Source organism: Platichthys flesus, chromosome 5 (genome assembly GCF_949316205.1).
Source record: "Platichthys flesus chromosome 5, fPlaFle2.1, whole genome shotgun sequence".
Taxonomy (NCBI): Eukaryota; Metazoa; Chordata; class Actinopteri; order Pleuronectiformes; family Pleuronectidae; genus Platichthys; species Platichthys flesus.
In genome coordinates, this window is record NC_084949.1 from 21,260,186 (window position 1) to 21,404,364 (window position 144,179).

General features: G+C 42.8%; 2 protein-coding genes across 4 annotated transcripts; one reads left to right on the forward strand and one right to left on the reverse strand.

Annotated features, from left to right (window-relative positions):
* Positions 1–849: 849 nt before the first annotated feature.
* arhgap10 (Rho GTPase activating protein 10) lies at positions 850–40,624 on the forward strand. The gene is made up of 23 exons (XM_062387793.1): positions 850–1,438; positions 10,590–10,685; positions 10,926–10,987; positions 12,220–12,291; positions 12,493–12,594; positions 13,486–13,596; positions 13,789–13,893; positions 14,425–14,554; positions 14,975–15,081; positions 15,228–15,322; positions 15,980–16,061; positions 16,260–16,302; positions 16,415–16,483; positions 17,005–17,079; positions 19,648–19,732; positions 21,493–21,551; positions 23,189–23,294; positions 24,963–25,122; positions 27,424–27,565; positions 29,556–29,724; positions 35,005–35,091; positions 36,411–36,502; positions 39,132–40,624. Exons 1-23 carry the CDS (start codon positions 1,285–1,287, stop codon positions 39,218–39,220), a joined length of 2,292 nt encoding a protein of 763 aa, XP_062243777.1. The 5' UTR covers positions 850–1,284; the 3' UTR covers positions 39,221–40,624.
* A 4,730-nt stretch (positions 40,625–45,354) lies between these two features.
* Positions 45,355–114,799, reverse strand: nr3c2 (nuclear receptor subfamily 3, group C, member 2). 3 transcript variants are annotated; one of them, XM_062387549.1, is made up of 9 exons: positions 114,487–114,799; positions 110,701–112,509; positions 76,661–76,788; positions 68,416–68,532; positions 64,936–65,280; positions 63,175–63,319; positions 57,478–57,608; positions 48,532–48,689; positions 45,355–47,702 (listed from the first exon to the last, which is right to left on the reverse strand). In XM_062387549.1, exons 2-9 carry the CDS (start codon positions 112,488–112,490, stop codon positions 47,547–47,549), a joined length of 2,970 nt encoding a protein of 989 aa, XP_062243533.1. In that variant the 5' UTR covers positions 112,491–112,509; positions 114,487–114,799; the 3' UTR covers positions 45,355–47,546. The 3 variants fall into 3 exon arrangements, with proteins under 3 accessions (XP_062243533.1, XP_062243531.1, XP_062243532.1); XM_062387547.1 differs by having other exon boundaries at positions 114,232–114,799; XM_062387548.1 differs by lacking the exon at positions 114,487–114,799 and adding an exon at positions 113,069–114,176.
* Positions 114,800–144,179: the final 29,380 nt, after the last annotated feature.

The window sequence follows — 144,179 nt, forward strand, 5'->3', positions numbered from 1 at the left end:
AGGGAAATTATGAAAATATTCAGAAATACTGAATGATAATAATACACATAATCATAACAATAAATAAAAACATTGCACAAATTATGACGTAGTTTCCAATATGGACAAGTGCAAGCCATGTGTTTTTAACCAGCAATGTTTCCCATTTTATGCGCTGCTGTGGAATGTTATAATTTTACTTTTGGGTTAAAAGACTTAAAAGAAACATAATCACAAGGACACAACGGGCTGATCTTGTTTTTTGAAATTATGGAAAAAAACTCTATTTATTTTTAATCCAGTTGGTAAGTTGTGATAACTAACTAACTAACTAGCTAACTTATTAAGTGTTTGACAAACAAATAAACAAACAAAATACAAACAACAAGCAAACTAACTCTTTGTTTAATTTAAGAAAGAAAGAAGAAACCAACTAACTTACCAACTTACTAGCTATTTGTTTTCTTAAGAAAGAAACCAACTCAATAAACAAACAAAAAAACAAACAACAAACTAACTAACTCTTTGTTTAATTTAAGAAATAACTAACTTACTAGCTATTTGATTTCTCAAGAAACAAACAAACAAACTTACTAACTTTTTGTCTAATTTAACAAACAAACTTACAAAGGACAATACAATAACAAATTACTATGTGTTAAATTTATGAAACAACTCACAAACTATCTATCAAACTCCCTCACGTGATTATACATTGGCTGCTCTAACCAATAAGAGGTATTGATATAAGTTCCGACGTGGAGCTGCCTGGAGGCGCAGCTGAGCGAAGCAGGAAGTGGAGTGGAGGGAACGCTCTCTGATCTGACTTTGCAACTCTTGGTCAGAAGTTGTGCTACACGCACGCAGATGTCAGCGGAGTTTCTCCATCTGTCAGTCCAGGAGCTGGAGGGAGTTTGATGGGGGACAGTGCCACTGGACACGGGAGCCATGATATTCTGACGACCCCCCCGTCAACCGACCTCCGGTGAACACTTCCCCCGACGCCGGGAAGCCGCCACCTTGGCCCCGTTATACCTGTTAGCCGCTTTTCCACTGACAACCACCGGGAACAACACCCACTCCGCCCCGGGAGAACCCACCATGCTAACCTCGGCTAGCCGCTGCTACCACACCTCGCTATGTGGTCAGTGTTAGACTTTAAACCAGCAGCGTCGAGCGCGGGAATCTCCTCGTAACTAACACTTTGATTTATCAGTTCTTAAAACCAGTTTGTTTAAAAGTTAGCGGCGGTTTAGTTTCCCTCCCCGCGGCGCCTGAGAGCGAGTGAGTCGTTGCTTTTGAAAAATGGGACTACACCCGCTGGAGTTCAGCGAGTGCTACCTGGACAGCCCCGGCTTCAGGGACAAAATCAAGGTCCATGAGGCGGAGCTGGACAAAACCAACAGGTTCATCAAGGAGCTGTACAAGGATGGAAAGAGCCTCATCAATGCCACGAAGCGTAAGTGATCCTGCGAGGGGGGGTTCTACTGGGATTCAGGCTCTGGAGTCAGTGCACTTGTCCTGGGACACACAGTCTGGAGGTTTTGTCCCGACGTTGCAACATCTCGTTCCCGCAGATTTCCTCTGGTTGGTTCTCTGTTAAGATGAGTGAGAATTAGATCCTGAGGAAACTGTCATGCTTTTATTGTGTTGTTGTAATCAGGAAGGTCCCATAGAGATCCAGATTGACAGCAAAGAAGTAACATTAAAAGTAAAATAAAAAGCTACGAATATCAATCCAAGCAGGGACATAAATATCAACACACACACACACACACACACACTACAACACAGAAAACACATTGAAATCACATGACATGTTGCAAATGTGATTACTGGGTTTCAAAGTCTCTTCATTGAGACATTATCAGAAAGACAAAAACAGTTGTTTCACATGATCCCTCAAACACAAAACAAATACAAGGATTAGAACTACAATAATACAGAGAAAGTATCTGATTAGAAGTTACATATATAAGTATTACCAGGGATGCATGGAGGACATATTTTAGCTGATAAATCCTTACTCAACGGCATTATATGAATTACAATACATTCAAAAAGCACTTGTGGAAGTCAATGCTCTATGAAAGATCATTACAAAGGCTTTTACGTGGACAGTTATTTTATTTTGAAACTCCCACAGTGAGTATGAATGTGTCTCTGCATTATTTCAATAATCCTGCTCGCAATTTGCTCAAAGTCACACACCTCGGCCGGGTTAAAGCGATTAGATTGTTATCACTTTGAACTCTAGTCCTGTGGGCTGGGCTTGTTTGTAAGGTGGCACACACAAACACACACTCACACATGCCAAAACACACACACACACACAGACACACACTCACAGACACACGATGCTTTCACTATGCCCCTCGTTGGAAAATCCCCCCGAGGAAACCCCTAGAACTCAGGGTAATAATATTCAGGCAACATGAAAACTGCACATCATCTCAGTCGTGTGTGACTAGTGAAAATTGTGTAATTACTTATACAGTTGTATAGTGTGTGTGTTGTATTGTTGCCATGCAGGCCTCAGGCGTGCTTGCTGCTCAGGATTGTCACTCAGCATGTTTTTTCTACTCTAAAACCTTAAGTCAGGATTATTTTATCACATGTCTGTTTCCATGCTGCTAGTCAGTCACATATGTGCTGGTGTGTGTCTGTCATTTGTTGCCTTCAGCACAACCTGAGGTCTTCAAGGCAGGGATTCAGCAAGGTGCAGTCAGAAATGTACTCAGCTTGTTTGTGTTGAATGGCTGTTATCTGACATATTGAAATCTGTGAAATTATATTATCATTCATTATTGTGCCGCAATGATGAATCAAGGGAGAAGCGATATAAACATTCTTCGGTTTCGGTTTCTAAAATGATCTTATCACCTACCCTTTCTGTTTTTGTTTTTTTTACAGTCGAGTAAAGTCCAGTAATCTGGAGAAGGACTGACGATGATAACAATCGCTCGTTGCAGCACTGATGTTTGGCTGTAATGATTTTGAATAAATTGCACTATTTAAGTTATTACATTTTTTTTGTTTACTCAATAGTCTGATGTGATTCACAGCAGCGAAACTCATGTCATCTGAAAATATCTAAAGTAGTGAAGATTATTTGATGATTTAAAAAAGGATTGATTCCCAGGTCTGTGTGTTTTATATTACATTGCCATGTTAAGCTTTGTTTTCAGTCTCTTTAAACAAGCAGCAGATGTTTCATGATTTGGCTCAAAGTATTCACCTGACCCAGGGTCAGAAGGTCATGAAGAGATTTGAACCCAGGATTCAACCTGTTCCCTGCACAAGAGACAAGCTCGCTGCCTCAATTCAGTTATGTTTTCAACAGAGGATGAACTTCTCTCAGCCCTTCTGAGCATTCAGTGTTGTTCTCAGCTGAACTGAGTGCGACCATGCAAACCTGCTGTTCTGGTTCACACTGTCCCCTTGTTACACTACATTGTTGCACTGTGCTGTTATTTGCATACTTTTGGTCGTTAGTTTGAGCAGGCCTCGCCATTTTCCTGTGACGTCTGAACGTGGTCATTCTTCAGCCAAGACTGCAGCTGATTGTCCATGTTTCTTTATCGCACATCTTGATAAAGCCGAGATCTACTAATGTGGGGGGAAATACCCGAGGAGGGGGCACTTGTTTTTATTAAAAGTGATTTCATGTGTTAAAAATCCTTTTTTGAACTCATAGTTAAACACACAGTACTCGAATGTACTTTGAATGTTCATTACTTTGTTTTATGTAGAACTGAAATGATAAAGAGAAACCTTTAAACAAGCAATTTTAATAATCACATATCAGTAACTGTATTTTTCATGTACAAATAGTGAAGCAATGCTGGAATCGTCTGTGATTCCAGGCTTTAAAATGAAAGGAATCTTCTGTCATTCATCATTGTACATTATTGGGCTTGTGGAGGCTATATATTTTTTTTATATATTTTATATTTAATTATGAAAACAATCACATATCACAGGCCTGACTTAGGGAGTAACACATATCGGAAATCTAGCCTGATAATCCCCATGCGATTTGTGCAATAGCCCCTCTCATGAGAATATGACAAGGAATAGGGAACCCCTGGTCAAACACTTCCGCTGAGAGTATTGCAAACTCTGTTGAAATGTCCGGCAATGACTGACACGTTTTCCCTACTGACGTTAATGAAACGCCTGTTTTGGTCAGTCTTTGCTGCAGCCCTCCACAGACACACGCCACCCTTGACGTGTCTGTTCCCTTTCCCTTACCGTCCTCAAACGACATGTTTTTCACGTGGGCACAGTAATAAGAAGCTGCTCACTCGTCCTCAGCAATATATCGAAATTATATTTACAGTGGCATGACTGTTAAAAATACTACATTGCTGTTTACAAAGGGTGTTACCTATTCATATTTAATTTAGAGCAGAGCTAATTTAGCTGAGGCGATCTGAGCAGCTGTCAACTCTAAATCTGTAAATGATAAAACATAGATAGAGCTTTCCTATTGTTATTTCAACCCTAACCCCTAACTGAAAATGCTCTATTTTTAGTTGCAGAACTTTCAGCCCGGTAATGTAATATAAAATTGAATGGCCTTATAGGGATTGGAGTCTATTTGCAAATAATTGCATTTCTTACAGAAAGATCATGACGCACAAAATAACCCTTCAAACGTACACAGGATATTCACCATCTTATAAAGATTGTCAGAATCCCTCCTGTTTACAAGTGAAAAATAACGAATTCAAGAGTTCACGCTGAAGAGGGTTTACTCGAAGTTTGACCTCATGATGATCTCATGTGGTGTGAGGACAGCTGTTGATCCCCAACTCCCGGTCCGTCCTCTCAGCAACTCCCTCCACTCCTACGACTGGGAGGATGTCCCTCTACGGAAAGTCCTTGGTTTCGGAGAGGAAACTTTCAAAAGCGGGGCCCTGGGCCAGAGAGCCATGACATGGAAGCGCTCACCAGCAGAGCAACATGCAGATGTGCTTCTGTTTCAGAGGGCTTCCTCCACAGGAACCGTGTCCTGTCTGTACCCTCTCTACCACCCCTGTTGTCCTGAGCAAACATAGCCATGTCTTCGTATGTGATCTGGTTATTACCTGTCAGTCAGATTTTGGTTTATCCGTGTTGATACCATGCGTCTGTTATTACTTCAGTCCCCGGAAAATGTGAGATTGGACAGAGATTCACTGGGGTCACTCGCAGTCACACACACACACAGGTGGACAGTTTTGTGTAGATCTTGTCTTCACTTTCAGTTGCACTTTGAGAACTCCGGCCACTTGAAGGTCTTTGTCTCATTGGCAGACAGGTTTAAGAGTAGTCTGGCATGGTGTGCTTTGGCTCACCGCTGCACTCTGTAATCACATTACGGATTCTGCCAAAGAGCCACATCCACAATCTTTCATTAAAATCGCATTAGCGAAAGACGTGAAGTCATGTGGGAAGAACGCCTTTTCATGTCTCTCTCCAGAAAGAACAAGGCCCACTGTAAAAGTGAAACTGGCTTATTGCCTGATGGTAGTGCTATTGGGGCCTTGCGGTGCAGGCAGAGGTAGAGAACCATTCAAAACATTGTATTCTAACTGTACGTAAGTAATATACAGATTTCTTTCACTGTTGCTTCACCCTCCAGATTTGTTATGAGAAACCAGGAAGTCATGAATGAAGTAATGCTTTGTGGGCAGGGAGCAGAGCGGGGTGAGAAGTTGTGGGAGGGGATGGGTAGGCAGGCGGTGGCGAGGGCAAAGGTGGGAGCAGAGCGTGGAGCAGGGATCCAGACTGGAAAAGATGGGAGAGTGGAACAGGAAGGACTGTGGAAAGGCACGGCATGTAAACCCTGGCCGCCCTGTGAGGGGCCTGGACCAGGCAACTTCTGACCTAAGTGGCACATTTGATGAGACTGTAGAAATCATAACAAACAACACTGCGAGAGCTGCCAATGAATACACTGTGGACATCTTCAGCAGCTGAACCTTGACACTTACATACCTTTTCTGGCTCGTTTAGGGGAAAACCTTTTTGCAGCAGCTAGGACATGCAATGTGACGTTTCCTGCCTTTAGGGCCACAGCATGTGAAAACAAGTTCAGGATTTTGACGTTTAAAATATGATATGTAACAACTCTTTAATTAAATGGCTAAAAACAACACCTATAGTTCTTCTGTTATTGTTTTGTTTAAAAGACCCCCTAGTGGCTAAAACTGTATTGTAAGTTTAATCATGGTAGGTACACATTTTTAAGTATGCAAAGAGCAGCTTCACTCCCAGATGTGTTTTGCCAGAAGCACTAGTGAGATGCCTGTAGGTACAGGCTCATTGTTTGGCCATCATCGGTCCTGTGTGTGTCTCAAAACATACCGAAGTCACAGCGGTACGAAGGGTGGGCGATAAAAATGTGTGGGCTCTGCACCAAGTTTACAAGCCTGGCTCTCGGTACCATGGTTCGTGCCTTGAGGTTTGTAAACCGTGTCCAAATGTGATGGTTTGCTGTTGTTATTAAATCAAACACCTGTTGGTTGCTTGGAGAATTGCTCTCCAACAAAAGCCTTTTGAAACCTCGCAACTTTTCTTCTACGCTTTCACATTTCATACTTTCAACAAATAGAATAAAATAGTCATTCTTCAGATGTGTCTGTAAATAGTATAATCCTTATTCACTGTCCTAATTATGACCTATACTGCAGTTAACAAAACTTTGTTTCTGCCGTGATCTGTGGTGCTGCCCAGTTGCTAGTGCCCTGCTATTCTGTAACCTCCCATCTCTCATCTTTGTTTTTCTTCGATCTTTGTTTTCCTTCCCACCTCTTCTGAACAGGGGCACTCGTGTTTGTGCCACACAGCTCTGCGTTTTCCTTTGCTGGCCTGTTAGATCAGATACTGTGGACGTGAGGTGAGGATTGTATGACTCATGCTCAGAATCCAGTGGACTGGGATCTCTGGCTTTCTGCTGAGAAACTAGCCAAGTTTGACAGTTCCCAGGTTTGCTCTGAAATGCCTTTCTTTAAAAGGCAAAAAGCAGGAGAAGCCTTGAACCCGTGTGTGCCGTGCTGGTGGGTGTGTGGTTTTCCTAGTTTGTGACAGTTCCTTCCTCTTGGACATCAGCTATCATTTCAATCTGCTGTGCAGACCTCTCATCCGACACTTTTGTTTATTGCTCGACTGATTGCATCCATTTGATCTATGCTGCTTAAACTTCAATTGACACAGCACAGGAACACAAATGCTGCCGCTGTGTTTTTTCCTTCCTCTGAATGTTGTCTGACATTGATTAACGCTGGAGCTTCGTGTAACTGGATCACATTCATTCTTCATGATTTATGTAATGAAGTCCACACAGCTTGGACCCATATATTCTCATATTAGCTGTCCACCCTGCAGTGAGTTGAACATGCACACAGGCCTTGTAATCAGATTGGGGATGGGTGTGATTTGTGCACCAGGCTCACATGTGGCTCTAATAAAGAGACTGCAAATCTATCAGTTGACATCACTGTTCATGGAGTACACATTAGTGTTCACAGTGACCAGGGCCGTAGCAAAATAAAGTATATGTTTAACATACTGCTAGTTAAATACTCCACACCCATACCCCCCCCCCCCCCCCCCTGAAATAACATCTCAAATGAATGTAAAGAAAAATACTCATATGGAATATCAGACAGATTTGTGTCACAAACATATCAGCTTGTCCGTATCCTTTACAATACATGACATTAGATGCTGACTCAAGCTTATGTTACACACACTACACTATGGTGTGTTGAGGCTCTGTCAAGGTGTGTCAAGGTTCAGTGTTATGTTGTCAAAACATGTTTTTTTACTATCTGTGGGAGAGCTGAACTTTCCACTCTACATCCATGTTTATTTAGTTTTAATGTGAGTTCTGCAGTTGACCAAGCCGGACTCCATGAGGGTTTATTGATTACCCAACAGACATAGAGGAGTCTGGATTAGGCTCTAACCTGTCTTTTCTGTGTTTGACTAAATATTATAAATTACAAAATTACTGTAACACTACTATTACTATTAACAAATATAGATAATGACACAACCTCACAATGGAGCTTCAATATTATGTGCAGGTGGGGAAAAAGGTCAAATTAAATAAATGTGCTGCTAACGAAGCCAAACCAAAGCAGAGAGTAGCAGACATGAAGAATAGAGGGAATACTGTGAATGGAAAAAAAAAGTACAACCTGTAAAACTGCTTCTCTATAAAAGGGTTCAAAATGGGATTTGAAAATAACGCCAGGCATCTTAACCACATTCCTCTGGCATATTGTTCAAAGCGTAGAGGCTCTTCAGATAATGGCTCAATAGTTCACTGATTATGAAACTGTATTTACGTTTGAAAGGCCTAACACTGGTTTTAAGGAGGTTTGCGATACTGGACTGGACTGGATTCTATTCTAACTGTATGTGCTGCTTAGTTTTCCTGTAGATTTACAGTCACTGCACAGAAACTGGCTATCTTAAGTACACAAGTGTTTGCGACCAAAATAATGGCCCGACAAGCTTATATTTGCCATACCTTTATTTTGGAAATGTAGCCCGCACTCACACAGTTCATCAGGTTGTGTTGACATCAGTCAGAAGTCACCTCTGTGTCGGAAAGAAACAATGCTATTGTTTGTTCTAGCTTCTTAATGTTGCTTGTGCAGTGGTGTATTCAGTGTCCAAAGAAAAGACAAACATAGAACCTCTCTAGTCTTGATTAATGGGCTGAAGTTTGGCCTCCGCAGTGTATTCAAGAACCAAGAAAATGTGTAATACGCTAGAGACGACTTTTTATGTTCTTACGTACATGTCTTGTGTTGTTTAACAATGACCTCATCCACAAGTAAAATACCATTTCCTCCAGCTGCTATTTAAAGGCCTTCTCAAAGAACAAACATTTATAAATACTGCAATACTTAAGCTGCCCCATTGTGTGGTGTCAATCCCTTCGCTTCCTGTAGTTCAGTAACTCAGACCAATTGGCCAAAGGGGTCGATGGCAGGTGTTTAGTTTGAGCCATATTTTCTTTGTACACCTTGGCATTGTAGCGATGTAAGATTGAGCTGAGGAGCAACCAAGCAGTGGAGTTCAAACTGTTTGAAATAAACACTTGAGGCAGAAGCTTATACTCATGCAGGCTCAGGCAGACGTTGTCCAACCCCCCTCACGTGTTTAGTTTTTTTACCCCTGCTGATTTAATCCATAGTAAGTGAACACATACACACAAGCTGCCCAGAGAACATGGAGGTGGTGCGTACACAGAAGCATAACCACGAGTAGACCATCACAGTAAAAATAACTGATGTTAAAAGGTGAAACTGCTGAATTGTTTTTCTAATATTTTATTATAACCTGTGCAATAAGAGTGTGCTGTATTTAGTTTAGCTAATTGCATTTTGAACATCAGCCTCTTTCATTTCAGGAATATTTGGAGACTTCTGCTGACTCATCAATAGCAAAAACCTATTTTGAAGGTCATGGATACTGTAGCCTTGAGGACTGAGAAGCATATCACGTTACTGCAACATCTTTAAATCCTGTTAGTGATCTTTGCCGCATATCTCCCCTCTTTCTCCCACAGTCTTTCTTCTTAGGCTGCAGCCATTCTCAATGCTATAAACCATGCGTGTATTCCCCACTGTGTAAAAGCTGCTCTCCCTTGAAGCTAGTCGTCTTGTAGCAGCTTCAGATGCTCAGTGCAGGCCTCTACTCAGTAGTGAGCTCAGTTGATATTTTCCTATCGAGTCGCAGCTATCTGCCCAAGCTGATGACACTGCTCCTCAGTACACTGCTTATAGCTGCAGTCTATAAATAACCACGCGGCTGCATTCTGTAATGTTTCCCTAAGGGACGGTCATAGGTCAGAGATCCGACCTTAGGGAATCTCCTCACTGTTTGGAAAGGGATTTGGTTTGCTGTGTTTTCTATCTGATCTGTAGGGGTACTGGCAATCTGAATTTGTGTTGCAAGATAAATTATTTATGTAAAAGCATATTCTAAAATTCTATTGTTTGTATAGCCAATATTCACAAATCACAGTTTGTCTCAGGGGCTTAACAATGTGCTCAGTTCTTAACCCTCAACAAGAGCACAAAAAAAACTTTTAACAGGGCAAAAAACCTCCAGAGAGAGTCACATGTGAAGGATCCATCTCCCAGGACGAACAGAAGTGCAATAGATCATCCTTTAAAAATACAGAAATAATGGTTCACTTGTGTGACCTTACGATCAACCTTTCTTTCTGCTCCTCTTCAGTATTTGAATTATGCCTTGTTTGCATTATACTGTTTATTTTCTCTCTCCTTGTTAAAGCCACGCATTTTTTTTTTTTTTCCTCACCTCTAAATTGGGACCTGCCCTCTTGGCAGACAGGGGTTTGATGTGCAGCAGGATGTATCAGGCTGCAGACAAACAGGATGTTAACAGTGTGGTTAAGTGTGTGCGATGCGGTAGAACTAGTTTTTAAGACCGACATATGTTGTTGATTTTTTTTTTTAACAAATCGTTCCTTTGGACGGTTTAACAAAAGTTGAATTGTATAGAAGTCTCAAAGGTTTTTCTTGTTATTCTTCCTCCTTTTGAATTCATTCATTGTATATTTTAAAATGTTCTTTCAGAGCTTGGGATGGCACAGAGAAAGTTTGCCCAGTGCCTGGGAGAGTTTCAGTTTGAGTACATCGGAGATGCAAAGACAGACGATGAGAAATGTATTGGTAAGTGTGGTTTGTGCCTCCCTGCATGATGGAAACTAACCACTACTTTTGTTACCACTAAACAGGCATGCACCATAGATGTTTGTTTATGGTTCTTTCTCCACCAGCTAATTACAACCAGTTTTTTGGTTTGCACCAATGGTGGGAACAACTGATAATCATAATATCTTTGTGTGTGTCTGTGTGTGAGAGAGGGTTAGAGAGTGACTTAATTTAATTCATTCCTGTTCTTTCTTTCAGATGAGTCTTTGCAAGAGTTCTCCGTATTCCTTAAGAACCTAGAAGACCAAAGAGAGCTGATGGTGAGAACAACCAGTCAGAACCTGCTTGAAAGTCAAGGAAAATACCTGAGTGTGTGTGACTGTGTTTGTGTCTGTGTGTCTGTCTGTGTGTGTGTTTGTCTTTGTGTGGTGTATTGCGCTCAAATTGTTTAACTTTACTATGCTTGTAACCTCCTTACTTCCAGTCCATACCTATTGCTGCCCATATTTGGTACTTGTATCTATAAATGTCTGACTCCGTCATCCACCCGGGATCCAGGCAGACACTCGTAATGTAATTTTCTCCACCGTACATTACATTACAGTACAGCCACAGCTTCCAGTGTATTACTGTTACTGGTTTCTGAATCGTTAGCTCCCCTTGTACCTGTCTAAGGGTCACTGTCGCAGCAACTGCCTGGGAGTGGCCACCGAGAGGACAGGAGTGCATAGCTACGTTATTACACCCAAGCTTTAAATACCTAGACAGATTGCATAAGCTACTGCCTACTACTATCAGCTCATTCAGCCACACACCTAGCTTCTGTAGTTAAAGTTGCTCATCTATAAACCACAAACCCCACATGCAGAATGTGACTATAAAGGAAGTAACAATCTATTTCAAGGACAGTGATTGCGTTTTAAAAACTGCTAACCGAAGTGTTAGAGTGTCACACTATGAAATAAAGTGGGACAGTATTGAGCACAGTCTCGTCCTCGGAAATATATCTGATACATTTCTTTCACTCGCACAGGGATGCACATCTTCATGTGTGTGTGTGTGTGTGACTTTCTTATAAACAGCAGTTGCCATGTAATATCTGTCTGTAGTGTCTGAGGTTAGGGAGTGGACACCAGTGGATGACTGTTTTAGTGCTAGTCTCAGACCATAATATTAAACATGCTGCTCAGCATACTGGGATGACATCACAGTGCAAAGTAAGGAGAAGCAGGGTGGGCATGCAGGTTCAGACATGTCCTGCACTCGGCGTTGCAGCAACACAGCAGGATTGGATTGACTTGACTTTACTATTAATGTGTTGTTGAAACAATAAGATACTGTAAGTTAAATCGTTGTTTAATTTTGTATTTAAACTCTTCATTAGTCCAAAGGCAGCAGCTCCAGAGGTAAAGAAACTGAATGTTGCTGCTGCCCTTCAATGTAAACAATAAATGCTTATGTCAGGAAATGCTGTGTCATGAAATATTAATGGGATTCATCACTGAGTTGAGCCATTATTATATTATATGTTATGGCTTCTGTTTCTGCCTAGATGAGAAACATCACAGAAACGTTAATGAAACCCCTGGAGAAGTTTAGGAAAGACCATCTCGGTGTAGTAAGGGTAATGTATGATGGTTTATTTCCTCTACCCAATAGCATTTAGCTTATCTGGTTTAATTTAATGGTTGTAAAAAATTACACATTTTACAGATAGCTGCTAATAGAAAAATATATTATTCTAAGTTCTGAGGCTAGACTACTTCTTATCAAATATGTTTTTGTTCTTGTGTGCCTCTGCTTCACTCCACTTCACTCTCTCAAGGCGGAAAGAAAGAAGTACGAGAAAGAGACAGAGAAATACTACAGCTCTCTGGAGAAGCTTCTGAACATGTCGGCGAGGAAGAAGGAGCCACAGCTACAAGAGGTATTTATCCTCGTCTGAACTCTTGACAGTTATCTACAGCTGTGACTGCAGAAATGATAGAAACAGATATTTTTTGTTTGATATGAGAATCCCAGTTCTGGGGTTTCTCGTCTGTGCCACGGGGAAGAGCCTCACTGCAAAGCCTCTTGGACCATGCGAGTTTCCACTGACGTGCCTTGCAGCAACTGTTTTCCTGGCCTGTTTGAAGAGGAAATGTGTGCTCAATTGTACTGTACTACCAAGGTCAGCCCTGACTGCGGTCGTTTGTAGAAAAAGCCACGCTGCAGTACGATGAAATGAACATTTTCAAATGTGTTTCAGTCTTCCTGTCTCACATGTTCCATGTGGCCATGTAAGGCTTACACATACGTTGTATACACCAGGCAGAAAGGGCACTTGAAAGTGTTGACATTATGAATGCAGTACTGCTCAGTGTGTTCTCTGTGACTCTTGCAACACAAGGGTCTCTGGTACAAACAGAGATTACTATCGGACTTTAATAAATGTGCTGCAGGGTTTGTTCACAGCAACGGGAGTCATGAACTTCATCAACACTGCATCGCTTGTTGTTTCAACTCAATGAAAAGTAGCATCTATCTATCTATCTATCCATCTATCTATCTCTATTATCCATCCATCCATCTACAGCCACCTGAGACAAACTTGTCATTTGGATCCATTTACTGCAAATTAACTTGGCTTCAGTATCATACTTTCTTTTTTCATTCCCCTACTGCAGTATGTGGTCTGTAAGAGTTTAATGCTGCACCCGGAAAAACCTCTGGCCTCCCAAATTGCACTGTATCATAAAGTTCATGATGGTTATTTATTTGCTTCCATGCATCTGTGTGTCACTATAATCATCACGCTGCGTGCTCTCCCACTCTCCAGGCAGACTTCCAGGTGGATGGCATGAGGCAGCACTTTCAGGAGGAGTCACTGGACTATGTCTCCAAACTACAGGAGATCCAGGAGAGAAAGAAGTTTGAGTGTGTGGAGCCGGTGAGTGACTGGCCTCCAGGGTATGTCAGCAGGGGATTGGGGTGTACATAAGATCTCACATGAGCTTCAGTTTCTTTATTGGTGGAAAGTGACGTAGCCCAGTGTTCTGTAACGAGTTTCTCTTTCGCCTGCTGTCTCCTATAAATAATGATAAGATTTCTTATCTGTTTCTTCTTTTGTGATTTCTTTTAGATGCTGGCCTTCTTCCAGACAGTCTTCACTTTTTATCACCAGGGCTTTGAGCTTGCCAACGACTTTGACCATTATAAAAGGGCCCTGCAGATCAATATTCAGAATGTAAGCAATACTTAAGTTTTATTATTATATTTCAAATTGGGATAATGAAAACTCTGACCCTAACCACAACCACTTGTAGTTGTATGCTTTTGTTCTTCCCTTAGAACAGAATAGGTTTATAATTGTTTCCAGAAGGAAATTCAAAATAATTTGACCACTAAGTGGCCCCTACGTTAACTCATCTTGTGACTGACTTGTTATCCGATCATTTCGTTGTCCAACATTTACTTTTCTTGAATGTTCTGCCCACATATAACAAAAACTTAAGCTCTGCCCTATGTTCTGTTTACTTCATCTACTTGTAATTTCATTATTCTGTTATGCCATTGCAGTATTATCCCTGTTTCAGTCTTAATTTTCGAATTCAACTAAGCATCCGGCTGATTTGATGTAGATACTGCAGTGTTTTCAAGAGGAAGCTCATCAGTTTTGATTGGCAGTGGCCTCTCTTCAGAAGGGTCATCCTACCCAGTGATTGAGGATCAGGAAGTGACTTCCTGGAATGTGTGTTTATTTTTTCTCTTCTCCCAGACAAGGAATCGATTTGAGGGTACACGGTCAGAGGTGAATGAGCTAATGAAGAGGATCAGGGAGGCACCTCAAGAATACAGACAGACCACCCCGATCAGCTGTGAAGGCTACCTCTATGTACAAGAAAAAAGTAAGACCTTTGTCTGGTTTAAATGTGTTGTTCTATAGGTTTTAATATACCTCCATTCATAACACGCAGACAATGCAAGAAATATACATAAAAGCCTCAGTGAATATAAAAAGCCTACTCTATAAGACAGAACAACTTTCATCGTTTTCTTTTAGCTGCTGTAGAAATGTGTGAATTGAACTGTTATTTCCACATATATACATATATGAATGAGTTCAGAATCTCATTAGTGACGTTATGTCATTTTTTGTAATAGCAGGAAAGTTTGGACAGACAAGTTATCTTCAATTCCTTTCCGTATCTCCACATTTTGCTCTTTCACAACATTGTCTGTCAGTATATTTCCTGGATAAGCACGAGTAATTGTTCTAACCCTGATACAGTAGATGCCCGTGTCACATTTGTGTCTTGTTGTTTTAGGGCCACCTCCCTTCGGTTCAAGTTGGGTCAAACGCTACTGCACATTCGTCAAAGAGCAGAAGATCCTGCACATGGTGACCTTCGACCACAGATCTGGTGGGAAGATTGTGAGTAGTCATTGAACACAGTGCATTTTCCACATGCTTTTGTATATTTTTTGATTACATTCAATGTCTTTTTTTTTTTCATTTTGACATGCTACTTTTAAAGATATTAAATTACTACAACATTCTAAATAATTCTTTTTTTTCAGGGGGAGACAGAGTCTGTCACGCTCAAATCCTGCCTCCGCAAAACAACGGACGTGTTGGACAGGAGGTTCTGCTTAGACCTCGACATAACCGATCGGTACATTACCACCTCACACTCAGACATTAAGGGTCTAGTTGCAGGGATCAATTTACAGTGTGCCAAAAATGACACAGTTACTGTATATGAGACTTTTCTTCATGTATCATAATAGCAGTACGACTCTGACATTCCTCATTGAACCGTTTTGCTATAGATCTTCTAGATCCGCTATAGTTGCTCCGTGTTTTAGACCGCAGGCGGCAGGACAGCAGGACTTGTCTTGGAGCACTGCCCTCACACACTGAGCTGGGAGGATTTGTCACACCCTGCCCTTCCCTCCTGTAATAGATACCTCATTTTGTCACACATCTTAACTCAGTCCTGCCCCTTTTGCTGTAGTATTAATAGAAAAGCAATAGCCCAGATTTAGTATGGAAATTCGAGTCCACACATCCTATTCGGACAGTGATAAGTAACTTGATATCCATCTGGTGCCACATGATTGTCGCTCTCATAAACCAACTGGCATGACAAATAGGGCTGATATCTGTAACTGTAAATCTAAAGGTACATGTGTCTTTGTCAGACGGGGGAATTTGATTACAAAGACTGCTAAGCACATCTCATTCTTTATATTGACAGACGTTGCCAATGCATTACTGAACTGACCTTAAGGGCTTTGCCGACTGCTAATGCGTCATGACTCTCTCCCAGCCCAGGGACGGTGCTTACAGTACAAGCCCTGTCAGAGGATGACCACAAGTTCTGGATGCAGGCCATGGGTGGGAAGGAGCCTGTGAGTCATCTTCCTCTACTGTGTCATCACTGCGTTCTGTTAAACTGCCATTCTTAAAAAAAGCTAAAAAACATTTTCATTTCTTATAAATCTTATAAATCCCAAGGAATCTTATAAATCCCAAGGATTCTTATAAATCACAAGGATTGATTAACTTTGATAAACCTGTAAACATGTTTTTGTTTCTTCTTCTAACAGATAGGACACTACCTTGGAAGAACTTATTCTAAAGAAAGAGGAAGTAAGTATATAACGATAACGGACTTTGTTCTATAAAAACCTATAATGAAAGTTAATCATGATGATTCATCATATTTAAAAGAAGATGTGTTTTCTTTCCTTCCACTCTGCAGTTGATGCCCAGCTGGATGAACTGGGTTTGGATTTCGTGAAGAACTCCATCAGCGCCATAGAGACGAGAGGTGAGCTTTAGATATATAAATAATAAAATGTCAGTGGAGAGAATTTAAATGGTGGATAGTTAAAACTAGTTGCTTGGGTGCAGATTCGTTATATAAACACAAGGTGGCAGTCATGCTCCAATAATAAAGCAAGGCTGAGTGGCCGGTAGTGCAGGCAGCATATTCATATTATGTTGATATTAATGGCGGCCATTGCATTGCACTAAAAGTCCAATTAAGTTGCTTCCTTCGTCACTTGGTTATCTGATGAGATATAACTAAAACACATTTATCTATGATAGTTGTTCCCTATTATACTGATGCCGGTTTAAATAACATATAGTTTTTCTACATACAGGGATGTCATTGTATATATGCAGTATAACCTCTCCGTATTCTTTGTGATTATTTCATTATTGATTTGTTTTTTTCATTTATATCATTTTTATGGCCTGTGTTGTTTTCCGTGTAAAGGGTTTTTCAAACTTCGATGACTAAATGGTTCTGCATTTATTTTAATAATTACTTTTATCACTTATCAGGTATTAATGACCAGGGACTGTACAGAGTTGTTGGTGTGAGCTCCAGGGTCCAGAAGCTCCTCTCATTAATGATTGGTAAGTTAAAGTCCATTCCTTTCTGACCATGTATCCTGGTAAAAATCTGGATTCAGTTTTTATTTCTATGCTTCTGCACTCTGTCTGCGATATTAGCCGGTCAGTCGAATATGCTGATGTAATGGATGGGTCTGCTTGGGCGATATTAAAAAGATAGTGACTGGCAATCAGCCCATGACTCAGCTTATCTGTACCTAGACTTGCTGGAGTGCAACAAGTGCCTACATTGTGTATCTTTGTCTCCACTGAGTTTTATATCCACCAGACAACCGGACGGGGTGCCTCCCCTCCACGTCCGTGCACTTTTTGGCCACTAAGACGGCCCCTCAAATGCCCACAGCTGGCTGTTGGCTGTCATTTGCCTTTCTCAATTTCCTTTATGCCTCTCACTTGTCTTGGAACCCTTTCACTCAACTCCTTTTTTCTATAGATCTTGTCCTCTCTCCTTCCCAAAGCTCCCTGTCTGCACTTTGGCTTCCTGTCGTCTCCGGCAGACACCAGCTCGATCTCCAATCTGTGTTCAGAATGACAACAAACTCAGGCAGCCAGCAGCCTTTCTCAGCTTCCCCTCCGAAAGCTTCCAGCCACCTAACCTGCTGACTCATGTTATAGACTCCATACCCACTCTGCTGCAGCTCTCTTAAGAAGCTGAAGTAAATGTTATTTTACCGATTGACAACATAGAACACTCGGGCTATTTTCCTATTCATTAAGCTGATTTCGACCTTGCAATTACTAATACGACGATTGACGTTGTACTTCCACTAAGCATTCACAAATATTTCTTTCATACAACACTTCACTGTGTGTGGGTGAAGCAAGCTTTAGACCCTGAAGAGAGAGTTCGGATCCTCCCACTCCTCCTCCTTTTCATCTCTCACCCACCAACGTGGCTGCCGTCCAATCACAGAGGACAGAGGGATAGAAAATGATTCTCCCATCATATTACAGTAGAAACAAAGGCAGCGTCACCTATTGAGCATCAGGCGAGAATATAATGAATAAGTCTGTAAAAGTGAGCTCAACTTTGCCTCTGACCTATGAAAGGACTTTGTATTTGGTGTAGATGGGGATATGACAATGAGAGTTGCTGTATTGCAAGGGGAAGCAAAATAGAAGCTTCAGTAAAACCTCCCATATTACAAAGACATACTGGTAACGCTAAATTTCCTGGAGCTGTGAGTGTGAATAGTTGTTCATCTCTGTTTGTATCAGCCCTGTGGTGGAGTGTTGTCCTCTCCAGGGTTTATCCCGACTCTTGCCCTATGTTAATTGGGATTGGCTCCAGCCTTCCCACAGTCCTCAAGCAGCATGGGTGCATGAATGAATAGTCCTAATTATTTCTGACATAAATCCGCCCCTGATGAGGTGTTTCACAGTTAAAAAAACAGTGCTCGTCCTTCACATTTACTTATTCCCTTTGTTGACATCAACCCTGTCTCTCTCTTTAATTTTGCTAACATTACAAACCTCTGCAGCACATCAAACATCAACATGCCATCATGGATGTCTTTGCAAATTTCTGAATTTCCTTTTTTATTTATTTGTGACATTTGAAGTATATCTGTTTTGTTTGCTTTCTCTCACTGTCATTGGACAGTTTATAAATCCACACATCCCAAGTTTTGGATCTGTTTTATAGTTTTTTTATTTTAAGAGATATTTCTGTGGTTATCAACACGTTTATTCCTGTATATGTGTCTTTGCCGCTGCAGTTCCAACTTTAACCACCATGCTCAAGTCACCACACAGTACTGTAATGTCCTAATGGGCTTTATCTAGATAACACAGGTAAAAAATAAAGAGTTTCACCTTTGGTTTAAATTATGCCAGGCCTGTTTTGCCAAAGCTGACCGCAGAGCCTGTGCAGACCCCATTGGTCTCCGGCACACAGACGCTCATTTTTTGGCTCTGAACACTCTACAAAAACATTTGCCCTCAGAAGTTGACATTGGACAGGCCAGTTTGTGGACGAGAGCAGACAGAGAAAAACAGTCATCCTGGCTGCAGTGCATAGACAAAATCCCCCAAAATAAATTCCTAGTAACAGACTACCTGCCACCCACGAAGCTGAAGTCTGTGTGGTGACCCTGGCCCTGTACAGTACATGTGTCTGACTCCCCCCCAAAAAAACCTTACTGGCATGTTGCACCTCTACATTCTCTATAATTCATCAGAGGTTACTCGAGGTGTGACTAAAGCCCCCTGCATTTTCAGCACAACACAGCCCTGGAGTCCCTGTGGAGCCAGTGAGGTAGTAAGGGATTAATTAAACTTGTAATGAGTATAGAACCAGCCGCCGTCTACAGAAGCTGTGCCTTCCTTCCAAATCCACTGGGGCCAGGCTCGACCCCACAGCTAGTAACAATGCTTTTATCCTCATATGGCTAATTACAAGTAACATATTTATGTTGCACATTTAAGCTTTCCAGGCTGCGCACAAAATCACACACACAGTCCACAACCTTTCATAACAAGAGAAGAACAGTTAGTCGGTGCCTTTTGTGTTAACTCCTCAGTCAGTGAATTTTATTGTATTGATATGTTGTGTGATTGGGATTCATGCAGATGAGAAGAGCAACGAAGTGGATCTGTCCGCCAGCGAGGACTGGGACGTTAAGACAATAACAAGTGCACTGAAGCTGTATCTGAGGTGAGGATCAGTGTGAGGAAAGACACACAGACACACACAGAGACAAACAAACACATTGTCAACCATTTAAAGCTGCATTAGTTTATTAATCACTTTTCGTATGACAGTTAATTAGTATTTTTCACTTGATTTTAAAGTTAAAATCTCCATATTTTCTGCTTTTCAGATGTGGAGTTTTAAATCTTCACTGTCACAGATGATGTTTAGGACTGTTTGAAACTATAATTGTAATTTTTCAAGATAAAATTCAGTCATTTAATGCTTAAAACCCCAAGAACTGTGATAAAAAAGAAACAATAGATTAATTAGTTATTATGATAATAATAATGGCTAGTTGAAGCCCTAAACCCTTCAATTTCTCCCCAGTGAGCAATGATGATATAAATGTATTAAGTCTATTTTAACCCTCAATTGAAATGTTTATTGTCCCTCATAAAAAAAAAACCCTACTTTAACTGACTTACAATGAGCCCTGAACATATTTTGAGACACAGTCATACATTTAGAGTATAGGTGACTTTGGATGTTATGTAAAATCCACGAATGACCTAAGTCATCTCCAGTGGTTAATGTGAGTTTTTATTTTTACATCTTTTTTGATGATCATGACAGAGCCTCTCTGTTGACTTGGATATGAAACATACCCCCCCTCATCGTCAGTTCCTGTCATTTATAAAAAAGCGACAGGATTCATTATGCACTTTGCATAATTAACTCCTCGCAAGGTCACATTGCTTCCCACTTCCACCAACTCCTTCCAGGGTGACGGATCTAGCGAGGGTAAAGTTCAAAGATTTAAAATTCTGCAATACGCTGATGCAGTTTCATTTAAAGGCCAGGATGATTTCATCAACCGGCCATTAGATGCAGATTAAGTTGGCTTTGGTTATTTAAATGAAAGCAAAGTTTGATTATTCTGAAACACAAGGTTTGAATGTAAACAGTTAAATTCGTGAGTCTGTCTATTTTTTCAGTTTTTCAACTCCACTGTTTTGTTGAATTATTAATAATTTGTTGAATTTGTTGAATTATTAATAATTTGACTGCATCAAAAGATGAATCAAGCAAAAATGACTCTATTATGTCCTTTAGTTTCTCTTTTACTTTCACAATTACTAGATAAAGTGCTTGTTCATCGTCCACTGCTGCGTGGGAACTGCACTTTTCAGTATTCCGATCAAGACGTACACGACAAGTCCTTTTCAGATCAAAATTGTGCGATTACCTCATTTTAAGCTTAGCAGGACACAGTTTGATGTAATGGGTTCAAAGCTGTGGGATTCTTGCTCGTCACAGGATTTTCCATTTCAGCTTCAAAGTGAAAGGTTGCTCTACATTTTTCATTCAGTCAACACTTCTCCCAACATTTACTAGTTTCAAAGTAATATTGAATCAAACATGGCATGTCGATGTTGTTATGCAATATAAAACCACGTTTACTGTTGCACTGACTTGTCTTTTACTTTCTGTCTGGTCTTGGGGAGTAAAGCAGGGTCAATCTCCTCAGTTTTCTCTGATTCTAAGTACCTTTTGGCCACTGGCCAGCTGCAGTGTGAAAGTACCTTCAGATGAACTTGGTTATCTCAATGCGTTCACCATCTAATTCCATCCCCCGGCCCGGCCACATTAATCATTGCTGTGTGTAGACCCTATAAAACAGTGTGCCGGTTATTTCTGTCCCCCCCTTGCTCACTTCAACTCTCCTTCTCCTTCTCCACCCACCCCATCATGTCTCTTTCTTTCCCTATCTCTCTCTGAAGGAGCCTTCCCGAGCCGTTGATGACCTATGGACTTTACAAAGAGTTCATCAGCCTAGCGAGTAAGTTTGATCACCCAACCAAAACATCTGAATACATGAAAAAGGACACTCCACACTGTAACAGCCAGGAATTAACACATCATCAGTGGCATTTTAACAGTTTGTTCTTCTTCCACGAGCCACTGAACACTATACAGTGACTAATAGTTAAAACATTTTACAGTGACATAACATGCTCATAATCAGTTTCATAATTTAATTTGGGTCATTACTTGAAAAGGCTTAAGTGCTGTTCAGAAAGCACATCGCTTTCCTCAAACTGTCCTTAGCTGCAGCTCCTCTTTTCAGTGTCTGCCTGAAACACTTGGTTTTAGCTCCTGTCTCTTTAAGGCCCCCCTCCGGATAATGTCCAGTCTGCTCTGATTGGCCAGTCGGCCCACTCTGTGGTGATTGGTCAACCGGTGTAAGAAATGTCGGCCTACACTCTTGCTTTACCTGGCTTTATGCAAATGTGGGGCATTGATGTGGCACGTTACAGGAGCTTCAGTGTTTTCTGTGGAGGAGAGAAGCTCCCTTTTACCACAGCCTTTGTGATTTTAAATTTAACAGGTTTTTATATACACAAAAAACCTAAACAACACAGTAGTGGAAAGGGAAACGCTGTAGAAAGTATAATAAGTTTCCTTCAAGGTTATGTGGGCTGTAGCTTTATGATTTCTTACTTGGTTTCAGGAACTTGTTACTTTCTGCACTAAATATATGCGTAGTTGATTTCTAGTTTACCAAAGAGCCTCTCAGCTGACTTTGGCTGTTTTTATATAAATCTTTCTGACATTTAAGAATACCAGTCGAGCTTACTCCCATATTTGTTAGGTCTGTTTTTTAAGTGCAACAAAAAACATGTGGGCAAATAAGTTATTAAAAGTTGGTGCTAAGAGATTTAAAATGCCAAATATGTTTTAATTTGCATGTCCTCAAATGGTCCAGTTACCTTAAACAGCAAAATAAGCTACATTTTCTTTTTTCACCCACATAACATAATTTCTGTATGAAATGGTTTCAAAGCAAGCCAAACTTGAATCTTATTACAACAAGTGCTATAATTGGATCAGGTTGACATTTTTATCAGGCGCTCGCAATGCCCTCATAACAAGGGGGAAAAAAGTGGATTAGCAGTGAATATTTTTTGATGGGTGACAGCATCCGTAAGAAGCTTTTTCCGTGTTTAAATCCTTGTCATTCCCATAGTAATGATATTTTGTGTGTCTGTGTGGAAGTGTGTATGTGGTTTTCTCGTGTGGGCGGCCAGATGCCCATGTGTGAGGAAATGTTTAAGAGATGATCTCGGGGGTTTTAACACAACCCCTTTATATGGTAGCAACTGAAACGTAAAGCTATCTGCTTTGCCAGCATAGTGGTCCCTGCTGCCAAATTCTGGGAGGCTTCGGATCACATATCACCATCACACCTCTTCACTTGTTTCAACTGTGATCTGTCATCCTCAAATGTTTAACCCCTTGTGCCGAGTGACAGCTACTAAACGTCCATAAAGAAGATGCTCTTCTTCTAAATTAACAATTTGATGTGTCTGTATCTTCTTCTTCTGCCCAGGTTGTATTGTGTCTTTGCCACTTTAGCAGCACAGAGACATCTTAGTAGTTTAATGTGAGTTTATGGCTGCTTCTGCATTTTAACAGAGGGTGGTAGTCCAGAGACTCGCATCCAAGCTGTCCACTGTCTGGTCCACAATCTACCGGAGAAGAATCGACAAGTCCTCGGGCTGCTTATGAAGCATCTGGCCAAGTGAGTGTTCATAGTTCCTTGGTCATAGTTCAGCCAATCTCCACCCCCTCTCTTCCTCTCATTTCTTTCTACTCTTCCTGTCTGTCTCCTCATTCTCACTCCACATGCTTTTTCTCTCGCTTGCTCGCTCTCCCTCACTCCCACTCTCTTCTCTCCCCCTTCCCTGCTGTCACTCCATCTCCTCTCTGTCTATTCAGTGACTGCTGGGTAAGAAAAATTGATGCCGCCAGCTTCGCAACATTTTTATTTTTTCGCCTTTTCCTCGGTCACTTTGGCATATATTTAAATTAGTTTGAGGAGGACTGTGGAACCTTCCGTACCTGTTCAGCATACGGTTCTGCAGCCCACCAGTGAAGTGAAATGTAAATGGACCGCTCAAATTAAGCTCTCTCTTGAGATTACTCTACACATCCCTTGGATAGACCACTATTGTGCATCTCTCCATTTGTGAGATTAGATAGGAGAAAAGATTTAAATAATGTTAGCTAACATTACAGGGTTTTACCTCAGCAAGCTTTTTATAAACTAAATATGAGCAAATTGAAGATAAGTAAATAATCCCTCTTCCCCGAGGCAGTGAAAGTCTGGTGGATCTTATTTCATAGAAACCCACAGCAGAATCAGGCTCTGGTAAAAAGGCAGTGCTATTGAAATTGAATTTGGATTATCCAGCGTGAAATTCTCCAGACTGGAGAGACTTGAATATTTTTCTGAAGCTGGCGTCTGTGCATGTCCTGCAGGGGAAGGAAGCAACGCCAGAATTTCACACTCCTATCTGAAATGGTTTGAGAGATGTTATAAATGTGAGTTGTCACCAATGTTTTTGTCTTCAAAGGCATCCTTTGAAGCTATTTAAGCTGTCTCTCCACAGATGCACCGGGTATCATCATATTTTGAGAGTGAAATCTCGTCACCTGTCCGTAAAACTTTCTCTTCAAATAAATGGTTTTTCTACACTTGTTTGACCCCTTAATATAAAGTTTAATCTGAGGAAGGTGTCCCAGTTTTAAAATGGAACAAGAAGACATTTAATAAAGCACTGATGCCTCCTCAGTTTTAGGAATATGTGGTGAGTCAGATCAGCACTAACCCATTTGTAGAAAAGCCACTGTCAGGATCATTAATTGTGGTATTTGAAGGAAGGAAAACCTAAAAGCACAAATTATTTAATTTTGCATCAAATATTATTGGGAAACTTCAGTAAATATCAAAGACACTTTGGCATGTGAAGCTGGGAATTGAACCACTAACTCTGTTTAGTAGACAACCAGCTGTACCTCCTGAGCCACAGCTGTCTGTAGTTTAGATCATAAAGTTATTTCACTTTTATGAAGCAAAACATTAACCTCGCGGTACAGTTTTACATTCCAAAGGCCTCACATAAATGAGTATGGACATTGTTTAGGTCACAAGATGAGTTTTGTGTGGATCAAGATGGGTTAACATTACCAACTCTACCAGTTTTTTCAGAGTTAAGGGTGTTTTTCAGGCAGTGGTCAGGTCTGACATTTTCCATTATTTATGTTTCCTTCTTTTTCCTTGCATAACTTGAAGGAAAAATGAAGAAATGTCAATATTATACAGTTATAGTACAGTGTACACATCGGTGGAGTTGCATTAGTAAGCTGGAGTAAAATATTGATGAGGGTGTGTTGTTATTTCCGTCAGAGTGGCGGCCCACAGCAAGCAGAATCTGATGACCGAGGCGAACCTGGGCGTGGTGTTTGGCCCCACATTGATGAGGCCACAGGAGGAGACGGTCGCTGCCATCATGGATCTCAAGTTCCAGAACATCGTGGTGGAAATCCTAATTGAACAGAATGAAAAGGTAACACTCCAAAGTCACAACACTACATCTTTCAGCAGACATAATCAGCACAATGTCTTTTAGACAACAGAGAAAAATATTTTCTATCGTTTTTCATTCAATTTCCCCCCAGGGTTTCTGTTTTTATTGGTCAAATCTTAATTGCAATTATTTTATACTATGAATCATTGTCACTGCAACAGTTTGTGTATCATTCGGCTTACCCTCCACAGCCATTTGCTAAATGTTAGACACACTAAGCAACAGAAGGTACAGTGATCGCGCCAAATGAAATCTGAACCAGGTGACATGACAACAGTGAGCCACACGCAGCGCCTTTGTGTTTACAAACCTGGGTAGCATGTAATAACTTGAAACTGAAGGATAATAAATTTGCAAGTGAGTCATATGATCCCATGTTTGTAAGTCCTGCTTTCTTGGCAAAGACTGTTTCTACCACTATTGTTTTTAACTTTTTGCATTTTTTTAAGATTCAATTACACAGTTTGTTTGGCAGAGGCATGCACACACTGTGCTGTACCTGACACCAGGATTTCATTTAGGCAGAGAAAGACTCTCAATTAGGGATAATGCTCTTCCTCTCTGTGGGTCCTGTTAAGACAGTTGAGCTCACACATCTTTTTATTCACGTTTAAACCCTGCCAAGTCAAGAAGTCAGCTTCTCGAGGAAAATGTGTCATGTGAAGTACGTTTGGACATATTATATTAATTACATGCTTTGCAAAAGAAATGAGCAGAAGTATAGTTCTCAGATAATGAGTTGGTGCAAGCACAGTTTTTTAATCTGGCCAATAGGGGGCACCCTTAGTGCTTATACCAGTTCTCAACACATGGTTCAGCAGGTTGATAATTGGGTAGAATACCACATAGGTTTTATATAATTTTGGGAGGTCCTTTCTCTGCCTCAATATATTCAGTTTGCTTATGAGTTGTTTCATAACCTGTAGTTCATGAGATCGTGTAATCTGCCCAGAATGTCATTAATCGGTATCAGTCCTCAAAGGGGGTTAATTCTCCGTGTCAAAAGCGAAAAAAAGGTTTGAGATTAGTTTCCTAATCTGTTTGGCGCAGCGCTGCACTCTGCGTAGAATCAGATGAAACTGTTTTTTTTTTCCCCTCCTCCAGCTTCATTAATGGAAGATGATGTGTGTTGTGAATAATATCCCCACCCATGCTCGCAAATCTTAAAATGGGGTGTGAGAGAATACAGAGGCAGGAGTGAAAGCCTACAGGGTATACAAATGTGCTAAAACAACAACAGCAGCAGCACCGTGTATGCTTCCAGTGTCGGAGACTACCCAGAGGTATCCAACACCGTCCAGGTGATAAAGGATGTAGTGTTAGAATGCAGCAAGAGCGTTTTGGAAAGTACAGCGTGTTAGAGGGGAAAAGTTGAGCAGACAGACAGACAGACAGGCTTTAACTTTCCTCACAGCTGAGTCCCATTCCAGACTGTTGATACCCCTAGATACCAACAGTAGACTCTGTTTTACATTCACCTCCATCTGCAGAGAGAGGAGAGAGAGCGAGAGCGAGCGAGGGAGCAGAAACTCTCAGCCATATCAGATTTCTCACTTTTTCTATCTCCCTTTCTCCTAAAAAACTTTCTCTCTCATGCCCCCCTCCTCTGTCTGCCTCTCCTGTTCACACTCTGTCTCACTTACTCTACCACTTTATCTTTCTCTCTCTCTCTCTCTCCCTCCCTCCCTCCCTCCCTCCTCCCTTCGCTACCTCCCTTCTCCCTTCCCTACCTCCCTCCTCTTCTTTTCTATGATCCTTTCGGAGTCTCTGCTGAGACTTCCTCTCCTCTGTAGCCCTATTCTCTTTTAACTCCACATCTGAAGTTTATATGTAAACACGGCCCAGTGTAAACAGGCTGCGCCAGTTGGCCAGCCCTCCTCCAGCCCAAACTTTGTTTATTTTACGCTCCACTCTTTTAGAGAGTAGGTCAATTTCTAAGGAGAGGTGTCCCCTTAACTTAGACCCACATTTCTGGATGGGATGTGATTACGTTACATGTGGAGCTGCTCTTGTTTATTTTGGCACAAACTAAATCTTCTCACATGCAGTTTTTAAGGTCCAATCAATGAGCTGCTCAGCTTTTCCGAGGAGCACACGCTGTGGCTGCAAATGGCCCTTTTCCATTCATCTGCCGCTACATAGAGCCTGTGAGTTTCAAAACCCGTTTACTAGAGTGAGGTCAGTTGAGGACATGCTGCTGCTGCTGCTGCTGCTCAACAGTCTTGGAGAATGTGCATTTATTCCTGGTGGAGACTCACCCCCCCCCCACCCTGTATTCAGATCTTTGCAGATGCACCCGAGTCATGCCCTCTTTCACCTGATGCCCCAGTATTCTCCGCTCCCACAAGGCTGTCCAAGAAACAGAGTCGACAGAATCGGCCCCTGGCTGTCTACAATCCACAAGCCCTAGACATTCAGAATGGTAAGAGACATACAAGCGTACATCTGTATATTTTCAATCCCTCTGAGTGTATTGAAGGAAAATACTTTACAATATGTGATCATTCAGACACTAAATGTGTAAAAGTTTAAAAATTAACTTTGGGAGCTTTAGAAATTAGACTTCTTCCCTTTTTAAATGGAAAGTACTTAAGTTTCACAGGAATTATCTCACTTTCATATTTATTCATTCAATGTCAGACCCTGACAGGTATCAGTTCGTTTTTTTTTTTTAAAGCTGTACTAAAGGAACTATGGGAGCCAAATAGGTTACTTGCTTAAAAAAGGTCAAAAGTATATACACTTATGTCCTATACAAATAAGTTGTTTGAGTGTCAATGACTTGATATGTCTACTATTGTGGCTTTTGTCATACAACCATTGTGGGTGCCATTGTCATATTTTGAAATCCCACATTGTGGTTTCAAGTTGACTTACAATAACTCATTACCCTTTTTCAGACACATTTTTCCAGCAATAGCAGACACTGAGGCACTAAAAACTACTTTGATGTAAAATAACACTCTGATGACTTTGTGTGCCTTTATTTACTTCTTTGCAAATACTTAGAAGTCCTGCACATCAGGCAAGGTGATCATGTGACCTTTTGACCCAAGTGAATCTGGCTCCAGCAAGTTCTGATCTGCAGCCAGTCAAATCCCATCCCCTCCACAATACAAAAGGAGTCTAAATCTGCTTACCAGATTGCCTCTCTTCGCCTCGCTTGCACCAGCTTGGAGTATTTTAATATCAGGGATGAAAGGCGTAATCCTTTTTTAACCTTTGTGTCTTTGACATGGCCCTATAATGGATTTAAAGTAAGTTGTCTCAGCGTTCACAGGGTAAATGCAAAATTGAGGATGACGCAGTGGAGGAGTGAGGCGAGTATTTATGTGAACATGTGACTCTTGTGTGACACTACATGTGTCTAATAGCCCTGCAGACTAGACAGTCTATCGTGTGTAGGAAAGTGCAGTAATCAGAGTATTTGTGTTCAGCAACATGTCGAGTGTAGGAGGCAAATTACCTTAATGTACCTCTTACAATCTTCCAAGAGATGATATAATTTGACTTGTATATTTGTTCCCAGTCACACGTATACAGAGTCATGCCAACACAGCAACATTACTATTATTTATTTGGAGTATCGTTTCTAGCCACTGGGCGATGTTCCGACAGTCATCCTCTTTTAGCTCTGTTTTTGGTCCCCCCCAACTCCTCCTCGCTGTTGTTTCCCTCGTGTATCATATGATTGGTGCTTAACACGTCAAGCTCAGTCAGTTTTAGAGTTTTTACTTAAAATGAAAACGATATTTTATATTATTATATTATATTGCTAAAACACAGCAGGGTTGCAGTGATCAGCTGAACAATTACCCTGTGTGGGTGTGCACAGATGTGCTTGATTGACATCTCTACCGCTCTCCTGTTATATTTGTAAGGTTGGAACAAATGACCCCTTGACACCTGAGCTCTAACCAATTATAGCACCCATGTTGATGTTATTAATGAGCGTCATTCCACAGATCAGATTACCAATTTTTAATTCAGCCCTAATTAATGAAGGACTTCTGGTTTAAGTACTTTTAATATATGTTCGACAAGAGAGAAGAATGGGTCCAAACAAACCTTGTTTTACACAGCAGCACTTCCCTGCTTTTCTCCTAAAAGCAGAATCTGTATTTGTCTGTAAAATTGAAATAAAAGACTTTGTGCCTCTCAGGTCCCTGACTGAGTGCAGGAGTGTATTATTATGAACAATAAAAACATGGTGGTGAATCTCACCTGTTTTGACAGCCAGTTGGTTTATAAAGTCCCTTGTTGATGCAGCATCTTCTCATATATTGATACATTATTTGGCTGTTTTACCAAGCAGGCCATCATCAGTGAGTTGCAATAGGCTGAATCCTTAACAGTAGAATGAAATAAAAAACAAACTAACATGTGTTTCTTTTTTGGTTTGTGAATCTAAGTGTCACTTGCAGTCGGAGACAGTTCCAACCTAGCCACAGATGAGACCTCAATGGGCAGCAATGAGTCAGTGTCGTCCCAGTCATCGTCAACGTCGGCCTCAGAGACGCCTACAGAGCGCAGTGACCATCCCCCGCCTAAGACCAGCTTTAGCCCAGGCAGCCACTCCAGGTGAGTTCTTCACTATGCATCAGTCCCAGATGTGTATGACTGCACCAGTCGAAATGAAAGGCATTGGTTGTGTAGTGAGATTTGAAGCAGCACACTGCAAGGAGGCTGTAAACGGTGGCTCACACATTTTGAGTCACGTTTCTTCCTCCACAGAAATGCATCCAAATACGATTAAATTTTGTTTTCCACACCAGAGACAGCCATAGCTGTCCATCTGTCCGTCTGACCCACTCTCTTCAGCGTTTGGCAGAAACGTTCACAGGGACTCAAAAATGAACTGATGCTCACACCTCACACATTGTGAACATGATCTATCCGAAACGCAGAATTAAATGTCATTACATCTGGGACAAGCATTAATTTAGACTTGAGAATTATATTATTAGAATTGGGTTGTCAAAGGTCAAAATCACTGACCTCATAAAATGAGATTTTTGCCTTGTGAATGCAATATCTCTAGAAAGCCTGAGGAGGTTTCTTTCGTATTTAGTGCAAACTTTCACTTGGACTTGAGGTTTCACTTTAGAAGTCAGAGTTCAATGGTCAAGGTCACTGTGACCTCACAACATTTACATTATATGTATCTTTTTGGCCATAACTCAACATTCATATGCTTATTCTTTCACTCACATATTTTATGTGGCTGGATAGAGATGTTTGTAATGGGTGTGTGGCTTATTGGTGGAGGCAGTAATTCTAGTTTGTACCCCTGTATAGCATCACATGGAGCAGTTACACTGTAGCTGCAACTCAGTTCTGTGTTTTCCACTCCAGTATAAAGTTCATGTAGCAAAGAGAACCATCTAGTTAAAGAACCAAAATCAGTTTTTCAACGTTGTGGATACATAGAGAATCAGATTCACAATTCTTATGTATAGTGTTAATTGGGTTTTAGAGATTTTTTGGTGACAGCCTGTGTTAAAATGTCATCTACTGGTTTAACTTCTTTCTCTGTCTTTGAAATAATAAAAGATGGAACCTGATTTGAGAGTTGGATGTTTTGCTGTACTTCTCCCCGGCTTCTCTTTCCTGTCCTCACTTTATCCGCTAAGTCCTTGGTCCTTTTTGTTGTTTCCAACCCATGACTTGTCTTGAATGCTGATGTGAGAGATGAATTATTGTGTAATGCTGCAGATGTTAGACTCTGCTATGTCATGTCTGCACATTCACCTTGAAATATACTTTTATTTTTTCATTCACTGTCCCCTTCTCCTTCTCCATCAGCTGAAAGGAGCTGTAAAATAAAAGCAAATCTACCTCACAACTTGACGAAGGACAATATGATTCTCTCACACTGACCTCTGTGGGTGCGTTGCCTGCCTTTTGTGTGTAGGCTTGTTGGTACCAAGCTTTTTTTTCCTGACTTGCAGGATGAGACAGACACAGCTCTATGTTATGTAACCAACTCTTTTTCTGTTTTACCACATATGTGGCATCATGTTGGAGGACGGAAGGAGTAACCAGGAGGAGGTCGTAAATCTCCGCTCTTATTTGTTTGGGAGACAGGTGGCTGCGCATTGGCCGTGTAAATCGTATTGACGTTGGGGAGATATTCGTCTTGTTTACACTTATAGCTGCAGCCCCTGTCCCTTTATGAAGACTTGTGCCATATGTCACAGGGTGTCGCCCTGGCTTTGTTCACTCATAAATCTTAGCATGTGAGATGGTGGAGACCTGTTAGCACAGCACCTCTCCGGCCTGTGACTCAGGGATGTGGGTCCGATCCTGGCCAAAAGGAGCAGTAGGAGTGGCGTTGGCCAGATTATTTCCAGTTACTCTCAGAAATATGTTTTCTGCACTATGGTGAGCTCAGAAGTGCACCTGGAAAACAGCATATTTCAGTCTTTTTGCAGAATAGCTGCAGCAGAATCTGCCTGGTCGTACACAAATGCATCCTGAGTCACTATGTCATGTAATAACACTATGTGGACTGTGGCATGATTTATCATCTACCTCTTCCTTGATGTCTCGCCTCATTACTCCTCCTCTCTGTATATTCAGTCACAGCTTCTCCCAGTGGCGCTGTTGCCCCATGTCCTGCCCAGTGAGCTTACATTGTTATTTTGGCCTCTTTTCCTTCCTCTCCCCAGTGCTGAACTCCAGCCCGCAATGTCTCTCTCTGGCAGACAGCTGTGAATCATAAAATGGTGGATCAGATCTTATTTCCTGCCCACCCAAACTGGCGGTGGCTAAGCGGGCAGCTTGGCTGTAGGTTTGATCCCACCTCCTACTAGAAACACTGTTAAATCCCACTGCAGCCCTTCTTCCTCTAGTAGAAAGACAGTTGATAGTCCTGCTCATCCCTGTGTGAGCTCCACGCCAGGATCAACAGGGCCAGAATGCTGCAGGGTGAAATTCCTGCAATAATGAGAAACAGCAGTCAGCTTCTGTTGATGAATTTCTCCCTGCTACTAACTTGGCAGTGGGTGATAATATGCGATGAATCTCGTCATTAAAATAATAAACCATAAGACCTCCAATAGCATTCACTTTAAAAAGGGATGTTTGATAGTTTTTTCTATAGTTTTTATACAATAAGATTATATTTTCTCAAGTGTATTACAATGTATATGTATATGAAAAATTGTAACAGCTCCAAACTTAATATTCTTACGAACTTCTTAATTCAGGCCTCACCTACAAAGCATTTTCACTCGAGTCCCCATTTACTGTATTTAATCATATTTACAGAAGAAGCTTAGCCGGGCCGATGAGTGAAAACAACGGAAGAGCAATTCAAAGCTTGATGCTATTTTTGTTGGAAAGAAACGGCAAACGATTTCCCTCGGTTTGGCTTAGCTGTAATTGTGAGAGCAATTCTGGGATGAATCCATTTACCTCTGGTACATTTAACAAGTTTCTAGGGCAGCCGTGTGGCATTCACTGATTTTCTCTCTTTTTTTGATTATTTTAAACTGTTTGTATTGAAAATCTTAAACGATCTGTGTAATCCTCTTCCAACTGAAAGCAGTTGGATGAATGTGTTAACTTTTCTCTCTCGTGTGCTTCTGCGCGTGTGTGTGCGTCTCCACTTGTGTGCATTTGTTTTGTCATCTCATTTAGGGGATTTGTGTGTAAGTTGGTTCACCTGCAGGTGGGTGAAGTGTTGGTGCTCCTCTGCTCCCCTGCCTCCTGGCTGAGACCCAGGCAGACAGTGTTTGTGCCTGGGCCCAGGTTAATGAGTGGATTTGCTGCACTGCAGCGCACTGTCCCCCCATGCTGATGTGGAGCAGCTGAGCACCACAGTGGCCCCACACTGCTGCAGAGCTATAAATCACCCACAGTCAGGCCAGGCCTGAACGAGACAGCCACTGCTGGGGATGGACAAGCGCTGTAAGAGGGAGGCAGGGGAAGAAACCAAGGGAAGAACCAATGCAGAGAAGGAGAATTAAAGCATGAGCGCAGTCAGTGCTGTGTGCTCACCTCCACCTATGTCCACATAAGATCCCACCATGTTATCCCTTAAGGCAATGTCCCTCTCCCTCTCTCTCTCTCTCTCTCTCTCTCTCTCTCTCTCTCTCTCTCTCTCTCTCTCTCTCTCTCTCTCTCTCTCTCTCTCTCTCTCTCTCTCTCTCTTTCACCATTAACCACTATTCACAACATCCTCTCAACCTCCAGCCCCTCCCGTGCTGCTCCCTCTAATTGCCTTTATTAACGTCTCTATGGGAGCGGCAGCTAGGAGCAATTTGCTCATTATGTGCTGTATTAGCACTGGCCTTGGGGCGGGCATGGAACACAGAGGGATGCCTGGCTAAGACTCTTGTTCTCCTCTGCTCCACTCTGCCTTTACCAGGACCCCTACCTCCATGCTGTAGGTCGACCATAGACGTGATGGCCCTGACAACTGCAAGTGTAAAGCACAGCCCTGACTGTTAAGTGTTAACAGATAGAGATTGTGGTCGGAGAGTTCTTGTTTGACTTTACACAAGGAGCAGTTGTATACATTACTGTGGAAGCTCTGAATCTACATGTTTAGTTGACAAATTAAAAGATAAATCCACATGAAGTGAGCCAGTGAAATCTGGCAGAGCAGCCTCAGTGGTCCTTGGCATCGATTCTACTCTTTGGAACACGACCACCTATTTTTTCAGCGATATTCCCTCAGTGTTGAAGTTTTCTCAGCGATGGTGTAGAGCCCTGTTTAAACACAGTGGTACCAAATATCCTGTATGTAATCAATTATGTTGGTATTGAGTCGATATCAGATGATTGGGAGTAGATTTCTTATGGTCTATTTATTTCAATCTTGACACTGGTTTATTGTTACATCATCATGATGATGATGAGGAAACTCAATTCTTTTGTCTCTGTGTATTCAATTTAAACGACCTTCCTCCACAATTGAAAGTATCAATGGGATTCATTTTCACCTAATCACCAAAAACTCTAGAAACTTGTTTTTTATCCGAGTTCAGAGATGTATTTATTCTTTTCTCTAAAATTGTGTGAGGGGGCTGGCAGGAAGATCCATCCAATTGGATAAGTCTTTCTCGTGTGACGTACAAAGAGAAATATTAACAACATCCACGTAACCAGCGTCATTGATTTACAAAAACAGCGCGTTGCAAGATGGCTGCACCTGAAACCGAGCTGCAGCACAAGAGCATAACTCAGAAAAGGGGGCAGATACGTTTTACTTTGCATCAGTTGAAATATCCGACCTTCAGAAAAATAAATCAAAGCTGCTCTTCAAAGTGTACCTCTCGGCCTCATGTGGGCAGTGATTGAGAGTCACTTCTCTTCGAGAGGCTTTTTGGCAGATGGGGTAGAAGGGATGATTTAATTTATGAAAACCTGTTTCTCTTTGAATTCCCATGTGTGCCGGCTGTAGGCTTCTGTACAATAAAAATAACCTTGTAGCGGCTGTGTCGCGGAATGAAACGAGATGGAAAATGTGTGATTTCTGAAGGTGACTCAAATGTGGTGTGCGATGTATTTGTCTTGTTTAATTTTGTTGCTGCTTTTAAATATCAACACTGTTTAGTTTGACTTCTTGCTCTTATTAAACACTGGACTGGGAGACATTTCTCTCACCTCCTCTCCATTACAACAGGTTGCTCTCTTTGGCTTACCTGTTGCTCCATGTAGTTGTTACAGTTATTTTTTAAATTTTCTAAAAGCCCAGTCAGTTGAGGGGAAAATACCTTAACGTTAACACTTAATCTGAGGGAAATCTGCTGATTACTGTGGCATCTCCTACCAGACTGCACTGTGTACATGCTTTAAAGGAGAAGACACCCATAGAATCTATTGTGACTTTGTTTTTTTGTCCATCTGCAGATCCATAGCAGCTTTGTTGTCCACACCTGGAACATCTGGAGAGAATCAGTCTTCTGCCACCTCGGACAAAGAAAAGACAGATGAAAAGTAAGTCAGTGCCCCCGTCTTTGTTTTCTCTTACTTTGACTGTTTCTCTGTTTGTTTCTGAGACTATTCCGCTCTCCCCATTTTCATTCCCTTCCTCCATTAGTTACATGTTATCTTGCTCAACAGAATCCCACACACTTCCCTTTGTCTAATATCTAAAATAGTTTCCCCTCACTTTATTAGTTGTGTGTATTCACCTGCAGCCCAACTTTTGGCTGTGGCAGGAGAAGCAGACCTTAAACACCAGATACACACAAATAAGTGGGTGAACTGGATGTAATTGTGGAGACGATCTGTCCATTACACTGAGCTATTCAGAATAGATGATGAATTCATTTCCATCTCTTTCAGATGTTGCCAAAGTAATTGCAAGCAGCCCGGTCATTCTATTGGGAATCCATTAATGTTATTTTCATATAAATACAAATCCCCATTTCCCCCCAGAATGCAGTTCCACAAGAGTGCATTCTTCCCAAAAAATTCTGAATTCAAGAACTCGGCTGAACATTGTAGTATTGACAACTCCTGTGACCACAAACTTTCCCCCCAGTTTGTATGTCTTCTTTCTCCTCTCATCCTGCATTGTTGCTGCTCGGCAGAAAGAATATGAAATATTTATCAGGGCATCATGTGTTGAAGGCACAATTTCTACATGGTAATGTTGCTGGCGTTCGAGATAACCGTTTGCAGCGGTGGGCAAAACAACCTTTTCTGTGGAAGCAGTTTTTTTTATGTTTTCCGGAATGGAGTGGCATCAATACGGCTTTTTACTAACCTTTGCAGAGCGCTAGACGCGGCTCCTTTGATGCCACTCTTCCACATCAAACTGATTTAAAATGCAGCCTCTTAGCTCACAAATGTGAATTTACAAGCTGAAGCGCAGTGGAGGGAGATTTCTTTTCTACGTCTGTTTGTGTGCAGACCCACTTCACAATCCCCCCCCCCCACCACCACCACATTTTAATTATCTCACCATAGATGGTTGTCTTCTATGCAAACCCGATGTGTCCCTGCCTTTTTGTGCCGCACAGAACCCGCTACAAACAGCGTTGCATCTCATTGTGTTGGTGCACGCAAACAGGTGTATGTGGGTGTGTTTGGACTCGCTCGCCCGTCTGTCTAGACTGGAGATAGAGCGAGACCAGAGTGTGTAGTGGCCCGGCTCCGCTCTCAGTACTGCTGCTTATTTTCCAGCCCTGGCCCATTTCTGCTGTTTCAGGCTAGTGAGTGAATGAACAAGCGGGCCCTGGGTCCAGATTGAACTATGCAGTAATCCTCCTCAAAGCTCAGCCAGCTCACTGATTGCCTTCATTTTTCAGTGTCACCAGAAGGAAAGCCAAGGCTGTGTACCCATGTGAGGCTGAGCACGACTCTGAGCTCTCCTTCCAGGTCGGCGCAATATTCAACGCCGGTAAGTGTTATCGCCTGCACCAGTTGCTCACTCAGAACCAGCCTTGGCATATTGGATTCGGAGGAAAACCGAACACCCAATCTGATCTTCAATCGAACAGAGAGATGAGACGAGGAGAGGGAGGGGGGGAGGGGGGGGGGGGGGGGGGAGGAGACACAGATTTGCTCTTCCATGTGTCTGGGAAGAGGCTTGACTAAGCTTTAATCGCTCTCAGAGGAAATGAGGATTTTGTAGTTCCTATTTTTTTGTCAAAATCCTCTTTTGTGAGAAACAGACACTATAGATATTCTGTAGTCTTTACACGGGGATATGTCGTGACATTTTTGATAATATCCTGCAGTGATGCAGTTTATTGGTTATTATGGTTCAGCAACATATAAGAACTTAAAAAGCTATTTTATACTTTGAAAGTGAGATCACGTCTCTTTCACCTTCCAACTCCATCACAGATATTATCATTTAAAGTTGTGATCTGAAAGCTGTCATCAATACATATATAGATTAGATTGGATACTGATGCTTTAACTTAATCTTATTTTAGTATTTTATTTATTTATTTATTTAACAGGGATACACATTCATGCCCTGGACGTTACAGACATAAGAAAAATAATATACAAAGTTATGAGATAATTTATAAACATGCAGCAAAATAAGGAGAAGAAAGCAGAATTTTAAAATCAATAAAAACATCAGTATATGTTCATTATTTCCTGTTTCAATGCCTGAGTTCATGTCAGGATAAATGCTTTTTCAATTTGAGTGAGTTTAATAGAAGCTTGATTTCCACCTCATAAGACGAACTTGTGTTTGAAAGAATAAACACCAAATGAATTAAGTGTCACATTTTCATAACTGAAATGTAATCATGTTGTAGAGCCCATTTCCTCATTCTGGTATTTCATTTGGAGCTGGAGCGTTTTGCTTATTAAAAGCATTATCATCACACAACGATGTGTTTCTTCTGGATCCCAGCTTGAATCTCCAGTTACATGGGTTCAGTGAAGTTCTAACTAAATACTGTTTGTCCATCAGCACGTGATCACATTCCAAATGAAGTGATTGACATGTTACCACATGTTACGTGATCAGATTCTCAATAACTAAACATTTACAGTATCTCGGAGACTCTTGACACTTTGCACATTTTGCTTCATGATCCATTTATCTCTAAATGTATTTGAGATTTTTTTTGGTCTGAGTTCTGTGCATCGCAAATGTGCAAAATGTCAAGAGGTCTAAATACTTTATGCAAGGCACTGTATGTGTGGTAGGAGAGAAAGAGGAATTCAATATATGTTGATGTCTTCTCAACCTTTAACATTAAGAGAGCAACTCTGGCTCCCTAAGTTATTGTGTGTTCACAGACCTGACTGAAAGAGTTGCTAGATTGATTCAGAAATTTAGTGGGACCGGGAATCGATAATAGAGATTCAAATATTTCTTATAAATATATATTATAATTGAATTGGGGGGGGGGGGGCATAATATTAAAAAATATATTCACATAGTTTCTGTATTGTCGAGTCTGCAAATTAAAAGTTTTTATCACCAAACACAAATGCAGATGTGTCTGTGAAAAGCTTTAACTGACTGATGTTTATCAACCAACTGATTAATTGGTCAGCCTCTAAAATCAACATTAAAAAACAGCTACAAAATAATAATGTCCGTGTTCTTAAAGTGCAATGGATGTTGAGAAACTTCAGTCTTTCATCTAATGATGGGCACTGGTTTTTTACTATGTATTGACTAATAAATAAAATCGGTAAAAGCTACTCAAGCCGATGCGTCCCGTAGCAGAAATGTATAAACCTGTTGGTGTGTTTGTGATATCCTGTACATGATCAGTAAGTTTGTTTATCATCATTTAAAATGTATTTAATAATATTCTAATGAGGCCAAATATTGCTTATACATAAAGACATATTTACTTTAAACCTTTACCATCGCAAGAAAACACTTATAACGCAGATTTATTTGTTTCATTGTCAAGTACCAGGTAACTTTTGCAATGAATTTTCTTTGTGGTTGAACTCTTTTGCTCTCACTTCAAAGCTTGAGCTCATATATCACTCATATATTCAGTGTTCAGTCCGAACGATGCACAGAAGCTCTTATAGCTGCTAAACTATGGATTCAGTCTGTTGATGCCTCGACTGTGTCCTTAGAACTTCTCCCTGACTATTTAACCATAAATCTACTGACTTGCAGATGCACAGAAATCTTTATGGAATGAGGTTTTTAGACAAATCAAGAACCCAGGGAGGATTTTTGAAAAGGCTCCGTCACAGACAGGTTCAGTGCACTGACACATTTCATAGCTAACAATTAGTGAGAGCTCCGTTTTGCTGCTGAGCTTCAGCTCCTGGTGAAATTCTAGAGAAGCTGGATTCAGAAACCGGCTGCAGATTTACAGTCGTGGTAAAAAAAAAAAATTGAGCTTCACTGTGGTTTGGGAGAAACCGCATAGTTACCGCATCCTCCCTTTTAAACCCTCTGCTCTGTTCACCCTGACACATGCACACACACTCACTGGCTGCTCTGTGTCCTCTGTCTGTCCCCCCCCCCCCCCCCCCACCCTCCCTGTGGCGCTGTCCTCCCGGTGACGCTGTGTCCTCTCCTGCAGTGACCCAGTCGAGAGAGCCGGGCTGGCTGGAGGGGGACCTGGAGGGAAGGAGGGGCCTCATCCCGGAGAACTATGTGGAGTTCCTGTAGCCGCCCCACACGGAAATATTTATGGACAAGTTATCACCTTCACTGGGAAACGTGTGCAGACGTGTGCATGCACCTCAACTCTTGACATTCACAGTAGAGCCTTGTTTATCCCCCCCCCCCGAACCCTCTGAATTCTGTCTGCAAGTGATGATCATCACCGGCGGACGACTCCTGATACATTACTCTCGTGTTTCGCTGGCTAGTAGACGTTGTGATGCATGTGCGTGTGTTTCTCTGTTTGAATTCAGTTTTCGATATTCACTTGAATTTCAGCTTGGTAGTTCCAATAATGGGCTCGCACTTACGATGTTCTGCTGTATACAAAGATGCTGTCGCCTCCACACATCCTGGTAACTTTGTAGCAGCAGCGGGAGACCAAACGTCTCTCTCTCTCTCTCTATCTCTCTCTCTCTCTCTCTCTCTCTCTCTCTCTGTGTGTGTGGAAGGCCTCGCTCTCCCCTCTCTGCCCCGTTATACATGGTATCCATGAGTCAAAGAGCGATTCTCAGACACTGTCAGCGCTCAAGTCACTGTAGCTTCCCACCCTTTTACTTTGTTGACAAATGCTGCACACCCATTGGTTGAGAGATAAGCCATACCCTGCGTGCCTTCACCACCACGGCACCTCCTGTAAAGGTAGGGCTGTGTATGAAACTGAATGAGAGTGTTACTGCTTTCACTTATAAACCAATGCTGCATTTTTATGTTATTTTAAGATTATTGTGATATTTTCGAAGATGAGGCACGTTGCTACTGCAGTTTTATTTTTTGTAATTGGCACAGTGATTGCATGTTCTTTGAATTTTTAATACACCCCTGTGCTGTTTTGTTCTTGGTGCACTCCTCTACAGAAACACAGTGAATCTCTTTGATGCACCGATGAAGTCTTTTGTGTTCCGACACGTTCAACAGAGGTCGATTTCAAAAGATTGTGTCGATGAGAACCAAGTATTTCTTCTTGTCAGAACGATCTGTTGTTTGTTTTAAGCTTCTTTTTTTTTTCTTCTTTTTTAACGCTGCTCAGTTTCCTCTGAGCCGAGAAATGAGAAACTCCCACAAAGTTGAAATTTCTGTTTGAATTTTACCATCATTTTATCTTCAACTTCTGTGGAACAAGTTGATTTCAGTAAGTTGTATTATCCAAATGTCCACGTATATATCCTAAAAGAGTCATGACTGCCAAGTACGTTCTCAAAATCTCCGTTAAGATTTCACCGGTTTGAGTTTTTCCCCACGTCACGTTATATTCCATCCCTCAGCTCCTCAAACGAGACACTTTGAGAGCTGTGGTTCAAGTTCATGTTTTCAGTTGCAGTTGCAATCATTTCAAGAGATTTGTAAAGGGCCTTGACTTCTCTTCCTCTCGATCAATGTAAAACAAATAAAGATTGTTTTTGTCCTTTACTACATTGTGCTTTTCTGTCAAGAAATAAATGTGATGCATGATTCTTTAAAGGGAAATGTAAGAATCAACGATGATGCAGTGGTTTGCACTGATGCCACAAGGTTCCTGGTTTGAATCCCAGCATGTGGAGTTTTTAATGTTCTCCCTGTTTCTGGTCTGTTTCTCCAAGTCGTGCAGATTAGGTTAATTGGAAATTCTAAAGTCTCCTCAGGTGTGAATATGAGTGTGTGTCTCACTATTATATTTCAGGATATGTTTTACCTCTGAAATCCATGTCCACATTGTGATGACTCATGCCTCGTGTCACTGAGAAGGCCCACAGTTTCCCACAGTCTAAGAATAAAGTTTCTGGTAAAAGGAGGATTGATACGCCGCTGCCACACTGAGCCGTGTGGTGTAATGTAAGCCTTCCTCTTTATATTGACCCGGACTGGTCCATCTGACTAAAAGCTATGCTTCCAAAATAACGGATTTCTTTCCAAAAAGGGGGATTATTAAAAATAGATGGTCATCTTTCACAGAAGAAAACAGGCGCTGATCCACCTCCACCTCCCTGCTCCATTAACATCTCCGCCTCACGCATGTTAATTCTGAGACCACGTCTGTGTAATGAATGCACCGAGCGGCCTCCAGACCCTCCTGCTTTGGCCTCAGCTACATAATTACCAGCAGTTCGCTGCCACAGCCAGACCGCCGGTGTAAGTGGGCAGATGCACCGTTTAAAAGTAAACACACTCTGTCCACTTTGGAGGGAAATGAATAAATAAATAAAAGGCCGGTGCTGTGGTTTCACTGGAACAGACGTGAGGATTACATAATGAAATGGGGCAGCGTTGATGAGCTGGGCTGAAATCCCCCTCTCCTCCACCTCCTTAACCTCCTTCCTGTTGCTCCTTCTCTCTCTCTCTCTCTCTCTCTCTCCTTCTACCTGTTTGTCTCTCTAGACCAGTTCAAACTCTCCTCCTCCTCCTTACCCTCCTTCCTGTTTCTCCTCCTCTTCCAATCATCACTACCTGCTCCAGTTCTGCTCAGCTGCTCTAATAGTAGTTTGTTCATGAAATCAGTTAAGCTCTTTGCATTTACACCATCCCCCCCCAACCCTCCTAAGCTTGGGAATATGTGACGTAATGAACACCAGTGGTAATCTCTCTGTGGGGTCAGACTCATATTTGAGGATTGTCTGCAGCCTTTATCTCACGAGTGATGCTGCATCATTTGTGGAGTCTGTCTTTCTGTCCATCTGTCTCTCTCTCTCACTCTCTCTCTCTCTCTCTCACTCTCTCTGCGTGCTTCATGCATCGTTGTGTGTCTCTGACTGAGTTGCATTAGTGTCACTGTGTCAGGTTAAACTAGAAGCTGGTGTGTTTTCCAATAAAACCCAGACGGATGTGTTGATGTCATATTTTCCCCAGAATCCTGGCTTGGTTCCAGCTGTCCTCTAACTCCCATGACGCAGTGTCCTTCAGCCCCCGAAACATAGTCGTCCGCCCCCCCACCACCACCCCACCCCACCGTGACTCAGCTTGGTTCAACGCAGCGCCCGCTGATACACCGACACAACTAAGTGCTGCAAATGTGTCTTGAATTTCCCAAAGCAGAGGTTACACTAACCTAATACTGCCCTGACTCCTCATCTGGTTCCTTCAGAGGGTCGAAAGCCTCTGAAAAGCAACCATAATAACACTTGATGTCTCGGTGGGGCTGAGAACTGAGTGGGAATGTGGAGAAAAGTGAATATCAAACAGGGGGGGTGAAGGGGGGAGAGAGAGAGAGAGAGAGAGTGGAGGAAAGAAAGCAAAACCCTCAGCTCAGAAAGTGGGCCACAGAAGCCGCCATGTGCGCGGGCGCAGCCGTGAAATCAGCCTGATCCAATAGATTCTGTTTATCTGGCACGACTACAAGCGAAAGCAATTGGGAATCTGGGGGAGATTTGGAGAGGGCTGTGGATTCGGAGGGAGAGGAGGAAAAAAAAAAGAGCAAAAAGAGTAATACTGTCTGCTCTACGGTCTGGCAAAGCCGGCGTGTTTTCAGATCAGCCTGTCACAAGGTTAATGGTGATTTTTCTCTCCACAGGCAACGTTTTACTGTAAAACGTCTCATCCTCACCTGCTTATCCTCATTGTCGTTTTCACTCTCTTCACCCCCCCCCTCGTAGTTCTCTTCATCTTTCCTCCCTGTGCCTACTCTACCTGCTCTATCTGCTGCTGCTTCACATCATCTCTTGTGTTTCCATGTGTTGTTTGGCTCATTATCGTCCCCAGACACCAAATGCAGCTGTTTCGAATCCATCCAGATCAAACAGCCTTTGTTGGGGCACCATTCCTCGCTTCTGTCTCATAGTGTAACTTTCATCACACACACACACACACACACAGATGTATCACGTGACATTTGTATCAATTTTTATTATAATCTTGCAAACACACCTATGGCAATATCTGCATCAAGATATACAGTAGTTACTGGTTTCCAAGATGTTTTACTGGTTCCTGTTGAGGGGTGTCTACTGCATGTTCGCTGGATCCACATTTATTGTACAAAGCATATCAGTGAAAATTTTTTGGAACTTGAGACAAAAAAGAAAAGCATTTGAATCTGTGTTTATAAGAAATGCTCTGTCACGGCTGTGGAGATATGGCTTCATCTCTCTCTGGCGTTTCACTTTTATAATATCGTTAAACTCAAAATGGGCAATAAAAATAAAAAGTAACTTGATGGAGTAAAACCAGTAGAACAGTTGTATTTGTTTCTTTCTTGTGAAAACCTGCTGCTTCCATTAGCCTCAGATCAACTGGACTAACAGCTACCGACTGCTTATGAAGACGGGCAACATGGGTCCACTTCCTCCAAAGAAATGAAGCTCCACTTCCACAGATACGAATTCCAGAAGAACTCTTCAGTTTGATCCATGTCCCATCATCGATGTGAAGGAGGTGCGGTGTATGACACGCCCTGCAGGCAACCACCAGGGGGCGATCAAGGTGAAGTGGAGCCGGCCATGCTGTCCAGCTTAACTGTCGATGCCTCCAACAGTTCAGTTTGAGATGTATTTGTGTTGTGCTCATTGCCACTAATGCAGAACACGGAGGCTGAGTGAACATCGTCTGTAAATTCATAACCTCACATTTATTATTTCATTTTCATCCAAGAACACTGACTCAAGTGACGTGGAACCAATCGGCTGTTTCCTTGTGCAACCACTCTTTTAGATTTGCTAACAGTCATTAGCAAAAAATTTTAAATGTGTATTTCTAAAAATATTGAACTATTCTTTGAATTATCCATCAGTGAAAACCCATATTTGTGGAGGGCATAGGATCATAACAGTTTCTAATGTGTGTAAATGGAAATTTACTATTTTAGATCTGTAGTTTTTTTTACATTTGAGCATATTGAACATGTTTCACAGTAACTGAAATTGGTCCAACTGGTGAAAAACAGTCAAACATGACACTGCATTCTCCGTTGTTTTGTATTTTCACACTGAAAAGTCAAGAACTTTCCATCACGTCTCCCAGGTTCCATAGTTTGTGACTTCTCCATTTTATTGTGGTGCTCAACAACAATACCGTCATGGGTCAGGAAATAATTTCAACAGCAACAACTCAATGATCCATCACTTACATCTTGTTACAAAATAAGAAATACGTTTTGTTTGATTATTGTTATTTTTTTTATTTATCCATGTATTTATTTAATTTTTTTTACTGTTTTTACTCTCCGTAACATTCAGGTAGTAAGTTCCGTAAGTCTCTCACAATGTACGATACATTCATTTCTCCGCTTGGCCCTCTCCGCCGCCAACCCTCCTTGTCAATTCTTCTCTGTGAGCCAACACACAGAACATGGCGAGTGGGAAACTTTCCAATATTCCAACAAGATGGTTAAAGTAGAAATGTCTTATACTATACTCAACATAAGGACTTGCTGTATTATTTACAATATATATACTGTAAAATTGTAAATTATGTGAGATAAAAAGGCACAAGTTTCCCTTTTTTAAATACAATGTAAACATCTCATCAAAAAGCATGCATTAACATTTTCATTTTACAAAAAAGGATATCATTTTTAGACAAAGTACTTAAATATTGTTTTCCAGCAAAATATAATTCTCTCAAAAATACTTTCCCAGTCATCCTATGAACCTTTAGACAGTTTTTTTTTTTAACCTTTTTAAAAAAGGACAAAAAAAGAGGGGACAAAATAAAAGAAACAGTGAGAGATTAGCTTCAGGGTCCTTCACAACGTGAACACAACGACGCATGACGTGAGACGGGTTGTAGAATGAGGCCCTGCTGATAAAGGGACTGTATGAAAATTATTACGGTGGAATGTGATATTAATGTTGGGGTTAGAAAAAAAACAAAAAAAAACTGCAATACCTTGCCCCGGTAACTGAAAAAGAATACGTATACATGACAGAAAGGAAACCTCATGAAAATACAGCGAGTCTGCTAAAAGATGAAAGTGAAAGTACCCCCCCTCCGAACCCCCCCACCCCCTGCTCAAAAATCTAACATTGCCCCCTTTTTTCTTGCCCTCGCCTCCCTCCTAATAATTGTCACACAGTCCCTAATGATAGTTGTGATCCTGGTTCGGTACATCAGTCGCCCCCCCCCCCCACTCTGCCGAGGCCACGAAACCCCACCTCCTGCCCCCCCGCTCTGCCAGCGATGTCATGTTGTTTAACTCTAGGCTGGTGGCCTGTGCAGAAAGTCCACCCCCCCCCCCCCCCCGATCATCACAGTTGCTTATCAACACAGATCATTCCTGCTGTAGCTGCATTAATGCCTCATTTCACATTGTATCCACTCTGTGCAAAAATCTAAATGTGGAAATAGGATGTGGCTAATCCTATAACATAACTGCGTAATACCCACGCTGAAGGAGCAGATCAACTATGCACATGCTTGCCATGAAAAACAACAAACAAAAACAAACCACACACACACACACACACACACACACACACTCTTTCCATACTCGCATGTAAATACACACTCACAGGGCACAGAAAGAAAAAAACAACAACACACGCACCCACTGTTTTTATACCCCCCCCCCCTCCCAGCGGCTCTATCGCTTTCAGTAGCATCATAGTAGTGTTCCACAACCACCCAGAAACCAGTGGGGTGCGAGACAAGAGTTAATGGTCCAGATGACTGGGCCCCATACCTAAAGAAGCAGTACTCGGCCCAAAGCTAAGAGAAAGGAAACTAACTAAAGTGGAAAGGGGGGGGGGGGGGGGGGTGATTATACCGACAGTTCTTCATCAAGCATTCATCAACATGTACTTGGAAACATCTGTACAACATCTGCTGAAGAGAACGGGTATAAGAAGTTAATACCTGTACACGTTTGCCTGGTTTTGATACATTAGCCGTTTGCTGTAAGCACTGCGTAGAGTAACGCTCCATTTTGGATTATATCAACTTTTACATAGTATGTGTCTTTAAACTGCGGGTCCATCCGTATAGTGGTGGTGGTGGTGGGGGGGGGGGGGACTGCTCTACAAGTTACTGTACATGTTATGATTTGTCTGGCTTTTTGTAGAAATGAAGCACCTTAATGTAAAATGACTGGCTTTGTCAAAAAACTAAACCTTTTGCAACACACTTTTATAAAATGCTTTTTTATTATTTCTGGGAAGAGTAGATAAGTCTTGATTCACAAAGGGCTGGTTTTGCTTCATTGCGAGTAAAAACAGACATTTGGACAGCTGCTCTGGAGATAACACAAATGACAGCAATTACTATGGATGCACCTCAGTCAAATCCATTACCACAGCGGACTCGACCGAAAAATCATTTCCTTTAATGCGGCCATGTTTCCCCCCCGTCCTGCAGCACTCCTGGCCATTTCTGCACTACGGGAAAATTGCTCGTCAACGTCGCATTAATTCCACACAATGCCAAAAATAGTGATTTCATGACATGGGAGCCTCACGTGCACGCTTTTCCTTATACAAAGAGAGAGAGAGAGAGAGACATGTTTTTCATTTCAGAACAGAGTTAGCTTTGGACCTTTGCATATTAGTTTTGATTGTTTTACTACATTTTTGTAATTGAAAAGAAACTCAGTATGCGGATGTTGATGAAGGCTGTGACGACACCGATCGAGCTTCCAACTTGGACGTGTTCTGTTGAGTGTGATTATTCAGCTTGTGATGATGACGCTTGTTTAGCCCTTGGAATACTTTATATTCAAATAGACATTTAGCCGTACAGTGTTTTTTTTTAATTCCTGTGCCTCCTCGTGATGTCCCTGTGGTCCTGCAGCATGTTGCTCCACTGCAAAGCGAGAAAAAAGTATTGTCATGTTTTTAGTTTTTTTTTAAATAGTGCTATTATTTGTGAAAGACTGCATAAGCCACAGATAAGATTTGCAAAAACGTTTTTTTTTCTTTTTTTCTCCAGATTCGTCCGTTCATCTGATTTTAGTGCATGTGGACAGCATGTGTATCGATTTCCCTCTATGTGTGTGTGTTTGTGTGTGTGTGTGTGCACGTGGTCACTATATCTAGCGCATCCTAAGAAATGTATGGCTTCGTCTCCATAGAAAATACTGTTATTGTCTTTGGGGCAGGGACGGGGGGGGGGGGGGGGGGGGGGGGGCACACGGGTGGTGCTTCGGGGTGCTTTGTCACAAGTGCTGTTCAGCTCGTCACGCTGGCTCCACGACTATTCACAGCTCCGACCCGCACGTGGTTGAGTGCACGGTCAAAATCCATCTCCCCGCTTTTTTCCCACTTCCACCACCACGCCACTTCACTTTCCCAGTCCGAGAGACGAGGACGCCGGCGTAGCGGGGGACAGGGCGCAGGCCAGACAGCGCCGGCCCCTCGGAGCACGCCTCTCTCTCCTCTCACCGCCTCCCAGTTCTCAAATGTCGCTTCGGTCCCGACGGTTTGTCAGCGAGTCACTTCTTGTGGAAGTAGATTGTGTGAGTGAGGCCCGATTCCACCTTTGGTATCTGGTCGCTGATGATCTCCACCAGCATCTCCGGGAACTCCACCTTCAGCGCCCGGGACTCGCGAAAGGTGTAGAAGCAGAAGTCCAACAGGTTCCCCACCAGCTGGACAACACACACACACACACACACACACACAATATGTAGTGAGTAACACACTTTTCTGAGATTCACATCAAGCCCGACAAAAATAAATTCTCCTATTTTCTTTCTACAGTGTTATTCATACTTACACGTTAATAAGAAACAGTTCAATCCAGTTCTGTTTATTCATATGAGGGTGTTTACACTTCATTTACGCTCTGACCCCTTTTCAATTCTTTTTCAGCTCACCACTTGGGGGCACCACAGATGTTCTTCAGGGTAAACCTCCTTTAAAGAAGGGTCACCCGCTCAGCACTAACCCCATTCACTCAGTCATGAGGGTCATTGCATGCTGGTCATTTATCTCTGTGACCTCTCGCTGGCTGACGCTCACCTCTTGGGGCTTTGCCTACATTGCAGCGATGCCATTTTCCAGTTGACCCTCTCATAAGAGAAAACAACTAACAGTGATTTAGCACATTGGCCACAGTGACCGGTGTGTGCTCTGATCCAATAAACTCCGAACTGGCATCGATCCCTTTCTGTTCCATTCACCGATGCAGCCTGGTTACCGCCTCTTCCAAAATAACCTCCCCCCCCAGGGAGGGGGTGGGATGCAGTAATCCTTATTCCGAGCCACAGCCTCCACTGAACCCCTGAATGCATCATCCAAATCCATAATGCTGACATTTTACTGAAAACGTTTCCAGTGATATCGGAGCCCCAAAGTGCCACTGGACACCTCGCCCTGTGTGTGAAGGCATGGCATGTGGACGTGCTGCCAGGGGAAGCCTGTGCTGTACCGTGGGCAGCTGGCAGATGAGAGGCGGTCGGAGCGAGGGCTACTTACATCATGCATGGCGTCCAGTAGCTTGGTGAGCTGGAAGAAGCGCTGCCAGGTTTGGCCAGAGTTGTTGGTTGCTTTCCCCACCGAGCGCCGGAGCTCCTTGATGTAATTAACTCTCATCTCCTCGAACGCCGCCTGGTTCTTCAGACCCTCCTTTGGAACTGGGGAACAAACACAGACAAATCGCACTGTCATCCGCTGGACTGGATGAGAGGGTGAACTGGAGAGGGTACTGGTTTGAAAATGGATTTCAGCCGATGAGGGTTTCAAGCTTAATGAACAGATTTATTGGAAATGACCAGAAACTGGGGATAAAATAACTAAGTCTGAAATTCTGGCAGAGAGCATGTTTTCCAGTTTATATGTTTTCCAAATACCTCATGTGCTGCTGATCATTTTTATGATATTTAGACATATATATTGCTCTTCAGTCCGTTCAAAGATTGGAAATAGTGTACTTTTTATACTGATTTAGTAAAGTGCTGTGGTCGACTGTTTCAAAGTTTATTAAAACTAAATAAACCATGTGTCAAAATCACATCAGTACAACAGTACACGAGATACGCGAACCCCAGACCGACAGTGGTTTCAGGAACAAGCTCATGAAGTACCCTGATTTGTTAGATAGGTATTTTTTGAATGAATCAGCTAAAACAGATTTAAACATTGATAATAATAGTTCCAAGCCCCTCTGAGTTAAATATCCTAAATTACAGCAAAGAATACAAACTAGTGTTCACCTGCAATGAAGGAAACTAGTCTGAAGCTAAATGACATGCTTATGGAATTGGCTGAGAAATGCACCTTCTCATTAGCAGTTAATGGGCTGAGCGATACACAACCACTTGTATGTTTCTTTTATGTGCAGACGTGAAACTGTGTAGAGGGAAATTAGAGCCACTCTGTGATTTACACTCCCACACACTGCTGCCTGTTTGGGACTTTTCTCCCCATGTTGACGACCTGAGCCTGTTTAGCAGCTCGTTACAGACACGTTCACCAGCTCAGGTGGTAATTAGTTTTTCCTATGGCCACAGTTTCATGGAAGACGAGTGAGACGCTGAAAGGCCGTGATTAAAAGTGAACTCAGCAGAAGTGACAGCAGGGAAAAAAAGGGGGGGGGGGAACGAAAGAGCTTCTGTTAATGTCGACCAGAGCTCATTCATCAGGAAGTTTGTTCGATGGCCAGATGTGAGGGATGAGATGTCTGCAGCCTCTTTCTCCCTCAGCCGGAGAACAAAGTCACAGATTTGCTCTTGATGATGACATTCAGCCGCTGGCCACCAGATTAAGAAACTTCACCTCTCTGTGACGGCCCTCCTCCAATCACATCAGGGAACGCCCCAAGTTGTCCTTCACCAAACACTCAAGAAATGACGACACCTTCCATCCATCCATCCATTTATCTATCTATCTTTCTTGTAATCTATCTATCTATCTATCCATCCATCTATCTATCTTTCTTGTAATCTATCTATCTATCTATCTTTCTTGTAATCTATCTATCTATCCATCCATCTAACTATCTATCTTTCTTGTAATCTATCTATCCATCCATCTAACTATCTATCTTTCTTGTAATCTATCTATCTATCTATCTATCTATCTATCTATCTATCTATCCATCTAATTATCTATCTATCTATCTTTCTTGTAATCTATCTATCTATCCATCCATCTAACTATCTATCTATCTATCTATCCATCTAATTATCTATCTATCTATCTATCTATCTATCTTTCTTTCTTGTAATCTATCTATCTATCTATCTATCTATCTATCTATCTATCTATCTATCTATCTATCTATCTATCTATCTATCTATCCATCTATCTTTCTTTCTTGTAATCTATCTATCTATCTATCCAGGTATCTTTCTATCTATCCGTCTATCCATCTATCTATCTTTTTATCTATCCATCCATCAGTCCTACTTAAAAATGAAATCAGTTAAAATTGAATAAGGATTCAATAACGGCATTTTCTTTCTTAAACAAAAACAACTCAATTGTTTGTTCTATCTTTATCGATTTTTTCAATTTTCTGTTAATTACTTTCTTAATAATTTAGTTATTTAATAATTTAGTCTAGAAATTGTCTCAAAATAGTAAATAAATCATCACAACTCCCAAAGCTCAAGATGAATATAATCCGACCAACAGTCTCAAACCAGATATATATGCAATTAAAATTTATATAATATATACAATATAATAAATCTAGATTAATTGTCACCTTCAAGAAACTGAAATCTATTATTTAATTATTAAAGATATCACATTATTGTCATTTAGCTTATATTACATTATATAATTGGCTATATAATTGAAAAGCTAAATGTTGGATCTGTTATGTGGAGCCGAGCCTCACGTGTTCAGAACATCTCATTTCTAGAGAACCTCCTCTGAACAACATCTCATTTCTGGAGAACCTCCTCTGAACAACATCTCATTTCTGGAGAACCTCCTCTGAACAACATCTCATTTCTGGAGAACCTCCTCTGAACAACATCTCATTTCTGGAGAACCTCCTCTGAACAACATCTCATTTCTAGAGAACCGCCTCTGAACAACATCTCATTTCTAGAGAACCTCCTCTGAACAACATCTCATTTCTGGAGAACCTCCTCTGAACAACATCTCATTTCTGGAGAACCTCCTCTGGACAACATCTCATTTCTGGAGAACCTCCTCTGAACAACATCTCATTTCTGGAGAACCTCCTCTGAACAACATCTCATTTCTAGAGAACCTCCTCTGAACAACATCTCATTTCTAGAGAACCTCCTCTGAACAACATCTCATTTCTGGAGAACCTCCTCTGAACAACATCTCATTTCTAGAGAACCTCCTCTGAACAACATCTCATTTCTGGAGAACCTCCTCTGAACAACATCTCATTTCTAGAGAACCTCCTCTGAACAACATCTCATTTCTGGAGAACCTCCTCTGAACAACATCTCATTTCTAGAGAACCGCCTCTGAACAACATCTCATTTCTGGAGAACCTCCTCTGAACAACATCTCATTTCTAGAGAACCTCCTCTGAACAACATCTCATTTCTGGAGAACCTCCTCTGAACAACATCTCATTTCTAGAGAACCTCCTCTGAACAACATCTCATTTCTGGAGAACCTCCTCTGAACAACATCTCATTTCTAGAGAACCGCCTCTGAACAACATCTCATTTCTGGAGAACCTCCTCTGAACAACATCTCATTTCTAGAGAACCTCCTCTGAACAACATCTCATTTCTGGAGAACCTCCTCTGAACAACATCTCATTTCTAGAGAACCTCCTCTGAACAACATCTCATTTCTGGAGAACCTCCTCTGAACAACATCTCATTTCTAGAGAACCTCCTCTGAACAACATCTCATTTCTGGAGAACCTCCTCTGAACAACATCTCATTTCTAGAGAACCGCCTCTGAACAACATCTCATTTCTGGAGAACCTCCTCTGAACAACATCTCATTTCTAGAGAACCTCCTCTGAACAACATCTCATTTCTAGAGAACCTCCTCTGAACAACATCTCATTTCTGGAGAACCTCCTCTGAACAACAGGTCGTGTTCGCTCCTGTTTCAACAGGGAGGCCAGAGAAGCAACTGGTCACATGGAGCAGCTTCTGGAAGCTAATGGTCGTCACCAGAGACTCGAACAGCAGATTCACAGCATCTCTGAACGTGTTGAGAACAAACAGAGTCTAATACGTTTTAATGGTGGGTTTTTTTTTACACACTTTTAAAAAATACACTTCACCTCTCATTTGAAACTGGTTCTCCAGAACGTTTGAGGGGCCACGACGCCTGTAATACTCAGAAACACGACCCACTGGTAGCAACACCAGCATACAAACCAGTAACTGACAGGACCTGTTTGGGTTGTGCAGAACAAATGGCTGCGGGCGTAATCCTACTTCTTGTCAGTTAGCATCGCATCGTTTTTCAGAACAGAGCATTGTAGGTCAATAACTCGCAGAATGTGTGTGTTTGTGTTTGTCTGCCTCCCTCTCGTCGGCTCTGTCTCTTTCCATTCCGTTTCTCTTCATCCTACTTTTTACGCAGCAAACACCTTCGGGGCTGCGACGCACAACGAGTCGAGGAAAACAGATCTGAAAACAGATTGGACCCTTGTGTAGAGGGCACGAGCTCTCCGGCTTCATGTTCACGGCTGACATGACGAGAACGTGTTAGAACCCGCACCAGCGCACGGACCTTTTGTTTGTCTCCCGCTGACACACGTGCGTCCCGTGTGGAATCGAACCTGGCATTTACGGCTGTCACCATAACCAAAAACACAGGGCCTGTGTACCTCGGTAATCGGTGTCAAATGGATTTCTTGCTGCCGTCCTTTCAACTAGGCCGTATTTATTATCGTGGCGTGCACCTGCATTATTCTTTGCACCACGAGGCCATGAAAGCTCCTGAATGCACATAAACATAAACTCTCACATTCAGGAGCTGCCATTGGCGTGTGTGTTGTTGTTGAGGCACATGCAGCCTCCTGCTCCGGGTGCTGCTGCTGCTGCTGCATACCTGACTGACAGCTCGGCTCCGTCTGCTTTGATTTAAGATCTGATTCTACTCGTCGGGGGAATTTATACGACGAGAATGACTGCGGTGACAAGAGGGAGTGAGTCAAGCTGTAGGGTGTGGGTGAACAGGAAACCCTTTATTTAAACATGATCAAAAAAGACTAATGACCGGTTGGAGTTGAAAACTTGAATCGCCTAATTAAGTGTTTAAGATGTGTCATCGCGGTCGCCCGGTTGGAGGGAGGCTCGCTCGCCCGGCGTAGAGCGAGCAGAGCATCAAATGAGCAGAGCTGACTCTCTGTGCAGAGGTGAGGAGAGCAACTGGTTTGAGCAGGCCGCCGCTCCGGTGCCAAATCCAAACAGGGTCATGAGACGCCGCGGGCTCAGTGAAACCCTAGCCAAGGTCAGAGAGGGATAACAGCCCTTTCTCTCTTCTCCCTTCATCCCTCCTTCCTTTTTTTCTCTCTCTTTCACATGTTCCCCCTCTCTCAATTTAACACACACACACACACTCAGTGACTCTGTAGTACTTGCTCGGCTGACAAGTTCTGACAACTTCTATGTAAACATTTCTGACGCCGCCCGCTCCACAAGGCCCTCACATCATCTCTGAATGACTGGAGCTTAAAGGAGCTTCCTGCAGGGCCGTGGAACAAGCCTCAGACAGCGCGGCTCGTTGTGTTGAATCACGAGCGCTTCCTTTGCCGAGCCTCCAGTCCCGTCGACTTTGGAAAAAGCCCGGCACGGCAGGAACCTCTCTGCTACACATTGCAAAAACCAACCTTCTATCTCAGTTCTTTAGTTTGACTAAATCCAATAACCTGGAGCAGAGTGAGGAACCTCCAGTTTCCCTGTTTCTACACCTGCCTCTTTTATCCACCACCTCCCCTTTGAAATTCCAGCTCGGGCTTTTGAAGGAAGTGGAGAGAAATAGCAGGTCTTGGAGCGCTGCCTGGTGCTCGACCGGCCTTTATTAAGTACAGCAGGGCTCTCTGGAAAAGCTCCAGAGGAGGAGAGCGAGGCCACGGCAACAGAAGGACCAGCTCTGACCCCCCCACCCCTTTGTCTCCTCATTCTTTCTCCCTACAGCTATGCACCTGTCTCTTTCTCACCAACACCAGCTCTCACTGTCAACATTTGTCTGATTCCACTCTTTAAATCTCCCTGTTGGTTTCCCATCTTCTCTCCCCTCATCTCCCAGCATCCAATAGCTGAAGTCCAGCTGGAGCTCCCCTATTTCCAGATGACTCAACAGCACTGAGGTTACTCTATATCGTGCTTTCACACCACCTCCTCCATATGTCAATGTACTATAAAGCCAAAACCAACCTGATACCATCGCTGTGGGAAATGTATCAGTCTCTACTCATAGATTTTATAGATTTACTTCCCTGTGTACTGTGTGTACTACAGAAGGTACTACACTAGAAGAACCTTGTTTCCTTGCAAGATTAATGAACCAAAAGGTTCCGAGCCAAAGGTTTAATCTTTAGATACATGTATATATATATATATATTTACATAATCTGTTTTGATGTATAATCTCCTCTCAAATTAATTAGAAAATAGCTGTCAACCAATATTGTGGGGTAAACAAAGTGCAGTTTTTTGCTTTTCTGCATTTGTGTTTTGCAAAGGAAACAGTGAGACTCAATTCTAATCTTTTATTTTTTAATAAATATATTTTTAAATCTATTGCAAAATAAGTCAGCATTGAATAATACAATTAAATTTGAAAGTGGAATAAATGAAAAACTAACTTCCACTTAATTTAAAGTGAATTTGTATTATTTACAACATCACTAATTGGAAGCCAAGGAAACAAAAACAAATCTGATACAGTTCTGACCTTGTAATTGATTCTCATGTGAGGGACTTCAACTTGTAACGTGATGTTCTCAAATAATTCAAAGGTTTTGCAATGTGAACAGACCAGCTGACCCAAACTGGTTAAAACTGTCACGCCACGGAGTAATTAAGCTTTTCCGAGCTCGCTCATTAGTCCAGCTTTCATGCACAACTTTCAGAAGCCTCGCTCTCTGAAACATAAAAACTCTGCCAATGAATATTTCCACTGATTGGCACTGGTGCTGAGGTTCAGGGAGAGAGAGAGAGAGAGAGAGAGAGAGAGAGAGAGAGAGAGAGAGAGAGAGAGAGAGAGAGAGAGAGAGAGAGAGAGAGACAGAGACAGAGAGAGAGAGAGAGAGAGAGAGAGAGAGAGAGAGAGAGAGAGAGATCTGGCAGGGTGCAGACTCCTCAAATACCTTTCCTCTAACTATTGAAGCCAGGGCCCACGTCAACAAAGAGAAACCAGCCTGTATTAGGTTTGATGTCCCCGTGTCTCAAGTGTTGTGGTTATTGTTTTCAATGAGTAATGAGGGATGTGGACGGTGAAGTTATGACGCAGAAGCCATCACCGAATCTGAGTGGCAGCAGCTCATAGTGCATTGTTGTGCTGGCAAAGTAATTCAAAAGAAAAGCTTCTTTTCAGTTTCGGTTTGAGCAGCCTGGGCCGACGCCTCCTCTCTGTGAGGCGGCTGCTGCAGAGCCTGTGGGCGAAGTTTGGCCGAGAGTGGTGACAGAGTGAGACCTTCTGTAGTGAGTGATGGAAGTATTCTGTTTCTCTATGGGCAATAGGTAGACGAATGAAAACAGATTAGTCTTCATTCAGAGAAAAGGAAGATGAAGTCACAGCTCGACTCTTCTCATTGACATTTACAGAATGTGGCTGCAGTGTTCCTGTAAGTCAATTTGAACCGAAGCCAGTGGATATATGGTTCCTATCTACAGAGTGTAGAAGTTAAAGTTAGTGTTGATTTGTCAGTGGAAAAAAAGAACAAACACCATTATTTTTTTATTATTTCTTAAAACAATTTCTTATAAAGAATTACACCATAAGGCAGCTCTGCTCTTGACTTGCATGGTGCGACCTGAAGAACCTGTGGATTGTGCTCCTCTTCATCCCGATGGCCCGTCCATGGGGTTGAGTTTCACTGGATGATTATTTCACTCTGAGGCTAAAGGAATGAGCACGATTTAAAAGCCGATTATCAGAGATTAAAACATATCAGAGTATCATCTGAATCAATTTTGCAGGAAAATATTTTTGTAAGAGTATTGCCCTTTCTTCCAAATTCCTTTTTCTCCAAAAGGAAAAAAATATTTTTATTATCTTGTGCTAAACTGCCAGTTAATGTTTAGAAAGTGAGTAAGAAAGGAGACTTACCGCATTTTACACGAGGAGAAATTGGCGTCTGGAAACGTCTGGTTGGTTTGAAATGAGAAGGAGGCGGAGCGCTTCACCAGGTTTTGTTATCTCAATAACTCCGGCAGAGTTTGCGTACTTTGACGCTGCATAGTTTTCTCCTAGTTTCCAGGAGAATATTTTGTACACCACATCTTTTAACTCTGAATATTTTCACCAACACCGGGAGGCGCGCGTTGGGGGGGGACACTTGGTATTTTACTTTTGCTGTTGTTGAATTAACGCAACAACATATACAGTGTCCAAATACTTTGACACTGTATATTTAACACTGGGAGATTGACTATTCAGGTGCATGCAACATCAACCTTGATTTCCACGCCTGTCATGCATGTTAATGAATTATTAAGAATGAGTTGAATGCGTGATCTAACAGAAAAAGGGCGTGTCAGTGCCAGCACTGTCAGTCTCAGAGTCGTGCGGTGGATGGAAGAGACTCCAGATCAATGCTTCTCCTGTGGGAGATGTGGGAGATGTGGGAGATGCTAATTTGAGAACATACAAGGCTTCATGTTGTAAGAGCAGACAAACACGGAGACGCCCCCAATTATCCAATTATCAGTGACCTGAGAACATCAGCACTGTGGATTCTGGTGAATCCGGCTGCCGAGCGTGCCGCTGTAATGGATGAGTCATGGTGCAGCAAGGCATCGCACTCACAAAGCACCGATTGGAAGCTTGTTGAAATAGACAGAGTTCAGTGTGGTACAGGTGACTCTCTGTTAATGGGCCGACATGTTCAGGTAAAGTGGTCGATTTGTTCTATCACTCAAAAGAGGAGCAATCTGATGAAAGCACATCAACAACCTGCCTCAGTGCAAAGTACCACCACAGGTAGCGCCCATTCTCCACCTGCCTCCACCCGTTTGTACTGATTTGACTCTGAATTGCGTCGCTTGCTCAAAATTTGACAGCTGTTATTTTGGTGATGAGATAATCCTCAGTTTTTACCAAACAGTGATTTCACCCAGTTTTACAATGTTCTTCAATAAATGTTTTTTCAAATGATATTTCATTATAGGTAGTGAATTGTGCTCGCAGGCAGGTTTTGGCACGTGGTGCAAGTAATTCTGCAGAACACATAATCGGCGCGAGCGGGTTGGTACAAGATGAATCAATGTGATGCAGTGCTGTAGCAGCCTCACCTGTGCTGAGGAGCAGGAGGACCTTCATGGAGAGGAACTCGTCGTAGCTGAGCTGCAGCCGCAGGAACTCCTGGCTCACCTGCCTCATGCCCAGGCACAGGTCGTACATGGCCGACTGCTGCATGCGGTCCCTGGAGAAAGAGGGGAGAGGTGAGAATCTTTAGAATTAACAGAAATAGCAATTTCTCTCAGAGCCTTTTTTATTAGATTGTGTTAGTAATTGGTCAAATATATGCTCGCGCAGGGCGATATGATCACCAGAGGTCTGCAGCAGTCAGGGGGGGGGGAGCGGGGCAGCGAGTTGAAGCTTCTCCTAAGTCCTCGGATAAACTGCCGCAGGGGTCGGCCACTGGGTGAGATTCAGCACCAGATTCTTCTGATTATTGGGTTTTCTCCCTCTCACCCTATCGACTGATACAGATGTTCACGGGAGCTGTGGGAGCTGTGGGAAATGTGGGAGCTGTGGGAGCTGATCTCCGTCGTGGCAACAGCATCCATAGAATCACTTGGAGGCAGCACAGCGTTCTTTTGGATTCTGCCATTTTTTATATTGAGCTGAATTACAAAGCTTTTATTTTGAAAAGTTGTGAATTTTATAAAAAACATTAATATAAAATCATCCTTGCAGATAAACCAGGTAGGATGAACACAAAGGTGGAGACTCACTTCTCCGAACTGGCATGTTTACAATGGGCACGGTACTAGTTTAATGAAACTTTGTTATTTGGACCCTAACTGTTATTACCTATCAAGATATATTGGACTTTTTCTTATATTGCTAACGATGACATTGATTTATCCTCCAGCCCTGATCCATGCTTATTATTCCCTCAGTACAAACCACAGCCCTCACTGGCTTCTCCCAGCTCTATTCCTATCACGCCAGTTCAGCCCAGTGAAACAATATTTCCACAGAAGTGCAGAGAAGGATCCTGCGAGTCTGGGCTGAGAGCAGAATACAAAATCCACCCGGATGGCAGAGTGCTGCGGACAGTATCGCAGCACAGATGCACCACTTCTCCGAGACTGGGGTGGAACCAAAGACCCTCACTTCCCACTCCAGTCACCACAGAAACCAGTCAAAGGAGGACGTGTCTTTTCCTTTTTATTTATGTTGACAGAAATGACCCACATCTGAGTGTATGTAGCTATATGTTCACTAAACTTATGTGACCCGACACTTTCCTGCTCCACCCGGTTGACACTGGTTTCTCTATCAGTGAAACAATCTCTCTGGGTTGCACGACATGAAAGAAACTTTGGCACGGTGACACGGTACGAGCCAATCAGGAATGTGCTCCGCAGATGCCACAGATTGGAGGGGAATCTGTGGCATTTGTTGCCATCATCTCTCCCATAAATCACCACAACCTCAAGTCCACAGTAATTAAGTGCGTGTGGCGTGGCTCCACATGAAAGAGGTCGGGAGTTTCCCCCGACAAAAACATTGAGGCTACATCGTGGAGCCCGGAGACTTCGGTCCGATAACAACAACAAGACCAAACGTTTTGTAAGTGCATAAATGTTCTTGTTAATGCACAGGACAGGATAAAGCTTTACAGTATTTACAGTACAGCTGTCGGCCCGATAAGGAAGTGACAAACTGTGACGGCGTGTGAGAGGACGTGTTTCCTCCGCAGAGTCTGAGAGCAGTTTCCCAAAGTGCAGCGAAATATCATCTAATGCAACTTTGAGCTGGAGTTTCTAAAGTCTCCACACGTTTTTCTCTCTCTCTCTCTCTTTCTCTCTCTCTCTCTCTCTCTCTCTTGCACTCTCTTCCTGAAATCAATTTTGCTGAATCACTTCCCAAAATGAGCTGCTGGTTTGGGGAGGGCAAGAGCAAAAAAAGAAACTGGCAGCAGTCTCTCTCCTTCCTTCCTTCTCGCTCCCTCCTTCTCATCTTCTCTACATCTTTCTGTCTCGCTCCCTCAATCTGCTTCTCCTTCCATCTTCCTCTCTCTCTCTCTCTCTCTCTCTGTGTTGAACTCTGTCTCCCTCTCTCTCCCTCTCTATCTGTTTCTATAGTTAAAGATTCAGGAGGGAGCGAGGAGTGAGGGGAGGAGAAGGTTCAGCTTCACCTTTTGGCTGAGGGGAAACCAGAAGCTGAAAGTGTGTCCAAACTTATCTGAAATAACAATCACCAATTCCCTATTAAAAGTCAGATATCATGTACAAAGTAATTCTAGTAATATTAATCTATCGTTAATATTAAGAAATAATTGGTAAAAACAGCTTCACAGATTCATCAGAAATGCACTTTGAGCTCTGAGCCTTTGGGTGGGTGGTCCGGTGCCGGGTTTTGATTGACAGCTGAGCTGACAGGGGAACAGGGACACTACGTAAATCGTACTGCGGCAGAAATGCTTGTCGGGATTTGACGCCGCACAAATAAAATAGAATTTAACTGAATGGAATTAACTGCAGGTTCGAGTCAAGGACAGACTGTGTTATTGTCAAATGAAGACCAGACCTCAAAGCTTCTGAAATAAGTGACATTGACATTTTCTGGCAAAAAATGAAATTTGAGGCTGTTTAATTTGTTACAGCTGACTGAGAGAATTCAGCTGCCCAGCCTCCAACCTCACTGCTCACATGTGTTTCCTGTCTGAAGCGCCGCCAGCCAGACGTCCATCACTGCAACTGTTTAGAGTTTACAGTATAGATTGAAATCTAAATATTTCATAATGTATATGAAGCGAGAGAGATCCCTCTGGTTTGTTTCTGTGGACATTGATCATATTGTCTCTGTTTGACGAGTGTTGCTCTTTTTATTTCTACCTTTTCCAACATGTACAATAATCTAATCATGATCAAGTGCCCAGAACTTCAGGGAACCAGCCTTGTTTTTCTTTAGCAAGCACCAAACACACATAATAAGACTTAATGCAGACGGATTCGACTTTGTCTTTAATGTAAAATGCACATTTGTCTTTCACTCTAGCTCAGCGAGTGGACAGGCTCCTCATTAAATACCTTAATGCCCCGAGTTCACAGGCACTGAGTAGCTATGGAAGCGAGTGTGCTCGGTTAAAGCCGTAAAATCTTTTTCGGAATTCGCAGCAAGAAGCACCCCCCCAAAAAGACACAGCAAGTGTGGCAGTGACATCTAGACTTCTCTGAGATACAAGAACATCCAGACCGACCTCCATCTCCAGCAGGTCTACATCTCATCTTAATCTCCATCTACTCTTTCAAGATAAATACCAGGCCCATCCGTCAATGATACAGGAACCACACCATACAGCCTGCTGCGCGATACAATTTCAATATTTACCACAACCAAAGAGATTGTGTCTGTTTTTAGGCAAAACAACTACTGAACAATTTTTCTTGAAACTCGGCACAAGGGTTGGTTAAAGCCCAAAGGAAGAGCGTAACCTCTTAAAGAGTGGATTAAATGAAGGGGGCCGATTCACATTTGTTCTTGATAAACAAATTGGTCATATTAATGATATCTGTCCTTCTGGAGAGGATTGAATCAAGGGGCCAGATTCAGAATTTTTTTTTTACATCCTGACATTTAGGGGAATTTCTCAATATAAAATATGCTGATATCCATGAACAGGTTAAAAGCTGTGTTCAGTATATTTCTATGTACGTAGTAAACGCTATGTATCTCAGTATATGAGTTTATGCAATACACTGATGAAGTGGCCTGATCCTGAAATGTATTCTGAACTTGCAGCAGCGATTCAAGCCGATGCAGATACTCCTCCCTTCCACAGAAGAGCGTGAGATCGGCTGACACCTGCGAGGGAGTGGGTGTGGCCCAGCAGAGGACAGGGTGATAATTGCTGACATGTGTGTGTGTGTGTGTGTGTGTGTGTGTGTGTGTATGTATGTATGTGAGCGATGGAGGCTTACACTCAGCAGGGGAAGAGTGGCATGACTTGGGAGTGACGTGTCTTGGAAATGTTTGAGCCAAAATAGGAACTACAAGCAGAACCAGTTTTAAGTGGCATTAATCTTGAGTCATAACAATTAAACTTTTAACAGATTCTCTTAAAACCATTAACTGCAAACGAGAAGAGCAGGTTTGATTTGTTGTCTTTAACCTTTCATCGCCGCTGATTGAAACTATCAATTATCTGGAGAATTGTATCGTTGCATTGTCTTTCTGAACTGGGTGACACTCTGATGCTAGAGACTAAACCCTCTTTAAAATACCTCAACTGTCAGCCAGCGAACAATTGTCTTTTTTCTTCATAACTCCTCGACTAGGAGAAATTAACCCCACTCGGCTTTACCTCACACAAACACAGACCGATCTCCTAGTTGCCTCATTACTGGACATTTTCTCCCCCACACAGTTGCGTAGCATAAGATCCTATGTATGTGCTATCATCAATAACATAATGAAATCTATAGGTGTCGTCATTATTATAATTGTGTAGTGTTTGCTTGCTGTGAGGTCTCGACCTGACAGCACCTTGAGATGTATGTTGGGAATTGGCTCGAATGAATTGAGTTGTAAAACCCAACCAGAGTTTCCATTTCATATCTCAGTGGGATTGGGGGGGGGGGGGCTACGCTCTGAGTCGAGGCCTCTAATCGTCTCCTACGCCCAGTGTTGTTAACTGTAGCAGCTTCAGGCCTTCGACTGGTATCGCCAAAATAAAACAAAAAAATTAAGTCTCTATCACAAAATGAAATTTTCTCCACAAACTGTTAGTCTCAAAGAGAAACACATAATTCTTAATAAAACTGTAAGCCACTTGGCACTAAACAGATTAGGGGATCAGGGGATCTGTGGTGTGGCCCACTGGTGCTCCACCGCCTGCGTAAACCTCACACACACAGACACACACACACACAGAGTGACGTAATCGCTGCATTGAACAATGTCATTTGTACGTCTGTTTATTTATTTATTTGCTGGGGACAATCTGACCCACTAACATTGACTTACACAACCTATTAGTCGGAGTGTTTAAACCTGGCCCTGCATGACCCTGCTCCTCTCCTCTCGGCTGCCTACAGGGGCTGCTGTTCTCCTCTTTGATTCACTCTACACCATTCAATTCATCCCCGGCCGTGCACTTCCTCTCCACTCGCTCTCCTGGTCAATTACATAAACGCAGATTAAGTGGGACGGAGAGCTGCCCCCCCCCGCTCGTCTTCCACGGCCCCCGTCTGCCTGTGAAGTGGCAGGAATCAGGTGCAGGAAATCTGACCTTGTGTCAAGTGCACAGGCAACGTCATCGCCCGCAAAATCTCAAGTTTGTCCCTCTCAGTGCTTTTCAGGCATGTTAATGGAACGCCTAGAATAGTGCAGCAGGGAAAAGACTCTCTCCAAAGTCCAAGAGCAAAACTAATGTTTGTGCATAAATTTGCATCACAGGAGAAGCTGGACATAGCAGAAGCCAATAAGCATCAGTAGTCAACCAGCAAGTGTCCAACCAATTTCTGTATCTGCTTATTATCTACTCCCAGAAAGCATTTACACTCACAATTGTAATAGAAAGGCATGTGTGTTGAAGATCGCACACACATCAGACAACATCAGATGTATTTTACATGTGCTGGTGAAACTGTTTTCTGCTTCAAAAATGATGTGCAGATCACAATATTTGATATCAGTACCGGTACATTAATATTGTCAGAGGTATGTGCTGTATACTGCAGATATGAAAGTGTGTGTGTGTGTGTGTGTGTGTGTGTGTGTGTGTGTGTGTGTGTGTGTGTGTGTGCGCCTACTCGTTAAAGATGAGGTCAGGGGCAAAGTAGAGCATCTGTCCATTGGTGTGTTTGTACGAGCGCCAGCTGAGGCAAAAGGAGGACAGACACATCCACGAGTACTGGATCAGGGTTATTTGGTCCTCGATGGGCAGGCCCCGGAAACCTAACACACACACACACACACACACACACACACACACACACACACACACAAACACACAAACAGAAAGATGAAACAGATGAGAAGAAAGAACAATTAAATGCGTGTGTGTGTGTGTGTGTGTATCAGTGTGTGTGTGTCCCTGTGCACAGATCGTACGTGCAGCTACGTCATGTGCACTTCACGTTGTATTTTTTCGTGCCAATATTTGTTTAGACGTGAAAACCACAGAGAAGTATTCATCCGTTCTTCTTTTATGCAAATCCCAGAGGGCCTGCAGTTATTGGTGTGTTGTCTATGGAGCCCCAGAAATAGAGTCGAATAGGAAACTTGCCAAACTCTCAATCAAACTCTGGCAAGAAACTTCTCAGGCAAAAACACACGGGCCAACTGAGGACACACAAGTGACTTATCAAGGCTCAGGGACTATTTCCGTCTGAATGCATGTCAGTCTGCCAAAAACAATCATTTTAAAAATATATATTTGAAGCAAAGGTACGTCGGAAAAGCCTTGATTAACACTGTTTATATTCATTCAGGCGGAAGCTTCTGTAGATGGAGATTCAACATCTGTATCTTTTTTACTGACGTCACTTTTATTGACTGACACAGGAAGAGGCGTCGATCTTTTTGAACATTTTGTTGTTACTGACGCTATTGGTTGGTGAGGCCCTGCGTGTGAGCCCTGCCACATCCAGAGCCGAATGCAGGCGCTGGCACATCTGAAAGTCGATGGTACTCGTTTTGACCCTTCTGTCTGGCTCCCCTTCTATTTATACGTCCGGATATGGCAAGCAGACACCGAGGAGGTATCAAATATTTGCAATTCAGCAAATTAAAGGGCCTCAAAGAGCTACCTGTGAGGTATCTCTCCCACTGACGGGCATTTTCGGGGGAACTTCTTCACCCCTTCTCAACCATTTTATCTTGTTTTTCTTCTAGGTTAAAAAATGAACAGGATAAGACACGAGATCTTCTGTTCACCACCACATCCGACGTCTCCGATGTAAATGAGTTCTCGTTTGGAAAATCGTAATCTCGATTCTATTTAATGGTGAAACAGGATTCGCTGCTAATCCTCTTGAAGATTTGTGGAATAATTTCCCTGACCTGTTATTAATAAATTTAAATTGGGTTCTGGGTTGTTATGCGAGATCAAACGTAAAGATGCCATGATATCTTTATTAAAACCAGATAAATAATCACAGAATAGAAACCAAGATATTTATATTTATTTGAGTGATAACTTTTATATTCTTTGAGTCGTCCATGAAAAAAATGTATTTACTTTTTCATTCTAAATGTGAGGCTCTATAATTTAAATCTTCCTGGTCAAAGACATATCGCTCTGGAAATTTACTGGATCTTTAAGATACTTACATTAACTAACCGCAGCCTTTTTATTGACTTTTAAAAGCAACAGAAAAAAGGTAATTCATCCGCAGTACAACCTGATATACTGCAGCCGTCTCCATTAAATTAAAACCTTTAAAACCTGTGATTTACACACCTCTACACATATATCTGTGAGGTCGGCGCTCACTCATAGATACACTACATATATTACACACTCATAAAGAGCGTGGAGGCCTCAGCCCATCGCTCCGCTGGTCACTAACCTGGAAGTACTTTGGCCCACTTCACCATGCGCACCATCTGCTTCCCGGCCAGGCGGTTGAGGCTGGACAGCAGGTGGTCGGTGGTGTCAGGCTGTGTGTTGTCGTAGCCAGAGTACACCTCCTCGGGCTCGATGAGCTCCAACACGCTGCAGATGGAGGGCGGCAGAAAAGGCGTGATCCCCCCGGGCCCGTGGGGCACCAGGGCGTTGGCAGCGCTGGCGTTCAGCTCCTTCTCTGAGGACAGGTAACCGCCACCAGCGCCACCTGTGGCCGTTTGGCCGTCCTTGGAGCCCGGCAGGTCCTCGCTGACTCCCTTCAGCTTCCCCAACTTTTTGGACTTTCGTGCTGGGGGGGGGGAACAGAACCGGCTCTTATTAACACATCGGTCACTTCTTACAGTCATTATCAGACAGGTAATGCAGAGGATGGACCTGTTAGGAGGTGGCTCCGTGTGTTTCTTGACCAAAGTCCAGCAGAATCAGGAGTAAACAAATACAAACACTCACACACTGTAGGTGCATCAACTGCAGTTCTGCAATAATCCCAATAGAGCTCCCTTTATGAATATTACATGAACTGTATTCCAATATACAGAAAGATGGTTGTGTTACTTAGCCACTGATATAACTGGGGATTGACAAAATAACAGAAACACACAACACAGCTCAGCAGCACCATAATCTCAAAGACGACCATGAAGACGAATCAACATCTCTATAAAACCAGCTCCATAAAGAGTGAAGATGAGATTCACTGCAGGACTGTCGTATTAGACTGGGCAGTAAAAGCAGTAGAACCCTCATAAACCATCCACTGGGTGAACATGTTGATGATCCTTCATGCAATTCAAATGAAACATCCACTCAGGTGTTCTGTTGCACGATGTTACTTGAACTGTAACAGCTCCTGAGCTAAAGTGCTATTTTCTCACCCTGCTGTTATTTGCACTGGGTTTTTTTTTTTTTATCAAACTGTGATGCATGAAATGATTTTCTCCTTCAATTTGATTCAATGCTAACTTAGCGTTGGTGGTTGCAGTCACACATTTTCCACATACTTCCAAAGCATTGACAAAATATTTGTGCTCTTTTACGATTGGACGTCTGTCAGCTCCCGTGAGTTAGAAATGATCTGCTGGGAGGAACGCTGTATCTCGGTCGGGTTCCGGTTCACTCTCAGATTTGAATAGCTGATGTCTAATGGGGTTTTCCCATAAAGTCTTTTTTAAGCATCACTCCCCAATCCTCTCTGTGCTTTGAGTCAATGAGTCAATAATTTGAGAAACATCTGTCTGCTGCTCGCATATCTCAAGAACCGTTCATCTCATCGTCTTCACACTGGCCCTGTGTTTTGTAAAGGACCCAAGGAAGTGTAGTGTCAAATTTTGTGCGATTTGGACACATGACACGTTCACTATTCATCACATTGGAATGAACAGACAACCAGAGCAGCAGCGGCTGGAACTCATCTAGGCTCAACAGACATAAAGAAAACTAAAACCAGCGTCAGCAGCCTGTGGTGATGCTGGTTGTAGCCCCACTTTATAGTTTGAACTTGCATAATGCGTTAGTCCAACATGAGTGAGTGACACAGGACAGACTCGTTCAACTTGTCTTTGTGGAGTTAACTCTTCTGCTCGGCTACCTGGCCGCTGCACATGTGCAGACACCAGCTCGACTCTGGACCCACCTTCACCCATCACACAGACTCCTGCTCCCCTGTGACCAGTCTATTTCAAACCTGTCTCCTCTGTGTGTGAGCATTATCAGTGTTTTAGAGGGCGGCGATGACAAAGCAGAAACAAATTACCCAGTTCACTCAATAATGAATCAATTTAATACGACTACTACAATAGTACTGTTTTGTTGCTTTGGATTTACACACTCACACTTTCACATGTGTCCTTCAGTGCTTTTCTGGGATTGATTTTCCTATTAATTTGTATGATTTCATCGTTTCACCTGCATGTTAATGTTTAAAGACGAAGTCACGGAACCAAAGGATAAGATGATCCTCACCTCTCACGTTTTAAACTTGACTCGTTTTGCCCTCATTCTGTTCAGTTCATTTTTAGTGCCCACATTTGTAGTGTAATTTATTTGATTGCTGACAATCTTATTGCTGTTGTAGATCCTTTCAAATTAAATTAATTTCATTCTGCTGTTATAATCGCAGTCCTCCCTCTGTCCTCTCACAGGGTGCTAAAGCAAGTAGTCTGCTAATGAGAAGGTCGAGGGTTCGATTCCTGAACCACAAATTACCCCTGACTGCTGTACCGGTAGTGTGTGAATTGGATGTATGTTTGATGGACTGGGTGCTAGATATAGAAGCACTGATGAATGTGGGTGAATGGGTGAATGTGCACTGCAATGTAAAAACGCTGAGTGGCCATTATAACTAGGACAGCTCCTAGTTTCCATGTCACCTCATATATATATTTCTATTTTTAAGAAATATCCCATTAGAGTTTCTCTCTGTGCATAATAACACGTCTTTTATTATTCTACCGTCACTAGAAGCTTTTCTTTCCAGCAGCCATTTTCTGAACCGCCGCAAGGTTGATGAAGGACTCGAGCCACGGAGAGCTTTGAGCCGGGCTGGGAGCTGTTGCTGTTTGGAGCCTGTAAAGCCCAGTTAGATCTTTTATGTGATACTGGGCTATAAATAAACTTTATTTGAGATGACAGCGGACAGTTCTACTGCATGTCCAAGTGACAGTTTTCATAAACCAGTGCAGTACTTTAGATAAGGTCGTATCAGGGGTGCTGTTCTCTAAACGCCTGATTTAGTGGATTTCTATGGGCGTTCATTAATTTGTTAATGATTAATTTGTTAAGGTTTCCTGATGGTCTGTACTCTGCTACTCTGTCCAGTTCCTTCAAGTAGAATTTGTAAATTTACCTTTTTCTGTAATTAAAATCTCTCCAATGATAATATTTGAAGTATAACATGCTACTTTTATCTGACTCAACATTTTATATATTAACCCTCCACGGGTTCATCGCCTGGACTGAAGGCGTTAAAACATGGGAACTAGCCGCGGGTCTTTATTTATTTACTAACAAATAGCATAAACTTCACAAACAATAAACTGCCCACTTGTTACGTTCACAGTTTTGCTGCTAACTTCCCACCATCACACACACGTTTATCAATATTGTTCTTCTATATCTCTTGAACTTCAGCTTGAGTATTGTTTGCCTGGCTCGCGCTGACAGAACCTCACTGGAGCACAGCAGATCTACACCTACTGTCAATGCAGTGTAAATAATAGGCCCCAGTATAGAGAACACATACATATGAGAATAGAGCCACACAAACATCCTATGACTCAGCTTCCCTGCCTCTCCTGTGACTACAGCAACAACCACTTTTCCATATCTACTTTCTTATTCTTAATAAGCCGAGCGGAGGCTGACTCAAATGTCAAATCTGAGACACGTGACTGAGCAAGTCTCCGACGGGGGTGTGACTCCTCACCTCCGAGGTTCATCCCGGCCTGGAGACACTTCCGTACGCGGCACGCCGGACAGTTTTTCCTCCGGATCTTGTCGATGATGCAGTCGTTCCTGCCGGCGCACAGGTAGTTGTGCTGACCTGAGGAGGAGAAGCAGACAAAGTCAGTTTAACGGTGAAATGTGCATGAACCGTTTGAAGATAAAAAAGGAGGAGAGAAACGGAGTTGATTGAGAATTCGACTTTCTACTTATTCCACCATCGTAATGTAGGTCAACACAGAAACCAGTGGAATGTCCCGGATCTACATTTTAATGATTACCAGTGAGATAATGATTGAAATTGGGATTATTCAGCTCTCACATTGCACGACACAGGACTATCGGTGTACTATAGAGGATCTGGCATGGGGGTATTAGAATTCTCTGGAATCAGGACACTGGCTGCAGCTAGACTTCTTCTCCTGACAGTGATGCTAACATGGCGAGAATCCCTCCTGCCTCCTGCCTCCTGCCTAGCCCTCAGCTAAACCCAATGATCTCCCATTTCAGAGCGCTTCCTTCCGCTCCACTAGCTCTTCACTGTACAGCTCCTCTCCTCCTCCACTCTTCTCCTCCGCCTCGCCTGCATCCCTATCCCTCTTTTTTCCTTTTTTCCACACGTCCGCCAGCCTCAGAGTGCCATACGCCCACTCACAGACCGGCTCATGCTCGTGCACGCATACAGTCATTCACTTGCTCACTCTCATATACATACACATTCACATGCACACATACACACATACACACACGTGCACACACAGCCAAAGCTGCTCCACTTGACCATTTTAAATAAAACTGCAAAATGTTGTATTTGCTTCCACAAACAAATGCACAAGGGACACACAACCCAGCTGGAGAGTTATATAGTGAGGTATAGTGATCCCAGTGACCCTGGTGTATGGATTTCTTCTATTAGGGTTAGTGTTCAAATTGTCTAACTGTACATACATGTCAGTGTATTCGGTCTTGTGTCTTCTAACATGTTCATCCTCTAGTGTTTGACCCTTTAGGGAGATTTCGGGCGCAGACTTTTCTCCGTGTTTTTCGATAGCAAACACATGCATCGTGTTTCCCTGCAGTTTGCTCACACACGTACGTTCTGTGCATCGGGCTTTGTTGCCTCCACGGTACAGTATTTGTGTTTGTGCAGCACTGAGCAGAAGTTGTTTTCTGAGCTAGCAGGAGTAGTGCGCAGTGTGTCTGTCTGGCTGCTGCCAAAAGCCAAGGAACCGAGCTGCAGGAGGAGAGGCAGCAGCTGTAGCCCCACCACTATTTCTGTCTAAATCACATGACCGTTACATAAGCCCATTTTTCTTGCTCTAAAAAACAGTAAACTGCGACACAGGAAACACAACGCAGCCATCCCCTTCCCCACCCCCCCTTGTGCACACACAAACACACACACACACACACACACACACACACACAGACACACACACGCGCTCTCACTTGGATAGGCCCGGACCAAATGGCTATTTAAAAAAATATAAAAAAACTCTGGAGCTTTCCTGTCAACTGTTTTGCTCGTTCCCTTGAATCTTGTTAATAATTGTTGGAGTGAAATTCACTTTATGAGACAGCTGAACTCAGTGGTGTGTGTATGTGTGTAACAGTGTGTGTAACTGTGTGTGTATCTGAAGGGGGAGAGAAGTTGTTTATTAATGCACCAGTGTGTGTATGTGTGTGACAGTGTGTGTAACCGTGTGTGTATCTGAAGGGGGAGAGAAGTTGTTTATTAATGCACCAGTGTGTGTGTGTGTGTAACTGTGTGTGTATCTGAAGGGGGAGAGAAGTTGTTTATTAATGCACCAGTGTGTGTGTGTGTGTGTGTGTGTGTGTAACTGTGTGTATATCTGAAGGGGGAGAGAAGTTGTTTATTAATGCACCAGTGTGTATGTGTGTGTGTGTGTGTGTGTGTGTGTGTGTGTGTGTGTGTGTGTGTGTGTATGTGTGTGTGTGTGTGTGTGTGTGTGTGTGTGTGTGCGTGTGTGTGTGCTCACATGGACTCACACTGGGTGTTTACCCCTGAATATGTGCATGTGCTTTTCAACCTGGCGCGTGGCAGCCTAACTGATGAACGTCACTTTTTCAGTGTTACCTGGTCAAATGTAACTTTCCTTTTCACCCAAAAATACACCAGTCTGCTTTTTACTGTCAAATTAAGTCAATAATGCCAAATCGTATCAGGATATTATCATATAAAATTCCTCACATTGTGTGAATTGTATGCAGAAGCCTTTTCACTGCAGATATGTTAACATAGCATGAGCATTGTCGCATGTTCCTGAACTCACATCCTGTACATGGCAACCCGCTGAGCTCTTTAATGGAGTCCACTCACGTCCACATTGGGCTAATGATCTCACAAACTGGCAACCACCCGCTGAGTTGGTCTCTGCTGTCCGTCAGCTCCAGCATACATCAGTTAGGAGGGAATTCTTCAGAGAGGGACTCTTCTCCTGCGGGGACCCCCACTTAAAGGAGAGGGGTCTGCCCTGCGGCCCCCCCCCATGGTACTGCCACAAATATGGTGCAACATCCACCACACACCATCAGACCCTCGCTGCCCCACATCAATAATCCCACTGTCACTCTCTGAAAAGGCATTTGGCAGAGTTAACACATGTCTTCTCTATAAACCAGCACTGGACACAGAAGATGGAACACAAGTAAAAGGGACGAGCTGGAAGCTGTGTCTGTCTCATGGATTAACGCCGTTTAATTATCCGCCAGCGTCGCATCCGGTCAATTCTCTGATCTCGCCATTCACTGGTATTCATGCAAAACCGAAATTACATAACCAAAAATACCCAGACAACCGAAAGTCCGGCCTCTCCGCGATGTAATTGTTGTAAACACTCTGCCAGCAATATGCAAATCACTGCCTTTGCAAAGGCTCGGCCACGCCTGGGCTCTGGACGACACACAAACAGCTGTGCTGGATGGAAATCCACTCAATTAAGTTTCCCTGTCTGGATCATTATAGCGAGAGGCTGCAGGAGATCAAATAGGATGCAAATAGAAGCTGTTATTTTTTGCTTACTAATGTCTCCACTTCTATGATAATAATGTTCGGTGTTGCAAACAGTCGCCCTGTGCATTTTCCACTTGATTTATTTCTACTATACATAATGTATTTAGTCATTATTTGGCATTTAGTTGTTGGTGGCTGTAGTATTGTATTTGAATTAATCACAGGTATAAAAGCAGTCAGCTGAGGTAGCATTTATAAATCTATCTTACAATACTCTCATACACAATTAATTATAACACAGATAAGACATTAAAATATGAGTCTATACAACAACCAGTGAAGTTACAGCTATAGAGGTCAGAGACTCATTTGGCCTTTTTCCAACTGAGAGATGACAGACAACGAAAACATGCTCTTCCATATCTCGTTACTCATCAAAACATATTTTTATGTGGATTAAAACTTCATTAAAGTATTTCTTGAATACATCTGACTCACATTTAGAAGGAAAACAAAGTGGAGTATTTCTGTTGGTGCAGTAACGTCTGCCTAACTTGTTGTTTCCTGTCTGCTAATAATACATTCTCCATCTGATCTGCACATTCACAGTCTACTGAGGTTAAAACACTCTCCTGCTGTAGCAGATCAATCGTCAGTGCAGACACTGAACCGGTACATAGGCACGTTTCCCTGGTTGAACACAAACGGTTTAACCCACTTCTTCTTTTTTTTTTTTGTCACTAAGGTGGAGGTCAGATTATCTTCACCGGAGATCCGTCAGGCCAACAGGTTGACGGGGAGGGGTCAGGGGAAGTGAGGGAATGGAGGAAGGAGTGTGTGCATGAGAGTGATTGACATCATCACGTGCACCAAACAAACCTGTTACTGTAAAAAAAAGAGGCTGCACAGGTCAGGAAATCCCAGCGTGTACAGCACTGGGATTATTAAGTATTTAAGTCATAGATGGGGCCACAAATGATTATGTATTTTTAAAGTATGAATGTAAAACGCACACACACACACACACACACACTGTAACAGTAAATTAATCTAGGTTGCATTAGAAGGAGACCCCTCCTCACGCTGCAGTCTCCAACCTAAATGCCTATTAGCAATGTGGGTCACACACATGCTTACAGTAAGCTTTGCAGATTTAATTTCTATCTACAGTGAGTGCATGTGCATGTGTGTGTGTGTGTGTGTGTGTGTGTACGTGTAGAGCATAGCAAGCTTCAGACTGCGATTTGTGTTTGAATGTTGTGCACACTTTTAGCTGATCAAAGTGTATCTGATGTGAGACATGTGCTGAGGAGCTGGGATCAGGGCAACACTGCTCAACGGCTCCTCTCTCGCCTTTAGTTACACAAGCCTCACACGCACACACACACACACACACACAGACACATGCATGAGTCCAAGCATTCACTCCGGCGCTGGAGGGACGCCTCTATTGGTCCAACCTCCTCTGAGCGCGATGTGATTGGCCGGCCGGGTTGCCAGTCAGAGCGGGAGCAGCGCGAGCCGTGTCCTCGGGTGACCTCTCCCACAGAGGCAGCCCTCTGCGAGAACAGGTTTTCAGATTGACGCGAACGCCATGGCAACCCAGTCACTCTGAAGGCCACGACCAGTTTGACTAATGACTTTGGAAAAACCTCTCGCTTCAACGAGAGAGCGGCGAAAACGCAGCGAGCGAGCTAGAAAGGAAAGGAGTGCCTGGTATTATTACAAAGAGCAGACATGCCAAGCCACTGATGACATGTGAATAATAAGCTGGAGCCCGGCTCTCTTCAAATGCACTGCACATGGAGTCGTTTATCGAGTGCAGCTGTGTTGTATCAACAGAGGAGTCTTCAGTGGAATCGAGGGGAGAAGCAAATAACTGCATGTGTGCAGCATGCAGTTATTTCCCCTTCTCATTAGAGACGATAAAACATACTTATGAAGTTTGTGGCCCAGGAAGAAGAACTGGTATATTTCATCAGAGCTTACAAGTTAACTGCGTGTTTGCAAGAGAGTCGACAGTAGCTACCGCAAACCTTCACACATGTTGTTGTCACTCTGCCGTGTGTGTGTTTGTAATATACGATGACTGAAAATGTGAACGTCACGTAGAAGAAAGTGGACAGAGACCGAGATTATTGTGTACTCCCCCCACAACCTTCAAAAGATAAGTGGTGTAGATAATGGATGGATGGATGGATGGATGCACAACCTTTGACATGAGCAGTGACTGGCCCCTATTAAATGCACCACACCGATAGTTAACTTAAAACTATTCTGAACACATACACATAAAAAAAAACCATAAATCCGCTTAGAACATTAACACAACATTATTAAAATAACGACCAACAGAGCCTTGTTTATGGGACAGTAAACAGAGTGGAAGGCTCCACCGATCAACATAATACTGTTATTATTATAAGATGAAGTGCTTAGACGAGGAGCAGGTAGACGAATACTTCTTCTATGGAGAAGAGGTGTGTTTGCAGTAGCGTATATACTCGGCGATTAATTTAATACTTCTACATTTTTCTTTTTCCAGGGACCGTGGTGATAAAGTTTATAGAGTACAGTTGGCTGCGCCTTCTGGTAGATATGACGAGAATTAAGTGGAATGAATATTCGCCCACTTGAGGAGGACTGTAAGTGAACAGATTTGGAAAGTAAATGGCTCCCGCGGCCAAAAGCTTCTCCAAACAGATGGTCTGCACGTAAACGCCGAAATGTGAACTCCGAAAGAAACGCTGGGCCAAGCGCCGGTGATGTAAAGTAAAGCTACCTATAGCAGTGACTTGGATTGAGGGGTGGGGGGGTGGCGGGGGGGTAGGGGGATCAGACCCTCCACAGTCGGAGGACTCCATCCGATTTGTTGATGACTGCAGAATGCTAACTAGCTCTGTAGTAAAGGGCTGTGAGCCAGTTAGTCGTCTAATGAGCCACAGCCGACCGAAAAAGTTGTGTCCCCCGAGGCGGGTGGTGCCAGAAGAAATTAAGCATGGAGCTGGATTATTCCCCTCGTGCAGATGCCCACTCTCCGCAGTCGGCTTTTATATATCACACACTGAGTCCAGGTTTTTTAACTTTGAGAGAAAAGAGGGAGGAGGAGGGGAGGAGGAAACGCTGGTGGAGGGGGGGAGCAGCACGTCTCCTCACGTCCCGACTTACACATCTCAGGGGCTCGCTGCTGACACATCACTTTCCATCCCTCTCTCCCCTGTCCTGCTCCCCCCCCCTCTACACCCGCTCCTCCTCTCTTTATCTCTCTGTCTGCATCTGACTTTTTCTTTGTCCTTCCTCCTCCCCCCCCCCCTTCCTCCCTCGCTGTATCTGTTTCACTGTCCTCTATCTCTCTTCACTTTGCAAAATCCTCCTCTCACTATTTTCATCCCTCGCCTCCCGTCCCACCCTTTGCCTCTCTCTGCTTTTCACCTCGGCAGGAGCCGTGGAGGTGTGAGGGGGGGGGGGGGGGGGGTCGAGTAAGGTAACGGCTCGCTCTGCACACCGGAGGGAAGACAAACGTGTCAAAGGCACAGCCCTAATGGCATCAAAACTCTGTACTGGGCGATTGTGTTATGCTTTTTTTGTTGCGGCTGTTTGGTTGTTTGCATAACAGCGATAATACAAAAAAAAGTGTGAGATTTCATAGAGGTATAAAAAAGTAGAGCTGCATTAGATTCAAAGGCTTCTACACAGTCAATGAGTCAGGGTGATTATACTGTATCTCATATGAGAGGCAGGGTTTTCAGTCTAACCATCAGGAGGTTTCCAGAGCGTCGCCTGAACGCCCCCCCCCTCACACAAAGTCACATCCTCGGCGCCGGCCACCAGCTCTCTGCCGGGGCCTCGCTTCAAGCCTCTGATTTGATAACCTCAGACACGTAATCTGGTTTCTGGTGTCCACAACGATAGTGTGTAAATATCATCAAATCGAGGCCATGATTTGATTGGGGGGGAGGGAACGGGTGCAATTCCAATTCAATGGTCAGAGAAAAAACATCCAGAGCTGGCCCGTGTAGTCGCTGGCTGGTGGGTTTGTTTCTGCTCTGGGTCTATAAAGAGTGTGTTTTGCATTCAAACATTCATCTAAATGAGTTAGACGCACGCCTCGGGCAACAGCCACCAAATGAAAAGCACATTATGGTGCAGCTGATTTTCCCGCAGCTAAATATAACAGAAATGGCGGCTGCAGGAGAATTACCTTCTGAATGTGGTTGTTGTTTTTTTTCCCCCTCTCTCTGATGTGCCACTTAACTTGGTCACAGTCTCTAAATGTGAAGCTGTAGGTAATCTATCTTCTGGAAATGATAGATATGCAAAGGACGTGTTGAGATTGAACAGTAGGAGTTAAATAAGAATAAGTGTGGTGCAAATTAAACCAGCTTCCACTGTTTGATTAATAATTCTTCAGATATATATCAGCACTGTGGCTGCTCCGGTTGTTTCCAGCAAAGCTTCAAACTCTTGTTGTATTTACACACATGTTTCTCAAAGACTTTTCCCCAGTTGGAAGAGCTGGAAGCTTTCACCACAAACCTAAACTTGCCCTGGCACGAGGCTCTTCCCCCTGAACCACTGTTAATGAATTGAGCAGAACGTCTGCCAACAGCTCTGGAAGAGGCTGCAGTTGTCAGTGAAGATGATGTTGTTTGAAACCATTTGATACTCACTCAACCCACTGTGAGTATTCATTTTGGCGTAATGTGATTTGAAACTCGCCGAATGACGGAATAACCCTGGGACAGCGGCTGACAGACATGTTTGAATGTTTAAAACCAACAAGTGAACGTCACTTTGCATCTGAAGAATATAAATGTTTGTAGCATTTAGAGAATAAACAGAACACAAGGAAATTAGGCAACAAATCACACGACATCAACACGCTGCAAACCAAGAAAACCTGGAGGAAGCTGATGTTTATTTTGGTTCTGACACCCAGATTGCATGATTATGATTCTACAGGATATTTGGACATTGCAATAATTCTTAGCATGTGCGGAAATTCTTGTCGCCGCCAAAAGAAAACCATTGGTTGTGTTGTCACAGTGAACAACTTGCAGCTTTTCTCTATTTGCTTTGTGTTCTCTGTGTTTGCAGTGCAGCCGGCGCGCTGTGGATCGGTCTTGTGTCTTATTGACTCACAGCCTCCACGTCTCATCGAAGTGGTGATTGGTGATATGCAGTGTGTTAGGTCCACTCATTAGAAAAGAAGACTAAACAGTGGCTCCTGTTTGAACGAGGGTTAATGGCGTACCTTCCACTGCCCTCTTGAAGAAGACTTTGCAGCTGCCGCACGTGACCACGCCGTAGTGGCATCCCGACGCCTCGTCCCCGCACACCAGGCACACTTTGACCGTGGAGGACGGCTGCCTCAGCGGCGAACTGAAACCACAAAACACACAACACTTTTAGGTTATTTAACCAAACACAAAGAATTTTCAAAAGTCAACAACACAACCAGGGAGGGCAGAGTGTCCCCTGTCCCCCCCCTCCCCCCCCCCCCCGCTGTTACAGCCGAACACACGCTGTGAAACATTCTCAGGTATTTTTATGAGCCTCAGTACAGTAGCAGTGCACTGTGGCCTGCCGTAAAGATGTCTGCCAACCAGGAGATATTTACAGCTTCACCAGGCTCCACAGACATGACCGTGAGAGAAATGTGGAGCAGATCATTTGAATTCAATAAGCACATTGACGTAGAGCGGCCTCCAGATTAAAGTAGAACCTTAAAACACTGACATTAGAAACGTGAGGTTGAATGTTTGGACCATCATTATTTTGGGAGCGGTGTAAATAATGCAAGAGGTGAGAATCGTCCGAGCTCTCAGGATTTACTCTGAGCCGTAACCAACGGGCAGCAGAAAGGACAAGTGTCTGCTGTTGACTCTGGCCTCCTCATCATCATCTCCTCCTCCTCCTTTCACCACTGACTGATTTCTACAGTGACCACAGCAGCTCTGGATGTACAGTACGTTCCTACTCATGCAGCACTTAATGAGAGAATCAGGTTCACTTCTTTCTGGAAACGCAACCCTGCACGGGGGGGGGGGGGGGGGGGGGGGAGTCAGGTTATCTCAAGAGTTAAGATTTAACCACGACACAAAAAGACACACAAAACATTGACGATACAACCGAAAAACAGTTTAACCTTGACCATGATGATACGTTTGTTCTGTTTTAATTAAAGTGTGATCGGTTAAACACCTGTTGTGTTGCTTTGCTGTATTTCTGGTTTCACGGCTTGTTTTTGTCAAGACAATCATTTTAATAAGCAAAACACCAGGAGGAAAGATTATGATAACGTGGTTTATTGTGCGTAAACCACAGGCAGATGCATTATCAGCATTTAGAGCACGGCCCTGAAATGAACAGGTCAACAGCAAAACGTTTGTGTCTCTGAGATATGTGCGTCAGTGTTGACGTCTGTCGATTGAATCAAATCACGTCAACGAAATGTCAAAGATGTGTTTGACGTCATCAAACAACAATCATCTAGCAACAACCTCAAATGATCTCTCGTGAGAAGAAGCTACTGAGTGATAGGTAATAGCTTTGAACCTTTGGAATCAGGCCAAGGTTCATTAGTAATGTGGAAGTGTAGGTTCATAACAGGTATCGTGAGGTCTCTCGTTTTTTCAAAGATAGCAAACCCACAATCGGACTTTCCATCTTTCTGTTTCCTGTTCACGAAAAACCAGTTGACGGCTCCGACTCGGAGAAGGAACCGCTCCGCCCGGGGCTGCAGGGGCTGCTGCTGCTCAGCAAACTTTCCATCGTGGCCCTTTAAGCTTCTTTAGGATTAATGTCCAATGTGCGGCCCGAGGGCACTGCGACCAAATCTATCTCTCAAACCCACACTCGAGTTAATGGAGATGTAACGCAAAAGAAGGGCAAAGGGGAAGAAGAAGCAAAATGGACCAGGCCACGAAATAGAGATCAGTGTGAAGCCTGACGTGGTTTTGATGATCGCACAGAACAAGTTTGCAGTGTGGAGGACGAGGACACATGACATGTCACCTAGTGGTGTGAACAAATAGGCTCATTGTGTTTGGGTGTGCCATTTCTTTATGCTACTTGCAAATGGAACGACACGGAATCAGTTGCCTCTCACATGTCAGCGAAACGCACATTTACATTTGGAGCCGACTCGAAGACAAAAATCTTGGACGTGCTTTTTTTCAATTTTTTGCTAAAACGTGCGCACAAAATAAAAAAAGAACAGGACGTGTCCACGGGCGCGGAGACAGAACACCTTGTATCAAAACATTCAAAGTGGCCTCAGCTTCCCCCTCTTTTCTGTGCTAATTACCTCGCTCCCATCTCAATCAATAACACGCAAGGTGATTGTCTGGTTAACATTCTCCTTACATCCTTCATCAAACCAGCTGCCAGGCGCTCCCTCTCTCTCTCTGCCGCCCGCCGCCTCCTCCGTGTCTCTGTGCCTCGCTCGCTCGCTCGCTCTCATGCACACACATCTCCTCCGGGGGACTTGCTGGAAAGGGGTACAGCAGCGGCACACTCAGATACAATCAGGACCGCTGATCTAATTCCCTCTTGTCCATCTACACACACATTCAATTTGTTAGGACGCTTAGAGGAGTCTCTGGTGAGGTGTTTGTCTGACTGGATCTTTCTGGCACCGGGCCCCGCGGTTTCATTTAATGCGAGCACCAGCGTGTGTGTGTGTGTGTGTCTGTGTGTGTTTGTCAAGAAGGTGTGTTTATTGTGTTTAGCGTGTCCATCTACTAAATATTCTCCTATGCATTGGCCTATTCACACCAGCACAACTAGGTTATACCAACCAAGCCGAGAAAAACCGCCCTGGAAAGTTTTACGGCCAAGAGCGACTCGGTCTAAAGCTTTAATACCGAGGCAGCGGTAAACCCTTTAACAGAGCTGCACATTAAAACCCTGTCGCTGTGTACCAGTGGGCCTGCCTGCCCGTCCACCAACAAGGTGACTTCCCCTCCCTCTGAGGAGTATATAGGTCATTCACTCCCTCTGCTTATGAAACCAGAGCAGACGGGCCAGGCTGCAGTGACTGTGCACCAATGGCTGCCAGTCGCCCTTAAACTACACACAGGCGAACAGACATCATTATCAAAATCCTGCTGGTTCAGCACAGATATTCCCTCAGCGGGCGCTACGTGCTAAAATTATTCCACAAATATGGTCTAATGAGGTTGAAAGACAAATTTCTAAAAACCCACTGTACAAAAGGACTCTTTTTTTTTCCATGGCTTGAAATATTCTCCCAGTCGTAATTCATGCTTGTTTCAGTGATGGCTGAAATGATAATGCACCGCTGCAAGTTACATCTTGTTAAGACCCGGCAGTTCAAACTGTAAATACCTGCCTGCAGTACCGAGTGTCGCCTTTCATCACACACTGGAAACACAGAGCCGCTGAGCACAAGAAGCACATTTGCATTTTGAGATATTGCTGACAGATGCTTTTTTAAGTGTGCAATATATTATTATATATTATTAGTGCAAACATTGTTGTTCTGCTTAAAACTTAAATACAAGAGTTTGTTTATGCATTAGGTTATTTGTCTCTCTGAGCATCACCGAGTGACTAATGCATGACTGATCTAGCAGGTTCAACGACTTCTTTCTTGGTTTACACCAAATAACACAATTAATCAGCTCCAGTGGTTCGAATCCCAGTTCTGCCAGCGTCTTACTGTGTGGAGATTGTGGGTCAGGTTGATTGGAGACTGTAAACAGGCTGTAGCTGTTAATGTGAGCATGTACTGTAACTAAAATGTTATTTTCGATGATATACATTAAATAGTCCGAACTTGCTTTAATTGTTGTCTATGCTTAAGTAAGCATTAGTGTCTAAATCTGGATGTTTGTGTCAGTGGCGAATCTTGGATTTGTTCTAAATCAGGGGCCATGAAGGGGCCATAGTTTACACAGAGGGGCCAATTCTAAATGAGAAACATGTAATCCCTACTGTATATAGCTATGAGCAAAGCCACACATTATTGTATGTATTTTTGAAACATTTAAATCTGATCAGCCCCTGGTTTATTAACTAATTTAAATTCATTTTTAAAATATCTTTGTATGCTGGTACGTGAATATAGTTTGACTGATTGATATTCAAAAACCAATTTATTATCCCTGCAAATGTCTCCACGGTAATAGCTGACTGTTCTCAAAGAACGTTTTTGTGTTTTACGGTTTGAGGCGACTTCTGTGAACAGGGTCTGTGGCTTCTCTTCCTGACCCCTGTCTCCTCTATTTCTGGGTCCAGTCTCAGACGGACTCAATGGGACTGACTGCCAGATCAAAGGTTTCATTCTTCGCTCCAGTTGTTGCTTTTTTTTTCTCCTTCCTACAGAAAAACCCCAGGGCAGCGGTTTCATTGTTTTCAGTGTCCTTTCATCTTTAAAGATAACAAGCAAAGCTAACAACTAGATTTAGTCGCTGTTTATTTCCCATGAGGACGCAGATGAGTGCGGGTACACAATCCCCGATTCTTCCCACCGAAATGTACAAGCTGAGAAAAGTGCATCTCCGTCCGACTCCCCCGGCTCCGTGGACCGACGTGTTGCTTTCGGGGGGGAAGGTATTAATGAAATGACAAAGTTGAGAGGGAAATGTGAGAGCTCGTTCAGCCAGACGAGGCCCACTGTGCCCTCCAGAAATGTTTGAGGACAAACCGCGGGACAGATGTTGGGGCTCAAATTGGCCTCATGCTTTTGTACGACTAATTCGGATGTCACACTGGGAGCATTCTCCGAATGGTTCAAATATCTCCGCCCTCTCTCAGCTGCGGACTGAATGCTCAATCGGCCGGAGATAAGACCAGGAGGGATATCTAAGCCATAGATTTATCAGAATCAGGAAACACTGCCCTGGCATCACAGTCAATTGAAGCTGCTCTCTCTCTCTCTCCCTCTCTCTCTCTCTCTCTTAATCCTTTGACTATAAACAAGTCGATGTGGGTCACAGGAAAAGGTCAGAGGTCATCAGACTGTGGCATAACTGCGACAGTCAGTTGCCATAGGAACAGAGCATGAAGTTGAAGAAACTGATGAATTAGCGATACAAAGGAAGTCGGGGGGTGGGGGGGGGGTGTAGCTGGTAGCTATTCCGAGGTTATCAAGATAACATCATTAGAGGTGAATAATGGGCCGTGAGATGTCTGTATGATGGAGGACAGCAGGGCCCACGTGGTGCGTCTGAACCCGGTGACCTGCACAAGTACATTAGTATGACAGAGTCGGTGTGCGAGCAGCTGAGGCGCAGTGTAGATACGTCTTACTCTCTCCTAAGAGAAAAACAATGTCCTCAACATGCGGCGTCCAGCACAGTTGGCCCTACACACATCTGTGAGCTTCAGTGTGCTGTATTTACACTGCTGTAGAGCTGCCCGCTGTAAAGATAAGTCTGCGTGTGTGTGTGTTTGTGTGTTTGTGTGTGTGTGTGTGTGTGTGTGTTTGTGTGTGTGTGTGTGCGCATATAGGCACACTGACTCGTTCATTCTAGAGGCTGTTATCACACGGATAGTTCAGACAAGTACCATAGCCTCCCTGAAACTGCCCTTCATAAAAGAGAAGCATCCTTGACTCTGGGGGGGGGGGCAGCTTCCACGGTACAGTACCTCTCCACAGTCTGGCCTACAATACTTATGTAATACACACCTTGGTATGCTGAGAAAAAAGAAAGAGAAAGAAACCTCAAAGCTTGACCAGCTCAGAGGATATTTATGTAAGGCACAAGTTGGCATGTTGGGGAAGGTAAAGGTAGATTAGCTCGAGCGAGAGAGCGACGCAGACACAGACGGAGGGAGAGAGGGAAAAAGAGGACAAAATGGCTTACATAACCATGAGCAGACAGTATAAACATTAGGTTGACACCCACTCACCGCCTCTCAAAGGGAGAGAGGTCTTATGGGTAGTGTTAGAGAGCCACCAGGGATTTATTTTTCCCTGGTGAAGGTGACCCTGGCATTGGGGAGAGTACCTGAGCATACAGAAATATGAGATTTCCTCTTTGGCAGCTTTGTGTTACACTTGTGTTAAGGTTAGCCTATGATCAACCCTGACTGGCTGTCTCAAATGGCTGTGGGGAAAAAAGTAAAAGCTTAAAAACATTTTTTTGCATTAAGGTTTTATACACTCCAGAAAGAGAGCAAATGGTCATTTACCATCAAACGTTTATATTTTGCTCCTCTTCTTCTTCTCTGGTTTTGAAGCAAACGGGCAAATGAAGCGTCCACACCATCAAATTAAATTCATTTCACCACAGAAATGACAAAACTTGCCATCTGATGGAGTCTGGTGTCCCAGCTGCGATTGCAGTCCTTGTTTTAAATTCCAAGCTGTTGTGTTGTCTCCCCTCCAAGGCCTATGCCGACAAACTTCAACTGACCTTCCCCATGACAGCGAATCATGATTATCTTTCTATAAATCCACTGTTTTCAGTGTAAACAAAAGAAGCGAGGCGAGTTGAGAGAAGCACGTACACGCTCGGCCCCCTTCAGGGAGCCGATGGAGGCCTGCGTCTGTGGGCAGGTAAAGTATTATTCACTTCTCCACACAGTATTCAGCTCTTACTCAAAATGTCTGAAGCTGTACTGGTCTTAAAACACCTATAAACATCAACTTTGCTGTTTCAGTTTTCTCCTGGCAGGCGAGTGGCTCAGGGGCTTTACGGAGACCCTTCACGGCAGCAGGTGTGTGTGACTAAGGTGATTATAACCAGCCGGAGTGGTTTGACCATCTTAACTTCACCTAAATGAATCACCTGAGACATGTTGGCTAAGCTGAAGTATGCAGGTATGAATCTCAGCAATGTGATTTGAGCAATGGTGTTGTTCTAACTTTACCATGGTTGGAAACTCCCGTACTTCCAATGCCAAAGACAGCAAGGGGCCAAAAGCTTCTTCTATGGTTTCTGTGCAGCGCATCATACTTGAGGCCTGTGCGAAGGCTAATCTGCTATTTGACTATCTTCTTCATGCTTTGCAAACTGCAAACAAAAACTGAAGAAACGTAAATGCAGCCATGTTAAAATTCAGCTTTTTGCAAAAACAAGAAAAATCGCCTATACAGTCTGTGAGGTCAACACACCCACTCGTTCGTGTCTGACTATACACGGTCCGCAGAGCTAATTTAAACACAAAGCAAGAGCGAGGCCAAAGATGTGCGATACCACGAGGCACACTTTCGAAAATAACATATCTGCACAAGGCTGAGAAGAAGGTTTAAGGGGGCACCATCCCACAAGTTGGCTTGATTACCTCAACAACCTTTTACAGATTTGTTGTCACCTCCCAGAAGAGATGAGGGAAACCAGATTTTACAGCCTTGCATGATTTGCATGTAACATATAAGACACGTATAGAAAACAACACTACAACGATCTTTACTGTTCTTAATTCATCCCCCTAAAACAATCCTAGTATTCATTTATGCAGCTCTGTAGCAACCTCGACAAATCTCACAGACAAGTCCTGGAGCAGTTTTAAGAGGCGCAAAAGTGCCTCTCCTGCCTCCGGGAGCTGAAGTTCTCATGTGCCCCTCACACTGTTCTCTTACTGATCCCCAAAGTTTCTGATTTTAGCACAGAGTTTCCAAAAAATCCTCGGCTAAAAACAGCAGCGGCCGAAACAACAGCTGGGAACAGAATTCAGCTGACGGGTTTGAGAAATCCATTGTTGGGCCTCGTGGGCTTGATTTCCAGGCCTGGGAATGAGGGAAACAATGCAAACAAGAGGCCGGCTTTCAACAGCAAATGTTCCAACACATGAGAAAACATGAAATACCAGTTCAGTGACTTAAATCATTTTCCTGCTGAACATAAACCTACATGATGACAACAAAAGCAAGCATGGTAGTTGGCTCAAATCTAACTAAATACACAAAAATGGAGCTTGTTTTCACCACCTCTGTGAGACATGGATCAACACGTGCTCTAATCTAGCTTACTGCCACGAACGTCAACACGGACGGACCCACATCAAAGCTACGTGGCTAACGCTCGTTTTGTTATAGACCCGAAATCCTTTGATTTCAGTGGCATGGATGAACTCTGGACCTGGCCTCCCCTCGCGTTCATATTTCGGCTCCATTTATCGCTTACTGTGCTTTCTCACACCAGCTCCATGCAATACCTCGCTCCTTACAAATGTGTCTGGTTGCCTGTGCAGCAGGTGACCTCCAATCTCAGCTTAGAGGCCCTAGGACAAATGAGAAAAACAAATCCCTGGAGACGGAGATTATCTTTCAGGGATCAGCCCTGACCTGAGCCACCTCCACGCCACACACTCCCTACCGCTGTTCTCCACTTTCTAGCAACAGTTAGCTCAAAGCCAACTCCTGGTTATACTTACCTGCTTAAGTAGAAGAAGGGTCTGGTCAGTGAGATTAAGGTGTAGAGGAGGTTAACAATGCTCCGACCTTACAAACAACATAAACTGAGCTTGTGGGTCCGGAGAAATTAAACGTGCCAAAGAATATCTTATTCAAAAGGCGACCTTTTCCACATCCATGTTATTCAAAAGGGCCTCCCGCTGAATGTAGGTTAATGTACACTGACGCTGACACATGTTGCCAGCAACCCCACGCATTAGCTGTCACATGCGATTATCTTCAACACCCACCAGTCATTTACAATTCTGCTGGGACCAGGATGGAGCAGACTGGGAATCCAGTGTGAGCAGAGTGGGAATGCTGCACACACTAACCGTGCTACATTAACATTCTGATTTAAGTAGCTACGTTAGCTATAGAGTCAGCCAAGTGGACCTGCCCAGGGTGTTTATTGTATGCACTGTATTGGTAATATATAGCATACAGTCAAGTGGCTCAATAAACTCACATGGAATGAAACCACAACCCCAAGAAGTGGGCTGTGCAGAGGAGCCAGAGCCAAGTCTGTGGCTGGCTGAGAGCCAGGTGGTTAGCACCACAGCAGCACATTCTGCATGTTCGCTCCAGAACTGCTGAGAGCTGCTCTCCAGTCAGCCTCTCTATAGTATTTGACAGGTTCAACAGCAGAAGAGCAGGCGCATCCCCAGCTAGAGGTCCTGCCTGCGCTCACCCACTCCCCTTAAAGTGCTGCTGACAGCGTCTATCAGGATCCAACCAATGAACAAAAACAAGTTGATGATGTTTCAACCATGGAAATGGGGACATTTTGAAAGTTTCATGCATTCAATTTTTGCTCATTTTATTTCACGAATCTGCACAAAAATCCCAGAGACAGATGCAAACTAAAATTGGTAAAAGCTCCGGATGAACGGCCAAAAACTATATCGAAATAAACATTATCATATCATTTAATATCAATAGTTATCACGATAAATGTCACATTATTATTTCTTGTAAGTTTAAAGACAGATTTTTGCTCCAGGGTGAAAGTTGTGGTTTTAAACTCACGAGCAGAGAATGACCAATATTTGATAAACGGTAAAACATTTTACAAATCTGAGATCGATCAACAATGTGTTGTGCAGCAATACATCAATGAAGAGAGAGATAAAGATAAAGAGAGTAAGTTATAACCACATAACCATCTTATGGTGTTGGAGTGTTGTCCGGTTTAATGCTCGTCCACCCAGAAAAAACACAACGACTCGGCTCTACAGGACGATCACTGCGGTTTGTCCGGCAATTTGCCGAAAGGTTAACTTTAAGATCCTGACCTCACGAGGACAAAAGGTCCCACACGTGCGTCACAAAATGCAAAAGAGAAAAAAGGTTAGAGGGCAAGGACACGCACAAGAACACGTACACACATCATAAAATGTCGGGGCCAAACTAAATGTCTGTGCAATGACCTTTTTCAAATTCAGTGTGTTCACCTCCAAAGGATTACGGGCCCAGATGGCCACTGGACGAACAATGCAACACCTGCTGAGAGACATAGCGCAATTAAGTTCTCCTTTAAACAAAAAAAAACTGCTGCGAAAAGGAAAAAAACGATCTATCCAACTAACACAACTATGTGCCGACTTATCTCAGCAAAGTTTAATCCAAACCTTACAATTATTTCGCATTTTAAGTCAAATTCTGCTTTTTTAAGGACATGTGGGATTTCGGTGGTTTTCATGTTGTCTTCCCACGTATGAGAAAAGGTAAAAAGAGCGGAAAAACAGATCCAGCGTAGTTAACACTGGTCGTTCCTGTCCTTTGTGTTGCGGTGATACAATGGTTCAGGCACCTCCCACCTTTTTTGTGTTATCTTACTCTGTGGCTATGATGCTTTTGAGAAGTTGTTTCGAACCAACCAGCTGAAGGGAAAAACAATACTGGATTGAACCAGTAAAAGTTAGCCAGCTGTGAGTCACCTGAGCAGCGAAAACCCAACAAACCAGATCTTTTTCATTTCAGAGCAAACATATAAATCCCTTTGAATTTGACCCGACTGGCTTTACCGAAAAGGAAATGGAAAATAATAACATCAGTGTGTACTACCTTTTAGAAAATAGATATAGAAATATGTTTTTCCCTACAATCCACGCGCCACAACAGTTTCCTGCTCTAAACACAGGGATGAAAAACACCACCAGTCATCGTGACCTTGGCTCAGGGGAGACTATGGCCGACTATTGATGTATATTTAATAGGGTGAAAGTTTCGCAGTGGTGCATGTGGCTGCCCTTTCACAGCGGGCGCCCATGTCACCTTTTGGGCCAGCGACTTCCAGGGACATCAGCAGCGGTGAGGCAGATGGGACGAGCACAGACAATAGAGGGTAACGGATGGAGTGAGGGAGGAGTAAACGAAAGGAAATGTTTAAATTCTATTCTTTCTTTCACGGATACCGTTTTTTTCTGTCAGAATTCAGACTTCAAGCACAAAAAAGGAAAATATGAATGCTTAAAAAAATGTATTAACCAATTTGTTCATTAGCAGAACATCGATGGATAACTGTTATAGCAGATTAATTGTTCTACCTTATTTGTTTTACAAACATTTGTAGTTTCTAACTGAGGGAATTTATCATTTTCCTCCATCTCATATTAAAATCTAAATCTCCCTGGGCTTTTTAACTAAGCTTAGACAAAATAAGGAATTGACGAGCGTCCTGGTGGATTAGCGGTTAAGATGCGCATGATGGGAGCGCACCACCCGAGGCTCAATTCTGCCAAACACACACACACACACACACACACACACACACACACACACACACACACACAAACACACACACACACACAGACAAATGTCACAGAGCTGCACTGAGCTGCGTTCAGGGATCTCAATCTCCCTGTGTTCCCCGTCTGTGTCTGAACTGAAAATGTTCAAATAAAATAAAATAATAAAGAAACAATGAGTACAACACGATAAATAAATGAAAGGTTACACATGGGGGTCTGGAAACTTGTGATGGGCATTTGACCTTGTTTATCGATTAGTATTAACTATATTAAAATAATGATCATTCATCATTAAACTAACGGAATAATCGATACTTCAGACCAGCTCATTATTGATTAATTGTATTTTTGACAATTCCTCGAACCCAATTTTAATTATCTTGCTTGTTTGATCCAACCATCAATCCAAGCTGGAAATAAATTAAATAAGTTTGTTTTAAAAAAAGACAACAGCAGTAAAAAGTCACAGCAGGAACCATAAATATAACAATTAAAAAGTAATTGATATATCCAAATGGAAATGATACAACTTTCGTTCAGTTAGCTAATTGTTTTATTGACATATTGTTCCAGTTCTGTGTCAATATCATCACGATATAATTCCAATAAGAAATGGATGAATAATCGTATTGATTGATTATTGTCGAACTTCCTCATATTTATCCTCATAAATGTTATTTGCTTTACGGCGAGGATGTTGTTAATGTTATGTACACACACAGTCATCTGACTGTACTGTCCTTGTCCTCTTTCTTCAGGCTAGCGGTCATGTGTGCACAAATATATTCATCAGCACACACACACACCAACACACACAAACACACACACACATTTCCCACAATATTGTAATTCCCTTCACGCTGCACTTTTAATAAATAATAACATCGGGCTTTGCCACTAAGACGCCCTGTTCAAATAAAACATTCGCCCAACCAAATACTCCTGAGGCTCAGAATATCTTCCTCGCTGCCTCGTGTACACAATACGTCATGTTGTTTGAGATGTGCGAGGCTCTCAAGATTTTAGGGTAAACACATGACATCTACAGCTCATCGCATAAATATTTAAGAATGGGAGGGGAGGTCTGAGGGGGGAGGGGAGGGGGCAGGTCTAGTGTAGGTACAGTATCTTTTTCTGAGCAGGTTTTATTATGATGCCTGAAACAGGTTTTTCAAGATTTGAGTCTTTTTAAAGGAGACGACTCGTTATCCGATCTGAGTGGAATTTTTAAAAATATATTCTAATTACATTTTGCGTGAGCAGGAGTTTTAGTCTCAAGTGATGTGCAGCGTTTTTTAAATGGGAGGCCATTGGGATTCATACAGTGAACAAAGGATATTCCCCATTGAAACAACTGGTTTTTGCAGCAGGAAAGCAGCTTGTAGCTCCACATTTCCTCCTCACTGTTCTGCTTGATGTCGCAAAACCTGTCAGCGCTAATGAGCGGCTTCATCTGAGGAAATAGAGCATAATTGAGTTTTTTTTTTCTTTTTCTGAGGGATGCACCAGGGGTGGGGTGTAGAAAGACGTCTGTCAATCTCACATCAAGCGTCGACTTCCTCTACCAGGACCTGAGTGGCACCAGACATCTCGATTTGTGACACCGTGCACAGTGTGAGCACGTTGATGGCCTCTCAATGTGCCACTGACTCCTCTTTATGTACTCTGCCCCCGGGGTCTGTCAGTCCACAGAGACGTTATGGGAGCGAGCCTGTCATAACAGCCATGTTTAAGTGTGAAGCACGCCCATTTTCACCGGGATCCATGGCCAAAGCATACAAACGCTGGTAACTGTAAATTCAGAGGAAGTGCCAGGTTGCCCTGAATAGATCTGTCACCGCCAAATCCCCTCGGGATAACAGAGGTCATAATTTCCACTTAACACCCCCTGCTCCTGCACATACATGTCACGGTTTACAGCCTGCCTGGGCTAACGTGCCGCATCTGAAAGACGCGTATTTTTCTGTACGTTATAGCTGAAACATAACGAAGCCCTATAAATCCTCAAAAGGCCCGAACCTGAGGGCGTGTTGCAGAGCTGCAGACACGTCACCATCGAGGTTTGAGATGAAGGACACTCGACCGTTCTAAATAAATCAGCGACTGGGCCGCCCTGTTGGACGTTCAAAGAAACACAGATTGGTTTGCTGTGGTTATTTTTTATTTTTCATGTGTCTGGGTTTTATTTGTGTCCCTGTGTCTCCACTTTGTCGGACTTGGGATCCTCCTCGGCAACAGCAAAAATTATTTCCTGGTGTGAAAAACGCTATAAAACCAATATTGACCATATTTTTTTAGTAGCTAAAGCTCCAACAAGGAATTGTGTTTCCCCCTTGTCCATTTGTTTGTTCAACAGCAGGATTACACAGAGTGATGAATTTAGGGGCTTGGATCTTGGAGGGGATATGCGCCATTCTGAGCTGTTGGTTAACTAGTTAATTGGTTGGTTGGTTGACAGATTGGATTTGTCGGCAGGATTGAAAGAAAGAACCCAATCCATTTTGGCACCGATCCGGACAAAGGCTAAGTTCAGGAAATGCTTGTATCACTTCCTTTGTTGAGTTTTAGGGAATAATTCATGGATTCATGTGATGTTAATAATGTTCTTTTTAGGCAGTTGAGGGGACTGATGTCTGATTATGTGGAGTTTTGGTCCTTGGGGGAGTTATGCTCTCTACTGAGTGTCATCCTGGTTTCTACTGATTTGATTCAACCTTCCTCTGGTGCCGCTTAAAGGCTACTGCTCTTTCAACGGGGCCTCTGTAAACCCTTCTGCTTCCTCAGCCATATTTCCATCGGAGCCTCTCTACATCTGTACGTCAACCCTTATTTTCTGAGCTGTACAAACTGTGTGTATCATCTCTGAAATCTTTTCCCTCCTGCCGAGAAACTCCTTCAAATGAATGTGGATTACAGCCGTTTACGAGAGCCATCGCGGAGCCAAACGTCAACATTAGCCTCATGCTGGAGACTTGCAGTTTCTATTGTATACCAGAGGCATTCAAAAAGAAATCCATACATGTTTAGTTGAACTGTGCGTTTTTTTAAACCCACTGCAGCCCCAAAGCCTTTCGTGCCTGGGTTAACCATACAAAGGACTATTTATAAAACTTGTTTTTGTTGCGATAGCATCAGTCGTTATTAACGAGGAGCAAATGCTGCGTAAATGAATCTGTCTGAGCTCCTCGCCCTCGGCCATCAATCAGAAGTAATACGCTCACTGCTGATTTAATAGGGCTCGAATGGCTGCGGTGCGATGCCATAATGCTACATGTCAGTCACTGAAAAAGTATTTGTTCCCCATTCTGTGTTCTTGTGACCTCTCTTCATGAGCTGCATTTAAAACCCAACACAAGAGTTCCATCCCCTCTATGAAGTCCCACACCTCAACGAGCCGCTCAAGCTCGACCAGATCTACCCAGAGAGAGAGAACCAGCCGACTTAGAGTCCATAGACTGTTGTTTCCAAGTCTGTCCGAGCGGCGTTAGCATGAATTCCCCTCGGCCTCTGCTCAGGGTAACAGGAGATTCATTCCCCCCCGTTTTCTGGTCCACTGAAATCAATTGGCAGAAAGTTAGAAACAGCAGAGTGTAAATGATAGAGACTAATTCTCTTGGAGGAGGAGGTTAATGCGAGGTGCACAAGGTCAGTGCCTTCAGAAAGGTAACTTTGGCTTCGCCTGCGACCTTCTCTCCTGTGTACCCCCCCCCCCCCCTCTCTGTCTTTTCCTTTCTCTCACATGAACACACACACACAGTCCCTCAGCGCTTTCCTTCCACTTTGCTCATTCCCTCCTCCCTTCTGCCTCTCATCTCTTCTGTCCCTCTCTCCCACATGAAGTTCATCGCACACAGTCTGTCCTGCTCTCCGAGTTGTCTCTCTTTCTCACCCTCCCTCCTTCTCTCTCTCCTTCCCCTCTTTTCTCACTCTCTTTCTTTCCCCGCACCGCTAAGGAAGTGTCTCTCCGCCTCACGGGGACTCGGAGAAGGCTGCGCTGCAATAATTGGATTATTGAGCAATCGGCAAACAAACATGAGACACAAAGCGGCCGATCGATACGGAACGGTAGCATCATTTGTGGTGGTCAAAGGCAATCAAAGCACGGGCGGTGAATAAAGTCGTCAAAACAACTTACTGTTCGAGATTAGTGAGTTTAAGGAGAAATTGTGGGGAGATGTCAATAATAGTTTATTAGACATCAAAAGAATCTCCCCTCCACACAGACTCTCTGCGTCCTGCTCAGTCTGGTGAATTTGGATGCATTTATGTGGCGAGGCTTAGACTGAGCCCTGCAGTGAACAACACAGTCTGTCTGGCCAGTGAAATAGATTTGGGTTTCTGTTGTGTATTAATGTCCAGATGGACAGTTGTGGAGTAATCTGCAGCACTTCCTGCTCGTGGCTAGGTAGAGCTATAAAACTGGGTAAATTAAAAGGGAGCATGAAACCAGTGCGTGGAGCTACTGAAGTGAAAGAAAAAGTAAAGTGAGGTATTTTTTATATGACTTCAACCTAAGATATTTCCATTAACAATTTTTCCTACAGCACAAGAAATGTATCATTTGCCCAAACAACAGTCCAAATCCCTGAGATTTATATGTTCTCAAATATTTTAAATATAAAGACTGAAGAAATAAGTTTATGTTTGCCAAAATTCTGCAAATCTGCAAAAGAAAACCTGTTAATTTCCCTTGAATCACAGCAATAGGTTGATTCTCTCACGGGGGGCAAAGTCAATCTGTGATAACCGTCTAGACAGCGCTGACCTTTGAGGGAGCGCAGAGACAGACTGTAGCTTATTATACAGTTGTGCTGCAAAATCCACTTTTAATCCTCCACGGTTATATATGAGAGTTGAGTGGTTCACAACAGAAGAATATTCTGTGAACTGTTGTTGCTGGAACAAAACCATCTAACAGATAAACTGTGTGAATGTATTGTCATGTGAGCACCCAAATTACTATTATCTCTTTTTTTGTTCATCCTAAATAATATTTTAGCGAATAAAACTATATTAAATACTGAGAGCAAATTGTATTAAAGATGTCAAAAACTGATTATTGAATTTGTTAATTGTGAATAACTATTAATATTGATTTATTGTTTTAACACAAAATGGCTCATGCAGGGGTTGTTCCAGGGGTGGGACCAGGAGTGCACGGGCCCTAGCTGAAATCTGATTGGTCCCTGAAGTCCCCCTGTCTTGTCAGTAGTCTTTTTTACGACAATTGTAGTTTTCTAAGTTTTTCGAAGTTCATAGTGTGCCAGACCAACACATAAATATATTCAATAATGTGTTTCTTTGCTCAAAATTTTTGAACTGACAGTAAACACGGTATGAATAAAATGTGTAAACCTGGGGCCCCTCTATGGCCCCTGTTTTAAAAAAAATACTAAATCCACTACTGGGCTGCTGCATCAGTCAGAGGAAGATAAGAATGGAAAGTTAAAGATTGGCATATATGTCCAACATATTTATGAATTCACACTTCACTACATATTTCAGTCTGATGTAGCCTGCAAACCCTGAAAAGTCAGAGCAAGGTCCCTCCTGCTCCAGTAGAGCAGCAGCAGTAAACAGCCCATACAGTACACGCTGCATCCACTCAAAGTGTACAGCTCCACTATAAAATCAAAAGAGACTTGTGAATTCGGAATATCTGCGCCGTTACACCGAGAGCTTTTTCTGGGTCAAGTGAATAAACATTGCTATTCGTGCATACTTTTTTTTTTTTTTTTATGAGCGGCGGCGGCAGACAACAACGAGGGGGAAAAAAGAAAAAGAAAGATTTCCTCCAAAGTTTGCCAAGGCAACCTGTTTCGCTAACCCCGAACTTCTGGTGCGGAATATAAAAGTTGAGCTCCTGCCCGCCTGTCAGGCTGCGGCGAGGAGGGTGTCGATAAAAATGTAACATCGGAACTGACATGCTGGCAGTCTCTCCAACAAAAGCCCTGCACTGTCATCCTGCTGTACCGACTCTGTGAGCTCACAGTCACCGAGACCCTCTCGCTGGTGTCTTTCTTCTGCCTCCTCCCTCCCTCTCCCTCCCTCCCCCTCACCCTTTCTCCCTCTCTAAAACCCTTATAACATCCTCCGGATTTAACAGCTTAAATGTCAGTCTCATGATATCAGTGCCACTCAGATTAAGCGCCTTAAATACGATGTAAATGTATAAATGTAGGCCAATGAGTGGGCACCGTTCAATCCAATTAGCCATAATGAAGGCAGTCTCAAGGAAACTCAAAAGCAGTAATTTTCTTATCGTTTTCTGTGGCTTACTGGCAACTACACGCCACAGACACACAAATACATTCTACCTTCATACAGAATGTTTTTCTGTTTTTCTTTCAAAGTTTATTTTAGTCATAGCTATGAATTACCTGAAAGCATCAAAGGAAAAATTTGTAGGAAATAGTTTACAACTGAAGTACTGGGATCAGCACAGTATTTATCTTTGTATTTATCCCTCTATCTTTGTATCTATTTTTCTATCCCTCTATCTATCTATCTATCTATCTATCTATCTATCCATCCATCCATCCATCAAGGAGAAGGGTTTCAAACCTCTTGTCTTGTAAATGGGGACATTTTATCAGTGCCCCTCGTTTGTCAAACAAAAGAAGTAGAAATAGCGAAGGACAGTAAATATTTACGTTGTTTTCCACCAATAGACAAAATGCAAACATTGGCTACATATGTAAAGAAAATACGTTTCTGTTTATTATGTTAGCTCTAAGCATTCAGGGCCTTTTTCCTCGGTTTGCTTCAGGAACTGGTTTATTAGAATCCATGATACCTACAGAAAATTAGAACTATTAGGAAGGATGTTTTTTAGAAAGTTATTCAGGAAACAGCTGTGATATAATTTACTAAACGTGTTGTTCACGTTACAGTGTCACTTGTCAAGAATCTGTTAAACTCAGCCAACTCGGGGTCGTTTCATAATGCTGCAGGTTGAGCCAGGTGGAACTGGTGATTCCACTCCAGCAATGTTCGCTGGCTGTTGGGAACCAGCGGCAGACTTTCCCTTTTCTTTCACACTACGAGGACCACATGTGTCTCTCCTGGTGTCTCAGAGGTGAACGAATGATGTCGGGCAGTGATCAGGAAAACCCTGATCTGATGCAGTGTCCCAGGAAGTGACCAAAAATATATTTGTTAATGTAAAAGTAGAAAAACACACAGAGTCAGGTAATGTCTAAGAGGGACACCGGTTTCTGTTGGGAGGAATGTAGGGCTCCCAACTAGGTCAACTAACCTGACTTTGCTTATGTAACTATATAAGCATTATTTCTCACCTCCGCCAAAGAGTTCATGTCCCTGCCTGTAATTGTTTATTTTTTTTGTCTGCTTGTCTGTTAGTTTGCAGGATTACACAAAAACTACAGGAAAGATTACCATGACGCTTGGTGCAAAGGAAGTCATCTTTGTACCTGAACCAAACAAAACCTGGTTTCATCGAGCAGTTCTCTTATTCAGGGACTAAATACAAGTAACCATCAAAACATCAATTATTTCTATATTAACATATGTTGGTAAATGAGGAAGGACTGTTTCTGTCCTTCCGCGAGACAAAAGAGGGATCGTCACTTTAATGATTGTCCTCCACAAACTGACATGTATTATTGTAAAAGGCGGCAGGACTTCTTCCTTTTGTTAAATGTGTGTGTGTGTGTGTGTGTGTGTGTGTGTGTGTGTGTGTGTGTGTGTGTGTGTGTGTGTGTGTGTGCCGCGTCTGCCAATGGAGGCCTTCAATTCTTTTTAGGAGAATCAAATATTAGTAGGCCGCATTGATTTTGGAACAAATTTCGACGTGCTAGTGCGAGCGCCGTCTTCCTGCCAAGTGTGTCTGGTCCGTCTACTCACTCTTCCTTTCCAAGAAGAGGAGTCACTTCTCTGGGCTCTTTGTGCAGAGCTGCGATCGCTCTGTGTATCACTTTCTTTTATTGTCTCTTTGTAACGATATTAGAGGAGGTCAGACCCAGATACAATGTAGTTAAATCAAATATCTAGCATTTTAACAATTGCTCTGGAGGGGTGTGTGTGTTTTTTTTGCTTTATAACTAAATATGTTTCTGCTCTGCCTCAGCTGGAGCGACTGAAAACCAGACTGTGGTTAAAACATGTTCAATCCAAGCCTGACGGTGTCAGTTCAGGACAATGTCTCTTAAGTTGATGGCTGCCAGGCAATAGGAAAAGATGACAGGAAGGACAAGAATGTTTACCTTTCATTGTGTCCTCCCTTCAGGCAAAGTGTACATGGGTTTTTGTTGGTTCTACACATGCACCCAGGGAACAAACCAACAATTCATTCAGAGAATTTGAATTGAACCTAATCCCGTTGTAACAATTGCAATCGCTCGTACTTTTTTCCAACACGGGGAATAATCTCATTTTTCTATCATTAGAAAAAAGAGGAGCAGAAGTTAAATGAGGTGTGGGTCGACGTGTGGGGATTAATTGTGGTCATGTGGCCCTTTATTGAGACGTTACACTCGGAGATCTGTCATCTGCGATGCGCGATATAGAATAAATTGAAAGGGTACTTAGACATGCCTCTTCCCTTTGCCCTTTTGTTCCTCTCTCTGCTTATCTCTGATCATCAGCTCTCTCTCCGTCTGTCCATCCGCTGTGAAGCTCTGCATCCGTCTCCGCCGCCCTTGTCTCTTTCCCTTTTATTTTATTTCTACTGTGAAACTCAAGATTCTCAGTAGGATTTCAGTGCTTTGGTTTTATGTATAGCCTCAGCACAACATGACAATGACGCCTTATCTAAGTGGTGTGCTTAGAGATACTTTAACTGTAGAATTCTATACATTACAATGCTGCCTTTATACCCTGACTCTGACCATTTCAAGTGAATGAGAGACACTGTAAAGTAAATACCACAGCAGAGTCTTCCATCGTTTTATCACGTGGCAAAGTCCTTTGGTTGCAGTAGCTCTAAAAAAAAGATCTTCATTCACAGGACTTTGTTTGTCAAGGACACACATAATTCTATCATTGCTTACGCCTCGGAACATAAACTGCTCGAGCATTTTTGAAATCTTAAGTGAGGATTTCGGGGATTTGTTGCGTGTATACTGTGTCAGGCGTTTGCAAGGTGATGTTATGCCGTCATTCAAAACTTTCCGCTTTGCTTTGCCCGTCCTTTCTCACAGTCACACACGCTGAAATGTCACTTTATAGGGGCGGGAAACATTAGCAAACTAAATTAGCCGTTGCATTGTGGGGGAAATGGATCAGTATCATAGTTATAAACAGTCAAAAACTAAACTGACAATAATATTTTCCACCACAATCCCAAATTAAACTAGCTCATAATTTGATCGTAGTGATATAAAAAAAGAAATGATGAAATTATTACGTCGTCTGATATCTAATGGCCCCCAAAGCCGTCATACGCACTTTCAATGTTGAAGGAGATTCTTATCGAGAACTGGAACAAAGGGGAACAAGGGATTTCTTTATTCTTTGTCATTATTCCGCCTCACTAACTAGGTCAACATACCTGTGGAGGTGTGGCGACAGTGTCAACACAGCTTCAGAAAACTGACAAACATGAATCTCCTCTTAGCACGCTTGTGTCTGTGGAGAACCTGATTTACATACACTGCAGGGTTAACAGACACTGGCGGCGGGGGGGCAGCTCCATGCTCGGTGGGGACGGATCAGATCAATTACCCGATCCATCGATAAGTTGCGAGCAGGAGCCACCCGGCACTGCACTGGCTGTGTGGATTAGCTGAATATATTCCCTTTTAATCAGAGCCACCCCGCGACCTTTCATCAATGCCATCTTCCCCCTGACCAATGAGGTGTGAAGAAAGACGAGTTGACAGGTTTGAAGGTCCTTCAGTGTCTGTCCTGTATCATTACCCATCTCAAAATAGATCGAAGCCGTCTAAAAAAAGAAATCTGTTGTCATGAACAGAGGAGTTCTGAGCCCTCGGACCAAGAGACGCGTAATTGTCGGTTTTACTGTAATTTAGCGTGAACATTTATTTTCCATGATACTTCCAAATATAATCATTCTTAAACACACACATTTTAAGACAGCTTTGTAGTCATTTCAGGTACAACCTCACAAAAGTTAAAGGTTTAGCCCGCTTGGTGCAGATATATAAAATCTGGGATTTATAATTACTTAAAATTTGTGTTATTATTCAGGGGATGCAGAATTTAGTTGTGTACTGTACTAACCTATATCTAATATACATTAAATACACAAGTGAAAGATTAACATGTACACAAAGCAGCTATGGTTGGTTACAAGAGTGGAGGCATGTGTGTGTGTAGTGTGTGCTCCCCTAAAGGGCACAGAAAAGCCAAAAGGAAGTCAACTGAGGGGGAATAACTAAGTCACGCAGCCCACATGTTTGTTAAATACCACGAGACAGAAAAGTCAGGACAGAAACTGTTGTGTGGACGTAGTATCTGGGAAATTCTGACCACTCGTGAGCATACATGAGACAAACAAGGATGTCAATCTTTGGATCTGTGTCAGTCTGCGTGTTGATGTAAACTAGGCAGCAGCAGGACTGTAAAGCTTTACACAAACACCACAATGAAACGTTTGGCACGGATGTTGAGGAGACAAGTTTACCGTGGGGCAGCTCAATAGAAGATAAGAGGTTTAACAACAGAAATAAAAATGATTCGGAAATGTTCTAAGCAAACTGCTCCACATTTCACAAAGGTGACGATCTGTACAGAAACCAGTGGTTTATCTTCACAAGTATTTGTGCCTTTGAATATCCCTGTAAACAGCCGTCAGTCCCCATAAAAAAGCTCCTTCTTGGTGAGTTTGGACCATAAAGTGAATATTTATTCACATCTATTACCAGCAGGACGGTGCGTCATGATGAGAGAGCACATACAGCAGCTTGTACAGCGGCCGGGCCTCCGGGCTACAGCTCTGCTGAGACCACTGTCTCTCCCATCGCATCTGCACATGTGACGCGCTCTCATTTTCAACCCCATTAATCTGTCGCGGGGGGTGGGTCGGGGGGGTCGCGTGTGAAATGTGATGCAGTGGACTGAGTGTTTGACTCAGCGTTTCTCTGTTGCATTTCACCTATAGGGAGTGCGTAAATTGTGTGGGCTATGCCAGGTGGAGAAGTGAAGATGCACCTCCTTCGTCACGCTTACAGCACCGCTGATGAACTGGGGCACAGCCGATTCTATTCCTCTGAGAAGAAACTTGCAGAGATATTGCACAATAATTATAATTTAACAACTGTAGCCTGCTACGACTAACCGAAAGCAATCCTACGTTATTCTGCTGCACAGGGGCCAGCAAGGACTTGTTCACCTAACCTCTGAAAGGTAAATTTGGCAAACGTCACCTGTAAATAGAGGCTAACGGAACCAGGTCACTTTCAAAGGGTTCAGTTATGTCAGTGAGTGTTTATATCCAAACAAGTCAGACTGCCGATGCCAAAACCTTCAGAGTAGAGACACTTACTCAAAGACCAGTCTTAAATTGTGGCTGCTTGCTGGCGGGTCAGAACCAAAACACTGATTAGCTCTTTGGCAAACACACAAAAGCAAAGTCCATCCAATGACACAATCTCTTAGCAGATCACTAGTCTAACTACTAATTCAAGGTCAATTTTCTTAACACAAAATCAAAAATACTCAAATATTCCTGAAGCTTTTGACGTACCCTTCTTTTTCCGTGATTCTTTCAAAGGTTTAATCTCACTCTCTCTAAGAATTGGGTGACTAGAAGCTTACAGTGTGCAGCCCTCTGCAATACATGAATCAATCACGATTAGTTTATTTTCAACAACTGCTCCTCTATACTCTTAGTCTAAAAGCCTCTCCAGTGTAATCACCGAAGGGAAATCCCTCATCCAACACTCAGGAGTATTTGGCCCTTAATTCATATTGCATGAAATGAGCATGCAGCTTTGTTCACAGAGGATGGAAGAAATGCCATGATGTCAGCAGAGCTCGTCTAATACATCCCACAGATGGGACCTTTAATAACTAATGCCACGGCCAAGGGAACAAGATGACGACAAAATGGGACCTCTACTGTATATAGGATGGCTACTTTCAGTACGAGACACTTAGTGAACTAGTGACAAGGAACATTTCAATAAATGGGGCCGCGATGGCGCTGCCATCCTGCTGCACCTGCTGCACCTGCTGATACTGTAATCCTCACAGAAAGACCTATTTTCCTCCCTCGACTATTACACTGAAATGATTGAATCGGATGTTTGTAATAATGGTGGAAGCAAAGGAGGGAGTTGGGTGAGGGTGGATTCACAACTGAATTCAGAACAACTGAGTTTTTATGTTCTATGTTGTATATTCAGGAAACAACCTCCTCAACAGGCAGATAAACATTTTTTTACCATCTAGTCAACCACTGGACATCCCTGGTAAAAAGTCAACTGTTTATAGAGATGCACTGAGGTTTAAAACATACATATTACTAATGAATGGGATCTCCATGTGCATGTGTGTGGGTAATAAAGTCACTGTATTCCTACGTCACCACCGAGGCCAACCAATGCAATATGGGTTATATGCATAAGTAGGTCATCACTACCAATTAGACGCCGACTGTCAGCCCATCCACTCAAGCATGTTGGCATCACACCTGAATCAGGAACTTCCTGCTGGTGAGCCAGATTGTACCACGAGGTGCACGTCACTGAAACTTTAGCGAGTGACTGTGATTGCAGTGGAATGGAAGAAAGATCTTAAGGCCCGTCAGCCACATTCGCACCAACTCAGTGGAAATGAGGTGCGAAGGGGGGGCTCCTCCTCCTCTCAGGCTGCAAAGACCAAACCGCCCCAAACCAAGTTTAACAAAAACTAGATCTGAACTCGGTAGAGTGCAGACTGCTGCCAAGGCCCGACTGTCCCCTGCAATCCAATCAGGCCGCGACAAATTGTTCACACTCACAGACACCAGTTGTCAAATGGCTGATTCATTTCATCTAGTTCTTTGAATTATTGGATGAAAACGTCAAAGAAACACAGCGATTCTTCCCTGACCTCTACTGCATCCTTCCAGCAAATTAAGAGGTGATTCCAACCATAGGGAAACAAACGCTAGCGAAAACGATGTCATATACATCAACAATAAGTATAAAAAATAAAGATTCCGACAGTTCACAGGCCTGGATGTTGCCTCAGGTTTTAATTGTGGTTGAAACATCATCAGATCCATAGACGTCATGGTGTCAGGCCTCAAATTGATAAAACACTGAGGGGACAATGGTGTTGGAGAAGATCAACCAGGATTTTGGTTTGCAGATTGAGAAGTAGATCCGGACTGATGCAAGTTGGCTGAGGTGCTGTACTACGACAGCGGAGCCCCCGGGGGGGAGGGCCAACCTCCAGCCACGTCTTCTCGTCACAGTTGGCACGAGATCTATCGAGGTGAATCATCCCAATTAATGTAGATCTTAATCAGGCTGGGATCTAGGTCAGCAGGATGGAATGTTCTTAGGAGAGCAGGCTTACATTCGGCATAATGTCGAAGCAACATGTCGTTAAAGTGACAGTGTGACCATTTATACACCGAAGCATTGAGTTATGGCATCTGGTTGATTTGAAAAGTAAGATAATTGAGGTGCCGAGAGACAATGACACATGATTAACCTGAATCTTAACCTAAATTATCTTTCCTCGCCATCCTTCATTAACTAACTCTGAGATCATCTCTTCGTTTGTGGCTCTACACAACAAATGAATCGAGGTGTGAACGTGCTCGGCCCCTCCTCTACTCACAGGCTAATATTACAGCATATTGGTGCATTCGATTTTTACATTTTCCTCCAAGGTCCGGCAGCTGAGCACGACTGTGAATGAAAGAGAAAACTCCTTTGTGACGGTCTACAAAATAAAAGAAGCCCCAGACTTTCTCCCTTTCCAACAAAAAGTGTTTGCTTGTGCATTTCCCAGAACTGCAGACAGAACTGAGGTGATAACACTACAGTGACCCATCAAAAGCCCGAGGCATTCTGCTGAAACGGGCTAATTACCTCCACTGAGGAGGTTTATTGGTCACCCCTGTTGTTTGTTTGTCAGGTAACAGGATTACGCAAAAACAAAAAGTGTGTGGAAGGGATGCAGTAAGAAGTATATGCAAGACTTAGGTTTTGAGCGATTTGAAGGAAATAATTGTTGTATATTGCTAGAGTTATTGTGTTGTTATTTTAGGTATGATTGTCAATGTGGAAAGTAAAGAAGTTCTAGGAGAAAATTCTATCTATGTTTTTGTATTTTACAGGATTTAACTTGAGCTTGGCCATACAACAATAAAATAAATCGTTAATTCCACACAAGGTTAGAAGAACAGATATTAGATATATGCACTGGAATAGGTTTAATACTCTGAGTCATTATCATTTTACTTAAATCTGTAGTCCCAGTCTCAGATCAATACTACAGTATGGTTTGGTACCAAAAAGGTTTTCAGGAAGTCTTTGATATTTATCACTAACACATTGAAGGTGAATGGAATTTCACTGTTGCTAATCCTCAAACGATGCTGCCAATAGTGGGTTTTTTTTATAGGGCCTAGAAAGAATTTCCAATGAAAACTGTTCACGAAGATTGTTCAGAGCAATAAAGACATCTGTTCTACCTCTAAGCCCCACATGCAAAACTCCGTCCACCTCCATTGATCAGAAGACAGACATTTAAAAAAAACTAGACGATTGAAACCGAAACTTTTTGCACGACCAGACACAACATGAGGTGATGCAGAAACAAGTGTTTGTGTGTGTGTGTGTGTGTGTGTGTGTGTGTGTGTGTGTGTGTGTGAGTGTGTGTGTGTGTGTGTGTGTGTGTGTAACTTGAGAATGCTGACCCTTTCTTATCCCCCTTCAATTATGAAGGAAAACAGAAAACATATTGCGTTTCCTGCCAAACAAGTTTACCCCTTTTGCAGCGTCAGGCAACCAGAGTGATCGGTGTGATACACAGTGATGGTGTCTTTTTTCTTCGACTCACCGCTTGATCCTTGGGGGCCTCCTTTCACCTGCTGGGTCAGTGTGCCACGGAGCTTCATACATGATTTGTGTGCTTGTAGAAGCTACATCCTAAATCACAGGGATTCCATAGGAACGTGTTTTATGGATTTGACTGACTGCTTGACAAAGATCGCAAATCATGTGTCTTCTCCCCACAGCATCCAGAGCCGAGGAGACACCGAGTGAAAACACTTTCTCTAGATCAGGGACATAATTCCCCCCGAAATTACTACACATGTTGTTTGAAAGCTAAAAGATGAGTGATGTATATTTCCTGGGATATGTAGTTATATGAAATGTAGTGTCAGACACATTTATATGGACAATGTTACCCAATGTGTGTATGTTGGAACATATAATAAAAGTGTTAGTGCTTCAAACACTTGAATCGAGTGTTCTTTTAAAGGCTTACCCAATTAAGATGAACCTATCTTATAATTGGACCTAATAATTAAAAAACGGCAGCCAAGCAAATAGATGCATTTGCTGAAAAAGGGGGACATCACGGAAATAATAATTATGAGAGTCACTGCGTTAAAAGGCTCCAAACCGTTTAGAAAACCTATAAAGAGTTGAGACTTCATAGTTTTTCCATTTGCTACACGGCTCATTTCTCACCGTTTACTGCTGTTTGGTGACAAATTAAGTTAAAAAACGTTAAGTTATAGAAGTTTTAACTCAGTGTGGCCGACAGCAATTTTCTGAATAGCAGGCTGTGTTGACACAAGTGTCCATGGATTTGCAGTGTGTGTGTGTGTGTGTTGTTAGTGTGTGTGTGTGTGTGTGTGTGTTTGTTATGTAAAAGGGTCCAGAGTGACACACAAACACACACCCTTCATTTCAGTTGGGCCAAATATGTATGACCTACTTCGGGAACCTTTCAAGCAGAAAAGAATTTACATTTCTTTTCCCGAGTGTCTTCCTTTATGGCGTCCGTTTCCACGGAGGCATTGACAAGACAAACAGTGTTGTTTTTTTTTAAATGTAAGCACTTTGGCATTGAATACTTTTGCAAACTCTAACTAAACATGAATGATAGAGCCGTGCCTTGTTTGCTCGGTCAAATGTATCAGGATACCGGAGGAGAACAATCGCGAGCCGGGTGTGTGAGGGGGAGATACAGAAACTTTCTCTCTGCATCCTCTCCACCAAAACTGAAATATAGATCTCGTTGCTTTTTATAGCTCTGAATGAATGATGCCCTCTCAACAGATTAGACATCCGCCTGTATTCAACCCAAACAAACAATCCTTTTTTAAATTTATGACAGTGGAAATAGGCTCTTATGACTAGTTAATCTTTGTAATTTGTGATTTAATATGCGCACGTTTCCGTGTAATCACTCTGCTGTATATTATTGATCCCGGCTTGCTGCTGCTTCCTCTCGGATGACTCTGCGTTTCAATCCTCGACACAAAAAGCCTCCGACAAGCATCATGACTCGTGGGATCTTTTCGAACCACTTGTGTGACATGTTCAAGACTTCTTGCCTGTTAGGTAAACCGAGTATTCCGTTCACAAAAGGCCGCCATTCAGCTACAGTACCTCACAAAGCAGCACGCTATAAAAAATCAGGGCATTCATCGCCACAAAGAAGCATCCACTATGCTTTGTTGCAGCTCTGGTATTCAGTTTCCGCCTCCTTTATGCAGTTTGGTAATGACCTCAGCAACAGAAGGGAATGTCAGCGGTAGGTAATTGAGAGTAGATCTCCAACTCCAGGTCCGGCCTAGCGGAAATCTGGCCCACTGTCACCAGGCTGCGTTTCAGGAGGAGGTTCAAATGAGGACAAGACAAGCATTCAGATCCCAGTAGCCCCGGCCAGCAGTAACCACACTTTTATTGGGGTGTCAAGTCTGGACTAGAATGTGTGCTGTTGTTGTTGTTGGCGGCCATGGCGGAGGTGTTGTGCGCTTGTGTGTGCGTCTGTGTGTGTGTGTGTGTGTGCATGTGTGCATGTGTGTGTGTGTGTGCGTGCACGGCTCTGCGTGGGAGAGGCAGAGTGGAGACTTTTGCAGGGTTTCTCCTCTGTGCAACAAAAGCATCCGATGGTTGTGCCACGCTGTATCATCCTGGCTCTTTTAAAAAGATTACAGCCACTGCAGGCGGTTCTGCTCCTACGCTCTCGTAGCACAAGGTAAAACAAACGTCCATTCATGTGCCAACATGTCTTTACCTTTCAATATCACGTTACTGGACATTCAGATCAGATCTTGTTGAATTTCCTCCTGCTCTGTATTTTAAATGTCTTTATTGCGGTATTATGATTTCATATTGCTTTCTCTTAAATGAAACATCTAACGAATGCCTTGGGGGAATTTCTTCAAATGTATTCTGGTGTATGTACATAAGTACGCTCAAGGTTTGTATATGTAAAATATTGCAGGAATAATATGTAGCTTTTAGATTTATTCTGTTTACACAAAATAATCGATTATTGATTTGGTACCCTGGAAATGTTTCTGTATTTTTGTGACTATATTTGTGTTGTTTGTGTAATTCCTTTCACAGCCAGAGGGGGGATACTCAAGTTCCGCAGGTCAGACTTATTTATCTTTCATTAAAATCGCGTCATCAAGACACCTCATCTATGAATATTTGACACTCAGAATCAAAACTGATCATGCACAGCAGGAAGGATTATAGTTAGCTTTTTCGCAAAGTTACTGCAACATTTTCTCGCAAGTAGATAACGTTAATTATTTATCTCAGACAGATGAATAATGACAAATATTTACATAGATTCGAAAGTGCCAATTCTGGAAAGGCATGAAGTCAGTCCAAATCAGGTCATTAAAAAAAACTAAACTCACGTGGGAAATCCAAACAATTCCAAACAGTTTGATCTTATCCAATGAATTTGTTTTGAAAAAATCCATGCTTCATCTTTTGCTGCTGTGGCGGAAACAGAGAGGGTCAGGTAGAGATATCTGCAGCTAAGACCTGGAAGAGGAAGAGGAGGAGGAGGAGGAGGAGGAGGACTGCAGCCAACACGCTGCTGTGGGAGAGCCAGGTCGGGCCGAAGCAACAGCTGAGATTGACAGCAAACACAAGACATAGAGCTGTATATATTATTCAGTTACCGGCTACAAGGATCTTATTCTGCGGGAGACACTGGACATGGACGTGAACTACAGCTTGACAGGTAGGAAGAGGTGTAGTAATTCCAGAATCTCTTTGTTGTGAAAGGAAAGAAAAACAAAAAACAAGCACCACGATTATCAACCAATTGCTGTGGATTTTTCAGCCATGCAGCAAAAGGCAGCCAAAAATCTAAAAACCTAATCACAATGGAGCCTTGAAACTAAATGAATGTCATGAAAGCATTAAGCTTCAACTCAATCTACTAAAAATCAAGCTCTAGACACAAAACGTTTTGCTGACTCACTGTAACCAACATTTGGAGGAAGTTTCTCCAGTTTAGCCTCGTGCAGCCAACGAGCCTGGAAAGCTCCTCTCGATAAATACTTCTCTTTACAGTTTGTTTTTTACTTTCCAGTCAAGATATCAAATGCCTCACAAAGAGCTTTCATCTTCATTTTAAGGATTTTTTTGGGGGGGAGTTTGGAGAACTAAGATTTGACTCTTGCTTCTCATCCCTTGAATCCTCTTCTCCCTCTTGATTTACACATCCTCTGATCCGCCCACACCGACGAGCAATGGGCTGCCCAGAAGATACAAAGACCTGGAATCTCACGGGCTGTGTTAATATTATTTTTCATTTTCCATTCAGGTGTTTTATTCATTTCGATTTTTTTTCCCATTAGACATTGGTTGTCATATTCTGCTATGAATATATATTCATACCAATTCACAAAAAAGGGGAAATATTGAGAAACATATCAAAATAATTTCATTCAATTATGTCAATTGTTTAAGAGGGGAGGTTGGGTCAGAACAAAATGTCTTAGTTGTCATACCAGTTTCAATTTCTATTGAATTGTTTTCTTAATGAGTTTGTTGTCTTGCACTACTTTTTTCTTTGTTTTAAAATAATGTATTTGACTTGTTTTTATTTGCTGTTTATGACATCTTATATGTATGCCATCTTAACCTAAAATAATCACAATTACTCACTGACTCTTATTTAATCCTACTTTTTACTGATTGGGTTTTATTTCCATTTAATTTCCAATTTTCATTTTCTTCAATGATTTCTATGGATATTCTATGTCTTCATATCTTAAATGTATTTTTCCAAAGCAGTTTGAGCTGCATGGATGAAAGGTGCTGCATAAAGTTGAGACTCCAAGGTGGAGTACTCCACAGCACATCTCAGTATATTTCAGTGCACATGAAATATGCATAACCTGAAAAATATTAAACTTTGATAATGTTATTGAATCTAGGACATGGGTATCATTTTTTTTCCTGTCTTTATATTTACCTTTTTTATCCCAATTAAAACTTTCTAATGTCACACAATCGTACAGGAGAGGTTCTCTGATGTCATGTGCTGTGCTATACACTTAGACACTTTGTTTGCAGAGAAAAACTTTTCCCAGCATCCTTCACTGACCAATCAATTATCTTTCATTGGAAAACATGATGTATTCATTCTAAAACGGCCTGACAGTTTGGATTTATGATAAAATGCCTTTTTAAAAGCATAGTGATGGTGAAACTATCAACATAATATGTGTTTTTTTCTAATGAAAATCAATTCTTATTTGTTTGTGAATGTAAATATAAAATCTGACATGATGGCCTACTGAATATCGTTTACACTAATGATAGAAAATCACAAACCTGCAAGTTTGTATCAGCAATCGAGCTGAAGTTAATAAACTAAGCAAAATTAAATAATTGTATTCATTTGATTTTTACCATCAATTAAATACTTGCCTATGCACAGGAGAACGCACCAATTAATGCATAGACAGAAGAGACACCAACCATTCCCCAACACCTTCACCTGTAACATCCTTTTTAACAACCCAGACAAGCAGCTGCCCGCCTCATACAGCAAGGAGCCCATAATGCACCAGGAGCCCCTGTGCATGCCTGGTGTTGGGATTTAATTGGATATTAGTATCCAGCAGTGTCTGAATTAATCAAATCATTTCCATCCATTAATTTAGTGGAGGAACATACAATTACAGCCTTATTAGTGTGCTCTCAGGAGTATGCCTTTTCATCCCTCTGCAGAACATTGAGAGTTGGCCAGAGTCCAGTGCAGAGCCTTCTCCCCGCTTAAATCTGGTGCTTCCTCATGAGTCGACAGCAATTCTGTCCGTCTGCAGGCTTAGAGCGAGGAAAAAACCCGGCTTTAGGAATATATCACTCTGCATTGGCTATAGGAAAGGTTCACATTTTTAATGAGACCGTACCTCAATGAAAAAACTACATCGTTGGCTTCTACAATTTGTTAGATTATGAAATTAAGAGGTCAGAGGACTGAAAAGTTTTGGATTAATTCTATTTGGTGAAACAGTACTTTGAAAACCGGCACAAAAAAATGCCCTAAATAGGATGAAAAGAGATTTGGAGATTTAGGCAGAAAGCAAATATAATCCAGCTCACTAATGTAGGTCATTTTATAATAATATCCACATTTATATATTTCCCACAAATTAGATTTCTTCTATGAGGGACTTACAGTGTCAAGATACTAAATATAGGAACTCAACTTTTTTGTTTTGAAAATAAAACAAGACTGACTTGTACAGTGCACCATGCTGGCCGGCTGGTTTAAATAAACAATAAGGTCAAATAAATAAACAGCTCAATTCTGGGTTGGAACGAATCTTTATTTTTACCTCTTTTCCTTTCTTGTAAGTCAGAGTCAAACCCGTTTTGCACGAAATAATCCAGACTGCTCAGATGAGCAGCCACTTTTAATTAAATCCATTTACAGAGGAAACCAAAGTGAAAGGGAAAAAAGGAGCCATGGGATTTGACTCGCTGTCATCCAAGGCTCCAGTGGATCAAAGAGTTTTTTGGTTGAGCTTTTTAATGGTTTTGATTACGTAATTCTTTTTCTTTTTTTTGGGCATATGAGATATTGGGCCAGGGCAGCGTGCGGTTGGCCCGAAGCGTGACACAATCCCAGATTTCCTGCAGAGACCTTTCAGATCTCAGGCAGGATACAATAAGTTTATGTTTATGTCTAAGTATAGCTGTCAATCAATACAATAGTACAGGTGTATCTGGATACTCTAAGTGGGCAGCAATCTCTACAAAAATGTTACATTCCTACATTCGAGCTAAGAGATCCCTCCATGTCTACATTTACTGTGTGTGTGTGTGTGTGTGTGTGTGTGTGTGTGTGTGTGTGTGCATTAATTGTATGTGCTGTATGTATTTATATGTGTGTTGGTGCCTGTGTGCTGCTCTGCCAGGCTGGCTGCCTGCCATGTGGCCCATCTCTTACTGTCATCCTGTCTGACATTAGGGCTAAGCTGGATCTCATTAGGACCAAGGTGGCAGTGATCCCGTCAACATCGCTTTGGCTCCTGCCATATGGGTCGCCTCCAAGGTAACGGGCTGTATCAGTCTCCTCAGAGCTGCAAGCCTTGTTATAGCACACACATGCACAGACACAGACACAAACGCAAACACACACAGTATCTTCTGTCTAGAAGAGTGTGTACCAGACACAATAAATGACTGATGATAAGATAATTAGGTCAAATGTGGTTGAGATTCAGAAGAAGACAAATAAACAGATTTGCTCAAAAGCATTAGGATAGTTTTCTTTTGCATTGCATTTGTGTGCTACAGTAAATAAGCCGTCAGTTGATGAGCTGTGTGAATATGTCCTTTTTCCCCCACAACCTTCCTCTGAACATGTCCCCGCTGTCTCACATAGCTGAGCTGAAGAAATCAACTGACTACAGGGGAAAAAAACTACAGCGCAATCAGAGCAAAGTTGGTTTCTACAAATTCAAATCAGGAAAAACTTTTTTATCTAATAAATCTCCATTTTCAGATGCTGCGCAACATCACTGCTGAAACTCGGCCTGGACTTGTCATGGTCGAGAGACAGTCAAACGCACATCCAATGTCCCGCCAATGTCAAATCCAGAGCTGTACAGAGCTTCTTTTACAGCGAGCGTCTGACTCTTATCAAAGCCGAGTAAGCAGGGAGTCATTTATGACTTTGTTTAGAGCTTCTTCGCTCCAGCTCATAAAGGCTGCGAATTTATGACCTCAAATGCATAAATAGATGATAGCAATGTATTTCAAAAGAACCCCAATAGCCAGCCGCTCTTATTTAAAAACATAAATATCACATCACATCCAAATTACAGGACCACAAACCTTTCTTTTGATTTAGTGCAAACAAACAGCAGCATCTCCCAGCGTTGGGTGAATACAGTGCACACGGGCGCACACGTATCTTCAGATCGTGGCTTTGATATTCAGCGTTATTTATCACACTGACAATTATTTAACTTCACATGCAACTAGGACACCGGAATACATTAGAGGCACAACAACTGTGTCAAAGTTGCACTTCGCCAGATTGACAGCGATTATAGATTTTTCTCCCGTTTGGCCTGTTTGTTTTTTTTTTTCGCCCCCCCTCACGAAAAGCAACTGTTTATTCAATCAGTTTGGCGACAAGAGCATGTGATCATTCATAATTTATGTTGCTGCCAATGGCTCAGAGCCCATAAAGACAGATATTTGCTTTACACAAGGTCTTACAGAGCAATTAATTGTGTTGCTGTGCATACACACAAGGCCCTGATAAGAGGTAAACTTTGGCTCTTGCTGTGTGTTACAGTAGGACACAGGGCAGCGCGAGCAGAGACGATGTTGTGATCACATGCTACTATAACAATGACCTGGGCCTCGTCTTTTCATTCCTGTGCCCCCCCCCCCGGCCAGCATCCCGCTGCCTTTCCCAAGCTCTGCCGTTGTTATTATTTAGCACTTCCCAGAGCAAACGCCTTCAATCCCTTTTCGCAATATTAGTCTAACTGTAACAAACTGGCTCCGTCATTTATCTGATCCTCTGAAGACGCAGGCTGCTGGACATTCTACAGGTACACTCACAGAAAGAAAAAGAAAAAACATGCAGGACAAGTGAAACCTGCTGCTCTTTGTGACGCTAAGCTTGCACGCTTATCACAGCTCCTAAAAAACAGAGTTTTTTAAGCAGGCCATCTGACGGAGATACACCGAGAGTCAGGCTGTTTAGAGACGTCTTCATTGTCCTTACCTTGACATGTTGTCTGTGATGCAGTTTGGACCTGGGTATCCTTCGCCTCGGCCTGACATGCCTGGCCGAGATTTCCACGACTCCATTAACGCCGTTACGGGCGAAATTAGGCTCAACAAAGGGTTGGACTGGTCCCTCACATCGTGCCGCGTGAAGGACATTGTTCCTTGGGCTCCAATCTGGTAGTGGAATGAGTGTCCACCGGAATTAACTCCAACAATGGCCGATGTGGGCATGCTGTTATTCTCTTGGTAATAGCTGCCATCAGCAGGCTCCTGCTTAACCCCTTTAGACAGGACATTGTTGGAGAACACATCGGACTCATAGTTCCCATTCATAGCGACAGGGGGTCCTAAGATACCAGAAAGACTGTATTCATCAATGTTATTCCTCAGGGACAAATAGGTGGTCTCAGACGCGGAGTAGAGTCCAAGAGACGGTGAGTGCTCGCCATACGGCTGTGGATTCATACATCCCTCGTTTTTGTTTGGCTCATTCTTAATCTGTGTGATAAAGGGTGTGCTACTCACATTACATTTAGAGCTGCCTAAGCACATGCTCCTGAAGTCAGTCCCGGGCTCGTTCTTAATGTACTTAACCATGCCCATCTGGTCCAGGCCCACGTTGAACACCTCCCCGTCAGCCATCTCCACTTTGGGGAACTCAAAGTTCTTGAAGTCTGAGTCTCTGGTCAGAGGTGTGTCTTCTGGGCTGTTGGTGTCGTTCTGTACCAAACCCAGTCCACCCGCAGGACTGGACATGGAAAACCCACCGGAGGAGGGGTTCTGTGGGCTGCCGACAGCCATAGTGCTCCCGGTGGCTGGACTGGAGATGGAAGGCCGTGCTGTGTTGCAGGTGTTGGCAGTGCTGGTGCAGCTGCCACCTGTGGGGCTCGAGACGGACGAGCGGATGTTACACGTGGTGCTGCAGGACGGAGGCGATCTCACGCTGCTCATACTCTGGGGGCTGGACATGGGAGACCTCATGACGTTAAGTGGGCTGGTGAGTGGTGGTGAGCCCACAGTGGTGGACTCCACTGGGCTACATGTGGCTGAGTTCCTACGCTTGATGTTGGCCAGCGTTGCAGCACAGGAGGTCTGGCTGACAGGACTGCCGACGGATGAACACGCTGCTCCGAAGCACACAGGAGGACTGGTGGTTGATGACACCATGTTGTTGCTGCCCCCCGGGCTGGAGATGGAGCCGGGGGTCTGGGGGCTGCAGGACAGGGATGAGACCAGCATGGACGCCGAGCTCACAGGAGTCCCAGTGCTGCACTCTCTGGGAGTGGCGTTGGACTGCTGAAAACCAAACGGCTTTACCTTGGGGCTCTTGGTGGCACCACTCTGGGTCTCATCCAGAGGCCGTCCACACACTGGGTACATCTTCCCAGGGCTGGTACTGGCCCCATGCTGACTGAAAGCAAAGTCGGCCTCCCTGGCAGCGTTCATGTACAGACCCATGGACTCGGCCACAGTCTTGGAAAGCTCCTTGGAGTCCATTTCCTGCTTATGGCCGTGGAGAGAGTTGTTGAAATGGGGGAGAACAAATGGCTGGTTCTGGCTGAGCCGCAGCATTGGCTGCTCCTGCTTCTTTGTGTTGTTGTCCTTGCAGTCGGCGGCTGCACCTCCAGCCGGGCAGCTGACGTTGACTATGTCCATCAGGATATCAGTGCTGGGCAGACTCAAATCTTCTGTGCTGCAGCAGTACTCCATGGTGCCGGGGACGTGAGACCATCTGTTCTCTGTGTCGCTTCCATCAAAGAAACTTTGGTATCTTTTGGTCTCCATTGCTGGCTCATTGATTCACCTGGTGGAAGAAGGAAAGTGAAATAAAAAGAATGAGAGACAGTTCACAATACTGTTCTTTATGGTTCAGCTGCACACAACAACAGTGGATTAATGCCAATAATATACACAATAAAGTTTAGTGGCAGGTGTATTAAATGTAGGCTGTTTGCCTTTAGGCAGGTCTCATGTGCACTCAAACAAGAAAACTTTGTACAATCTTATGAAATAACACAAATGAATCAAGTTCCTGTTTAAATTGAAGTTAAAGTTAAATTAAGTTTTATTACATTATGTTAACACAATTCACAAGTTCAAAAGAACACTATTTGCGAGTCACAAATTGAAGTATTTCAAGTTGGTAAACAATTTTTTCAGAGTAATGAAATTATACGATCGGGGGAGATAAAAATCTATTTTTAAAACAACAGCGTGAATTGAGCTTTCAACTTCACGGTCAAAGCTTCAATGCAAAAAACTTCCGAATGAAATGTCGCAGGAAGAAAAAAGCACAGTGAAGAAGTAGAGCATATTTCTTTAAAACCATATTTTTGAAATGATCTGGAGATCAGCTGACTTACCTCTTAAGAATACAAGACCAAACAAAAACTGACACCAGAATGTTAAATTAGTTATTCTCTTATTAAAAAGTCCAGTACAGTATCTCCTCTCTCTCTCTCTCTCTGAAGTGAAGCGGCTGCTGCTTGCTCCACAGGGGACGTACAGTGACAACTTGAGAGAAAACGCACAGTAAGAGTTAATGGATCTGCGTGACGTCGACTTTTTCTCTTTTTTTTTCTCTCTCGTTGTGTTATTGCGTTAAACTCCCACCCTCTGCCGCGCTCCCATTGGCCGGCCGAGCCAGAAATCCAGCAGGCTCCACCAGGCCACGCGCGGATTGGTCCGCCAGCTGTCGCTCAATAGTTATTGCTCTTGCAGCCTCAACGTAGCTGCGACATAAGTTGAAATATTGTTTTAGCGGCTGGAGCAGCCCCCGGCACGTGCACGGGGAAGATCAAACATATACACACCCGCTAATTATCACCGTTGACAGAAGCAAGTGTGGCGATAAGGCGTTCTGCTTCGAGATCCCTGTCCCACTGTTTGTTTGTGTTTCTCTCTCCTCCTGAGACATCTGCGTTTAAAGTTACGCACTAGTCAAATAGCACACAGGGCCTGCGCACGTGCACACGCTTCGATATTACATGATGATTACATTTAAAAAAAAAAAAAAGCTCGGTTCCTCCTGCAGCTCCGGGTCGGGATTGTCCTGCCTCCGTCTGGACACCATCTCCGCATCTCTCTCCATTTTGCGTTGCGCAGAATATAAAAAACTAAAAACTAAAAAACTGCTATAATAAAGCTGTAGTTGGAAGTAATATTGTTTCCGGGTGCAAATCAAAGCACTTGCGGTTTAGTACACAGTTGAATTGGTGTTTTGTTTAACGAACTGGCCGCACTGGGATCTCTCCGCACATCACAGGTGCGCAGACAAATGACGGGTTCTTTTTTTTTGGGGGGAAATAAAACTGTCGTGCGTATTCATCGTGTGTGCGTGAACCACCCGGTGTGCACAAAGTTTTGACCGTGGAGCCGATCCCGGGTCGAAAGTTATCGCGTTTCTCTTCCGCTGCAAATAGACACGGAGGAGGATGCGAAGTGTCGAGCTGAGGGACCGTGCGCCCGAGGAGTTCGCGGATAGAGACGCGCAGTTTGGACACACACACACATGGCGCTTCCTTACCTTTAACAGCGACATTCAGAGTTGCCGGGTGGTGGGTGGGTGTGTGTGTGTGTGGCCGGGCAGCGGTATTCCAGACAACGAAGAAGGGAGAAGGAGGAAAAAAGCAACGCAGAGCCACAAAGACTATACAAAAAAAGAAAAGTCAGTGGATGTCAGGGGCGAGACGCGTCAGTCTAATTCATAGTTTTCAGTTTGACAGCTCGGGGAGGAGGAAGAGGAGGAAGAGGAGGAGGAGAAGTCTTAGCTGCGTATTACCACCGGTGTAATCCTCGGCAGCGCGGCCGCTGCTCCTGACAGGACGAGCAGGCAGCGACGGGCTCGGACGACAGCGGCGGATCATCTCACATTATGGCCGCAGGATTCTGCACACAGCGCGCGCGGCTCTCCGGGATTATCACTGTCCGGTGGGGGGAGGGGGGAGTGGGGGGGGGATCTCAAAAAAATGAAACACACGCGCACACACACAAAAAAAAGTGCTGATTTTGGAAAAGAAAAGAAAGAGACGCAGGAGTCAGGCCGACGTCATCGTGTGCACATGGACCCTTCTTCTTCTTCTTCTTCTTCTTCTTCTTCTTCTTCTCACTGCAACGAGTGCAACACAAACTCCCAGGAAGGGGGCGGGGGGAGGGAGGGAGGTAGAGGCGGAGGGGAGGGGCTATGGGCGCAGGTACAGTCTGGAAATAGGGCATGGAAATAAAATAAATAAATAAAAAAGTCTCAGAGTCTGCCCGGCCTCTGAATAAAACATCCGCTGCAACTTTCTCCTGCGAATATCTCACTTGGTTTTCCTTTTCTGACAAGCTCTGCTGCACGCGGGGCACGTGCACACGCGTCCACTTTACAAGTTGCATAAGGGTGTGTGCGTGTGTGTGTGTGTGTGTCTGTGAGAGGGGAACGGTGTGTGTGGGGGGGGGTGGTTGTCTCTTTGCAACTAATGACACGCAGGATCATATAGACCCCAGTATCATACCCCCTGCACACACAGTGAGATCAACCAGGATGGTGCTCTGCCACTGTAGCGTCTGCCTCCACCAGGTGGAGCAATATTTCTGCTGCTTCTCCCAGAAAGTTAACGTATTGAGACAGTAGGAGATGCCACTTAAGTTCCTGTCAAACTAAGATAAACTACGTCACTTCACACCAGTAACAACACCACAACTCAAATAAACCAATGTCAATGAATAAATTAATATGCAAATAACTAATATGATCAGCCATCCGCATGCACAATATTACTTGGAGTGGAATTGATATCTGCAAACATGTACAGATATCAGTTCCCTTCCTATGCCTGGTTTTCTTCAAGCTCTGTGAATTAGTGTAAATGTCCTAAAACACTAAATGTTTCACCGTTGAAGAATCCTGGATCTGACCCCTGATCTGGGTTCTTCCTTGGATCACCCTCCACAAAACTTCATGGAATATGTCGTCGTCTTTTCAGTCTTGTTTATGATCAAACATACAAACCAACAGACAAGCAACCAGACAGGGGTGAAAACATAACCTCATAGGTGAAAGTAAAAAAATGTCTAAAATCGATGTGTGTTCCCGTTTTGCTCAGAGGCTCTGAGTCAAACCGACTTCCTGTGATATCAGTGCAGCTCTGAGATAATGTTTGGGCGTGAGAAAAGGACAATGTGCACGTGTTCATCTGCGACATCAACGAAGAACGATTGTGAGTCCAACATTCGGACTAAGGTGTTGTTTACATTTCACCACCGACGGCTCATGGCGTTGATGTGAGTGTGGACTTTGGTTCCACTCCAGCGACGTCCAATAATCAGTTTAATCTGCGGAGTTGTCAGTCAGTCGAGTCACATTCTGCAGCGTCTCATGTTCCTGTGTGAGAGGACGCAGGCAGGACTTGTGGACATCTCGAGCGGATCTCTTCATTGCTCGTTTCTTCGAGCCAGCCTGTAGCCAAGCGAGGCAGCAGCAGTTGGATTAGTCAAAGCCATCCCAGCACCACTGCCCACCCCCCTGATCTGCCTGCTAATCACCCATGAAAGGCGACCTGCTTGATTAAAAGCAGCCGAATTGAGATATAGCCCATGTTGCCCACCCTCACTCATGCGGCTCCCGCTCGTCCGTGGCTTCACGTCAAACACATCATGAGCAAATCTAATTTAGCTCTGCATCACAGACCGAGGAATTCGCAGACTGACATCAGAGCGCGGCTGACCTGAAATCAGTCATAATTGGCTGCCTCCGTGGTAATTTTTTGGGAGTTTGCTCCATCGCATGTCGCCGGGGCTTTCCCAATCGCTCCAGCCGAATCGAAGATGATCACACTGGCCCTCAAAACATTGTACATACATGGGGGCTAAAAATAGTCTTCTTTTTGAAGAGGGAGGGATCCTCTTGGATGAGTGATCGCTCTGTTCAGGAGCAGACCTCCACTCCCGTTTAGACTCATAGCAGACAACTCCAGTTGCATATTGGGCCAACGGCTTAACAGAGAGGTGCTTGCTGTGCCTCATGGGGACAAGGGAATTGGAGCATGTTAACTCCGAAACAAAACACTCGTCAACTCAGCAGAAGACCCTGTTCCCATCGTCTGTGATAATTACAGAGCTTGTTTTAATCAGATGCTTATGGTTTCAGTTGAGCAGAGTTTTTCTTAAAGCAATATTTGTATCTAATTAAGGTTAAGACACCATCGCAGTGATCTACAGTAATTTACTCATTTCCCCTTGTTTCTCAAAACCTACTGAAACAAATCCTGGGGGCTGTAAGGTGGAGGAGTTAACTGTCGAAAAAATCCGTAAAGTTTTAACTGGCCTTCTCTATGCGTACTTGTTCATTCAGGGTGCAACTTGTAGCATGCTAGCATGTGTACTTGGTTTGAGCTAACTATCCAATCAGGACAAAGTTTCAAACCCTCAACCTCACGTTGCACTAACGTTAGCTTGAAACAATCTGCACGTTGTCAAACCTGCATTTGTTGGATAAGAATCCTTCTTCTCCGGTTTAACTTTGAAACAGGTGACTTAGAAGAAAAGACATTGGCAACCCTTTGACCCCCATGGGAAGTTGTCAGTGTCGCAGCAGATGAACCATGAGATATCAAAGGACGTGAGGCAGTAGCCTACTATTTCTTCATCCACACATCAAGGGCAAACCATTGGCTGAAAATCAAGATGCATATCAACGTCCTCCCAAAATCCAGAAATGACACTTGCAAGGTCTTGCCAACCAATTAAACTGGATCATACCTTTCCAGCGCTGCATGCTAACCTTAGTAGACACTGTATCTCTGCAACATGATAGAGTCACGGCTTCGATATAAAGTCTAAACTGTCATTTCCTCACATGCTGTGGAAGATAATCTTCAGCGTTTTTGTATATTTTAATCAAAGACACTTATATTTTTTTGCTTCTTCAATTACCTGAGTCCTTTCCAACATGTTACCACCCCAGCCATTACTCCTGGTGAAAAAAAAGAAGCATGCTGCATATTCAACATTTGATGCCTTACCTTATATGTGGCAACTCAGAGCCCATCTGGTCACACATATTTTTTTTCATTAAAATGTGCCCATTCGCTGCAGTAAACACTTTCTCCAGCTTTGATGATGGTCTCGTTCCCTGTGTCTGAGGGAGACTTCAGTATCTGGCACACAGACCGAATAACCTCCCATTTGGGCGATGGGACTCAAGCCTATGAAGGTCAGACATGAGAATATACCGTATGCCAGTGAATTTTAAACAGGGTTGCTATGGGAACTAGCATGTTTTTTAAATCTGAACTCTATAGCCACGGCCAGGGTATGTGTGTTGTACAGAATAAAAAAAAATAACCTTGGGCTAAGTGAATAAAATCTGTGATAATTAATATTTTGTCCCTGAAAACAGAAAAAGACATATATTACCCACTGACAGAGATTATAGACAGGAACAAATCTCCTGCTGTCATAATATGATGTTAACATAAGATTGATATTCTGTCATCTCCTCCGTTGATTCATCCTGGTAACAAATTAAATCACATTTTCACAAGTTTATCAAAGTTAAGCAATTACTGCAATATCTGATATAATTGAAAAAAAGTGTAACTGGTATAAAAGCAGTCAAACACATGGAGACTTGAGGAGCTTTACAACCAACTTGCTAAGATTTTAATTAATGCACCCAGAGATATAATTACAGAGAACATCATTAAAGTGTGACTGTAACACAGGGTGGAAATCCACAAACGCTTTTAGAAGATTTCAACAACAACATAAAAAGGCTTGCTTAACTGATTCCAGATCAGGAAACAAATACAAAGAACTGTATCCTCACAGAGTTTCAGTGCATCATTTTAAACATGTGTGTAATTCAACGTTAGATAAAGAAAATAGAAAGTGCACATTATGCAAAATGTGTACGTGTCTCTCGTGAGACTCAGACAACGTAAACAAACCCCCCCCCCCACCCCCCCCCCCAGTCCCACTTATGACACAGATTGCTGTTCACCTTAAGTTGCCCTACTACACAGACGGCACGGAGCGTTTAAATGCTGAATGATATGCATTCAGCCGGCCTCCCCTGCAAAAAGTCTCTCCTACTATGTGTGCACCACCTGGGGTTTGTTCCTCCCACTTAGGCAATGACGATTGAGATCATGTTGATGATTAAATAACATGTTTACCCTCAGCGTAGTCAGGAATACATATTCAGTGGGAACACGGCGTATAGGCTACAGCCTGACTTCAGATCACATTATTAACACGCGGAGAATTATCACTAAATGATGTGTTGTTCAACAAAACTGTGTCAAGTGCATTATGAATTGATATTCCTGGTGTCAGCTTGCAAACATAACTCCCATCATGCAGCACCTAGATGCCAAGGTTTAAAAGCAAATGCTTGGATAGCTATTTGAGTGGGTTCAGGTGTTGTGATGTTGCCTGCAATTGATTTTGATGCGCGGCATTTTGTACAAGTAATGACATTTTTGATAGAATACTCGCAGGGAGAGTATCTTTGAATTATGAGTTAAGAAAAGTTGTCATAAGGGAAGTTGAGGTATAGATTAAAACTGTGAAATCATTGTGGATGTTTTAATCGACACGATCTGTTTTATAATGAACATGTGAAATAGTGTTTGTGTAACACCATTTATGGTTTGGCTTATACCTGAGGTAAAAATCCTAAATCAAAGCAGTTCATTAGTTAAGAAATGAAGATGCATTCTTACAGATAAAACAAATCAACAATGAATTATCTTAATAAGAAATAATTCAAAAATAATAACCAAAGATATACTATCCACATACGTGTAAAAAACGCAGTGCTCTAAAAATGGGCCCATGCAAACTTTTAGTAATACACTCAGCACTAAGTTATTTTAAAATACTCGTCTACAAGTTAAACTCAGATAATATCACTTGCAGCTTTGAGCAAACACTTCTTCCAGTGCAGAGTCGCACGTGTTACAGTAGCAGTCAGTTTTCTCAACCTGTACCTCGGTGTTGTTGACTTGCACAAAAGGAGTGAGGGAGGTAAAGCATGACACAAACAGAATGTCAGAGCAGGAGCCAGAGAAACAGCCGAGCTCCACGTGTCACTCTGCCTGGGACGTAACACACAGCGATACAGTGGACAAGTCGGACCACACAACAGGAGGGGAGAGGATTAGAAAAACCACCTTTACTCTGATGCACTGTCTGGCTGTTTGTGTGTCATTTATAAAGGTCACCTCCTGCTCCTCTGTCTGTCGAGTACAGAGCAGACATCAGCACGGGCAACCTCGCTAAGAGATAAAGTAGGTTTAAGGAAAAAAAATAAAATATATATAGATATAGTCAGAGGAGCAAAATGAATCCCATCTGAAATCTACTGCGAAGCGTCTGTGCTTTTCATACGGAAAAGCTTTGGTGCTGTGGTGTGTAACAGTGGGTCTCTGGTGACCCTCGCTGAGATTTGTGTGTGTGTGTGTGTATGTGTGTGTGTGTGTGTATGTGTATGTGTCTGTGTGTACAGTGTTTGCACATATGGCTCTGTGCTGATAATTTGTGAAAGCATATTCTGGCCTATAAACTCTTTTCTCTTTTTTTCCCCTTCAAATTTTTCCACGTGACCTTTGCCCAGAGCGACTGATAACAGTGTTTACTCGCTTATCCAGAGTTTTCTTCGTGTGTCACTGCTTTTATTTGTTTTTTATATCCTGACAGGCAGTTACAGTACAATATATCCACGTCAGTTACACTGCAAACTCCTGACCCTTCTTTTATATCCTCCTAAAGCTTATTTTTAGATGTGTGCTCTTTCCTTGTTCCAATCTCACCTTCTATTTTAACGTTTTTTTCATGTTTAATAATATTGTGTTTTTCATTTTTATTTCTATCGCTGTGCTCTATTGCTAATTGCTTTTTAACTGTTTCCTATTATTTGGCTTTAATTTTACATTTTCAACTTGTAGAGCACCTTGTAACTGTAGTGAAAGGTGCTTTATAAATATAGCTTATTATTATTAGCATAGCTCAAAACCAGTGCAAGAACTGAAAACAAATATAATCATAATAACCTAAAGAATCTGAACTGGTTATTATCAGTATTTATATTATCCTCATGTTTGGTTTTCTATATGCACCTTTACCAAGACAGTGGAAGAAGTATAATGAACAATGCAAATGAAGGTTGTAATCGCAATTTAATATGTTTATATTTCAGATTTTTAACTTTTCTTTTCTGCACTTCATCTCCTCATTTCCTGTCCCCTCCCTACACTCTATCTTTACTGTAAAATGCATGAAAAATTCTTTACATGCACAAAACACAAACAACCTCTATCTGTTAATCACCATTTTTTTTCTCTTGGAATTCTTTGTCTACTCTGCTCTCTCTCTCTCTCTCTCTCTCTCTATCTCTCTCTCTCTCTCTCTCCCATTTGCACTCAGTGACCCACCTCAGCCTGAGAGCAAATAGGAGGCCTGCCTGTGGGAGACTCGCCGGGGGCCAGGGTGCAAACGTTTAAAATGACCTGAAAGGCTTGTGTTGTACTGTACATTCTCCACAGAGAGAGATCATATGGACCCAAAATAGCTTAACAGCCCAACTCACAGGAAAAACATGACACTTCTCCGCCCGTTTAAAAAGAACAGGGGCCCTGCGCGCTATTGTGTTTTTATTCTCTCTGATAAAACAGAAAACAGAAAACAGAAATCTCAGATGTAAAACAAGTTTCCTTTGGTGTCTTCCAAATGAACAGATTTGATGTGTTGCACTTTGAAGCCTGCGGAAGATCAAAGTTAATCTCAGCTGGAAAAAAATAGAGGAATACGTCTTTTTATGAGAGGTAAACAGTCTCCGGGCCTGATTTTAACAATGTGCACTGTGGTGAATCAGTCGGCAACAGCGTTGTGATCGCTTAAAAAACACACACTGTGAAATGAGCAACCAGCTCCTGTAGAGGTTTGTGCACTGATGAGCTGCATGTCACATTAATTATGCCGGATATGGGCGAGCTACGTTCCTGGAGTCTCGGTTCATCTATTTGTAATAATAAAGTAACGGCGAGATTTTCTCTGCTAACAGAAAGCAACTGTTTATGTTCCGCATGACTGGATGTACAGTAAGCGCTCTCCAAGCACAACGCTGTGATTTATAAATAGCACCGGAGCCCTCTGAGCTACCGTGGACCCACAGCTGTTTAGAATGTGTATGGAGATGTATGCACGCGCCCTTGTTACCCATGAAGCCTTTCATTATTTATGGCAGTTCACAGCAAAGTCAGAACCCTTAACAATCTCATACTAACGCTTTGAGATTAATTTGTCCCAGTTTCGCTTTCCTCTTCTTCCTCTTCCTCTTCCTCTGCACCTCCTTTCCTTCTCTCATCTCTATTGTGTGTGTGTGTGTGTGTGTGTGTGTCTGTGTGGTACCTGGCGTTGGTTTTCAAGGTGCCTGGTTATTATGAAGACATCAGTGTCAGCGTCTTATCAGCATTTGTGTGCATTTGGTTTATTAATTACATCGGCTGGTACGAACTCAGAGCACTTGGCGAAAAAAATATCAAAAGCTGACGCCTGTGTCATGATTAATTTCGCAGTGAACAGTCTCCGCGATGTCAGTGGTAATTAGGCATCACCCATTGCATAACACACCATGTGTCAGGGTGGGTGGCATGTGTGTGTGTGTGTGTGTGTGTGTGTGTGAGAGTGAGAGAGAAGGAGAGAAGAAGAGTGTGGGGGGTAAGGAGACACTGAAAGACACAGCTTCAACAACTTTTTCTGGTAAAACCAAGAGGAAGTTTGAAAGAATTATCGCTGTCTTGCACTTATTACAATCTGATCTCCGCTCTCACGTTACAATATGATCAGTGGAGAGTGTATATTAAAAAATCTGCATGCATATATTCGTCTATCTATGTATTCAAGCAGCTAATTTGTGTTTCCTGTATGAGTCAGAGCTTGACTTCTGAGCTCACAGTGTCATTTGAGTTTACTTACAAACCTGTGGAGGAATGTTGGTGCTGGTGTCTGTCACTGGGAGAGCTGGATGCATGACCATAAACTTCAATGAAAGCCCATGGCGTTGCAAATGTCGGCAGGTGGTGGAAACCAGCTCAGTGCAATTACTTTTATCTGCACAGCGGGATGGCAGGCCTGTGTAGCCTGTGTCTATTTTATTCATAAAAATGTTCCATTTATGCATCAAGTCCCAGTTCCCCAGAATCCTCGACATGTGTTGATGTGTCTCGCAGCTACATTCAATTTTAACTTTGCCATGTTCGACGTATGTAATTTTCAGTAGCGATCTGCAGTGTGTGGAAAAAAAAGGAAATTTGGGAAAAACTTTACAGAGAATTAACCACGAATGAGTTTTTCCTCTTCTCCCTACTCCTCCCTCTATTCTTCTTTTTTTCTCCAAAATAAACAATGGCCCATAACACTCAACTTAACACAGATTGGGATTTGATGTGCAGTGCAGCCAGATGGCTTGCTCACTCACTCTCTGGCGGGCTGGCAGTGCAGCTGAGGACGAAGGCACTTCCAGAGCGGATTTGAAAGAATCTAGGCCAGAGAGAGCGGGGCTGCTCTCGGAGACTAGCCGCCGGTGCTGTCATGTTTTAGTGCACATTTTCTATTTGAGGAAGAAGCTGCTACATAGAGAGATGTGCATATAGTGTGTGTGTGTGCTTGTGTGTGTGTGCGTGTGTGTGTGAGCATTGAGGGATGCCTTGATAGAAATGAAGGGGAAAGAAGGCTCATCTTGGCTGAGCTGTGTAAACAAGCTTGTGCAAAAAATAAATTCAGTCCTGCATTTTCCTCCTGTCCACCTACAGCGTATATCAGATGTCACCGCTCGGCACATTATGTTTTACACAAGTCCAGAATATTCCCGATGAATAAAGGTGATGGATGGTTTGAAATAAACGTGATGATTGCGACAAACAAATGACGTAGAAGTATTGTTAGATATAAATCCATTCTCAGTGGAGTGCGAGGCTGTGTGCACACTTTGCATTAACATACAGTGACTGGAGATCAGCACTTTTGAAAACACTGTAGCGCGCACGTTTCGAATGCAACTTTTAGAGCCAGTCATTATTCCAAAGCCGAGCCTCCATCTGGAAAGTGGCAAACTTGGCTGTTTTCCTGGTGTTGCTGTGGAGGGAAACTGGGTCTGTGTGAAATTGAAGGACTCGTGATACTTGGCTAAGGTGTAAATTTGTCTGGCTTTGATGATCACTTTCTTCACAGGCGTCCCTTTGCCAACGGGAGAAGGGTTAGAGTTGTCACATGACGCCGAAAACTTTTCAGGTTGTGAAGACAAGTTCACGCCAGGGAAGCTTTGCCGAGTGGAAGAGGGAACGTGAAGAAATAATATCACACTGACCGTCCAGCCTGAGCCGAGCACAGTTTTCATTATGACCAGTTCCTGATAGGAGGTTAATGCTCTTCACCGAAAGCAACCAAGAGTTTATCACCTCCACCAGAAGGGTTTCATCTGCACATGTTGGTTTGTTAGCAGGATTATGCATAAACTAATGAATATATTGGTGGAAAGATGAATTATCAGCCAGTAAAAAAAAACATGTAGTTGCTGATCCAAAGCAGGGGGCGGAACCAGGCTTCCCTATTTCACTTTCTTTAAGGTCAAGAGAAAAAGACCTTTTCCCACTCTTTTTTTAATTTATTTCTCTGAGAATTATGAGTGAAGCTTAATGAAAATTCATAAATTATTTAGAGAGACAGGGATGCAAACAGAAATCTGGATCCAGTGGATTTAAATGTGGTTTCAAGGAGGTTTAGGTCTTTGTCAGCCTCTGTATAGTAACAAATAGAGCTAGAAACCTGTGAATGCCATCAATGTAACATAATGTGATCTTAATTATAAGGCTTGTTGTCATTTGAGTGGACTGTCGGGCCTTGGCAGAGGTAGATGTGCTCCACTGAGAGCCATCACACGTTCATCTGACAGAATCAGACGGCTGCAGTTTTGTCGAACACGAGCTGATTGTGGACTCTGAAGGGAAATAGATTGTGTTTGGCAGCAAATAACAATTTGTTTCATTATCAGTTAGTGTCTCAAAGATATATATATATTTTTTAATCTGTTAATTGTTTCCCTAAAATGTCAGAAAAGTGAAAAACTCATTTCCAGGAGCTACATTTTCAGATGCATTTATTTATCAATGGTCACAAACCACGAATAAATAGACAACACAAACCAGCCCAGTGTGTGCAGACTGTGGTTCATGTAAGATTATGTTGAAACATCTCAGAAAATATTTTAATATGCGGACATCTTGACTGCTTGTGAAATTCCTTCAACTCCTTAACTTCCCTTCAGATCACGTTTTCCTCCTTTATGTCAAAATGGCTCCATAAACCAGGAAACAGGGCTCATCAAGCTCAACAGCAGATTCCTATTAATTACAAACTGGCAAACTTGTTAATATGACTCTGCGCTGAAAGCCAGGAGTCTGTGTGAACGGCCTGGAGTGCCAGACAACACCTTCTGCTGGTCGATGGCCATCAGCATGCAAGCGAGGCTGCTCCGCTATATATACGCAGCAGCCTGGACTGCCTGGGAGGAATCTCCTCGCACAAACAAACTTTCTTACTTTTGCTCTTCTTTAGCTACCTCATTATCTCTGTGTTTGTGACGGGGCTGCAGATGTGCTCCCAGTATCTCGGAGGGAGTTTTTATTTATTTTGAAGATTAGAATTAGGATGACGTAAACAAAGCAAAAATGAGTTATCGGGTACAAAGTCGCAGAAGGGAGCTGCTTATGTGTCTGTTTGTTTTTGAGGCAAATGAAGTGGAACCGCAGCGAAGAGGAAGAGAGAGAGCGAGAATATCAAACACGACTGAATTGGGTTATCTGTAATGATTAAATGCACCCCCACCCCCACCCCCCAACACAGACCAATAATATAATTAGCTGTAGCTTGTTGTCCAGCTCTTTCATGTAAAATGAAAAGCCACAGTTAGTCGATCACACTGTTCATTGTTGCAGGAGCGTTTCTGTTTGTACAGTATTCTTAGAACAAGTATTTGTACAATTACTATACTGTGTAAATATTATTCAAATTTTTGAGCTTTTTCTGGAGCTTTCAGTCACACAGTCTTCAACGGAGGATGTAGGATGTGTGTCATCTCATTCATAACATAGAATAAAGATAGACGACATGACAGCTCCTCAAAAGTGAGGACAAATCATCCTCATTGCCCCCTGGAGGCTAGCTGCAGTATAGGTCAAGCCTCCCCCAGGTTAACAGATGGGACATGGACCTCATTAAACAAATCAAAGTATGCCTCAAGAAATTTCTTCCAAAAATGTTGTCTCTCATTTCAGGTAGATCCTAACCCAGTGATGTGTTTGTTATTTAAAGATTTGAAAATGGGGAGGAAACGTGATGATTGACAGCTGAGAGTGACTCGCAATTGGTTCAGCACACGTGTAGGCGGGACGTTGATTCTGTGGCTCCACCCTCACTACTTTGAAATTAGGTCAGAAATGTAAGATGGCAGCACCCATATCGAAGCTTCATTTTTGCACAGTGGCAGTAAGTGGAGATATGTCATCCTTCTCTATTTACAGTCTATAATTAATTTATTCAATTATTTTTATTTCCCTTGCCAGTAGATATTTACCTTTAACATAGATTTCAAACAGTAAGTTCTAAAAATTTGCCACAACAGAAAATAAACCAGATTTCAGATTCCCTGATACTACTGTTTTGTTTACTCACATTTTCTTTAACCACCATATGACACCTTACGATGACTCACAAATCCTCTTTTTTACATTCCTTTTCATCCAACTGGTAACTGTGTGAACTGATGGAACAACATGCTCCACAAATATTATGTTGTCTGAGGATTACAAAACTGGCAACCCTGGAATCACCGCTTTTATTATTCAGTTGTGTTTTTAAGCCCAGGACGGTCTGCTGGGTTTGTTTGATCAGATATCGGTAGAAATATGCGAGATGAAGAACAAAGCAGAGAAGAAGAAGAAGGTCCCATTGAAAAACACTTAGCCTTTCATTCTCTCCGCTGTACCAGCTCTGCACTGGCAGCTCCACAGAGGGAAGACGATGAAAGTTCTACTTTCATGTGGATTGTTAGACGGGTAAAATCTTCAGAGGGCTCAGTGCAGTTGCCGATGTTGATATTGAACATTTATTACGTGCAGTGATTCTTTTGTACATTAAGGAAAACTGCGATTATGTAGTACACTTTAAAAAGTAGAGGAGACTTCCTCTTCTGGTATAAACTGTCCATCTATTTCAAAAGAGTTAAGCTCAGTTATCATGCTGGCAGGAGCTGTGGATTTAAGATGGAGGGACCTCTCAGAGGAAGAAGGAGAAGTGTACCATTAACCAACAGTATTCATTCAGTCCTCCCTGCAGGGGATGTCTTTTGAGCTATAGGGAATGTAAGAGATTCAAAACCCTGAGAAAACCATATGTCCTGTGTTGTGCATGCAGGACATGAATTTAATGGAAACCAATTCGGTTGTTTTATTGAAATCAAGCCAACAAACCAACAAACAGACTATATGCATGATTAGATACAACAGAAGGTGAGCACATTTATTTTCCTTTTAATGATTGGGGGAAAATAACACTTTAAAATTCACACTTTGCCAGTATTTGGATATCCCAGTCATCTAACACACACTGTAGCAGTTGTGTATCCAAAACTGGGTCACAATTCTTTCTGTTATGAATTTAAAATTCCCCTCGACTCAAATCCAAATGCATTGAAATGCCGGGATTGTTTTTTTCTTTTGCCTCACGATGTTCAGACTCTTGAGGGATTCAGAATTGCTCTTCAAATTCTGAAAAGTTGATATGTTCTTCATTAAAACTTCCTCATTGTCTGTGATTCCTGCAGCTTCGGTCCCGTTCTGACCTACAGCAGCATTAATACCACGTGAATTATCCATTTCGTTGGCTGTGTAGGAGGAACATTTACAGTAACGAGGAACCTGGGAACCGGATTTATTGTTCCATATGCCCTCCAATGACATTACTTGCAGCGATGATGATGACAGTCATAAATTGGTCCTGATGGACCATAACGGATAAAACCTACATGGGATTTGTTTTGCACTCCGCCGGCCAACCGAGGCCTGCTTAAATACCATGTGAGCACTTTCAATTAGACCATTGCTGTGTGACTCCCACGAAACATTGACACCGATGCCCCCCCCCCCCCCCCCCCCCCCCCTCGCAGGCTCTTCTCTGAATGTTATCTCACATGTTTCGGAAGGAACATTCATGGGAATATCCTCGATGTTGTTTTCAGCCTGTCACTCTCCATCTCCCGCGAAGGCATCATTCCTCATCCTCACTGTTGTCCCGGCACATGTTCGATTCACCGTGCACTCAGCCTCACATCGGTCCCTGTTGCTCTCGCCCCTCGGGAGGCACCGACAGAAAAACATGCTCCGCTCGCCAAAAAAACCCTGCGCTGTGGCTTCAGCGATAAACACCAAAAAAAGCCACAGCCTTTACTGCGGCAGCCGGGGAATTTGGGTACCACCTCTAAAAGTCCTGTGTAGCAGTGTCCCAGCGAGGCCTTTATAAACTTGTCTCAGTGCTCCCGGACTAACCTTTTGATAAGCCCTTGAGACGGTGTAAATTAAAGGCATTAAATCATGATTTGGTGGTGTGCGAGGGTGCTCATGGAGACATCCCCTTCACAGTCGAGTGGTCAGGGTGGAGGTGTTGTGGTGGTCAGTGCAGACAGGTCATCCCGCAGCAATGACGGATGGCTTTCATCAAGGGGGCCCACGGGCTCGCTGGGGAAATGTACACGGAGACCGCTGCCAAAGGAGCTGATATTTATCTACCAGAAGCCCGCCAGCCAGGACACGGGAACAGAGGAGCCGAGATGGAGAGTTTAGCGAGGACAGCCGGGAGAATTGGTAACTTCTGTGTTATTGAACAACTCCTGGGGCACAAATCTGTGACCACGGGGCAGAAGCAACGTGGAGAGAAGATCTAAGCCCGGTCGTGATTTCAGCTCGGAAACGTGGACTCTGACAACACGCCTCACAGCCCCCCCCCCCCCCCCCCCCCATCGCTGCTCTAATTTAACTGCAAATAGAGACGTCCTGAGTCTGAAATGAAGCCAATTAGCAGAGGCACAGCTGATTTTTAAAGCACAGATTAAGGGGAGATGTGCTGTGCTGGTTCTCGGATCTATTCCCTCACCGCAGCCCTGCCTCAGCTCGGCCTGCCATTAATATCCCATGAGGCACCGGGGCACGCTCCTGGCCAGTAGCCAGACTCCCAGTTATCTGTTTAAACAAATTTTCTTTGCAGGCTATTTCAGGCAGAGGGACCTCGCTGCATTCACTGGTCACTGCTGTTATGGCAACAGCACAATTCACCTTAAAAAACAACATGGAGGAGGTCACACGGTATCTTGAGTCAACAGTTTGTCAGATAAATGATATTGTGTGTTGTGTATATTACGTTATATAATCATATTATTGTATAAGCATCATGGCCTTCATCTAAGGTCGACTGTGATTATACTGTAATAATATGATATCATTTTATTACAAGCAGCCAAGAGCATAAACAAGCTCTGATTCAAGGTCCTTCCTTTTATTCATCTGACACCTAATTCAAGTATTTGGCTCCAACTCTGGTTATAAACAGAAATATGCTGTTATATTATAAGAGAAGTTTGTATGAGTGAGTTTAATTTGAATTTGTTCGATCCTGAAAATAGTTGCTTATCTCAGGAGCTGCTCCTAAATATAGGATCCTTCTTAATCCTTCATAAGTGTGTAATTGTTGCAGGGTTGGAGATGCATGGAGTCCAATATAGAAATGCATATGAATAATGTGATGTTAATGAATGGCACCTAGGTTAATAAGACTTTCCAAGCTGCACCGCCGGCAGTGGTGTAAAACTTTGGAGACTTCCCGTTATCATTCGTTTCGTTCATCTGAGCGACTTCTGTAATTACAGAAACTTTGTTTTGCTCTGTCATAAAATTTAGATTAACAGAGTTTCTAATGGAGTCTAATGTTAGAAATGAAAAGTTATTCGTTCATGCTCAACCTTGTGACCTCGACGAGTTTGCCTCACGACCTGCAGCTGCTTTCACTCGTATCACATGATCTTCATCAGCAGAGGAACTTTGCCCAGTTGTCACATGAATGACAGATGAATTATGGATTAAGTAAGATCTAAATCAGGGTGAGGATATAAATCTGACTCAAAAGTATTACTTGCATTCGTTTTTACTTAAAAAGAAAAAGAGCAGAACAACACCAAGACCACCAGGCTGGTTCCTCACTGCTTTTTACGCTACATACTGACATCTCCATGCTAACTTTCTTAATTCTTAACATGCTGATGTGAAGTAGTAAACATGATTACCATCCTCATGCTAGCGTGCTACGCTGAGCGGTTCATGGAAACCTCATCGTTTTGCAGGTTTACAGAAATAAAGAATAAGAGGAATTAAAAAAAAAATTCATTAGAGGAAACTGGTTGAACGACTACAGGCAGTCTGGTGCCATGTTGGAGCTTTGAAACCAGAACCCACTTACACCTGTGACTGTCACCCATTGGAGGATACAATGAAGGTATCCTTGCTCCAATGCACACCAGGCTTTATCTTCTAATACTTATACGAAATCATGCTGTATTAAATAAGACTTGATATTATTTAGACCATAAACCATTAAAATATTAACTGACGTTATAAATCAAGTGGGAACTGGGTCATTTTCTCTTAGACTTCTTTTGAAACCAGTAGCCCTCTGTTGGTCATTCGAGAATACGCCCATTTTTACATAGAGTCGATGGAATCTATAAAGCTACTAGGATGAATTCTCTGGAGACCATCGATCGACTCTTCTTACTGTGACTGTTGTATATGCATATTAACTTAAATGTGTGTGTCAATACACATTTAAGTTAATATAGGGAAAAATGACTAAATTAATCCATGTTGTGATTTCCATCTCCCGTGGCTGTCGAGCTCTACATGTAATCTCTGTCAATCTTTGCCAGTGCAGTTTGTCGTTTGATAATTGAGACCCTCACCACTTCAAATACTTAAACCTCTTGTAATTGATGTGCCGGCGTTCGAGCCACCGACTCTCCGACACTTAAGAACTCCATTAGTTGCTTCATGGGGCTTTGAGAAGTCACATAAAAGTGGCAATTGTCCGACCTCTTTTTAAAGGTGACCCACAATACTTTCATCTTAAAATGACACACCGGTATCTCCGGCACAGTGCCGGGGATTTTTAATAACTTCAAAAGTCCTTTTCACATTGCTGCGCTCAATATTTTGTCCAGTCACTGCATCTAATACCATCTCTCATGAATCCTTTATGACCAGCACTGCCATTAGGATGCACAGTCCTGCAAATAAGGAAGTTACTTGAAAGCTAACACCTCACTTAGTATAAACCATAAGCATGACATGAGAACATTTTATTTATTTAAGATATCTTGAGTGTTATTTGGTTTTGACAGCTCTCACCTCACCATTCTGTCCTTTTGGTTACATATGTTCTTGGCTTTTTTTTCTACAACCAGTGTGAAGGCTTGCACCTTACCAGTCCTATTAAAACGAACATGTCAGTAATGATCTCGCAGCTCTCCACGGCCCGCGAACAAACAAAGTTGAGAACATCTGTGGAATCAGCAGACGACTTTCTGAAGGTGTCGCTTTTTGTCTTTATTTATGCATCTTAAAAATAAGAGCATTGTGAAATATCATATAAACGGCCTCATGATAACTGACTCAGGTTTAGTTTTCTCCCGAAGGTTTTCACTGAGGAATTCTATTTGGTAATTTAACTTAACTGACTGCAAAGTATTAGACATTAAATATATATGAACAGTGGGGACGTATGTTATACTTAAAGATATATGTGATGTAAAGTACTGTATAAATATTTATTTGCACTTATTAGTATGTCACTGTAGTGCAAGGAGGAGTATCATGGTTGTGGATATTCTGCAAAAAGGAAACACACTGCATACTGCTATAATTACATCAGGATCACCCAAATACCTTTTAAATCTTCCTTTTCTATCAAACTCAATACCACTGGGATGCTGCCACGCCCTACAGAGAATGAACATGAATGCAAATATGGTGTGATGAAGAAATGTTTTATCAACCAGACAGTGAACGTTAAGGAGTTTGAATCCCCAATCGCTGAAACAGAGTTTCAGCAGCCCACACATGCAGAGAAATGCTGCATCGGACACACAGACACACACACACCAATCCTTATAAGGACACTGCATTGACTTCTGTTCTTTGAGGTCAGCTTAACCAGAACTTTACATATAACCTATAGGACCTCATAAATTAAGTTTTGCCTCATTAGGATCGGTCTTTGCTCCTCGTGAGATCGACTGGTCAGTGTTTATGCTGGAAAAGGTCCCAAAAAGTTTACAAAATAGAATGAATGAATATATACGGAGGGAATTAAAATCCAGATAATTAAAATAAGGGTATTTGTGAGAGAGGACATGATGAATATGTCATTTTAAAACTTAAATCACAGCAAAAATCTGATATGGAGGAAGTTTTTAGAATTTCCTCCTTGAGATGTTTTCAATACTTCAATTACTTCACAGCTACAGCACATTATCTCAAGGCACTTTGCAGAGTAACGTCGACCAGGGTTTAAAACTTTGTTTTCATAGGTTAAAGTTACACCAGGGTCAGAGCAGAGTAAGAATATATATGTACAGTTTCAGTTGTTTCAGTGTGTGTGTGTGTGTTTATGTGTGTGTGTACATGCTTTGTGTTCTGGCTGTTGTGTGTGTGCGTACCGTATGCATCCATGTTGGTGGGTGGCAAATCTTGCATCTGAGGCCAGAGATCACTTGAGAGCACATGCAAATGTTATCCTCAGAGAGACGTTAAGATTCTCAGAATCTCCATTAAGTCGTGTTGTTCTCCATTAATTATGTCATCGTTGACTGAAAAAAAACAAGTTTCTAAAATGCTGGAGAACTTAAACAAAACTGTTTCCTGGCTGAATTCAAACATGGTCTTTTTGTCAGTTACGCTCGATACCGTAGAGAATATAAACACAGCCTGACTCAGTTGGTGCAGAGAGAAGAAAGAGCATTAAGGGCTCAACTGCTCTTGGTGGAGTTTTTTTTTTATGTCTACGCTTCTTCATCCTTTCCTCCTTTCTGTCTTTCTTTTCTTCAAATCCACTCCAGTGGCAGCTGTGGCCTTGGACAAAGTGTTTTCAGGCTGTCATCAGTTCAAATGAACTTCCCATTTTCATTATCACGATATTTCATGAACACCCTGTGGAAATTTCTGTAAATTTGCCACAAATGTTTATTGTATCTCAAGGAGGAACTGTTTGAAATGTGGATGTCGAGAAGCCAAAGGTCAAGGTCACTGTGACGTCATGAAAAACAGTTTTGGCCATTCCTCAAGAATTTTAATGGTAAATTGAGAAAACATATAAAAAAGTAAGACAATGCATTCTAAGCGGGAAAAAAAAAGATGAATAGAATGGACCTAAATGATAAATTCCAAAACGAAACACTTCTCCACTTAAACCTACACATTTCTCATTTGACATATTTTTTACCACAACCACGATCTGCACCAGTGGCTCCACCAGTGACCTCTACTTCAGAGCGCTCCTACTCGTCGTAGCGTCGCTCTCGAGGCTCCAGTTGCCTGTGATGAATGTGTATGTAAATGACCACTTACTGTATATCCTCCTGCTGGAGCCCGGTTCACGTGCACACACATCGCATAAGCTCGCGCCTCTATGCTCTCGCCCAAGGGGCACGTGATGACATCACTAATACTCAGCATAAACTGCAGCTATGCAGCCATGAGACTGGAACTAGCGATGCTACCATAACCTGTGTGCACCCTTGGGCGAGAGCCTGTGTTCGGTGTGACACTGATTCCAGGTGAATTTGAATGACGGGCTTACGGACACTTGGATGTTGTACATTTGAAGACGTGGTCACCAGTTATTTCAATTGTCTTGGATTTGTATGCCGTGCTGTTTACCCCTGAAACTCCAAAAGTGTTTTGTGGACTCTGACACTTCACCCACCCTTCCATCGGCTCAGTGGTGAGCAGATATTGAGTGATATAAACATTTTCGGTGAACTATCCCTTTAACTGAAAATCTTGTCTAAGAATAATCGGAGTCTGAATCAGAGTGAGTAATACCACGGCGAGGTTGGATCAAACACTACAGTAGTGTAGAGCCGGATATAGATCCAAGTGCTACACAGGTCTATGATCATCCCTCTTGTTTCATTATTGACTCTTGCATGTCAGCCCTCACCGCCTGTGTGAGACCTTGAACCCACTCAACCACTAACAGGAGGCCATCTCCATAATTACAGCGCCGAGACAGAAGAGCTTCTGCGGCATCAAACTCACAGCCCTCGGATTGTTAAAGCACATATGTCAGCATTTGAATTTGACTCAGATCCAAGGTTTGCCAGTAATGAAACTGGGGGGGATGAGGGGTGAGTCAGCCACTGGCCTTTGTTAATTGCATGTCTCACATCGTCCTGGCCAGGACAGTTAATTGGAAAAGATCAAGGGGATTTGCAGTGTTAATGAGCTTCCCGTGACCCCAAGTCATACTTTGGATACCAGAGGAGTCTTTTGCTATCTCCCCACATTCGCCCGACCCTTCTGCTAGAGCAAAACTTTCCAGTTCTGGAGCTTCATCTCCTGTGTTTGGTCGCATCAGCTCAGAGGGGAATAGATGCTCTATTATAAGCACAGCAATGTTTAAGCAAGAATTAATCATCCGTTCATCTCTACCTCTGTGTCCCTGTGCTTTCAACGTTTTGCATTCCGATATGCTACCTGGCTTTTAATGCTGCTTTGTGCCGTAGTGTATGTTTGTGCAAGAATAAACGTGGAAGAAGAATTAAGAAAAATAGAAATGAATGCGCTCCTTCTGGGCTCAAGTCCATCCTTTCACCAAGTTTTTGCATAATAATGATTAACGGACAGAGGTGAAAACGTTACCTCCTTGGTTAAAGTAAAAATTGGCTCCATCACATCACACAAGCAAAGAAAATAACAGTTTCTTCATATATTATTTTGTCATGTTGGAAATAACATTTAACACATTTCCCATCTTGGAAACTCTTCATTCAACTTTCTCACTAATGATGTTGATACCATTAGGAATCCCTGTTCTGGGTGTTTTGGTCATGTCACTGTCTGAATCTGTCTGGCCAGATATAGAAATCACTTTATAGATAATGAGCATTTCCACAGACTGAACCAGAAGTAGAGAGAGAAAACGATTTCCTCTACATTCCCCGGGAAATAATTATCCTTCCCAAAGTTATTTTTATTTATTTATTTATTGATATTGCAGGTAGCCGTGTCGCAACCATTTCTCTTGGCATGGCCTGACACTTTGGAAAATGAGTGTTGTACCAGAAAAAAAATCTTTGCCCAAAAATCACAATTATTGCTCAAGGTGAGACACATTGCAAATTCAGAGTGTTAAATATTTAGAGAGAGAAAGTTGAAACATAACAGTGTGTGAGATCTAACTGCATCCATAGTAAAACAGCTTAATTTGCTCTGAACATTACAGGAAATAACTCAAATGTGACAGAGAGCAACAAACTAAACAGCAGCAGTATTTTCTCCGTCTAATGTTTGTCCGAGTGTGGCTGTAAATCTACACTTGGCTAAAAGCCACGGCTCTGTGAAGCCCTCTGGGAGCTACAGTGGTAATGTGCAGTCGGATTCTGGACCCGCAATTAATACACACAGTTTCAAACTATCATATCTAACATGGCAGTGGGAAATTCACATCAGTATTCATGTTAGTGATCAAAACCATACAGAGAATTTCTCAGAACATGGAAATAAAATAAGTACATACATTTCCAAAGCTCCTCTTTTGCAGCTCTGACCATCCACTTTCCTAATTTTGTCTTTACGTGGTTTGAATACACAATGAACGCGAAGTCAATATAATGTCATGTAAAGTGAATTAAAATTTGCGTCCCAATGTTTTATTGCAGAGACACACGCTATTGTTGGATTTCAGCTGGAGGCCTTTCTCAAATATTTTTGAAGTAATAAAGTGCTGACCCTGACCCGGCGTGTGAAAACAGTTGTATCTTGTGGATCTGGAGAATATTTGCCAAGTCAGGAAATGACTCCTCACCTGGAGTAACAGGTGATATGACTCGGATAGGCAGGAAGTCTGCTTGTCAGGGAGGGTGTAACAAAACAAAGTCGAATAGCTGCCACGGTCTAACAGTCCCCTTATATTCCATCGAGCTGCACCAAATTTCCCACACTCATAGAAATCAGTTCAGAAAATATGCCTGATTTATTTTCATTTGGGGAAATCAGTGACAATGTCAAAAAATCCGGCAATTATAAAGAAAGTGGTCAAAAATAATTCCTGGGTCTGTCTCCTGATCCAGCCACATGCTCCCACAAACTAATGTGGAAAACTGGGCAGTAGTTTTTGCAAATCTTGCAAACAAACCTCCCTGCTGCGATAGGGGATGAGTAGGATCCAGTGTTTTTGGTGCACAAGATAATTTTTATAACTGACTAACCGTGTTTAGTGCATTAAATGATAGAGTTGGGATCTAGATTCATCCTAGCTCTGTGACAGTGATGTGTGCTGCCCATCATGCAAACATGAATAGACCAGGACTGATATTAAGCATTAGGATCTTAACGGTGGATGTCTACAAATCAAACTTCACTGAGGGAAATCCAGATCATGTGAGCTCAGCTTTCATGATAAGACGCTCCTGCAATCTAGTCCCCTCGGTGTAAACACAAGTGAAAATTTGTTTCATCCTCTCCAAAGTAAGAACCGTTAAAAACTCTGGCAGCACCTTTACAAAGCTGACCATGAGTCTGTCCAACGTCTACAGCTTCACTCAGCGACACCACATTTCCAGATTAAAGCGGAAACATTACATTTGCTTTGCATCTCAGAAACAATGCTGACAACAGGCGATCTGTCTTTTAACCATCAACACAAGTGTGTGGTTAAGCTTGTGGTGCAAATGCATTCAGTGAATAATGGAAATAAAAGTAATTGAGCCCGACACATGGATCAGAATGGTTGTGTTTAGTCTCCCTATTGGTCCTGAGCAGGTTTTGAGTGTGTGATAAACCAACGGATGTCCCATTTGTCATTAGCTTTAAAAGCCAGGTGCAGTCACACCTCGGCCAGTCGCTACTATAATGGCAGATTTTCCAGGAAGTAAGAAAAGAGAAAGGGAAGCAGAGTGTGCATGCATTTTGCACACACCTATATCACTCTCTTGATAATGCACCCTTTAAATAGCAATGAAATGCTGCGCCATTGTCTACAGGCAAGTTTTGTTTTGGTCAAAAGCAGAACAAAGAGAGCAATGGGTCAGAAATGCACCTGAACACACTGCATGTTAGGATCAACACAATCGGGACACTGTCCTATAAACAAAAGGCAAAATGTCCCAAAATACATACAAATAATAATAATAATAATCACAATGTATAGTCCCTGTAGAAGTTAAAAGAAGATGCCAACTTCTCCTTGAGAAACACAGCACTGTACAACCATTAGATTAACAACTCCATATTCAAATCTAGGCATTAATGAAAACCAGAATGTCTCTGTTTGCCTGCGACGGAGCAGAGAAGGGACACGAACATCTGAGAAGGACACAGAACCCTTTGAAAAATGTGATTCAACTCTGCCCACAGTAACATGACCTTTGGAGAAAGTCTGCTGGCAGTGAGGAAACTGCCTGCCACTGCAAAGAAAGTACTGTACCCAGTTTGGTGCCGCTGCTGCCCTGGGACTGGCCGTGGAGGAGAACACAGCACTAATGGATCGCAGCGCTCGGGCCTGGACTCACTCACACTGTACGGCCTCTCTGATTTTGAAATATTCAAGCCAGTGCTCTTGCCTGTCAATTAATATTTACTTCAACAAGCGCTGCACACAGTCTGCTCATGGCGCTCTGGGGATGCATAGGACTTTTACTGTTTTTGGCTCATTTGGGCTCAAGATGGCCACAAATACAAAAAGGTACAGTATAAATCATTTATTTATGAAGTCGCACTGCGTTGTGTCCTTTTATGTAAATGACGGTGGGAGCTGAGAGGCAGACCGGGACATTTTAAAGGGATATTCCACCTAAACATGCTGTTGATGAGTTGCACATTATTGCATTAAGCACACACACGTCTTGGATGACGGATGGATTTACACTGTGATTCTTTGAATTCTCATTAAATTGGTGTGAATCCTGATTTAACCTGTTTCAAGTCAGCGGCGGTGGAGAATGGAGGCTTTGGGTTACCTGGCAGCGTACTGGGACTGCCTCTCCCATTCCCATTACGCTGACACTGGGGACAGATGCCAGCTCCCCTGCCAGATGACGCATCACTCCTCTCACTCACCTGCCTCCCCGCCGCCCATTACCGCTGCCCAAAATGCAGCATACATGAATCATGCCACAGCTGCCGCGGCGCCCCAGCCCCGGCCTAATTGAGCAATTAGGGCCTTTGGTTAACAATTATCAGTAATCGTCAGAGGACAAATGAGGGGCTGAGGAGAGTCGGTCACAGGGGGGGGCACAGAGTGAAGGCTTAGATCATATGAGACAATATGACAGTGATGTTTCTACACAGACCAACAGGGGTTTCAAACTATATTTTAAGATATAATTTATAAATAAATAAATTATTTTATTTATAAATAATAAATAATAAATGTTATACATTTCATTGACTGGTGTTTACATCCTCCCAAATCTACAGAAAATACGTCATATTCACTTTAGCTGTGAATTTACGCGTCTCTACTACATCAGATTTCTTCCACTGTTTGTATTCATCACTTGTAATTGATCCTGATTATTCTTTACTGTTTGAAGCATTATGGAGGCAGCAGAGCCAATTCTAGCTGACACAGGGGGCGGAAGGGGCCTCGACATTCACACTCACATTCACAGCTTCTGACAGTGTAGAGTCTCCAATTAAGCCAACCCCGATCTTGCAAGTCTTTGGAGGGAGGAAGCCAGAGTATCCAGATAAAAACCCACACAGACACCAGGAGAACAGACAAATTCCACAGCCCGACCAGAAAACAAGTGTTTGGCAAATTATGGCCCAATTTAATTAGTTGTAAGATTTTTCTTAAAGTCAAATGAAACAGAGACGGACACTAAGCTGGCTTCAGGACAGAGGTAAAAAAGAAACACTCTGAAGTCACTTGGTTGAGACTTGAGGTAAAGGTATGAGGGGTTTTATCTCAGGCATCTGCACTGACTCCCCAGACTGGAACTCAGTGACCCGTGTCTTCCTGTGTGTAGGTCACTCGAGGTAAAAAGACTGGGAGGGAATGAAAATGACGAGGGAGGCAGAGAGAGGCAAACAGTGAGGGTGTGGGAGGGGAGAGAGAGAGAGAGAGAGAGAGAGAGAGAAAGAGAGAGAGAGAGAGAGAGAGAGAGAGAGAGAGACTTTACTGCAAACAGGCCTGGGGGATTTAATCACAGTAAAACACTGAACTCTTATTGGGGGTATCAAAACATTTTACGAGAGCAGCTGTGCCAAAACTGTAGCACCACAACCGTGTCCCAGTCCAAGATAAATCAGCGGTAGTCCTCCAGATCACCTTATGTGCCTCATTTAAACCCCAACTACTGTGCAACGGGAAAGAGATAGATTTGTTAGACATGACATAAAGTTTCAGTTACATCATAGGACATCGTGGGTAAATACTCAAAGAGTCAGTTCCCTGGAAATTATAATACAACACGTGTCCTTGGCTCCTTTCTTGTCAATCTGCCTGTCTCTCATTCCACCGCATTCCTAATGTACCTTGTTGGAATTAGGTCTGGTGACTGGGTATGTAGGTCCATCCATCCATCCATCCATCCATCCATCCATCCATCCATCCATCCATCCATCCATCCCTCCATCCATCAGTCATCTACAGTGCTTATCCTGTGAGGGTTGGTGGGAGTGCTGGTGCCAATCCCAGCTGACACTGGGCGAAAGGCAGCCTACCACCTGGACAGGTCGCATATAGTGTTGCAGGGCTTGGCGGGAGGCTGGAGCCAGTAGGTAGGTCTCTGAAGTATATTCCACATATTGGCTTGGTTATGAAACCAGTTTGAGATGACGTTTGTTTTGTAACATGGTGCATCATCATGCAGGAAGTGTCCGTCAGAATATGTATAAGTAGCAGCATCAATGCTCAGATCATTCGAACGTTGATTGATTGGCATTAAGGAGCCCAAACTGTTCTCCACGCTACTAGACCACCACCAGTTGACATAATAGGGTCCATGGATTCTGTTGACGCCAACTACTGAAGCTACTGTCTTCATGCTGTAGCAGAAATCAAGAGTCATCAGACTCGACTATATTTTACCGGCCTTCGCCTTTCCAGTTTGATGACTTTGTGTCGGCTGCAGCCTCAGATCTCTGTTCTTAATGGCGGGAGTGGAACACTATGAATGCTTCTGCTGTCGACTACCTCAAGATTCAATGTATTGTTAATTACCAGAAGCTTTTCTGCTCTGTACAGTTTTAAAGAGAGCTTATCTGAGTTACCGTATAGACCTTTCTGTAAACTCCAACCAGTCTTGAATATCTTCTCAGACTTTTCTTATCAACAAAACATTTCTATCCACAGAACTGCTCCCCACTGCATGCGTTCTGTTTTTCCACACCATTCTGAGTTGACTCCAGAGACTGTTGGGCATCAAAATCCCAGGAGACCGGCTGTTTCAGGATCAGTCCAACCAGCCTGTCTGGCACCAACAGTCATACCACAGTGAGATCATGTTTTCCCCTCGTCCTGATGTTGGTTGTGTATAAACTGAAGATGCTGACCTGCATCTGCCTGATTTTACTCATTGAATCCATGCCCCATGATGAGCTGATTGGATAATTGATAGATAATGACTGAAAGGGTTCCAAATAAAGTGCCTACAAATATATATGAATGATGTGGATCCAGGAGCATGTTGAGCAGCGAACATTTGCTGATAAACATAGATTTTTTTCCCGCCGTGACCTAAATATACAAACACACAAGAGACTAAGTTTTATGATTTTTAAGAAAAAGAAAGTAGATGCAGAAAATTCTTCTGTCCAAGTGAAATGGGGAAATGTACCAAAACTGGTTGAGCTACATGGACATATGTGCTTTGGAAAAGGTCAATGTCAGAATCTGGGTTTCCAACAAGTGACTTTCACAAGACCAAATTCTGACAGCTACATTCTTATGCAGGCAAGTTTTTGTGGTGATTAAGCTGATAGCAAAAAAAAGGAAAACCTAAGTCAGAAAGAGAATTTGTGAAGGAGCCATGTTGGAGCTTCTAGAAGCGGACAAAGTAAAACTGTTCAAAAGTGTCAATTTTGTCACAAAGATATTAAACAACAAAAAACTGCAAAAACGTCACAAACTGAAGTTTAAGTCGTCTTGCAGCAGCCTTAGCTTAGCTTTAGTTCTGGCCTTTAATGTGCGTCGTCCCCCGGTTCTCGCTGGAAATGTTCTGTCCATAAAAACACAATACCCAAAAACATATTTGAAAAAAGATCATCCGACTGAAACTGACAATATACCTTGAGCTCACAGTAATTTTTGTGCATGGACTACTACAAAGTACAAGGGAGGAAACGCTGTATTTGCAACTGGGCATTCCACAACCAAGGGTGAGGATTTTCTTGAGTAAGATTCTTAGGTAACATCAACCTGTGCTCAACACAACCATCTGACATCAGATGCCTCGCCAAAGAAAAACAGTTAAAGCAGTTCTTGTGATATAGCCTTTGTGAAAGATGCCATCAAAAAATTATAAAATCTAAAGTGGTAGTAAAAATCATGACAAGAAATGAATGAGTATAAAAACAAGTACGAAATGTATGTTAAGTAATTTAGTAAGGCCCTTGAATAATTTTATAAAAATTTTAATGGGCCTTGATACGAAAAAGGTGCAGCACACGGCTTATTAATTGTTCTGTTGGGAATACATGTTACATTTGTGCAACATTTATTCCTGTGGCATCACTTCACAAGGTGGTGGCGTTGCTTTAAAATTCTGGGATTCTGGCAAAGCCACATTTGAAATGGATAAATGAATATTTCGAACGCTAAAGCAATACTTTAAAGCATGCAGGCTCCCAGGGCCAAACTGGGATGGACAGATTTGAAATGAGCAACAGATGGCTGGAATTGATGAGGAGAGGAAAACAACACTGTTGAGCAGAGCCGGGGAGGCGTTCGGGCAGATCTCAATCCTGTCATCTCCACCATGATAAACCATTTATTTGACTATAGTCAAAGAAGAGAACTCCTCAAAAACGAAGGCCAATATCTGCTCATCAGACAGAGATTTACAGCAGATTGTACATCCTTCAGCACACACACACACACACACAAACACACACACACACACACACACACACACACACACATTCACACATACACACACACACACACATCACAGGCATTAACGATTAATTTCCTGTATCTTTCATTCAATCCAATTTTTGAAGCCGCACCAATCAATCAAAACAATTTTAATATGAATATGGGTCAAACGCCTCCGTGGAATCTGAAAGGAGTCAACCACAAGGATGAATGAGATAGTGTCACCTGATTCCCCCGTCAGTTCTATGAGGCTTTTCAGCTTCTTGTTTCTGTGAAGTCTCTTATTAGTGCTCTAATAAAATGGCTGCATCTCACCTGTCCAGCACCAAAATGACAAAGGGACAAAATTTGCAGCTATCTGGTGAACACAGTGGAGAGTCAGATATTTTAAATTACGATTAACGTATGTAATTTTAATTTCTCCAGGCAACCTGGAATAAGATTTCAAATATTGCTCTCGTAGATTTAATATAAAGATGGGCGACACGTCTCCATTGTCCTCCCACTATCCAGAAATGAAGCCAAACTATCCCAGTCATGAAAGCCGCTATCTTACTCATTTAGATTCAGAGTTTGCGTGGTAGAGACTCTGAAAAACAGGGTCAACCAATCGGGAGGCAGTCTCAGTCCCTGTTTTCACCGTATATAACTATGTTTAAGTCATCAACTTGTTTGAAGGTGCACAGCATGAACTTGAAATATTCGCACCCATCGAAAGAAGTGGTGGTCAGCAAATATTCTCCGTCCCTCCACTCCCACACACAGGTGAACTGCTGCTGATATAAACTATGAGTTATCACCACCCATATCCACATCAACTTTAACAACCACCGTGATCGCACAATCATGAATTATGTCAAAAAACTCTATTACTAAACCTTATACTGCGATAAAAATATAAATCTTCAGTGAAATACGAGCATGGCTGCTTCTTACATTTCAGTTGTTGTTGTTTTTTCACCCTGAAATATCAAAATATATTCTGTGAAAAAGGCAGCATTGTTACTGTATCCACAGTTGAAGCACACACACACACACACACACACACACATACACATGCACACACACTGGATTTCTAGCGTACAGAATATGGTTCACTCTTTGTCATCCTCACGAGCGCAGGCAATGATTCACAGAGCAGAGCGCGGTTCCTCTGGAAGCTCGCGGCAGAGACCGTGAGGAGACCCGTTACCTAGCAACGCTGTGGTTGTCTCATGCTCCAGGTGTAACTTCCGTGAAGAAGCTGGAGCCCCATGTGAACCAAGTGGGTGCTGCGGTATTTCAAACCCTGTGTGTGTTCTTGTATTTTTAAGAAAAATGTTGAGGAACAAAAGGAAGACTAAACAACACAGTGGGTTTTCACTGGTGGGCCTCAGGGTCCGGGGAGAGAGAGAGAACCTGGAGTTTTTCTCTGGAATCATATTGAATCATCATTCCAGATCCACCACTTCTCTCCCTCCACACGTTCACCTTCTGAGATCAGTGTTGTAATTAACAGCAGAGCGCTTCTCTTAGACCTATCAGTCATCTGCAGGCAGGTCAACGGCAGGGAAAGGAGCTCAATGCAAAACTCGGAATATTTCAAACTAAAAGCAGATGTTTTAATTAGCAAACATCCAAATTTAAAATTTCTCACTCAGATTGATGAAAATAGAAGTGATCAGGTTTTCTGTTAGATTGGGTGTTTTGGGGTTAATCATATTGACTTTCTATGTCAACATCTGGTCGTATGGAGAAAACTGAGATCTGGCCAGATTAACGTTATTATATGGGGTTTATATAGAATTTGGTTTAAGCATTCATAAATGCATTGCATAGCTTGTCTCCCTCTGTGCTCATGCTGCTGTACATTGATTTAAACGATTGGTTGACTACTAAAACGGTTCACTCTGGGGAATTGGATTTAGGATCTATAATATATAGTAGTTATAATTATGTTTTCTTTTGTGTATAATCACCTGACCAAAAACATTGCAAACTTTCGCCCAACTTAGCTCCTGTTTCAAGTTGCTGTACGAGGCCATGCATATAGTGACACTGCAGATAATAGGCCCTATATAAAGTATGTGA

What these genes read in the sequence shown, in the direction of transcription:
- arhgap10 (XM_062387793.1), top strand. Translation starts at nt 1,285, where the DNA reads ATGGGACTACACCCGCTGGAGTTCAGCGAGTGCTACCTGGACAGCCCC. An exon ending in CCTCATCAATGCCACGAAGC is followed by an intron (nt 1,439 to 10,589) that starts GTAAGTGATCCT and finishes ATGTTCTTTCAG; the next exon opens with AGCTTGGGATGGCACAGAGA. An exon ending in CGGCGCAATATTCAACGCCG is followed by an intron (nt 36,503 to 39,131) that starts GTAAGTGTTATC and finishes CCTCTCCTGCAG; the next exon opens with TGACCCAGTCGAGAGAGCCG.
- nr3c2 (XM_062387549.1), bottom strand. Translation starts at nt 112,490, where the DNA reads ATGGAGACCAAAAGATACCAAAGTTTCTTTGATGGAAGCGACACAGAG. An exon ending in ATCACAGACAACATGTCAAG is followed by an intron (nt 76,789 to 110,700) that starts GTAAGGACAATG and finishes TTGTGGTTTCAG; the next exon opens with TTCGCCGCTGAGGCAGCCGT. An exon ending in TACTGGACGCCATGCATGAT is followed by an intron (nt 47,703 to 48,531) that starts GTAAGTAGCCCT and finishes TGTGTTGTCCAG; the next exon opens with CTGGTGGGGAACCTGTTGGA.